Source organism: Saccopteryx leptura, chromosome 5 (assembly GCF_036850995.1).
Source record: "Saccopteryx leptura isolate mSacLep1 chromosome 5, mSacLep1_pri_phased_curated, whole genome shotgun sequence".
Taxonomy (NCBI): domain Eukaryota; kingdom Metazoa; phylum Chordata; class Mammalia; order Chiroptera; family Emballonuridae; genus Saccopteryx; species Saccopteryx leptura.
This window is the reverse complement of record NC_089507.1, coordinates 220,865,081-221,008,899: the sequence shown is the minus strand read 5'-3', so window position 1 is coordinate 221,008,899 and position 143,819 is coordinate 220,865,081. Positions and strand designations below refer to the sequence as shown.

At 50.1% G+C, this 143,819-nt stretch overlaps 2 protein-coding genes across 6 annotated transcripts; both read right to left on the bottom strand.

Moving 5' to 3' along the window:
* Positions 1-54,034: 54,034 nt before the first annotated feature.
* PCMTD2 (protein-L-isoaspartate (D-aspartate) O-methyltransferase domain containing 2) lies at positions 54,035-68,300 on the bottom strand. 3 transcript variants are annotated; one of them, XM_066384489.1, is made up of 6 exons: positions 67,985-68,300; positions 65,402-65,732; positions 61,981-62,083; positions 61,117-61,288; positions 59,806-59,929; positions 54,035-56,741 (listed from the first exon to the last, which is right to left on the bottom strand). In XM_066384489.1, the coding sequence occupies exons 2-6, from the start codon at positions 65,706-65,708 to the stop codon at positions 56,362-56,364; spliced, it is 1,086 nt and encodes a 361-aa protein (XP_066240586.1). In that variant the 5' UTR covers positions 65,709-65,732; positions 67,985-68,300; the 3' UTR covers positions 54,035-56,361. The 3 variants fall into 3 exon arrangements, with proteins under 3 accessions (XP_066240586.1, XP_066240587.1, XP_066240588.1); XM_066384490.1 differs by having other exon boundaries at positions 68,171-68,290; XM_066384491.1 differs by lacking the exon at positions 67,985-68,300 and adding an exon at positions 67,224-67,939.
* An 8,726-nt stretch (positions 68,301-77,026) lies between these two features.
* Positions 77,027-132,512, bottom strand: MYT1 (myelin transcription factor 1). 3 transcript variants are annotated; one of them, XM_066384486.1, is made up of 23 exons: positions 132,221-132,512; positions 117,891-117,988; positions 111,253-111,307; positions 110,324-110,354; positions 105,563-105,625; positions 104,390-104,637; positions 102,535-103,365; positions 101,262-101,396; positions 100,634-100,724; positions 100,293-100,406; positions 99,228-99,442; positions 97,720-97,844; positions 96,955-97,218; positions 94,330-94,484; positions 93,283-93,345; positions 93,108-93,176; positions 87,981-88,043; positions 87,644-87,727; positions 83,562-83,783; positions 81,770-81,861; positions 81,069-81,172; positions 79,006-79,149; positions 77,027-78,719 (listed from the first exon to the last, which is right to left on the bottom strand). In XM_066384486.1, the coding sequence occupies exons 3-23, from the start codon at positions 111,305-111,307 to the stop codon at positions 78,579-78,581; spliced, it is 3,309 nt and encodes a 1,102-aa protein (XP_066240583.1). In that variant the 5' UTR covers positions 117,891-117,988; positions 132,221-132,512; the 3' UTR covers positions 77,027-78,578. The 3 variants fall into 3 exon arrangements, with proteins under 3 accessions (XP_066240583.1, XP_066240585.1, XP_066240584.1); XM_066384488.1 differs by having other exon boundaries at positions 77,027-77,275; XM_066384487.1 differs by lacking the exon at positions 93,108-93,176.
* Positions 132,513-143,819: the final 11,307 nt, after the last annotated feature.

Sequence of the window (143,819 nt, the reverse complement as noted above, 5' to 3'; positions counted from 1 at the left end):
GGCTGAATACGATCTTAGGCTGAGACGATGCCCCAGAAAATCTGAGAGGCAAGGAACATCTCACAACTTGGACGCTGAATCACTCTCTGATGAATCAGACTGGTCCTATCAGGATCTCTGCTTCTCAGGACTCACCACGTGGTCTTTCCTGACTGTTTCTGAGTATCGCTAGGAATCTTTCTCAGAACTCTTTCACGTGCCAGAATTCACCCTCTAAACTACTCTTCTTAGGCTTTTCTGAAATGACACACATATACCTGTCCAAAAATACACTTTTTCTCAAGACAAATTTTTAATACACCACAGAACATGGCTTACTACCAGTTTCCTCTAACTTTGGTTCCTCTAAGAACCCACAAAGTTCCTCTAAGAACCCACAAATAACCCTATATTCTGGAACCCTGACCCTCATTGCTACTTCACACTCTACTACATCACCAGATACACTAAAAAACAAACAAAAAAAAACACCCTTCTTCTTATCAATACACATAAATAGCCTATATGTTAGTATGGAACCTGCAGTGCTAGGTGGAAATTCCTATCATTGTGTACCATGAAGGTTTCTCTTTACATAATAAGAAAAATCTTTTGTTCATAGAATAACTGTTGTCAGAACAACTCTATGAGAAAATAATATTACATGACACTCATCTAGAAACCTGTTAGAAAAGGGAGTAATTATACTCATTACATTACCATCTTTTCACATAAACTTATAAAATAGCCCCCAAATGAATCACTATTGTGATTAGAAAATAATTTCCACAGAAAGATGATAAAAATACTGTTTCACAATCAAAATTAACTTTGCCCCCAGGGCATATTCCCCAATATGGCGGCATGTCACATCACAGACATGGTGGGCTTTGCTGGCTACCAGTGCAGACAGTGGCACCTCCTACAAAGCATATAGGGCGCACAGGGCCCTCACCCAGGTCAATAATGACCATGAACAATAGCTGTATACTACTAAGAACACAACACAAACAGCATGTCCTTTTCCATCCTACAGCTGAAAGGATACCTTTCTACAATGACTAACAAGGAGGCTGACCTCTAAAGAACAACACCAATAAAGACAAAACTTACCATCTTCCAAACACTGGGTATGAGCATCCTAGGCTTAGGAGACACCTGGAAAAAGTCAGGAGTCAATACATATTCCATAAAGCTGCACATGATCCATCTTTTGAAATACATGTGTGAGCCTGACTGATAGCACAGTGGATAAAGTGTCAACCTGGAATACTGAGGTCACTGGTTCCAAACCCTGGGCTTGCTGTATCAATGAAGAAATGAGAAGCAACAGGTTCATGCTTCCCATTCCTACCACCCTCTCTCCTTTCTCTAAAATCTAAAATAAATAAATGAATAAATGAACAAACTAATGAATGAATGAATAGCCTGACCAGGCGGTGGCACAGTGAATAGAGCGTCGGAGTGGGATGCAGACAACCCAGGTTCGAGACCCTGAGCTTTGGCACAGGCCCATCTGGTTTGAGCAAAGCTTACCAGCTTGGACCCAAGGTCGCTGGCTCGAGCAAGGGGTTACTCGGTCTGCTGAAGGCACACGGTCAAGGCACATATGAGAAAGTAATCAATGAACAACTAAGGTGTCACAATGAAAAACTAATGATTGATGCTTCTCACCTTTCTCCATTTCTGTCTGTCTGTCCCTATCTGTACCTCTTCTCCCTGACTCTGTTTCTGTAAAAAAAAAAAAAAAGAATAATTCCCCTGTGACAAAAATAATCTTCAACAATCACTACCTTTCTCAGGATATTATAATACTATATCCCCCCAAAAACAAAAATTCATTAAGAATACTAAAAAAATCTCTACATGGCAAATAACTTCAACATACATAACTACTCCTCCATACCCAATCAATGAAAATCAAAGATACTCTCCAAGAAGGCTTGGAAGTTTTTGAAAACTGACCCTATTGAATGGTAAAATAACTTCCTATACATTTCAATTCACTAAAACTGCATAAAATCTCTATGACTCTCCCCACCATCCATCTAGAAACCTTTAAGGGATGGTAAACACAGCATCATCTGATGTACATCTTTTCTAAGAAACATCTAAAAGCCACAAATGATAACCCCAACATAAATCACTGGTACAGTTAGAAAACACTTTCAGCAGAGAAATAACAAAACAAACAAACAAACAAAAAAAAAAACCTGTGTTCCTATCATGCTAGTCTTCAGAAATATTAAATGTCAGGCTTCTGCCTCAGGCTTCCGTAACATAGGTGAATATGCCCCCAGGGCACATTTGACTAAAATGGTGTCCTTTCGTATTAACAACACCGTGGATACTGTTTTTTATTTGCATTCTGCAGATAGAAAGAACAGATTGCATAAAAGCACCTACAATGCACAGCCAGTCACCCAGGACAAAGAATGATCCACCCCAAAACATCCATACGACCCAGACTACAAACCCTACTGCTTGCACCCAACTATACTTTTTCATGTCTCATTCACATATAAACACCCAGGAACTGCATACATACCTGCATATTTACCATATCCACATACATATGTTGACATTTCATAAAACTAAAAAATATAATAATAAAAAAACGCCTTCTTTTCAATGTAAAGACACAAGCCACTCCATGGGAGACATTCTGAAATACAAAATCTGAAAAAAGACACACAACTTCCAAGGAAAACGGTGGGAAAAGTTCTATGCGGTGAGCCCAATAAAGATTGATGGTTATTCTATGAAAAATACTACACTACTTGCTAAATAGGAATATGACAATTTATTCCTTCTCCTACTCACCACTGTAAACCTACTTTGGAACCCACGTGAATCATGCAAACATCATACAAATGGACATTATACAACACTTAGTACATCTGAGGGCAAAATCCAGGACTACAAAGACCAGCGCTTCCTACTATTTGGTTACATGGACCTGAGGGTTTCTGCTTTTCATGTATTTCACAGGAAATCTGTAACAGAAATTCCCAATGACCTAAAGCAGACCTACAACAAAAATTACAAAAATTTATCATTGAACTAGATGGATAACAAACACCTCTCTCATTCATAGACAGGCAATCACTTCTTCGGAAACAAAACACACACACACACCCTTCAAAATACTCGGCCATGAGAGAAAACACTACCTGAACGGAACACTGAACGCCGTTCATACAGGATCGGATCTGCTGAACATGGTCTGTGCACCTGCGCTAAGGTGTCATTCTCAGAAGTGTCCACACGAGGGCGCAGGGCATCGCGCGGACGGCGATTTTAAAGGAGACCGTCTTCCACTCCACACCTGTGGTAACAAGTACAATTACAAAACAATTACAATGGAAATATTATTAAAATGCTGCTTTAAAATCCTTTCAGGATCCAGAAAGGTTCCAAACTTCCGCCTCACTAGTTTCTTCTCCAAAGGTGACTATGCCCCCAGGGCATATTCGGCCAAGAGGGCGGTGTTTCACATGTGAGCATGGTGGGGCTGACTGAGCAGTGGAGACAAAGAACAGGTGCTCCTGAGCCCCGTCGATGCAGACGGCGTTCACCCGGGACACAGAATGATCTGGCCCAAACGGTCACTACTGCACCAGGACAAACCCTACTTTCCATGAAACATGAAGAGTCAACTACAGTACAAACAGCTGGTCATTTTGCATCCTGGATCACACATGCTGCCTCTCTTCAACTAGCCACACAGACAGAACAATGACACAGACAAGACCACCGTCTTCAACAATTCGGGAGGAGTGCTCCAGGCTGAGAACACACCCCACAACATTACAGACTCACGGAACATCTTACAACTTCAGATACTAAATCATGTTCATGAGCCAGACTGGCTCTCTACACATCACTGCTTCTTTTCACGAACCATCATCCGGTCTTTACTAACTTTTTCTTCATGTCACATAGAATACGTATTCCTACTCTTTTACATTTTAGCATTCATTCTCTAAACTTGTATTATTTTCCTTTGCTGAAATCATGAACAAATTTCTCTCTAGCAATAGACTTCTTTCTTGGTAAAACTTTTAATATACCACAAATCAAAGTTTACTACTACTCTCAAAGAACTTCATTTCCCCTACAAAATAAACCAAAGCATAGAAACCCTACATTCTGGAACCCTTCTCCTTATTCTCACCCTCACTCAAACTACACTATACCACATGATACAGTTTAAAATTTACAAAAAAAAATTTCTCTAATACGTCATTCTTCTGCTGTGCCATTGTTCAAACACACGCTGCCTCACCTTTTCCTCCAGGGCAGATACTGAACAACACGCAACTATCTCAGCAACAGGGGATTATCTGCAGCACCAAGAAGTGTCTCTGACTCACATCCTGACGAGGTAGAACTATCCTGGCCTTCGATGCACTTCCAGACCATGCGACCAAGGAACAAGCATCACATAGATCACAGAGGCCACTTAGAACCCACTGGCCTGCATTCTCAGGACAATGACTGTGGAACACATTAGGACACTGAATCACCTGTGAACCACAGGATGTTTCGAAGCATCCTTGCTAGCTCATAACTCATGACATGTGCAGTAATACGGCTTCAATAACGTAACTGATCATCAATCACCCTAGTCTTTTCCTTTCCTACCTCCACCATATACGAGTTCCTTTTCCACTTTTTGCACAATTGCCAACTGACCTACATGGCAATTTATTGCAAAATACTTTATTGCAAAATACTTCCTGTTCCTAGAACACCTTCTACCCCTTCATTTCCAATACTAATGACTTTCATTCTATTTTTTTTTCTTAACCAAATTAAAAACAATTTTACATAAAATCCCTTCACAAACATGTCTATAAACTCATTCTATCACACATATAAACAACAAGACTTTTAATAGTACTATTGCCTTAGTTTCACTTTACCTATTAAACTACAAAATATAGGGAAATTATACAAAAAGCAATAAATGGAAGAAACCCTGACTGCATTGAATAATTCCTTCTAGTATATAGCTACCAAAATAAACTGCTGTGCTAAATCCTAATCTGCCGGGGTCCAGCCCCGGGGGGGATCCAGGGGTCCCACAGGAGGAGACGGCGTCGGCGAAATGGAGTGAGAGAGCCGAATTCTTTTCTTTCTCTTTATTCTCTAGTTAGCATTTACTGCCAGGCATCTCTACCAAATGCTGGTCTAGCTTTCTTTTTATGCACACACACTAAGTTACAATCACATGGTATTTTGTTTCACTATGGTTACATGTTTCCAGATAACAGTTAATTCATATCTATAAACTATAAATCAGGTGGTAAGTTATTCAAAGTACAGTTATACAATAGCAATAACAATATTGGTACAAACTTCTAAAAGATTAGTACTAATTAATAACTCTACTGTTGTTGTGAGTTAAGGGCGCAGAGAGAGATTAGCAGACGAAATCATTAAGGACTAGCAAAGGCCCACCGCTTGCTCAGGCAAATGGCCTTGAGTTCATGCAGTGTCCTAATTTTTCTCACAAGACTTCAAAAGGCTTGCTTATTAAGAAATTGTCATAACATCAAGAGTAACTTTTGCTTAAAGATATATAGAGTGCACCTGCAAGATAGCTTAGTAGCAACATAATATCAGAAGGCATTAATTGCTATTGCTTCTATGGATTCTTCTATATTCCTCTTTATTATCTGAACGAAAAACCTTGGGAAAGTATATAAATCTCATGAGAATATCTCACTGAGAAAGCCCAGTAACTGCCTTTAGTGATAAAACAAGTCTTTTAACAAAACATTTTTTACTAGCCAGCTGCACTCCTATCCAAGGCCATGCAACAGGCCACTCCACTACACTTTACCTAAGATTCTAATGTCTAGTTAAACTTTATTTATTTACTATATTCATATACTAGCTAAGTTCTAACTATATTCTTTCTAACATGATTAATAAGAAACTCTCCTACAAACTTAACCCTTTACGAGGGATATCATAGCCAGCCTCTTATGTTTATGAGCCCAGATCAAGGGGCTTACAGGCTTTTCTGTGGAACTTACACCTTCTGTCTCATTTCCAAAGAAATTACTACAAATCTACAGGGAAAGCACGGTACTATTATCCCTGTGCCATAAATAATAGCACACACCCAGAAAAAGGGGGGAATATAAGGCCAGATTAATTCAAAAGATTAAAGGGGGAAGTGTCATTGTGCCTTTCCTTGCGGTGACTTTGTCAACCCGCAGCTGTTGGTCTTACTGCGGTGACTCTATCTTCTTTTGCTGTGACTTTGTCAGCCAGCAGTTGTGGATCTTCTTCTGCTGTGACCTAGTTAGCCAGCATTAGTGAATCGGCTCCCAACACTAATCAATAAACATTAATAGCCTAATTGTTGGGTCACATTAATGGATGCAAATTCAAACAAACATTATATATGACAAAGGGTTCTCTTTACATGAAAGAAAAATTATAATATATATAATAACTGGTATCAGAACAACCGTATAAGCCTGACCAGGCAGTGGTGCAGTAGATGGAGTATCGGACTTGGACGCAGAGGACCCAGGATCGAAATGCCAAGGTCACCAGCTTGAGTGTGGGCTCATCTGGTTAGGGCAAGGCTCACAAGCTTCAGCCCAAGGTGGCTGGCTTGAGCAAGGGGTCACTCAGTCTGTTGTGGCCCCCTGGTCAAGGCACATGAGAAAGCAGTCAGTGAGAAAAAACTGAGCTGCCACAACCAACAACTGATGCTTTTCGTCTCTCTCCCTTCCAGTCTGGCTGTCCCTCTCTCTATCTCTGTCAAAAAAAAAAAGAAAAGAAAAGAAAAGAAAAGAAAAGAAAAGAAAAGAAAAGAAAAGAAAAGAAAAGAAAAGAAATGGAACCCCTACATCCTGCCATCCACTTAAATCGCTTCCTTCTGAATGTTAATATCCACCTCCACCAATAAAAAACCTTGGAGCTGCCTATGACATAAAGGAGCAAGACATTAAAATAATTGAAAACAACAACCAAAAAAATTTTACATGACATACAGTACATTCTACAGCAAAACTTTTGCTGCATCAACACACTCCACATGCATTGTAGCAACAAACAAGTATGATCAAGAACGTGGTGGGGGGGCATGCACCAGGCCTGGACACACTGACAAGAAGCAATGGAAGGCCCATAAAAGGGGAACAAAAGAATGTACTATTGTCTTCTCCCATATACCTTGCATCACAACAAGCCCCCATAATACACACCCAAGCAACAAAAATAGCACACTTAAATATGTTACTACTGTTTCCCACCTAAACACAAACCTTGAGAAAGCATAAACTAAACTAACGCCAACCACTGTCACCTAAACAGAAACCATCCTGAAAGAAATTAAGTATCACAGGCAGGTGTCAGCAATACCCATTATGGACACAAAAATGGTGTCACTAGCAAACAGTCTCTCAATCATGGGATTCCAAACTTCAAAATACAATAGTAGACCAGAAAGGGGGGGGGGGAGGCCCCAGACATACAATTTCCTACATAGATTGACCTATCCTACCCCTCACAGACAGCCATCACCACTGATGAGAATGCAATAAAACACATCTTCCAAAATCCACCTGCTAGTCCCCAGCTCCTGAGCTGTGAACTCCAGCAATCCTCACTGCTGTATACTCCACTTCAACACCTGCTCTTTCCCAGCCTCTTACGATCTCCTCCTTGCTTCCTCCTCCATTCGCAGAGCATGAAATAACCTGCCGGAAAGACAATCTCTCACTATTGAGATATAAATCCCAAATGGCCTATCCTCGCCTTGGCTCCCAAAATCCCTCCTACACCTTGGGTGCAGCCTTCCCAATGTCTCCCTTCTCTGTGACTTTTACAGGGAGACTCACTGCAATCACCAGTGACCCAGGAGTCATGTCCTCAACACACCATCAGACAGGGAGGCACCTCTGCACAGCAAATACAGCTGCAAACGTACTAAAACTCACTACGGGGACATGGCCACGGGCCGGAAACTGAGGATCCTGTCTTGACATGCATACTGGGGAAACTGGAAACCTTTGAAAAAAGATAAACAGGAAACAACCCAATGTGAACACACAAAAATGCACAATGCCCTATCCCTACACACAGCATCAAAGATACCATTTCCTCAGACCTCCAAACAACCAGCTGACAACAGCCTACCCCGGGGCTACCTCATTTCAATACTCTATGAGACTCCACCCCACGACCCTCCCCCAAAACCCAGCCCCTTAATAACCCTCCTCACAGGGACACACTGCTGCTCCCCTCCCAGGAACACTCACGGACTGAGCAGGTGCCTCTCCTCTCCTCCGTTCCCACCTCCCCCTCCGCACCCTCTCCCTTCCCACATGCCCCGCACCCAGGGCAGCACCGGGCACGGGCACTGCGCTCCGGGCTCCCCCCTGACCCCGTCTCCGAGCTCCCTTCCCTGCGACTCCCCACTTGGCCACGTCATACCCCACAGACTACACCTTCTTCACAAATTAAATCCATGAGCCACCCCATGGGAGACATTTTGAAACGCAAAACCTGAAAACGGGACACAAAGCTTCCAAGACAAACGATCGGAAAATTTCTATGGGGTGAGCTGAATAAAGGTTGATGGTCATTCTATGGAAAATAACACACCAATTGATAAATAAGAATAAGACAATTTATTCCTTCTCCTACTCACCACTGAAAACCTACTTTAAAACCCACATGTATGATGCAAACTTCATACAAATGTACCCTATACAACACTTAGAACGGCTGAGGGCAAAAACAATAACAAAAAAGAACAGCATTTCCTACCTTGGAGTTGTATGGACCCGGGAGTTCCTACTTTTCATGCATTTCACAAACTCTGTAACAGAAACTCTCACTGACATAAAGCACACCTACAATAAATATTACAAAACTTTATCATTGAACTAGATGGATACCCCTCTATCATTCACAGACGGAGAGTAATTTCTTCAGAAATGATAGACACCTCCCCCTTTCAAAATACTCGGCCATGAGGCAAAACACTTTACCTGAACGAAAGACTGAATGCCACCTTCATAAAGGATCCGCTCTGCTGAACATTCTCTGGGCACCTGCGCTAAGGTGTTCCCAGAGGTGTCCACACGAGGACGGAGGACATCACACGGACAGGGATTTTAAAAGGGACCGTCTTCTACTCCACCCCTGTGATAACAGGGTAAAATTACAAAACAATTTCAATGCAAATATTCTACAAATACTGCATTAAACCCCTTTTAGGTTCCAGAAAGGTTCCAAGCTTCTGCCTCACTAGTTTCTGCTCCAAAGGTGACTATGCCCCCAGGGCATATTCGGCAAACAGGGAGGTCCTTCACATTATGAACCTTGTGGGGCTAACTGAGCACTGGAGACAATACACAGGTGCTCCTGAGCCCCGATGATACAGACATCTTCATCCAGGACACAGAATGATCGAACCCAAACAGTACACAGAATGATCGAACCCAAATAGTCACTACTACACCAAGACAAACCCTACTCTCCATGAAAGGGGAAGAGTCAAGTACAACACAAACAGCTGGTCATTTTACATTGTGGATCACAAATGCTGCCTCTCAACTAGCCACATCGGAGCTCACACAGACATAAAAACAGACAAAACCACCCATTTTCAACAATTCGGGAGGAATGCCCTATGCTGGGAACACACCTAACAAAATTACAGACTCACAAAACATCATTCAACTTCAGACACTAATCTCACGTTCATGAGCCAGAAGAGATCTCTCAAGGTCACTGCTTCTTTTCATAAACCATCATCCAATCTTTAATAACTTTTTATTCATATCACATACAATATGTATTCCTACTCTTTTACATTTTAGCATTCACTCTCTAAACTTGCATTATTTTCTTTGGTAAAATCATAAACAAATTCCTCTTTACAAATAAACTTCATAAAACTTTTAAAAATCAAAGTTTGTTACTACTCTCAAAAAGCTTCTTTTCCCCTACAAGTTAACCAAAGCATTAAAAACCCTACATTCTGGAAGCTTTATACTCACCCTCAAACCATGTACTACACACTACATGATACAGTCTAAAATTTACAAAAAAACTATTTGCTACTACACCATTCTTCTGCTATTTCGTTGCTCAAACACACACTGCCTCACCTTTTCCTCCAGGGTGGATGCTGAAGTACTCACAACTATCTCTGCGACATGGGATTATCTGCAGCAGCGAGAGGTGTCTCTGGCACACATCCTGACGAGATAGACCTATCCTGGCCTTCAGCTTTATTAGCATCACATAGATCACAGGGACCATTTAGAATCCCTCCAGCCTGCCTGCTCAGGAAAAAGACTGTAGACACATTAGGACACTGAATCACGTGTGAACCACAGGATGTTTTGAAGCATCCTTGCTTTCTCATGACTCATGACAAGCTCTGTAATACGACTGCAATAATGTAACTGATCATCAATCACCCGAGTCTTTTACTTTCCTACCTCCACCATCTACGGGTGCTTCTTTCAATTTTTGCACAACTGCCAATTGACATAATTGCCGCTCTCCTTTATTGCAAAATAATTCCTGTTCCTAGAACACTCTCCACCTAGACCCTTCATCTCCAACACTAACGACTCTCATCCAGTTTTCTTTCTTAATCAACTTTAAAACGATTTTACATAAAATCCCTTCCCAAACATGTCTATAAACTCCTTCTGTCACACGTAAAAACAACACCCAGAGTTTTCATAGTGCTATTGCCTTAGTTTCATTTCACGTATTAAATTACAAAATATAGCCTGACCAGGCGGTGGCGCAGTAGATAGAGCGTTGGATTGGGATGCAGAGGACCCAGGTTCAAGCCCCAAGGTCGCCAGCTTGAGTGCGGGTTCATCTGGTTTGAGCAAAAGCTCACCAGCTTAAACCCAAGGTTGCTGGCTTCAGCAAGGGGTTACTTGGTCTGCTGTAGCCCCACGGTCAGGGCACAAGTGAGAGGGCAATCAATGAACAACTAAGGCGTCGCAAACAAAAAACTGATGATTGATGCTTCTCATCTCTCTGTTCCTGTCTGTCCCTGTCTATCCCTCTCTGTGACACTCTCTCTCTGTCTCTGTAAAAAAAAAAAAAAAAAAAAAAAAGATCAATAGTAACCAGAACACAAACCCTGGCCCTGGCCTGTTCACTCAGTGGTAGAGCGTCGGCCTGGTGTGCTGGAGTCCCGGGTTCGATTCCCGGCCGGGGCACACAGGAGAAGCAACCATTTGCTTCTCCACCCCTCCTCCTCTCCTTCCTGTCTCTCTCTTCCCCTCTGGCAGCCGAGGCTCCATTGGAGCAAAGTTTGGCCGGGCGCTGAGGATGGCTCTGTGGCCTCTGCCTCGGGCACTAGAATGGCTCTGGTTGCAACAGAGCAGTGGCCCGAATGGGCAGAGCATCGCCCCCTGGAGGGCGTGCCAGGTGGATCTCGGTCGGGCATTGTGGGAGTCTGTCTGACTGCCTCCCCGTAATACAAAAAGAAAAAAGAAAAAAAAACACTAATGATTGATGTTTCTCATTTCTCCATTCCTGTCTGTCTCTCCCTGTCTGTCCCTCTCTCTGACTCACTCTCTGTCTCTGTAAAAACAATAAATTAATTACTTTTTAAAAAATGTAACATAAAAAAAATGTTAACAGAAGACAAACCCTAGTCTACATTAAACTGGACCAAGAGTAACATATAATGCAAACAGCAGGTCATGTTGCTGATCCTAGATCTCATTTAACAAACCTCTCTTCAACAACCCACATGGAAGCTGAAACTTAAACAAGGACAATAAACACAAAGTATTCATCTTGCAATCCCTGTAGCTCAGTGTACCAGGCTGAGAACACTCAGGATAGAGAAGAGGACCTCACAACTGAGGAGAGGAATCCCTCTGTGATAAACCACACTGCACATGTCCACATCGCTACTTTTATAAATCATAAATCGCTCATTCGTAACTGTTTCTTAAGATCACTTACACTCTTTCCTCTTATTCTTTCACATTCCAGATCTCATCTTCTAAACTTTTCCTCAATGAAATCAAAGACTCTGACCAGATTGTGAGCCCCCCCAACTCGACCTCCACAGAGTACATGACGACTTACGTCCTTAGAATTTCCACTACACCTTGCATCCCCGTCCTAAACTCATTGAAAATTAAACATAGCTGTCACTACTTTATTTTATCATTACTGGACGTATAACTTACAAAAGAGATGTTGCAAACACCTCACATGACCTCATTTCTTCCTTTTACCTTCCAAAATCTAACAACTTCTTCATTTCTTACATATTACAACAGTGAAACTATCATTACTGCATGTCATATACCTTGATGACACATGACAATCATCTAAAATTTACTACAAATTAAATTAAGTAGAGGAGGAATAACATCAGTACATACCTAAATGCACTGTAAAGCCGGTAGCTACAGCCACCATCACAGCAGCCTGGCCCATGCACGTTCGCATTGGATTCAGACAGATGGTAATGAAACAACAAAGCCACAAACTGGTGGGCTATTACCTTTAACCCTACCTTACACCTGGCGGTCAAGTAAAAACACACTGGGCTCCAAAACCCACTCATTCACCGCTCACAAAGCTACCAACTTATCCGAGTTTCCTAGAATCAAAGGTTTCTAGCTAACTAGCCTCATTCTCCTTTTTTCCCCATCTCCTTCTCTCTGCAAACTCTGCACTAACTGGCTTCCCTTTCAGCCATCTTGGCTGCCTCTCCTCTCCTCCACGTCGTGGCCTTACTGTGCTCTTCAACCTGCTCTCTGCTCTAATGATAATCTCAGGAACCGAGAAAACAAGCTCCAGGTCTGCCCCACTTTATTGTGCAGAAATCAAAACCTTTAATCTAATATACAAAACAGGGAAGTCTCTAATACAAAGTCACTTATCTGAGGCATGATGGGATTGTACCACCCCACATCAAAAAGAGTGGGAAAGGCTTAGTCCTAAAACCAAGCCCCAGGCTACAAGAATCCTTCCTGCCTATCCACAGCCTGCCCCCAACACACATTGATATCAACTGGGCGATGAGCTTCCATGTGGGCAGCGCCATCTTTAACAAAGTAAGCCTAATATATTTTATCTGTCCAACATACACCTCTTGGAATCCATGGAAGTACGAAAGACCAGAGTAACAGGCTTTATTGAAAGGAAGAAAGGAACCCTGCCGTGTACTTCTCCTGGGGAGAAGAGCTCTGGTTACAGACTAGGGGAAAATTATATAGTGTTTGGGAGAGCCTGATGGGGTACTGAGTCAAAAGTACTGGTATGTCCAGAGCCCCTCCTTGGGGCAGCTTTTCAGCTTCTTGGAATTCCTCTGTCTCACGGGCCATAGTCCAGTAAGGGTGAGGTCTGACAGATACGCAGAACATCAAGAGGGCAGTTTCGAATTCACGTATCTATCAGTTCTCAACTCTGTGGTTACATATAAAAGAAAGGCAGTTATTAATTTTATAATATATGGTGAGGGGTGACGAGGAGAAAGAGGAGAAAAAATTGGAAAATTATAGCTTCTTCTAGAGAAAACTCAAGAAGGGAACCCTGCCAAGCTAAGAGGTCGTCAATTTCCATGCTGTAACGTCTGAACCAGGAAATGTTTTTGACAACCTGAGTGAGGAAGTTAAAAAAAACTTGCAAGGTAATAATTGTGAATTGCTTCCTGCGAGTGCTCAGGGGACAGAGTGACATGGTGATACATGGTCTCCTGGATGAGCCTCATGAGACGTTCGGGTCTGGTTCCTCTCTAATGGGAGGACATGTGGAGATTTTTAGAGACAGGGAACCTGTTGGTGTAAGTTTTAGAAAAACTGAGTATGTGTGGCTTAAAAGGAAGGAGGTTTGGAGAACATTCAGGAGGGAACTCCTCGGGCTGAGGGGCAGCTTCTTCCTGCTGTCATGTCTACCTATTTGATATTTCCCTCGTGAAGTTCTCCTTGGGGTATTGGGGAATAGAACTGTAGAACCATTTGATTGTAGGTAATCCTACAGATTTCTCTCATCTGGGCCTGTAGGAACTTGATAAAGAGGGGGCAAGTATTTGGAGATTAGGAATGCAGAAATAAAGAGGGTTGTATAGCGGGGGGTTGAAAGTTAAAATTTTTTTTCCTGGAAGCCCTGGAAAGGGCAGTTTTACCTTGAGCTAAAATAAATGTTTCATGTCCGTTTGTAGGCTCTTCTTCAGCCAAGATCCCAGAGATCTTGTCCCTTTACTATGTGAAGAGTAAAAAGACTGAGAAGCGTTAAGAGGTGAATGCTATTCATTCTCCTAGTTCTTCAGGGATACGGGAGAGCTTTAGGGTCAGGGGACCAGTAGGGGTTAGAAGATAGGATTTAGGAGGTTTGCTGAAGTAGGTTTTCAGATTTCTCTGTTCCGCGAGGGCAGGTTTCAGGGTTGCTGGGTAGGGTTAGGTAGATTTCTCCAATTTTCTGATTGGCAAAGGTCTACATGCGATTCTGTAAGAAACTACTGAATAAATGTAAGAGGCAGGGTTCAAAAGTTAAAAAAATAAATAGGTGAGTGGACTAATGAAAGGCAATAGTCAGGACACCCAGTTTCTGTGAAACCATTGATTTCATGTATATGAATTCGCTGGGCTTCAGAGAGAGAGAGAGGGAAGAAATAAGATGGGGAAATGGCCAGTCCCCATCCCCGTGCCCCTAGACCTATTTTTAAAGAAATTTTTAAAGCAACAAGAAGAGAAATTACCTGTTTAGCTCGTTTGGTCCTTAGATTAACAGGTAGTGTACTAAGAAATGGAAGAGGCTCATGAGGTGGGATTAGGTTGACATACGGGATGAGATAGATTAGGGTACAGGTTTTTGTCCAATTAGTAGGGACACACATAATAGGTGTTGGTCCCACACAAGTAGAAAGACTGGGTGAGACAGCCTGAGAGGTGAATAGAGAGGAGAAGGACAAGGAGTCGGTTTTGTTTCTGTTTCTGAGCTCCAGATGGTCAGGGTGGAGGAAAGAGTCGCCCTTAGCAGCAGTGGGACTTGTCAGGATCACGGTGTGTGGACCTGTCCACGTGAAAGTCAGTCCTTGGGTGATGTACTGCGGGAAGCACCTCTTGGACAACCTTTGAACAGTTTGCTGAGTAATCTGTAAATCCTGCAAGTGCTTAGGGAGCGGGTGGTTACATTTCTACACTTTGCAGCTAGAGTTTAAGTCCTAGTGACCACTGCTTCTAGCTGGAATTAGCAGCAGGTCCCAGCCTACAATAGGCATGGGACATTGAGACAAGAGGAGTAAAGGAGACACCATACATTAAATAAAGCAACAAAGTTAGACTGTCAATACCCACAGTACAGATCTTGGAGGAATAAATAATATTTAACTATTCAAACGAGGCATAGTAGATGGCCCTTGTGTTTAAAAGACATGGGATCAGTTTATCTGCTCCTTGGAAGAAATACCTTAGGCTCGTGAACGATGTTCTTCAGCCTTCAGTGGCAATTCCCAGCATGCTGGGCAAGGTCAGGTCACAGGTAGCTGGAGCAGGGCTAGAAGAGACTGAACCCTCCCTCCATGGATCAAGGGGGCACCTTACCTTCTTCTGTGCCTTTTCCACAGCACAGACGTGTAAACTGGTGGGGCTGGGAAACCTGGCAGGCTTCAGTACAATGAAGCAGGGCCCTTAAGGGTGCTGGTGCCTTCAAGAGCATATGACAAAAGCTGTTATTTCCTAACTTCTTTTGGGCCTTATTTGCCTTTTCTGTTACTTCCTTGGCCATTATAAACCTTAAAAGCCATGCTCAGAAGATCTCACTGAGGGGCTTGACTAAGAGAGCAAAATTGGGAATCCAGTGTATAAACAAGCCTATTAGACCGAGGAAAGAAAAGATTTGATTTGCGGTGGTAGGTGGATGGAGACTATGGAGGGTCTGAGTTCAATCTAGGGTGAGACCTCAGGTGGTAGGGGTTAAGGCAATGCCCAGATAGACTAGGGACTAAGAGTGAAGTTGAGCCTTAGCAGAAAAGATGTGATATCCCTTCATGGAGAGGAAGTTAAGAAGGGTGGAACAAGATAACCTGGACATGTTATCTTTGAATATATCTATCCTGATTTATTGATGTCGCCCCATTAAAAAAATAAAATTATTTTTTAAAAAAAGGGTGGAGATGTGTCTCCTAGAGGCAGGCAGGGAGGAGCTGTAGAGGAGTATGTTATCCACATATTGTAAGAGAGGACTAGTTTTGACATTGCATGCTGCTAAATCCTGAGCTAGTGCCTGCCGAAACAGGTGTGGGCTGTTTCTGATCCCCTGGGGTAAAACAGTACACACAATGGCAAACAAAAGTAAGAGCCAGAGTGTAGAAGAATGGTAAAGTAGGCATTCTTCAGGTCTAGGACCTGTAGAGATTAGGGACTACTGGATGGAGGGGAACTGCTGCCTCATTGATTGGATGTAAGTCTTATAGGAGACGATAAGCCCCGGAAGGTTTTTGAACAGGAAGAATGGGGGTTATTGCAGGGAGAGTCTGTGGGGATGAGTAAACCTTGATTTAAGAGGCGGGTATTTATTGGTTTAAGGCCTTAGAAACAGACACAGTTACACATTAAACAAAGACTTCACATATTATGAATTAAGAAATTTAAATGAATGCGCTTTACTTATTTCAATTAAAATTATAATAGAGATATTTTCTGAAAAACAAAGAGACAAGACAGATTACTTATTCACATTGCTCACTAGACAACGTTGCTTTTTTTAAGCTTTTCGAGATGGCAGGGAGTTGTCAGCATAGAGGGGAGGAAGAGAGAAAGCAGACGGATGGACAGTGAATAGCTGGATGGAAAGGAGGGTCAGAATCTGCAGGAGGAGGACAAGGAAGTTAAAGTATAGGTGTGGCACCATGTGGTCAGAGGAGTCAAAAGGATTTAGAGCTCTGAGGAGAGGGGTGCACTTTGACCGGTCACAGAAAAGCAACAAAAGACGATAGAAATCTGAAATCTGCACCAAATAAAAGGAAAACTCTCCCAGTTTCATACCTATTCAATGCAGTTCGATGTGGGCTCATGCACAGATTTCTTAGGGCTCCTTAGGTAGCTATCCCGTATAGCCTCTACGGACTCTTCACTGACTGATGGCCTACCAGAACGGGTTTCTCCACCAAACTGCCGTTTCCTTCAAGGGCTAATCCCACCGAGTAATGTTATTCCTATGTGGTGGCGCTTCGTTATAAATGCGCCCATATTCATGTTGCGCTTTGGTCACGGATTCTAATTGAGCGAGCCACAGAACACAATGAACTTTCCTCAGTACTATCCACATCTCGACTGGCATGGCCGTGGGCTGCTCCACTGTATACATGGTATTATGTCATCATCTACGCATGCATACATGCTGCCACATCATCCTACAAAAACTGGGAGGGTTTTTCTTTTATTTGGTGCCGATTTCACATTTCTATTGTCTTTTATTGCGTTCCTGTGACCGGTCAAAAGTGCACCATGACTTTATGGACACACTGTATTTTTAACATTATTTTTTTTATTATTAAAAACTTGTCTACCAGCCAGATGCAGCCATCAAAAGAGCCATATCTGACTTGTGAGCCATAGGTTCCCAATCCCTGCATTAAACACTTTCCAGCCCTGGTTGGGTGGCCTGATACAGTCAACATTGACCATGCAAAACATAGTAGATTCAACCTGTGACGCCCCACCACCACCACCAACCACCTCCACTGTCAGAACACTGCAAGAGCGTGACCAGTCGGTGACGCAGTGGATAGAGCATCGGACTGGGATGCGGAGGACCCAGGTTTGAGACCCAGAGGTCGCCAACTTGAGTGCGGGCTCATCTGGTTTGAGCAAAAGCTCACCAGCTTGGACCCAAGGTCACTGGCTCGAGCAAGGGGTTACTTGGTCTGCTGAAGGCCCACGGTCAAGGCACATATGAGAAAGCAATGAATGAATAACTAAGGTGTTGCAATAAGCAATGAAAAAATAATGATTGATGCTTTTCATCTCTCTCCGTTCCTGTCTGTTTGTCCCTATCTATCCCTCTCTCTGACTCACTCTCTGTCTCTGTAAAAAAATAAATAAATAAAATTTTTAAAAAAAAAACACTGCAAGAGTTCACAACTACATAGAGCACCTAAGTTAAAAGACTGGAGCTCATACCCCTTTCTCTTTCTTTCTCTCCCAACCTCCTCCCACCTCCTACCCCAGATAACCACTTGACTTTCCCTATATCCATCAGTAAACTCAGTCTACCTCACCTTTTCCTCTTGGGACCATGGAGAGCACTCCTGAGCAGCTACTATGGAAGTTTCACCTGCCTCACCAAAATGAAACCATCTAGAGTGGTGAGCATCATCTCTGGCACGCATCCTGACTGGGCAAAGCTACCCTGGGCATTCACTTAACACCAACACCAGGGAGCCCCAGGAGTGAGCCCCATGGGGTCATAGAGGCAACTGCAAAACCCCCTGCCTGCCTGCCTGCCTGCCAGGGGAAAAGACTATCTGCCACCTTAAGACACAAAATCACTTCATGAACCACTGTGGGCATCTGACTTCCGTTCCATTTTCATAGCTCCTATATACCTGTTTCACGCTTGTCCTGCAATATAGCTTACTAACCTTTAGACTATTGCCAATCTGTGAGGCTCTCAGTGGACCTGAAGGGGGCACGATGTCACATACACAATACTTCTCATTTCTAGAACACCTTGCATCCAGACCCTTCCCTTCTGTAGCATGCTAAGGTCTCTGTTAATATTCTACAAATTACTCCACTTAAAACAAATAAAAAAAGTTTTATATACTTATGTCAGTTTTCCAAAACATGTCTATAACTGTTTTACAATACAATTTAAAACATCGACCACATTTTTCATGATCCTATTGCCTTCTGTTCACTTCATGAACTAAAACATAAAGGATAGCCTGACCAGGTGGAGGCACAGTGGACAGAGCATCGGACTGGGATGCAGAAAGACCCAGGTTCCAATCCCCGAGGTCGCCAGCTTGAGCCAAGGTCTCTGGCTTGAGCAAGGGGTTACTGGGTCTGCTGAAGGCCCACGGTCAAGGCACATATGAAAAAGCAATCAATGAACAACTAAAGTGTTGCATCGCACAATGAAAAACTAATGATTGATGCTTCTCATCTCTCTCCATTCCTGTCTATCTGTCCCTGTCTATCCCTCTCTCTGACTCGCTCTCTGTCTCTGTAAAAAAAAAAATATATATATATATATATATATATACACACACACACACACACACACACTATTGCCTTAGTTTCACTTCACCTATTAAAATAAAAAAATATATGGAAGGTTATACAAAAAGCAATAAATAGAAGAAATCACGACTACATTAAATAATTTCCTTGTGGCATACGGCTATTAAAATGAACTGCTGGGCCTGACCTGTGGTGGCGCAGTGGATAAAGTGTCGACTTGGAAATGCTGAGGTCGCCGGTTCGAAACCCTGGGCTTGCCTGGTCAAGGCACATATGGGAGTTGATGCTTCCAGCTCCTCCCCCCTTCTCTCTCTCTGTCTCTCCTCTCTCTCTCTCTGTCTCTCCCTCTCCTCTCTAAAATGAATTAAAAAAAATGAACTGCTGGGCTGACTCCTTATCAATAAACATAAATAGTGTAATTACTGGCACAAAGTACTATATGCAAATTCAGACACATAATATATATGACAAAAGTTTCTCTTTACATGAAAGAAAAAATTATCATGATTGATGCTTCTCATCTCTCCGTTCCTGTCTGTCTGTCCCTGTCTGTCTCTCTCTCTGACTCTGTAAAAATAAATAAATAAATAAATAGCTAGATAAATAAATAAATAAATAAATAAATAGCATCCCTATGTCCTGACATCCACCGAAACCACTTCCTTCCGGAAGTTAATGGCTACCCACACCTAATAGAAAACCCTAGAGCCGCCTAAAACATAAGGCAGCAAAACATTAAAAGAACTAAAAATAACCACCAAAAATATCTGGGTAACATACAGTAGATTTTAAGGCAAAAAGTGGTCCTATAAATAACACAAAATCTTTTTAATAGGTTCAGTAGACCGGGAATATCCACATTCACATGCAATTCAAAACAAACTCTAATAATACACCACACCTAAAAGAGAAAATAGAAATATTCATAACTATAAAAAGTAATTGAACACACCCCTCTGAGTCGGCAATGCAGCATGTCTTTCAAAACTGATGCATGCAACCAAAAAATCTGTGAGAACATTAAAATAAATAACCTAAAGGCAAATAACATTCCATAAACATAACTACTCCACAATACTCCAAATATTCAAATCTACCACACTTACCAGAATCGTTGCCACTTTTTTCAAACTGACCCTGTTGGATGATAAACCACCTTCCTACACATTTCGATGAACTGAAAAGTGCCGTGAACTTTATAGTTCTTCTAACCCTCCATCTAGAACCCTGTAGGAAAGTTATCATCACATACACATGTTACCAAATGAATGAACATTAAATTTAAAATACAAAATTTAATCAATGCTAGTCTTATAAAATATTTTCAAAGGAACGATGATGAAAATACTATTCCCAAGGACCTATCGCTCAAAGCTTCCAGGGCTGTGCTTTCTGGACCAAAGGTGAATATGCCCTGGGGCCATATTCGGCCAACAAGGCGCGGTTTCATCTTGTCAAGAGTTCCGGGATCCGGCCGGATGTTAATTCCAAGCAGGGAATACAAGGACCAGCTCCTCACAAGCACCTACAATACAGAGGACGTTCCCCCAGGACACACAATGATCCTGCCTAAACGCTCAACAGTACTCAGAAGACAAACCCTACCCCACAGGAAACAGGATGAAGAGTGACACACAATACAAACAGCAGGTCGGTTTGCTGATCTTACACGGGGAGCAGAAGAGTATTCCCTACGAACAGTCCGGGAGCTCCTCTCTCCTCGCGGCCGGCTGCACCTCCTCCCCAATCTCTCGCTCGCTCGCATCCACTCTGCCCGCCACACCCCGTTATCCCCGGGCCTCGGGGTACACTCACGTTTATCCGAGCTCTGCACCTCCCGACCCGTGAACAGCGGCCCCTGCCCAGAAGCCTCGCACCTCGCGCCCACCAACCTGCTGCCTCTTCCCCTGCGCTTCATCTCGAACCTGCTCAGGGCCGATTTCCCTCCGCCCAACCCCGCCCCGCATCTCCACTGGGGCCCCACCTCTCACCTCCCTCCGGGTCCTCACAACAGGCCCTGCAGCTCACACACTTCAGTTTTCAATGGTTCATTGACATAAAAACAGCCATGAATCTGGTACACGTTTACTTTAGCAAAATAAATTCATTGACACGTCATAAAACTAAAAACTGCCATGGAAAATACCTTCTTTATAGACTATAAACAAGAGCCACAACATAGACATTCTGAAATGCGATAACCCTACAGGGACGCGCAGATTGCAAGGGAAACGGTGGGAAAACTGCGCAGTGGGGCGAATAAAGGATGACGGTCATTCCAAATAAAATACTACAAGAATGAATAAATATGAATACGACAATTAATTCCTTCTCACAATCACAGCGAAAACCTATTCTGGAACCCTTCTGTATTATGCAAACGTTATACAAATAGATATTAACAATTGTTGTTACGATTGAGGGCAAAAACCGTCACTGCAAACAGTAGCGCTTGCTATCAATAACCTTTGTTCACTCGGTAATTCCAACTTTTCCTGTACTTAATATAAACTCCGTAACATAAACTCCCACTTACAGCACAGTTACAAAACAAATAAAAGAAAAAGAAAAATATAAATATCATTTAAATATATTCAACACACCTCTCTCATTCAGAGACGGACCATCACTCCTTCAAAAACGATAGACACTCCGCTTCAAAAAAATCCGTAAGGCCTGACCTGTGGTGGCGCAGTGGATAAAGTGTCAACCTGGAACACTGAGGTCGCCGGTTTGAAACCCTGGGCTTCCCTGGTCAAGACACATATGGGAGTTGATGCTCCTGTTCCTCCCCCCTTCTCTCTCTTTCTCTACCTTCTCTAAATTTAATAAATAAAATCATTTTTTAAAAATCGGTAAGGACAGAACAAAAACCGTACGTGAACGGCAGAGTGGATTCCGCCTTCGTAGAGGAGCCTACGCTACGGTGTCATTCCCCGAGATGTCCACAGGAGGGCACCAGGGTATCGCGCTTACGGCATCTTTTCTTAAAAGCCGCATTAGACTAGACTCAAGTGGTAACAAATAGAGACGATGTATCTTCCAGTCCTAGCGGTTCCTCTAGAAATCCGCAACTAAAAGTAACTACAGAGGCCTTATCGCTACAAGTTAGCAAATGCACTTCTCAATAACCCACAAAATAAATTAAACTGGCGATTACAATGCCACTGTAACTGAAACGTAATAAAAACACCGCGCACCGATACACAGGAAACTATAACAGTCTTCCTTGCACACATGAGCAATAAAGAAAACCTGACGATCCCCTACTTTCTCACTTTCCTTCAGAACCCACGTTAATACATATAATGCACCTCACCTTCACGCCGCCTCGCCGACCGCCTCCCTTGCAGTCGGGGGTTGGGGACAGTGTGGAGGTACCCACAACCCTTCTCACCGCGATCCTGAGTGCGGCGCGGTGCCTGAGCCCGCCCCCAACTCTCTTCTCCGCCTCCCGCCTCCAGCCCGGGCGCCTCGGGCTTCGGGGGCCTGACACGCCCCTCTCCATTCTTCTAGATTTCAGGGACACATCGAAATAGAAAAAACCAGGGACTTTATAAAATTAAAATCAACTCTTAAAAAAAAACTATTCAGATAATACAAACACAAGCCAGAAATGGAGATAACATATTTACTCACTACGTACCTGATGAAACATTTCTGTTCCATAAATCGACAAAAATACAATGCATTTCTGATCAATACTCTCATAGCATTCTAAAACAAATAACCCCACTGAAAATGAATTCGCATATAAAGTCTCCAGGCGGAGGAACCCAGTGTGGACAAGAAAGCGTTCAGTGAAATGGGACCTCCTCCTAATCCGATAGAAATTCACGAACTGCCTGACCAGACAGTGGTGCAGTGGAAAGAGCGTCGGACTGGGATGCCGAGGACCCAGGTTCGAGGCCCTGAGGTCGCCAGCTTTGAGCAAAAAGCTCACCAGCTTGGACCCAAGGTCGCTGGCTCGAGCATGGGGTTACTCGGTCTGCTGAAGGCCCACGGTCAAGGCACATATGAGAAAGCCATCAATAAACAATTAACGTGTTGCAACACGCAAGGAAAAACTAAAGATTGATGCTTCTCATCTCTCCATTCCTGTCTGTCTGTCCCTGTCTATACCTCTCTCTGACTGTCTCTGTAAAAAAAATAAAAAATAAATAAAAATAAATTTAAAAAAATAAGAAATTCACGAACTGAACAGGTCGAAGTGGGAAGTCATACCACTGGCAGATCACTTCTTTACCAGAAGGTTTCTCTTTGCCATCACTAAGCTGTGTCTAACCGCTCTGTGCATCAATAGGATCATACCTTTGACCTGCTCCCTGACAGTCCCCTCCTGCAAAACAGTGAGAGCACAAACTCTTCCCTACTTGCTCATCCTGTCCGGCTCTACCTCTCAGGCCCTGGTGGAATCTTCCCTCCTTTCTTTTATTTCACATGCATTAAAGAAATTACCTCTCTCTCCCCCCTCCACCCTCTAAAATGAATAAAACAAAAGAACAAACAAATAATTAAAATTAAAACACTGGTCTTGCCTGGTCAAAACACATATGGGAGTTGATGCTTTCTGCTCTTCCCCCCTTCTTTCTCTGTCTCTCTCTCTTCACTCTCTAAAATAATTTCTCTAAATAAAGAAATAAATAAAAAAGAAATTGCTACACTGAGTCTCTGCAGGATTAGAGATCTGTAGTAATATAATGTTATAGTACTTAAATATATAGAAATATAAAAAACAAAAATATGGAAGATAGACCTGACCTGTGGTGGCGCAGTGGATAAAGCGTCGACCTGCAAATAATGAGGTTGCCGGTTCGAAACCCTGGGCTTGCCTGCTCAAGGCACATATGGGAGTTCATGCTTCCAGCTCCTCCCCCTCTTCTCTCTCTCTGTCTCTCCCTCTGTCTCTCCTTCTCCTCTCTAAAATGAATAAAATAAAAATTAAAAAAAATTTAAACATTAAAATAAAAAATGTGGAAGATATATAAAATTAATTAAAATATAATAATAAAACATTTAAGGAAATTAAATAAAGTTATGCCATCTGGATAGGAATTGATATAGTGGATGCAGATATGATCAACAGACTCTGACTTTCAAGTAGTGTGTATGTGTGAAGTTATACCTAGATAAGTGGCTTGGCATCATAACTTTGTAAGTTAAAGTAAATAAGAACATCTTAAAAAGTGATTTGATGTAAACATTTCAGTAGATTAACATAAAAGGGATTCCCTGTGAGGAACTCCCAAAAAGGTAGTTTGAAGTTATAATCCTATAAATTGACACCTGTTAGAAGGTGTCCGCCAGAAAAGGCACTAAAGCTGAGGGGCCCCCTGCTGCAGTAGTTGCCCAGACTCCAAGGTGAATGTGAACTGTCTCCACTCCACTCTGAGCTCTGACTAAAGATAGCAGAGAGGAGCACGCTGACGGGGCCCCCTTAAGCTGTACCCAGGCATGCCAACAGGATTTGTGAGTAATAAATTGCCTGTGTGATTGTTGCAACTAACTCGTGTCAGTCTCGTGCTTTTCCTCCAGTGGCAGTTAGTGTTGGCACTTATCAGTAGTGCCTCATTGATGGTCCATTTACAGGCATCTGTCCCCATGGAAACTACCCCGCCCCTCCTGAAAGTGTGTGGTTGGTGGTTGGTGTATGTAACTCTAGACAAAGGAATAGCAAATGAACACTAGAAAATATAGGAATATCTTTTAGTATGTAAAGTAACATTTTTACCATTGTGTTATCTTGTAAGCTTTATTGTGTAGAAACATCTTTTTATGAATCCTATAGACAAATGTTATAAACTTGCTAATGAATTGTTTCCCATCCCCCCCTTCATCCTTTTTCCAAACCAGTACAGGTGAAAACAAAGATTATAAACTTATGCCGTGATGTCAGCCTTTTTCTCCGCCCATCTGTAATTAATGGTATATAACTAGCCTCTACACTATTATAGACACACTCAATTTGAGTCTGCTGCCCCGTGGAAGCTATATGCGCCTGGCATATTTAATAAATTTCCTCCTTTAATGAAACTTCAAAATTCATCTGGACTGGGTGTCTGTACGTGAACTCAATGAAATGAGGTACAGTGCCTTTCAGAATCTGGGGTGCAGTACTTTACAACAATAAATCCGCAACATGCCTACCACATTTCTCACAACAAAAACGCAGGGGAAAAAAAAGGACAGAAATACATAGAAAAAGACCTACATCTCTCTACAGATCATGTTTCTATTTCCCCACCTAGAAAAGACTACTTTTTTTTTTCTTTTTTTTTTACCATAATCTATCTCTACTCTGAAAGTGTTTCCCGCCTACTTTTGACTCCCCTGGTGCATCTCCTACAATGGAACCTTTTTCCTCTTGCTTCCCCAAAACACCTGACCAGCAGTGCCTTGGGGAAACTCCTCCCAAACCTGAGGCTGAAGGGTTAATGAGGCCAATGGACTTCTCAGGACACAATGGATTCCTTTAATGTGCCATCAACCCCATGAATACTGGAGCCTTCTATCAGATTAGACTAAATGGATCCTTGAGGCTTCTCCCTGGATTTTCATAAAATATAGTGTCTCTTGGGCAGATAAAATATATTATGCTCACTTTGTTAAAGATAGCTGCCTATGTGCAGGCCCATGGCCCAGGTGATATTAATGTGTGTTGGGGGTGGGCTGTGGGCAAGCAGGATTCTTGTAGCCTGGGGCTTGGTTTTAGGACTAAGCCTTTCCCACCCTTTTTTTTCCCTCACCCTTTTTGATGTGGGTTGGACTTTGTATCAGAGACTTCCCTATTTTGTATATTGGATGCAAGGGGTTTTGCTTTCTGCACTATTAAGTGGGGCAGACCTGAAGCTTGCTCTCTTGGTTCCTGAGATTACCAGTAAAGAGGAGAGCAGAGAAAGGCCACGTGGAGGAGGTCAAGCTTGGAGAAGCAGCCAAGATGGCAGAGTGCTGAGTGAGAAGCCAGTTTGTGCAGACTTTGTGCAGAGAGAAGGAAGAAATATGGAGCAGAGGTGAATAAGTCTGGTGAGCTAGAAACCTTTGATCCTAGGAAAGTCGGATAAGTCAGTAGCTTTGTGAGCACTGAATGAGTGGGTTTTGAAGCCCAGTGTGTGTTTTTACTTACCCACCGGGTACAACCTAGGATTAATGATAATGGCCCATCAGTTCTTGGCTCCATTGTTTCATTACTGTCTGTCCGAATCTAATGTGAACCTGCATGGGCCAGGCGGCTATGGTGGTGGCCATGGCTACTGGCTTTACAGTGTCCAATTCTCTTCCTTCTCTTTCCCCAACAATATCTACCTTCCTGCCAACATAAACACAACAAGCATTACTGGACAGGCACCAGAAGCCAGAAAGCTTATAGCACATCAGGATCAAGGGGTAGAATGTCACAGTACTATAATGTTACAGTAATCAAATATATAGAGATATAGAAACTATAGAAGATATATAGAAATGTTAGGATACAATATTAAAAGCCATTAAAGCAAGGTGGGAGCTAATCTAGTGTATAGGGATATGATAGGCAAGGACTATGCCCTTTGCTCAGGGCCCAGTTAGTGTGTGTGTGAAATTATATCTAGATAAAAAGAGTTCCCTACAAGAAACTCCCTAAAAGTGGCTTGATGTAACAATTATGTAGAGTCCCATAAAAAAGAGCTCCCTAAAAGGAAGTCCCTAAAATGGCTTGATGTAATAATCCTGTAGATTAACAATTGTTAGAAGGTGTATGCCAGTGTTGGTCAAATAAGTTTGTAAATATGATATATATGTTTGCTCGCTTATAGTTTGCATTGGGTGTGGGGAACAGGCTGTAAGCATGCAGGATCCTTATAGCCTAAGGCTTAGTTTTAAAATTAAGCTTTTTCCCCACACCCTTGACTGTTGCATGGTGGTGGGGGGGTGCACTCTTATGAGGAATCTCATTATGCCTCAGATAAGTGGCTTTGTATCAGAGAATTCCTTGTTTGTATATTGGATTAAAGGTTTTGATTTCTACACTATAAAGGAGAGCAGAGAAAGGCCATGCGGAGGAGAGGAGAAGCAGCCAAGACGGCGGAGTGCTGAGGGAGAAGCCAGTTTGTTTAGAGAGAAGGAGATTGGGAACAGAGATGAATAAGGCTGGTCAGGTAGATACTTTTGATTCTAGGAAACTCGGATAGGTCAGTGGCTTTGGGAGCCCTGAATGGAAAGGGAAGTGTTTTCCCACCCTGTGTACTTCTTGCATGCTGGGTGCAACCTAGGATTAAAGCTAATGACCCACCAGTTCTTGCCTTCGTTGTTTCATTACCCTTTGTCCAAATCAAATGCAGACCTGCGTGGGCCAGGCAGCTCTGATGGTGGCCATGACTACTGGCCATACAGCCAGAAAGGATACTAAAGCCAAGAGGTCCCCAGCTGCAGTTAGTCACCCAGACTCCAACGTTAAATGTGTAGTCTCTGTGCTGGCCACTCTCACTAAGGACAGCTAGACAAGCACGCTGATGGAGACACATTAAGCTGAACCCAGATACGCCATATGATCTGTGATTAACGAACTGCCCATGTGATTCTTACAACTCACTGGTGTGTTGGTCATGTCTTTCCTCCGGTGGTAATTGGTCTCAGCACCAATAAGTAGAATCCACATAGCCTTCTCAAGAGTAGTCTCAGAGAGGCTGCCATCCCTGCTGCTAAGCAGGAGTGTCCCACTTCACAGGGAAGTCGAATCAGCGATGCCTGATCGACATAGAGCTAGGGCTCTACTGTGACAGGGGAGCACTTCTCTAGAAAGCCAGCATCTCTCTGAGGAGAGTGTGGACAAAAAAGGGCCACATGCTGAACCTGACGAGCTCTGGGGAGACTTGCATGGTAGCCTTACAAACTCAAAGACCGAAAATAACCACACAGGATGGTATGATATTAAAACTTTCTAACTAAAAGCAGTTCATGGTACATAGTCATGTCCTAGGGAGGTATTTTTCTCTAACAAAGGTCAAAGGCTTACTTTAATTGAGCCTGTCTATTGTCTTTTGCATCTACAATAATGTACCTGATAATGGCACAGAGAAAACTCAGGTCCAAGGGGGCTTCTCAGGTGAGAAAGAATTCATGTGACAGACAGGGTACAGTGTTCAAGCAAAGCAAGCAGTTTATCATGCAAAGCTGTGCACTTGGCACAAGACACAAGTGGGCAACTCATCTAGTCTGAGCAACACTACCTGTTGGGTTCTTAGAGATCATATACTTCTTAACTCTAACTTCCAAGGTTCCCTTTCACTGACACTCTGACTACCGTACAGTATTTATTTTTTTGTTTGTTAAGGTTTTTTTGTTTTGTTTTGTTTTTTTACAGAGACAGAGAGAGAGTCAGAGAGAGGGATAGATAGGGACAGACAGACAGGAACGGAGAGAGATGAGAAGCATCAATCATCAGTTTTTCATTGTGACACCTTAGTTGTTCACTGATTGCTTTCTCATATGGGCCTTCCGCAAACTGAGTAACCGCTCGCTGGAGCCAGCGACCTTGGGTCCAAGCTGGTGAGCTTTTGCTCAAACCAGATAAGCCTGCACTCAAGCTGGCGACCTCAGGGTCTCGAACCTGGGTCCTCCACATCCCTGTCCGATGCTCTATCCACTGCGCCACCACCTGGTCAGGCTCATTGTGGTTTGAATTTGCATTTCTCTAATAATTAATGATGTTGAACATTTTTTCATCTGTCTATTGGCCATCTGTATGTCCTCTTTGGAGAAGTGTTTATTCATTTCTTGTGCCCTTTTTTTAATTGGATTGTCTTCCTGGTGTTGGGTTTTACAAGTTCTTCATAAATTTTGGTTATTAACCCCTTATCAAATGTATTGTCAAATATGTTCTCCCATTGTGTGGTTTGTCTTTTTATTCTGTTCATATTATCTTTAGCTGTGCAAAAGCTTTTTAATTTGATATAGTCCCATTTGTTTATCCTGTCTTTTATTTCATTTGCATATGGAGATAAATCAGCAAATATATTGCTGCAGTAGATGTCATACTACCTATGTTTTCTTCTAGGATGCTTATGGTTTCACAACTTACATTTAAGTCCTTTATCCATTTTGAGTTCATTTTTGTGCATGGTGTAAGTTGCTGGTCTAGTTTCATTTTTTTTGCAGGTAGCTGTCCAGTTTTCCCAACATCATTTGTTAAAGAGGTTGTCTTTCCTCCATTGTATGCTCTTACCTCCTTTGTCAAATATGAATTGTCCATAAAGCTGTGGGCTTATTTCTGGGTTCTCTGTTCTGTTCCATTGATCTATATGCCTGTTCTTATGCCAGTACCAAGCTGTATTGTAGTATAACTTGATATCAGGAATGTGATAGTTCCCACTTTATTCTTCTTTTTCAAGATTGCTGAGGCTATTCATGTTCTTTTTTGGTTCCATATAAATTTCTGGAATTCATGTTTCTTATTTTGATGAAACCAAGCACCTAACCTTGTAAAAATAAGCTCTGCCTGATATATCATTAAGAAATGACAAATTCAGAATACAATACTGTAAGGTATTTTTCCCCGCCGAGAAGGAAGGAATGGGCCAGAGCCACAAAGTGTGGAATAGCAAAAGGCTTTACTGAGTACAGAGTGCGCATCCCGCCCAGCAAGGTTCCCTGGCCCCGAGGAAAGAAAGAAGGAGGCTAGGCACAGCTATCAGACAACAAGAAGAAATAAAAGGAATTCAAGTGGGAAAAGAAGAAGTAAAACTATCATTATTTGCAGATGATATGATATTGTATATAGAAAACCCTGAAGTCTCAGTCAAAAAGCTACTGGACCTGATAAATGAATTCAGCAAAGTGGCAGGATATAAAATCAATACTCAGAAATCAGAGGCATTTTTATACACCAACAATGAACAGTCAGAAAGAGAAATTAAGGAAACAATCCCTTCACAATTACAACCAAAAAAATAAAGTACCTAGGAATAAACTTAACCAAGGAGACTAAAGACTTGTACTCGGAAAATTACAAAGCGTTGATAAAATAAATCAAAGAAGATACAAACAAGTGGAAGCATATACTGTGCTCATGGTTAGGAAGACTAAACATCATTAAAATGTCTATATTACCCAAAGCAATCTATAAATTCAATGCAATACCAATTAAAATACCAATGACATACTTCAAAGATATAGAACAGCCTGACTGGGCGGTGGCGCAGTGGATAGAGCATCAGACTGGGATGCAGAAAACCCAGGTTCGAGACCCCGAGGTCGCCAGCTTGAGCGAGGGCTCATCTGGTTTGAGCAAAAAGCTCACCAGCTTGAGCCCAAGGTCGCTGGTTCCAGCAAGGGGTTACTCAGTCTGCTGAAGGCCCATGGTCAAGGCACATTTGAGAAAGCAATCAATGAACAATTAAGGTGTTACAACGTGCAATGATAAACTAATGATTGATGCTTCTCATCTCTCCATTTCGGTCTGTCTATCCCTGTCTATCCCTCTCTCTGACTCTCTCTCTGTAATAAAAAAAAAAAAAGATATAGAACACATATTCCAAAAATTTATATGGAACCAAAAGAGAACATGAATAGCCTCAGCAATCTTAAAAAGAAGAATAAAGTGGGAGGTATCACACTTCCTGATATCAAGTTATACTACAAGGCCATTGTACTCAAAACAGCCTGGTACTGGCATAAGAACAGGCATATAGATCAATGGAACAGAACAGAGAACCCAGAAATAAACCCACAGTTCTATGGACAACTGATATTTGACAAAGGAGGCAAGGAAATACAATGGAGTAAAGACAGGCTCTTTAACAAATGGTGTTGGGAAAATTGGACAGCTACCTGCAAAAAAATGAAACTAGATCACCAGCTTACACCACTCACAAAAATAAACTCAAAATGGATAAAAGACTTAAATGTAGGCCATGAAATCATAAGCATCTTAGAAGAAAACATAGGCAGTAAGCTCTCCGACATCTCTCGGAGCAATATATTTGATGATTTATCTCCATGGAGAAGTGAAATAAAAGACAGGATAAACAAATGGGACTATATCAAGCTAAAAAGCTTTTGCACAGCTAAAGACAACAAGAACAGAATAAAAAGACAAACTACACAATGGGAGAACATATTTGACAATACGTCTGATAAGGGGTTAATAACCAAAATTTATAAAGAACTTGTAAATCTCAACACCAGGAAGACAAACAATCCAATCCAAAAATGGGCAAAAGAGATGAATAGACACTTCTCCAAAGAGGACATACAGATGGCCAACAGGCATATGAAAAAATGCTCAACATCACTAATCATTAGAGAAATGCAAATTAAAACCACAATGAGATATCACCTCACACCAGCCAGAATGGCGCTCATCAACAAAACAACACAGAATAAGTGCTGGCGAGGATGTGGAGAAAAGGGAACCCTCCTGCACTGCTGGTGGGAATGCAGACTGGTGCAGCCACTGTGGAAAACAGTATGGAGATTCCTCAAAAAACTGAAAATCGAACTGCCTTTTGACCCAGCTATCCCACTTTTAGGAATATACCCCAAGGACACCATAGAATGGCTCGAAAAGGAGAAATGCACCCCCATGTTTGTGGCAGCATTGTTCACAATAGCGAAGATCTGGAAACAACCCAAGTGTCGGTCAGAGGACGAGTGGATTAAAAAGCCTTGGTACATATATACTATGGAGTACTACTCAGCCATAAGAAATGATGACATCGGATCCTTTATAATAACATGGATGGACCTTGATAACATTATACGAAGTGAAATAAGTAAATTAGAAAAAAAACTAAGAACTACATGAATCCATACTTAGAAGGGACATAAAAATGAGACTCAGAGACATGAACAAGAATGTGATGGCAACAGGGGTGGGGGGTGGGGAGTGGGGGGGGAGGGGGTGAAGAAGGAGAGAGGGGTTGGGGGAGGGGAGGGGCACAAAGAAAACCAGATAGAAGGTGACAGAAGACAATTTAACTTTGGGGGAGGGGTATACAGCACAATCAAATGTCAAAATAATCTAGAGATGTTTTCTCTCAACATATGTACCCTGATTTATCAATGTCACTGTATTAAATTTAATAAATAAATTTAAAAAAAAAAAAGAAAGATAGAGGCTAGGGAAGTTGCACGTATTAAACTGCGAGGGAGATATTTAAAGGATCCCTCTAGGGAAGTGGAGCTACTATGACGTGGTAAAATTTCACTGGCTGGCAGACGATCGCTTCTTTCCAAATGGTTCCTGGGAAGCTTCCTTTGGCGGGCTTGGTTGTGGGCAGTTCCAGCCAAAGTTCACGGGCCTGGGTTCCCCACGTGACCATCCCCCATTATCCACCGACCTTACAAATAATACATCACTCACATCTATTAGAACTGCTAAACTCTGTCTGACCTGTGGTGTCGCAGTGGATAAAGCGTCGACCTGGAAATGCTGAGGACACCAGTTTGAAACCCTGGGCTTGCCTGGTCAAGGCACATATGGGAGTTGATGCTTCCAGCTCCTCCCCCCTTCTCTCTCTCTCTGTCTCTCCTCTCTCTCTCTCTCTCTGTCTCACCCTCTCCTCTCTAAAAATTAAATTAATTAAAAAAAAACTGCTAAACTCCAAATGTGATGATACCAATGTTCTCATGCATTCATTCTTTAATTCTTGGATGTCCCAAGACTGAGACTCAAGCCTACAACCTTGGTGTATCAGAATGATGCTCTAACTGAGCTATCTGGTGAGGGCATAACCATGGGTTTCATCCAACTCTCTCATTTAGGGATAGAAAATATCTTTCAAAACCAATATATTGATACAAAATGAAAGTCAGTTTAGAGATAGAAAACTTGCCTGACCAGGTGGTTGCGCAGTGGATGGAGCATTGGACTGGGATGCTGAGGACCCAGGTTTGAGACCCTGAGGTCCCCAGCTTGAGTATGTGCTCATCTGGCTTGAGCAAAAAAAAAAAAAAAGAAAATGCTCACCAGCTTAGACCTAAGGTGCTGGCTCGAGCAAGTGGTTGCTCGGTCTGCTGAAGGCCCGTGGTCAGGGCACATATGAGAGGGCAATCAATGAACAACTAAGGTGTCGCAGCAAAGAACTGATGATTGATGCTTCTCATCTATCTCCATTCCTGTCTGTCTGTCCCTGTCTATCCCTCTCTCTGATTCTCTCTCTCTCTCTCTGTCCCAATAAAAAAGAAAAAAAAAACTTACTTAACATCAGCAGGTAAGTGGATCACCTGAGGAAGGAGGGGCAGGCCCCCTCTTCCTGAGAAGGAAAGAACAAGAAGAATGCAAGGGAAGGGAGCCTGCAGGGGTAACTGCGTCAGCCAGTTATAGATTAACTACTTCCTACAGTTCTCTGAAAGGGTGCCTGGGGCCACTTGCTACACAAAGCAAAGAAGAGAGAACTTATCTGAAAACCTCTTCCCCTTTTTGTTTCTCAAAAGCTTTTAAGAAACAATGTTTACATGACTTAATTGAAGATTTTCCAACACTTTTCCTCTGAATCAACCTAAACTCACTCTCCTATCCTGGAGTCATGAGTGGGACATATACCTCTAGACAAAGGGATCACGGACCCCTTGCACGAAAACCTCTATTCTGTATATTAGATTCAGGAAGGTGTGCTGTGACTGCCAGAGTGTAGGAGCAGGAACAGGGAGGTGATGATAGGGACCCTGTGAGGCTGAGAACAAAGAAGATCAGCACAAAGGAAGACAAACGTTTGCATTCCATTGGTCAGAGACCCTTATCAGAAGTTTATGTTTGAAATTCACCACTAAGCTAAACACAGCCCCTGTTGCTATGCTGCGTGCGACCCCCTTAGCGAATAGGTAACTGCCACATCTGCTTCTGTATAATGCTTGCTTTCTTAGGATATATAAGGACCTAGTTGTAAGCACAAGGGGCGACTCTCATTTGCAGCTCCTTGTGAGTATGGTGTCTCCGGACATCTTGGGAGTTCGCCCCTGCACAGGTTAAACTTGGCCAATAAAGTACGATCTAAACTCCTGAAAGTCTCCAACGATTGTTCTCATACCCAGTGTATGCAACACTGTAAAAGGTATATAAGATGTGAGAAATCTAACTTCAGAGAGCACGTGTTTGGTTGCCTCCTTTGGGGTAAGGCTGCTCCGCCAGCTAAATAAATCCTACTTCCTTCATCAAATTGTCTGGAATTTTTTGTCCTCCTTTGATTCCTACCATACAACCATTGACATATAATGCACTGTACCCACCCCTGTTCCTCCTGACTTCCATCAACGTCTTGTTCTCAAGATGCACACGACATAACAGCAGAGACACACACTGAGGACACATTTAAAAGGGACCATACTGCAGTATAAAGCATGTAGCAACAAATTTCAAAAGTTTGAAATTCCATAACCCATGTTTCCTTCTCTCATGACAGTTAACCTTGAAATCATTAGTAACCGATAAGCCAGGAAGTCCTTATACTTATACTTCTAAAATACAATTTTAAATAACCTGTAACATACATTGCAATTGGAATTCTAAAATAATTTCATCAACAGAAAGGTAACAATAATTTTTAAAAACCTATGGTACCCTGACCAGATGTCTCAGTGCAGGGAGTGTCCTCCCTGTGTTCCAAGGTTCTGGGTTTTGTCACAGGTCTTAGCACCTGAAAGAAGTGACCAATGAGTAAACAAATAAAGGGAACAATTGAATAAATGATGTCATGTCTCTCTCTCTCTCTCTCTCTCTCAAACCAATGTAAAAAAAATGCAAAAATCCAATGGAAAAAGCTGCGATAGACCTGCAACATGCCTAGTGCATTTCTCTCAACAGACAGGCAGAAAATAAGGAAAGAAAAACAAAGTAAAAAAACCAAGATATATTTTCAGACCATGTTTCTATTTTTCACCTAGACAAGGCTACCTTTTTTTTAAAAATCCATCAACAATCTAATTCTGCACCTCACAGTGTTTCCTGCCCATTTCTGACTCCCATGGTGCCTCTCCTACAAGGTAACCATTTCCCTCTCACTTCCCCAAAACACATAACCAGCACTGCCTTGGAGAAACTCCTCCCAAACATGAACCAGAGGGCTGAGGGGATGATGGACATCTCAGAGCACAACGGTTTCCTCTAATATGCCATCAACCCTATGAATACTGGAGCCTTCTATCAGATTATACTAAATAGAACCTTAAGGCTTCTCCCTAGAGCAGGCATTCAAAGTTTCATAAAATACAGTGTCCAACTCTCTTCCCTCACTTTCTCTACCAATATTTACCTTCCTGCCAACACGAACACAACAAGCATTACTGGTCAGGCACCAAAAGCCAGAAAATGTATTGCTCACCAGAATCAAGGGGTAGAATGTTACAGTAATAAAATGTTATAGTAATTAAATATATAGAAATATAGAAACTATAGAAGATATCTAGAAATGTTAGTATATAATATTAAAAGCAACTAAGGTAAGTGAATAAGGCTACGCACTCTGGGTGGGAGCTAATCTAGTGTATAGGCATATGATAAGCAAGACCATTCCCTTAGCTCAGGGCCCAGTTAGTGTGTATGTGAAATTATATATAGATAAAAAGAGCTCTCTGCAAGGAACTCCCTAAAAGAGGCTTGATGTGACAATTATGTAGAGTCACATAAAAAAGAGCTCCCCCAAAAAACCCAAAAAACTCCCTGCAAGGAAATCCCCAAAACTGGACTGATGTGATAATCCTGGAGATTAACACCTGTTAGAACAGTGATAGTCAACCTGGTCCCTACCGCCCACTAGTGGGCATTCCAGCTTTCGTGGTGGGTGGTAGCAGAGCAACCAAAGTATAAATAAAAAGATAAATTTAACTATAGTCAGTTTTTTTTTTGTTTGGTTGGTTCTTTTTTTAGTAAGTTGTTTTTGATAGATACGTGAATTACAAAATGCCCTCTTGATGTTCCGCTTATCTGTCAGACCTCACCCTTACTGGACTAACCCCTAAGACAGAGGAATTCCAAGAAGCTGGTCAACCTGCCCCAAGAAGGAGCATTCCAGAAAGCTGAAATCCTCAAACCATAAAAGGGATCATACCAGGATTTTTGCCTCAGTATCCCCTCAGGCTCTCCCAAACACTATATAACTCGCCCCTAGTCTGTAACTGGTGCTCTTCTCCCTGGAGAAGTGCCCAGCAGGGTTCCTTTCTTCCTTTCAATAAAGCCTGTTACTCTGGTCTTCTCAGACTCCTATGGATTCCAACAGTTTTAGAAAGATTTATTTTGCCAAACTTAGCAAAAATCTGACATCAAGTACTTGGTAAGTAATTATTGTTATATGCTTTCACTTGCTGTAACTCTGCTTTATAAATGTTATAAAGTGACTTCTCCACTTTATAAATCACCATTACTGTGGAACCGGTGGGCAGTTAGAAAATTTTACTACTAACAGAGATACAAAAGTGGGTGGTAGGTATAAAAAGGTTGACTACCCCTGTGTTAGAAGGTGTATGACAGAAAGGGTACTAAAGCCAAGGGGTCCCCAGCTACAGTTAGTCACCCAGACTCCAACATTAAAGGTGGACTGTCTCCAAGCTGGCCACTCTAACAAAGGACAGCCAAGAGGCCCCATTAAGCTGTATCCAGGCATGCCGTAGGACCTGTGAGTAATACACTGCTTATAATTCTTGCAACTCACTTGTGTATTAGTCATGTCTTTCCTCCAGTTGGCAAGTGGTCTCAGTACCAATAAGTAGAATCCACATAGCCTCCTCAAGAGTAGTCTCAGAGAGGCTGCCAGCCCTGCTGCTAAGCAGGAGTGTCCCACTGCACGAGGAAGTTGAATCAGAGACAGAGAGAGAAGGTGGGGAGGAGCTGGAAGCATCAACTCCCATATATGCCTTGACCAGGCAAGCCCAGGGTTTCGAACTGGCGACCTCAGCATTTCCAGGTCGACGCTTTATCCACTGCGCCACCACAAGTCAGGCCTCACAGGTATTTTAAAGACTGATTCTAATACAGTTCAAATTCCAGAACTGATGGTCCAAGATGGCCTAGAAGAGTGCACACTCATAGTATCCTGTACAAACCGAACAATCTAATTACTCCTTGCAGTCTTGTGTTGAATATTGTACTTTTTAAATTTTTTTTTTTTTTTTTAATAAAACCTGCTCATAACCTGATGGTCCAGCTTGCCATGCTCTCACCCGAGGTGGTGTTTGAGGTGGAACTTGGGCAGGAAACGAGATAGGATAGGTGGAGAGGGAGGAAGTGGCCTGGCCCTTCCCAGGTTCTCAACCAAGAACAGATCCCTTTAAGAGTGTCCTCCCCACTTCTACCCCCTCACTCTCTTTATAATCTGTTCTTCAGTCCAGAGCATTACTCTGCTTCTACCCACGTATCCTTCCTCTGAGACCTCAACTGACAGGAGCTTCCCACAGGCTCGGAATTAACTCTAGAGCTGACTTCTGGCTCCACCACCTGCAAGCTGTGTGATTTCAGGCAAATAAATGAAAACTCAGTCTCCTCATCTGTCAATTGGGGAGAACTGCTCCCTCTTGGGTGGCTGTGAGGGTTCAGGAAAGTGGTGCGTGTTAGCTCCTGCCAACCGTGTGACCAGCAATCTCTCTCACTCTGTCCTATTTTGGCCCATGCTTCATATGACATTCTTATCCGTCCCCAACTCTCTGCAGCCACCACCACATGGCATGTGAGACCTTGGAGCTCAGGACAGCCCTCCTGCACTCTGTCCTTGCTGTTCCTAGCTGACATCCAGGCCAATTATGAACTGATGTGACCGAGCACCCAGAAGCCCAGGCTTACCCGGGGACACCCTCCCAGTCCTTGCACTCTCACAACCTCTTCATTTCTTGGAGACCACAGTCCAAGAAGGGACACTGAGGGGCCACCTGAACAGGGGAGGCATCCAGAGGAAAAGGGCAGAAGGACTCAGTGCCCATAACCTCCACCATTATTATGACTTGCTCTTGACCTTCTCCAGAAGCAGAGCGGCTATGGCACAGAGGGGCCAGACCCACAGGCCGCTGGGCTGTTTTCCCTAAACCCCTCCTGGCATCAAGTTTGAGATCCTCAAGCTGTATCAATAGCTCATATGGCCTTACTGGGGTCCTTGTAAAGATGGGACTCTCCTACCTATACATTTTTAAAAATTAATTAATTTTAAAAGTTTTTATTTATTAATTTTAGAGAGAGAAGACAGAGAAAGGTGGGGAGAAGCAGGAAGCATCGACTGGTAGTTGCTTCTCCTATGTGCCTTGACCAGCAGAGCTTGGGGTTTCTAACCAGCAACCTCAGCATTTCCAGCTCGATGCTTTCTTCACTGCACCACCACAGGTCAGGCTATTTATTGATTTTAGAGAGCAAGAGGAAGGTGAGTGAGGGGAGACAGACAGAGGCCGAGAAAGAGAAACAATGATGTGTTGTTCCACTTATTTAAACATTTAATAGTTGTTTCTGACATGTGTCCTGACCAGGGATCAAACCCACAACCTTGACATATTGGGAGGAAACTCTAACCCACTGAGCTACCCGGCCAGGGCTCTATCTATTCATTTTGTAAGTTAGCTCTCAATATGCCAATGTGGGTTATCTGTGTCCATAGCTAAGAACTGGGACACCTTCCAGTGTGTGATGACCTGGGCCTCCTTCACTCACTCCTGCCTGACTGGAACACAGGGGACAATGGACTTCTGAGGACACAGTGGATTCCTGAAATGGGTCATCAAGCCTAGAAATACTTGAGCTTTCATGCAGATTAAGCTTTAGCTAAATGGAATGCTGAAATTTCTTCCTAAAACATGCTTCTTAGATTTATATAATATAACGTGCAATTTCCTTACCTCTCTTTCTTCACCAATAGCCAGCTACCTGTCTTTGTAAACACAACAACCATTACTTGACAGACACCGGACAGAGGCCACAGATGACTCGGGACCCCAGACATAGACCCTACGTTCCTCCACTTACACAACAGACTCCAAACTACAGTAGGACCCTGGACCCCAGGCCCCAAACCAAACACTGTTCTCCAGACCCAAGTCAGACCCTGCAACCCAAATGCCAGACACCAGAGACTGACACAAGATCTTGGACATGAGATACCACACATTACATCTTATGACTAGAGCTGTGTGTGGGCCCCACCCTGGAAACCAGGACATGGAGACACACACAGAGGAACCCCAGATTCCACACAGCTCAATACAGATTCAACCAGAGACTGAATCCACATCTGCAACAGAGATCCCACAGCCAAACTCCATCATGGAGCTGGACAACAGACTCAAGTTTCAACACAACAGATGTAGGAGCTGAACTGGATCCTCACAATGTAAACACAAGTGGGACTCAATACAGAAAACTCATGACTCTGAGTCCAAGCACCTAGTTTCTCATATGTGTTTTCATTCCAGTGTAAATGAGGGAGCACTACATAATTCCACCAAACCCTACAAAAAATGAAGCCAAACAGCTGACAGTGGACAAAATAATGGTAATTCTACCTGGCAGATGTCCACGTCTCAGCTGCAGCACTTTCCTGAAGTTAGTTTCTCATCCTTTATCTTCACATGTCCAGCTCATTGACAGTATGAGGGATAAAAAACAGACAAACACATTTTCCTCGTACCTTGTAAGTTCCAACAGCGTTGGTAATAATCAAATAAACTTAATCAGATAAACAAGAGATACTCAACATTTAATACATGCTCAAGGTGAATTCATATTCATACAAGACAGTGAGGTAACAGGGGGCCCTCTCACAGGAAGAAGGCTCTGCCTTGTGAAATTTAAGGGTTGTGCCCGTAAGCTCTGGGTCCACTTATTGTGGAAGGGGTCTCACTTGACACAGAGAGTCCTGTCACATTAGTTCTGTTCCCCGTGAGCATAGGAAACAGACCAACCAGAGAGAATGGGGTCCTGTCACATCAGGTCTGAAACCTGTGAGTGTGAGGAGAGGTCCCTCCCTGAGAGAGTAAGGAGGGCATCACGTCATTTTTTATCCACGTGCGTGCAAGGAAAGGTCTTTCCCTGAGAGCATAGGGCATCCCGTCACACATGCTCTGCATCATTTGATGGTGTGGAAGGGTCACAACTGAGATAGTAGAGGGTCTGGGTTTGACCACATTGGCTCTGGACCCTGTGATGTAAGAAGGGGGTCCTAACAAAGAAGTCATGGCTCAGCATGGCTGGGTTTTCTGACTGTGGTGAGGGGCCCCACCTAGGAGGGGGTCACGTGACCTTTGGATTTTGTCTCGTGGAGAAGAGTCCCACCTGACAGAGTGGTGAACTTTCTCCCATGCGCTTTAGTTCCTACCATTATGGAGACACAGACATTCAGAGCTGGGGGTGATGGAGGCGCCTTGGACATTCACTGTGTCCCTACAACATGACAATAGCAGGTGCTCGGTAAACGGGTGCTGTTCCCACGGTGCACACTAGATGGCAGCAGAGAAAATTGTTTCCTCTGTACAGGAGTGTGTGCGTGGATCCACTCAGCGTGGAGAGTCCGGTCACATCTGCTCTGCCCCTGTAATTGGGTGCAGGGGTCCCACACGAGACTAGGGGGTCCTGTAACGAGTCCTCCAACTGCGACGACCAGTAAATGCTTATGTAAATGGAACAACAAATCTCTCTCTCATCAATAAACATTTTTTTAAAGCTGAGGCCTAGCTACTGGAATTGGCTGCAACTGATGCTGGTGGACCCTGCTGTCTCTTCCTTTCCGCGGGGGAAACGGGAGTTCAGACACATCACCGGGCAGCTCCATGGTCGTGGTTTCAATCCTGTTCCCCTTCCTCCAGCTCTCTCTCTCTCTCTCTCTTTCTCTCTCTCTCTCTCTCTATGACCTTGTCACACCCAGACTCTCTGTTCTGAAAGCCTCAGTCCTCTCTTATTGCACCTTACTCTACCATAGGCACGCACCCCCCCTCCCTTACCCACCTCTTCATAGCGCCCCTCACAGCAGCCCCGTCCTCCTTCCAAACACAGGCCACAGCCCCTCCCTTCTCACCCCGGGTTTCTCCAGCCCCGAAGTGATGCGGACGCACCGCTTACACTACACCTCTCACCTGGCCCAGCCTGGGCCCTTCTCTCACCTCCCACCAGAGCTGCACTCCTTCCCCCACTGTCTCACCCCTCCCCTCTCCCACCTGGCAGCGTCCTAGTCACTTGTTGTCCTGGAGGTTATTTGTCTGGACATCACCACCCTCTCCCATCAACGTTCCACCCCCAGAACCTTGGCAGCCTGTGCCCTGTCCGGCCTGACACCTCGGACGACTTCTGCCACCACATCTGCACAGAAACCCCACAGCCAAACTCCAGATACGGAGCTGGACAATGAACCTAAGTTTCCACAGGACAGACGCAGGAGCTGAACCAGATCCTCGTAATGTGAACACAGCTGGGACTTGATACAGAAAAACTTATGATTCTCTGAGTCCAAGCAGCTAGCTTCTCAGATACGGGTTTTTTTGTTGTTGTTTTTTTTTACAGAGACAGAGAGAGAGTCAGAGAGAGGGAAAGACAGACAGGAATGGAGAGATGAGACTCATCAATCATTAGTTTTTTGTTGCATGTTGCAACACCTTAGTTGTTCATTGATTGCTTTCTCACATGTGCCTTGACCGCGGGCCTCAGCAGACCGAGTAACCCCTTGCTCAAGCTAGCGACCTTGGCTCCAAGCTGGTGAGCTTTGCTCAAACCAGATGAGCCCGTGCTCAGGCTGGCAACCTCGGGGCCTCGAACTTGGGTCCTCCGCATCCCAGTCCGACGCTCTATCCACTGCGCCACCACCTGATCAGGGTCAGATATGTTTTGTAGCCAATGTAAATGAAGGAGAGAGGAATATAACACAAAGCACTACTGAATTAAACCAAATCCTACAGAAATAAACCCAAAAGCTCAAAGTAAACAAAAATACTGGTTGTTCTAGTTGGCAGGTGTCCACGTCTCAGCTGCAGCACTTTCCTGAAGTCAGTTTCTTGGTCTTTATCTTCACATGTCCAGCTCATCGATAGTGTGAGGAATTAAAAAAACAAACAAACAAGAAAACATATTTTCCTTGTACCTTATAAGTTCCAAAAGCTGTGCTAATAATCAAATGGACTTAATCAGATGAACAAGAGCTACTCAAAGTATAATACATGCTCAAGACAAATCCATATTTCATTGAATACAAGACAATGAGGTCACAGTAGTAGGGGTCCTCGCACAGGAAAGGGAGTGTTGACTTGTGAGATTAAGGGGTTGTGCCTGTAACCTCTGGGTCCTGTCATTGTGGAAAGGGGTCCCACTCGATGCAATAGGGAGTCCTGTCACATTAGTTCTGTTTCCTGTGAGTGTGGGAAATGGCCCCACCAGGGAGAACAGAGGATCTTGTCTCATAGGCCCTGGGTCCTGAGAGTGCAGAAGGGTCCCTCTTTGTGAGAAGATGGGGTCCTGTCACATCAGCTCTGGGACTGGGGAGTGTGAAAAGAAGTCCTCCCTGAGACAATGGGGAGGGTGTCATGTCATTTTTGGATCATTTGTGTGCAAGGAAACCTCTTTCCCTGAGAGCGTGAGGGATTCTTGTCAGCTCTGCTCTGGGTCCTGCGCTGTAAGAAGGGGGTCCCCCAAGGACATTCGGGAGTAACTTTCTCTGTAACTCTAAAATCAATCAGTAAATTAAAAATTAAAGCTCTGCTTCTGTATCAGCTAACTTTTTTGTTAAATTTAATTAAATACATCCAGTTATTTAATTAAATTTAATGAGATCTTATTGACCTTAACTATATATAAGACTTCCTTTCTCTAGTTTTCTTTTCACAAACCTTCTACTACTTTCATTTTCAGTTTTTTTGGTGCTATTTTTACTGTCTTTTTCTGCAACAATCAGCCTCACTTTAAAACAAGATGAATTCCCTTCCTCTCAAGTTTTGTTTTTGTTTTTTTGTGCGGTTTTTTTTTTTTAATTTTTCTGAAGCTGGAAACGGGGACAGACAGTCAGACAGACTCCCGCATGCGCCCAACCGGGATCCACCCGGCACGCCCACCAGGCAATGCTCTGCCCACCAGGGGGCAATGCTCTGCCCCTCCGGGGCGTCGCTCTGCGGAGACCAGAGCCGCTCTAGCGCCTGGGGCAGAGGCCAAGGAGCCATCCCCAGCGCCCGGGCTATCTTTGCTCTAATGGAGCCTTGGCTGCGGGAGGGGAAGAGAGAGACAGAGAGGAAGGAGGGGGTGGGGGTGGAGAAGCAAATGGGCGCTTCTCCTATGTGCCCTGGCTGGGAATCGAACCCAGGTCCCCCACACGCCAGGCTGACGCTCTACCGCTGAGCCAACCGGCCAGGGCCCTTCCTCTCAAGTTTTTAAATGCCTCAGCCAAATAGCACCACCAGAAGCAATAGATTCCATCACTGGTGTGTTTCCTGACAAGGCAAAGCTATGCTGGGTGTCCATAAGACAATATCACAAATGCACAAGTGCCTTGTGGGTCACAGACTGGCTTGGGCGCCCCCTGCCCAACACAGTGGCTGTGTAGTCCACACCTCGCCCACAGTTTAGAGGCTGATCCCCCCCAAGCTCCTCCCAACAGTGCTGTTTAAGTACATTCGCATTGACAAACATCAGCTGAAATGGAGCCACATAGACCATGACTTCTCTTGAAATACAATTGAAGGCTTACCAGGCAGTGGCACAGTGTATAGAGTGTTGGCCTGGGATGCAGAGGACCCAGGTTCAAATCCCTAAAGTCGCCGGCTCGAACATGGGTTCATAGACATGATCCCACAGTCACTGGCTTCGCTCAAAGTTTGCTGTCTTGAAGCCCCAGGTCTCTGGCTTGAGCAAGCGTTCACTGGCTCAGCTGTAGCTGCCCCCCCAATCAAGGCACATACGAGAAAACACTCAAATGAACAAGTAAGGTGCCACAATGAAGGATTAATGCTTCTCATCTCTCTCCCGCCTGTCTTTCTGTCCCTCTCTCTGTCTCACTGTCTCTTTCTCTCACTTAAAAAAAAATAGAATTGGAAAAAAAAATAGAATTGGAAACTGTAAACCCCCAAAAATGAAGCATTATTGTCTCCAAATTTTCACCACTGGAAAATCAGGAAGAATCACTAAATCACTGTGGTTCTAATTATTCCACAATGCTGGCTCACAAAGCAATACCAGCTCCAAGAATTTCCAGACTCTATAACTCACAAGAGTTTTTTTGAGAGTTTTTTTCTGGCAATAAAGATCCATAATCAAACAATCTGTTTGACAACCAATTATTCTCAGACACCTCACCTGATGCCTCAATTCCCTATAAGACCCACTTAAATTTATTACGATATTAACACTTTTATCTTTACGGAGAACTAGTGAAAAAGGTTATGGCCAAAAAAGACACTGATCATCAATTCCTAACTGAGCAGGTAAAGGTGAGTAATCACACCCTAGGGCAGTGTTTCCCAACCTTTTTTGTGCCATGCCCCACCTTAACCTTTCTAAAATTTTTATGTCCCCCCCTATGTAACATACATAATTTTTAACATTAAAAAATTGATTTGTTCACTTAATAAACATAAATGATAGGTTCTAGGAAGAAATCACTATGAAATTGTTAACAAAACACAATAAGTAAAATTTCAAAACATATAATGAAAAACAGAAATTTAAATTCCAAATAATTTTAATACAGATTTTTCTATATTAATTTATTATTTTAATTTAGTGTGATCCTTGCGCTTGATGCTTGCTGCACAGAGATTTTATATTAGGTTCCAATTTGGTTAGCTTTAGTCTCAAGTCTCCACGTTGTGTTGTATCCAGCCGATTTCTCTTTTTTACCAGTAAATCATTTAAAGCACTAAATCCACATTCAGCTAAAAATGAAGATGGAAACAGTAGCAATAGTTTTCTTGCACATTTGGTTGAATTTGGGTATTTGATTTCTGTTTCCTCACAAAGCCATGCCATCGCTCCTTTAATATGAAATAAAGCTTTAACTGACTCATCATTTTGCAATTCTGCGAGTTCTTCTTGATACTGCATATTTGATATATCAGACAAATCCACTAACATTGGCTGCATCATCCATGTTGGGAAATCAATTTGTTTTAAATCAGAAAATCTTTCTTTTAAATCAGCCGATAGAATATTCAAATGATTGACAATAACAAGTAAAGCGGTATCAGTTACTTCACATTTTTGGAGCCAATGAAACTGTTTAAAGTTTTTGTTGTTAATATGTTTCTGACATAACTCAATATTGGTAAGGAAACCAAATATCTTTGCATTTGCATTGACAAGAGTTTTATTTGTTCCTTGAAGTTGCTTATTTAATACATTTAGTTTTTCAAAGATATCGGCTAAATAACTCACAAATGCTTTACCATCTATTGTTAACAGATACTTAATTTCAGGTTTGTCGCTTAAAAAATCACTAAGAGTATCAAACAGTTCCATAAATCTTTTCAAACAGTTTCCTTTAGATAGCCATCTTACTTCAGTATGAAGTAAAAGTCTCACATGGTCTTCATTTTGTTCTTCACAAAATATTCAATAGCTTGAAAAGACACTCACATTTGGCATTAACACACTTTATTACTGTATGTAATACTTCATTCAGAACAGGCGAGATGTTTTTAGCTACCAAGTTTTCCCTATGAATAACACAATGCACAAGAATCATTTCTGGATTCGCATCTTTCATCAATTTTAAGCAGCCATTTTTCTTGCCCATCATATTGGGAGCACCATCTGCAGCACAAGATGTTATATTTTTCATTGGTATATCATTGACATCTAAGTAGTTTTTTAGCTTATTATATATATCTTTGGAGGTAGTGGTGCTTTCTAATCTTTTACAGAACAACATTTCTTCAGCAAAATGTCCTTTATCAATATATCTTACATAAGTTATCAATACTGCCTCACTGTCTCTCAAAGTTGATTCATCCATTTGCAAGGAGAATTTTCTTTTTTCAGCTTTTCAATAAGTTGTTTTTCAATATCCTCACTCATTTCGTCTATTCTTCTGCTAACAGAATTGTTACTGAGTGGCATAGCTTTTTCGTCTTTGTCATCTTTTTCAAGAACCGTTTTAAGAAATGCTGATATTGACGGTTTTATTAAATTCTCTCGTATAGTGTGATTTTCTCCATTTTTAGCGATGAATAAAGAAATTTTATTTTATTTTTTTTTAAATTTTATTTATTCATTTTTAGAGAGGAGAGAGAGAGGGAGAGAGAGAAACAGAGAGAGAGAAGGGGGGAGGAGCTGGAAGCATCAACTCCCATATGTGCCTTGACCAGGCAAGCCCAGGGTTTCGAACCAGCGACCTCAGCATTTCCAGGTCGATGCTTTATCCACTGCGCCACCACAGGTCAGGCCGAATAAAGAAATTTGATAACTAGCCTCAAGAACACGATTATTAGTTGAAGTATGAGCAGTAAATAGAGACTTTAATGTTGTTCTTTTTTCAAAAATTTTCTTTAAAGTTTTAAAGTAACTCAAATCTGAATTAATATGAGCACTATGTTTCGCCTTCAAATGCGCCTCAAGATGACCTCGTTTCATTGATTCGTTGGTCAAGCATTGCTGGCATAAAAGACAAAAAGGAATCCGCTCATTGTGAACAGCGGGTATGAACCCAAATTTTAAATATTCCTCCGAATATTGACGAGTTTTTTTCTTGCTTGCACCACTCATTTTACTATGGGCTATAAGAAATAAAAATAAGATCAATTAAAAACTAATATTAAAATATGTGTTAAAATATATTCAATGTGACATAGAGTAAACATATACTAAAAATTCATATTTATTTAAATGTATATAACACATTTACTACACTATCACCGCAAATCAAAAGGTATCTATATTTTTTCCACTTGACAAAATTTTCTGGAAAGTTATGCTTCTAAAATTAAAATTGTCGTGCATGCACTATTATAGCCCCAATAATATTTATAAAATATTAGTGCTTTCTAGCCCCGATGCAAGAAGTACTTAATAAAGAGTTTAATATTGATAAAAATAAAATCAAATACTTACCAATTATATCTATACAATATATATATGTATATTTATTAAATCAACGAGCTTTTACAACAGTTTTGACTGACACTTATTTCAAATTAACACCAACTGAATGATGTGAAACACTACAGAAGTTGCGATGGGCCAATATGGTGAGAATAACTGCGTTGTTTAGCGAGTTTTTCAAATGTCCGGGGTTCCCTGTGGCAGACGGCACGCTCCACGGTGAACCCAGGACGAAGTTTACTTGATGACGCCAATCACTCAGTTGATATTTTGGTCTCTTCAAACAAAATTATACTTAATAATTATTTATTGCAATTATTTAAGAATTGCATTTTTTGTTAAATTTGGCACCAATATCTAGCATTGCATTTAAATGGCCCGGGGCGAAAGAGTTAAAGTCCTGTCGAGTCCATTTTCAAATTGCCCCCCTTAACTATCGAATTGCCCCCCTGTGGGGCGTGGGCCCCACGTTGGGAAACACCACCCTAGGGCCTAGGCATATGACTTCAATAGTAAGAGGCTTATCTTTGCCTGGACCAAGCTCTGCCCATTGTTTCTGTGCATCTGTCCCCTCCTTCTACTGTGAGAGAACACCAACTCTTAGCTAGTTTATAACCCAATCCTGACCTTGCTCTCCCCTACCCTCCTGTGACCTTCCTACCCTGTCCTCCTTAGCTCCAAATGCATAAATTAAACTGCTACACTGATGTTCTCTAAAACATTTGAATACACTTCTTTGGCTTAAGGATGATTTTGAGCTGATTAATTTCTAAAAGACCAGCAGACATAAGAGAATCTCTAAAACCTGAGAACAAATTGTGCTTTTGTGAGGCTCATGCACAGCAGAGAGAACACACCTGCTCAGCCAGGTTTGGAGCACAGATTGAGGGTGACTTGCTGTGCATGGGCCAGGGCCTGAGCGCCTTTGGCCATGACTGCCCTAAACCTTATGATTTGGAAGCCATTTTCTTTGGGCAGGTTTACAAAAAAGAAAAAAGAAAAAAAAGGTGGACCTAGAGTTGGCAGGTTTATTACAAGTAATGACATAATTAGTTAAAACTTGTTCATCATTTGATAAAAAAACAGTTGCAAAGATAGCTTATAAGGAATCTAAGAAAAGTACTATGTGTCTTCCCTGGGAAGCTGTTTTGGCCTCTTAATGTACTCAGAATACTGAAATGAAAAAAATATATAAATAAAGTCAGTTCCAGCATCTAAAGAAGTGTGCTGGAGTGTAACTGTGATTGTTAAGCTTACTTCAATCCAGGAAAATTTACTTTGGCTGTGAAACACATAAGAGCCTGTTAAATGCACTGTAAGAAAAGTAATGAGTAGACACTAGAGCAGGGGTCCCCAAACTACGGCCCGCGGGCCACATGCGGCCCCCTGAGGCCATTTATCCGGCCCCTGCTGCACTTCCGGAAGGGGCACCTCTTTCATTGGTGGTCAGTGAGAGGAGCATAGTTCCCATTGAAATACTGGTCAGTTTGTTGATTTAAATTTACTTGTTCTTTATTTTAAATATTGTATTTGTTCCCGTTTTTTTTTTTTTTTTTTTTTTTTTTTTTACTTTAAAATAAGATATGTGCAGTGTGCATAGGGATTTGTTCATAGGTTTTTTTTTATTGTCCGGCCCTCCAACAGTCTGAGGGACAGTGAACTGGCCCCCTGTGTAAAAAGTTTGGGGACCCCTGCACTAGAGCCTGAGTCAAGACTGAAACTGAGCAGATGAGTTCTCTCTGCTGACCCATAGCCAGACTGTGGCTTTAAAATTCAGTATTCCCAGGTGAGTGTGTCAACTTATATTGAAATAAACTACTGTCTTCCATTCTAACATTCAGAATGGCAGATCAAAATGATCAGAAATGAAAAAAAGATCAGAAATGCCTTTCCATCAATGCCAGAAGCTGAAAAAGTTAGGATAGCTTTGACATGATGCTTCTTTAAACATTTCACCAGATTATTAAAGAAAAGATGCATTTATTTGGGAGAGATAGTTTAATATCCACCCAGTAGAAAAGACTAGAAGTTATTTCCATATCTCTATTTTAAATTTTTATTTTTCTCATTCTAAATGTAACAAAAAATTTTACTGCATATTGTACGTAGTATGCACAAATTATAGGGCAGGGGTCGGGAACCTATGGCTCACGAGCCAGATGTGGCTCTTTTGATGGCTGCATCTGGCTCACAGACAAATCTTTAATAAAAAAAATAATAACGTTAAAAATATAAAACATCCTCATGTATTACAATCCATTCATTTCCTGCCGCTTATGTTCATGCTTGCGGGTGGCTGGAGCCAATCACAGCTGTCCTCCGGGACAACACCAAATTTTTATTGGATAATGCGTAACGTACATGGGTTGTTGTATGGCTCTCACGGAATTACATTTTTTTTAAAGATTTTTTTATTTATTCGTTATAGAGAGGGGAGAGAGAGAGAGATAGAAGGGGGGAGGAGCAGAAAGCATCAACTCCCATATGTGCCTTGACCAGGCAAGCTCAGGGTTTTGAACCAGCAACCTCAGCGTTTCCAGGTTCACACTTTATCCACTGCGCCACCACAGGTCAGGCAGGAATTACATTTTAAAACATGTGGCGTTCATGGCTCTCTCAGCCAAAAAGATTCCTGACCCCCATTATAGGGGAAAATGCACTGGCCATCAAAACCCTGGGCTTGCCTGGTCAAGGCACATATGGGTTCATAATTCCTGCTGTTTCCCCCCTTTCTCCCTTCCCCTCTCTCTTCCCTCTCTAAAATGAATAAAAATAAAAATCTTTAAATAAAAAAGAAAAAGGAAGAAAGAAAAAGAAAAAGTGTACTCCCAAACCAGTTTGCTCCCAGATTTCATTCCGAAGACAAACATTAGATGGCAGCAGAGATGTGCTTTTCCTCGTGACTTCCACTCTGGTGTTATTTCCAACGTGGGAACTAAATGGCAGCAAAAAGTTTATTCTGTTGATCACTCAAATGTTATTCATAAGGTTCACACTACAAGGTAGCAGAAGAGCTTTTCCCGGGACCCTCACTCAGGGTTTTTTTTCTCAAGATACACACTAGTTACCCGCAGAGGATAGTTTTACCTAGTAATGTCCACTAAGCTGTTATTCCCAAAATGCCCGCGAAATGGTAGCAAACAACATTTTCCTCCCTTAAGAGCACTGCCTACTCTATATTAAAATGAGAACCCAGACCTGATAACAAATTCACTTTGAAATAATTCCTATTTCAAACCTATCACATGCCCCATATGACCTGTTGCTCCCATTTGCTAGATGACGCAGTAACAACTATTATCTCTGTTTTACAGGTAATTAAACTTAAGACTGATTCTAACCGAGTCCACAGTCCAGAACTGAGGCATAATTGCACCAAGATGGCCCACAACACCAGGCACACACAGCATCCTGGACAAACAGAGCAATTCAATCATCTTGTAGGTTTGAGTTGAATCTTGGTCATTCTATTTGAGAAAAACTGGCACATAACCTAATGATCCTGCTTACCATATGCTCGCTCACCACAGCTAGTGGCTGGAATGGGACTTGGACATGCATCTGGGGAGGGGACAGATGAGGAGGGAGGAGGCAGCCTTGCCCAGCACAGGAGCACAATCAACACCAGATCCCTGTAACAGTGGCTTCCCCACTTCTATACCCCACCTGTCCTCCAGCCATTTAAGATCTGTTCTTCATTCCAAGCCACTGGTCAGCTACTGCCCACGTGCCTTTCCTCAAGGCCTCATCTGACAAGAGTGTCCGAGCTGCACAGAATGGAGTCTAGGGTGGCAGTTTCCTTCCAGAGGACTGCTTGAGCCTCAGCCAGGCGCAGTGCTGACTCCCAAGCTCCACCGACCTACCAGCTGTGTGACGTCACACAGAGACAAAGAAACTCAGTTTCCTCTTCTGTCACCTGGGAGAACTGCCCCCTCTCAGGTGGCTGTGGAGATTCAGTGATGTGGAGCACGTTAGCTCCTGTGCAACTTGTAGTCAGCACTCTCTCCCTCCCTTTTCCATTTGTCCTTTCTTTACCTTCTGAGGGACGATATATTGAAAATTTAACTGATAGCCTCCTTTTAGCAGAATGAACTCTCCTACTGGTGTCCAAAGAGCCAAAGTCCCCTTGGCAGTGACTCTGGCACCTGTGCTGGCTGTGTCCTCAGGACAGTACTGACCACAGTCTTTCTCTGGTCTCCATACCACTGCTCCTCTGCAACCTCTCACCAGTCTTCTCACTGGTCTGATTCCTGCTCTCCTCTCCTCCAGTCTAATCTCCACACTGTGACCAGCTTGATCTTTCGAATTTAGGGATCTGATCTTGTCACTTAACACATACAATAACTACCAAGAGCTTCCCTCCCAACCCCCACACCAGCCTGCCTGGAGGATAAAGTCTCTGTTGCTGGCACAGTGTCCAGACTCTTTCTCAGGCCCGCTATCTCCCCCTGGGCTCATGTTCTCTCAGCCCACCCAGGGCAGTATCCCGTCAGCCCAGTTGTCAGCATTAGCCAGATCCCTGATTGTCAGGACCCTGAGAGCTCTCAGATGGAGGTGTCAGCACTAAGCCTTGAATGTGAGCAACTGAGACTTGACTTAATAACAATGTATCCATACTTGTCCATTAATTGTAACCGTTCTGTAAAAATAAAGATAGTCAAATAAGAGAAACCTATTGCATCAAAACAGAAAACTAGGCCCTGGCCAGTTGGCTCAGTGGTAGAGTGTTGGCCTGGCGTGCAGAAGTCCCGGGTTCAATTCCCGGCCAGGGCACACAGAGAAGCGCCCATCTGCTTCTCCACCCCTCCTCCTCTCCTTCCTCTCTGTCTCTCTCTTCCCCTCCCACAGCCGAGGCTCCATTGGAGCAAAGATGGCCCGGGCGCTGGGGATGGCTCCTTGGCCTCTGCCCCAGGCGCTAGAGTGGCTCTGGTCGCGGCAGAGCATCGCCCCCTGGTGGGCGTGCAGGGTGGATCCCGGTCGGGCGCATGCGGGAGTCTGTCTGACTGTCTCTCCCCATTTCTAGCTTTGGAAAAATAAAAAAATTTTAAAAATTTAAAAAACCCCAGAAAACTAGAGGGAATGGTGATTTCCTAGTAAAAATGCACAGTAATAACATGGAGTCTACATTATGGAAATGACAAGCAGACAGATGACCCATGCAGGCACCTCTTCCCCCTGCTGGTTCACCTCTCACTGTTCTGGGGTTTCCATCTCCTGGGACAGAGAAGGAACCGAGACCAAACCGATGGACAGCTCCCCTCAGTCTTCATCTCCCGCACCCACGCCCATCAGTGAGGACTCCGTGGAGTCTGGGGATGACTGGTCCTGGTGTCCCAGCTAGGCCACGGACTGGCAATGGACTGGACACACTTAAGTAAAATACATTAATAATTGCAAGAGACAAGACAAAGACTGGGTTTGGACCAGGCTGGTGCAGGTTCTGACTCTCGTGATGGAACCTGGTCCCTCTCCCATGTCCCCCTAAAGGCACCGTTCTGGATGTGAGCTCCACTAAGAAAAGGGGGCTAGGGAGGCCCCAGCCCATGCTATGGAGAAACTGAGGTCCGCAACCTGACATCACCTGAGAAATGCAATCCTGTCGGCAACCACACAAACCAGCTTGGAAGTAGGCCCTTCCTGCTGTGGATTGAATAGCTCAGTACCACCAAATTCGTATGCTGAAAGCTAATGCCCCATGTGGTGTCTGAGGAACTGGGGCTGCTGGGAAGTCATTAGTTCAAGAAGGTGGAGCCCTCACAAAGGAATGACATTAGTGCCGGATTCCATAGTGGGTCTCCTACCTCAGCTCACACAAACATGCCCCAGAGCCCAGCCAGCTGGTTAGGGTGGTCACAGATGTGCAGCTTGCCCCTCCACCCATATGCTGGCCATCCTGTAACCACCTTTCCCCGAGAAGCGGAAAGAAGAATCGTGTTCCTCTTCCCCAGGGATCCAGGACAAAATCTGGGGCCAGACACAGGGTGTGAGGCCTTCACCCTGCATCCCATCCACTCCTCACCACTGCAGTAACCACATCTATATTTTCCACACAAATTTTATTTCTTCAAACTCTTCCTTAAGCCTATGGAACAAGAAGCTGCCACTAAGTAGGGCCCAGTATAACATCTTTGGTCAGTCCTAGCAGCAAGCAGACAGACACTCCTGCAGTCAAGCCTCAGTGCAAGCACAGCCAGGCCAAAAGCATGACTCTTAGACCCACCTCAGGGGAGACTGAGCCAGAAGGACCCAGCTGAACTGTACCCAGATTGCTTCATTTCTGTGTTCCCCCCCAAAACCACACGTTGAGACTGTACCATCCAGTGTGATGGTGTCAAGAAGAGGGGCCTCTGGGAGGTGGTCAGGTCATCAAGGTAGAGTCCTCACCACAGGCTCAGCCCCTTCTTCCTCCACTTGAGGATACATTCAGACATAAGCCATTGGAGACACACACACACCCCCCATTCTGGTCCCCTGACCTCAGAATTTCAGCCTCCAGAACTGTAAGAGATAAATTTCTTATGTTTAGAAACCACCCAAATATACCACAATGGTGTTTTGTTATAGCTGTCAGATAGAGTCCACCAATCAGCAATGATGCATAAGAAAAATTGGAATTTCAAATGAAATGTTGTAATACCACCTCAAAAACTTGAAGTCATGACCTGACTCAAAATTCTAATCCTAAACCCCAGCCCTGGCCCCTGACTACAAACCAACCCTAAATCCTTAACCCAAATCCTCACCATGTGCTGCCAGTCAGATGTGTTGCCACTACCGAGTTATCTTTCAACATGTTCACAATATGGAAAAATTGTGCCAGAACACTAACCACAGACACAGTACCCATCAGAATTAAGCAATGTGACAAAATGTGAAAGGAAACGCATTCTAAGAAAGAAAAGTTTATTTTTTAAGCTTTTTTGAAAAACAAAATAAATAAATAAATAAAGGAGTCAAGAATTTCTCCCCCACACAGGAAACAGGAGTAATGCTAAGAAAGCTAAAATGTCTTAACCACCTTTATTGATACTTTGCATTTATTCATGTATATCAGCTCATGTAAGTCTGTTTCAAATTTCTTACATTAATCCTCTGAGAGTTCCAGACCTGCGAAAGTATTTTTATGTACACAGTTGTTTTACATTACATACTTGGTATTTATAAGTTTGATATTTGTTTTGTGCATCTATATGGCTTTACTACTTTCAAGACAAAAGTCACATATAAAAATACAGACTACTCAAAACATAAAAGTCAACAATTATCAAGAATGTGGTTCACAAATCGGAGCTCGTGGACAACACAGACTCACCTGTCTGATAACAAGGTAGTGTATCCCACTCAACTCTGGGGACGAGGGTGCTATGCACGAGAAAACCATTCACAATTCCCCTTTATGTTTATAAGATAAACACCAAACTATTTCATATATATATTATATCTTTATAGTTTTTAACCAACTTCTGGTTTAAAAATAACAACTAACAATATGTAAGTACAAATGTTAGGAACAGTTTAACATGTGTAAGGAGAAACATGTCTTCTGCATTGCCTTTTTACAAGGCAAACATAGTTGAAAAGAAGTGAAAACCATGTACAATCACAGGAGAAAATTTGGTCAACCTGCACAACATAACAGGTTTCACAGATGTCATTTATCTAAGATTATGTCCAAAAACGTCCATGTATTGCAAAGGCCTTTATATCTATCAACGAGAATAATGTCAAACTATGAAGTGTTAGCAAGTAAGCGTGAATCATGCTTTTCTGTCTGAAAGAATGATGCTTGACTCTGAGTTAAAAAACATGTGAACACCAATATGAAGCACCCTTCTTTACAATAGCTTAAATTTACAAATCTAGGACAATCTACATGTTTTCCCAGCTACGCATGCATACGGTATCCTGTGATAAAAAGGGCTTGGTTATTGAAAAATCCACAAAGATCAAAAAAACAAAAACAAAAAAAGACAGAACTCAGTTAAGTTGTTGAAACCACAGAGACACTGGACCTCAGCAACACCCACGAGACTAGGGGATAAAATTAATCGTAAATTCTGGATGATTAATGCTACGCCAGCACTCTATGTTTGGGTTTAACATTGAATAGCACTCTTTCCTTTGGCTAAGAAAACATTTGGAAATGACCGATATGTTGGAATAAGCAATGTAACTTCAAAGCAGTCTGCCACTAGACTGGCGGAACCCCTTTCCCTCTGGACCTGCACGTGACCTGATCAGACGGAGAGCTCTGAACACCCCAGGCCTGCGATCCGTCACGAGTCGTCATGAACGACACTGCCCTAATGCGATGGAGCTAGACAAATACATGTATTTGCTCTTATGAAAAATTACAAAACTAACAAATCTTTTTCTCCAGAGTTATAAAAGATAAAATCTATAAATCAGTACTCAAATGTGGTTACAGAAAAATAGCCGAATGATTAACCGAGAAGCACAGGCTGTCTGTAGTCGAGTCCTGTACCCACCGCAGTCGACAGCCTGCTGACACCAGCATCCCTTTCAGACCCCCCCACCCCACCCCGCTACAGTCACCCCAGCACAGGGAGAGCTTGCGGTTCCTTTCACTCTGGGGGTGTTCTCTTAGGAACTACCAGACTTGGTTCTTTTAAAGGTAACAGAAGCTGTCAGGGAAACATTTCTTGGAATTCTTTTGGACATCCTAAAACCCACCTGGCAGTTTGATACTTTCACAGAACTAACAACTCCCATGAGAGTTACTTCTCTTACTTAGAAGGGAGAGCTTTCCAATAATACTCCCCCATCTGGAAAGCTAGAAGGGTTGGTGAGACAGGTGGCCAGGAACTAAGAGGCTGATAATGTCAACTTCAAAGCAGGACACAGGTGTGTCACACCCAGACTGTTACACAGGTACAGGCTTGTGCTTTCTTCACGTCTCATACGCAGCACAGGCCAGCGCTGACTTAGTGTCACTGTCACTGAAGACACGCATCCTGTGTGAGGAGGGCCCGCAACCAGCCTCTCGGGCGTTGGGAGAACTGGAGGCCAGCACCTCCCTCTCAGAGACTCCGTCCCTTTCAAGAACACATTCTCCCCAGTACTTACGTTTGTCAGACTATATTTAAAGAAATCCTACCATTTAATGAAAATTCTAGAATGTAATCAGGATGAAACTGGAAGAAAAAACATGCAGATGGCGCCCCGCTCGCTGGCACCTGCGCGCCCACGGCCTCACTTGTCCCTGTAGTAGAGCAGGTAGTACTTCAGGGGGTCTGGCAGGGGCAGGCTCAGCACCTTCTCCCGCAGGAAGTTCACCGGGGGCTCAGGCTTCGTCTCCACGGGGACCTGCTCCTCTTCCTCCTGCGGCTCCTCTTCCAAACCCTCACAGCCGTTGTCCTCCGATGCGTTGGAAATCCGACTGGCAAAGACCTCTTTGTCCAAAAAGACGATAGTTTCCATTCGACGACGGCGAACTCTCCTTCGCTTGAACTTGGGCGTGGTCTTCAGTCCATTCCCGTTCCTGCTTGCCGCCTCCTGGTGGACGACCTTCTTGATGGTGCCGCGGATGGCAATGCGTGCCAGGTCCTGCAGGCTGCGGACCGCCAGGGGGGCTGCGGCAAAGGACACGGGTCAGAGCCTGAGGACAGCAGAGCGGACCTAACCTGACGACCACGAGTTGGCAAACATGGCACAGAGAGCTCCTTCCAGAGAGCGTGCCGACGGCCCGCTGCGGCCCTGTGGTCCCTGCGTCACTCACATTCTGTTTCCAGCATCGCCCAACACTCTCCTGTCTACCGTTCCCACAGCACCTTCCAGGTGGAATACTTACTTTGTTGTTCAAGTAGAAAAGAGCAAATCTACAACATTTTGGAGGAAAAAAGCTCCAAAGCACGCCACAGAACACTAAAACCTGGCGGCTAGAACTGTTTACTGCAGACCCTGCACACGTGGCCCAAAGGCTTTCCCAGCAGGGAAGGAGCTGGGGCAGAGTGTTTCCATGTGTGAAACTCAAAACCAGCCTCACATTTTCCCTCCAGCACCGAAATACTCAAAAAACTCACAACTACAGTATGGGGTTGGGGGTTTCCACTGCCTATAACATTTATTGCCCAAACCGAAGGGGCCCCACAGAACTAAGTGCATGTGTACACTAGTCTGGGGGAGCCCTGGAAGCTCCCTTGGCCTCAAGTCCTCAGCACCTCCCCCTTTTGTCAGCTCCAACCCATCTCTGCTCCACTGTCCTCCTCCTCCAAGAAAGCCTCCAGGGCTCGCCCTGCGCTCCCTGGTGCTCAGCTGAAATGAGTCCTTCACAGGCCGTCAGACCTCACACCGCCAGCACCCTCTTCCCCCACAGGCAGCCTGGGGAGCTGACCCAGCTTGCGTCCCAGCCTGAGTCTCTTGTAGCTTCTCCTCTGCCCTGCCCTCGTGGTGTTTCCTGAGATTCTGATGTTTATCCTCTCCTCTCTGTATGCTTGTTCCGTGCTTTGACCTCTATTCAGAGCTTCAATGAACAGAACACAGCCAGCTGCTCCCAGGGCTCTAACCCAGTCTGGACCAGGGTCCAGAGCCCCACACATGTCTCCTTCGTCCCTCCTTGGAGCGGCCCCGTGTGCCTGCCCCGAGTCCTCTCCTGCAGAGACTGGTGTCTTACTCGCGATCTTTGTCTCTAGCCTGCACAATCCCCACTGCCTCCCAATGGGTTCCCACCTGCACTGTCCCTCACCCACACGTTCTGACAGCTGACCCCATCTACACCTACCTGACCTCACGATGCACTGTCTTCCTCGGTGTGACTTTACTAGTCTAGGAAGGGAAAGCTACAAACAACTGGACCGCTCACTTCCCTGTCACACGATCATTTACACTCAGAATTCACACTGAAGTCCTGGCCTCAAAAACCACATCTCAGGGTGCCTGCCAGGCTGTCGTGACACTTGTCCGGTGTGATGAAGCCCTCACATCAAAAGACTTGTCTTTAGCTAGACCCCTAAAAGCCTCCTAGACACCACGATTGTCCCCTCACCTCCTAGCTCTCTGCTAAGGCTCTATAAGGTGGTGCCTTCCCGACTGCAGGCCACATTTGCTTAGTTATTCTGATGGGGTCTTTAAGGGAGCATGCATTCGACACGTGACCCTCCACCGGGCCCCGGGGTACTCCTGAATGCACACACGCCACACCTCTTATGTGAAATACCTGGCACCTCCCCTCCGCCGCACGATCAACTCCAGTCTGACCTGCATCCCATGCAGCGTCCCCCACATGCCTCCTCTGAGCATCTGGGGACTTGCAAGCAAGTCATAAGTCACCAGCTCTCATCTCTTCCTCCTCCTCTGCTCTGCTTAGGGAATTCCTTTTCACCCTTGAGGACCAAGCACAGACATCACACCCTTGGCACGCCTGACCCCTCTCAGTGCCCCGGCAAAGTCTCCTGCTGCTTGTTCTCATGTCCCCACAGCCATGCTGGCTTCCTGTGTCTTGCACAGAGTACAGACCAAGAAGAGCATCACTGCTTGATAAATGATGCCTCATAAACGAAACAATACTTCTGGAAAGAATTCATCACCATGTATGTTCCTTGGGCGCTGAAATGAAAGGTAATTTAATTCTTCCTACTTTTTTTTCATTTTCCAAATTTTCTAAATGATCAGAAAGCAGAGTCCATACTAAATGGTTTTATCTTAAATAAAATCATTTCTAATTCGCCTTGAAATGTAAGTTTTTGTTGAAATTATAAAACATTTGCCAGAATGCTTAGCTCTCTGCTGGGTATCCACCCTGACAACGTGACAGGCACAGGCCTGGCCAAGGCCGGCTCTACCACAAACCTGCAGCCCCCACTGAGCAGAGGGACCATGGACCTGCAGGAGCGCCAGGGCCAGGGGTGCCAGGGACACGCTCTCTCCAGAGGCAGGTTTACTTCCCTTCCATGGGCTCTTCTCCCCACAGTGAGAACAGTGTCACCAGCAGCAGCTCTCTGTACAAGACTGCAATAACCTAACAACCCACAATATGCTGGAAATGGACTGTACTTTATTTTATTATTATTTTAGGTTTTATTTATTCATTTTGAGAGAGAGAGAAAGAGAGAGAAGTGGGGAGGAGCAGGAAGCATCATATCCCGTATGTGCCTTGACCGGGCAGGCCCAGGGTTTCAAATCAGCAACCTCGGGGTTCCAGGTCAATGTTTTCTGTGCCACCACAGGTCAGGCAGGTTGTGTTTTTGTTTGTTTGTTTTTTGTGACAGACAGAGAAACAGAGAGAGGGACAGACAGGAAGGGAGAGAGATAAGAAGCATCAATTCTTCATCATGGCACCTTAGTTGTTCATTGACTGCTTTCTCATATGTGCCTTGACCAGGGGGCTTCAGCAGAGTGAGTGACTCCTTGCTCAAGCCAGAGATCTTGGGCTCAATATGGTGAGCTTTACTCACACCAGATGAGCCTGTGCTCAAGCCAGTGACCTCGGGGTTTCAAACCTGGCTCCTCCACATCCCAGTCTGATGTTCTATCCACTGCACCACCACCTGGTCAGGCAGCAGATTGTAATTTTTTAAATGCCTGGAAATGACTTGGAAAATTTTAAGGTTATGGCAGTGAAAAATTGCTCTTTAATATTAAAGGTTCCTACTCAGGAGATGACAAACATCTGAACAATGAGTGGGACTCGGTACTCACGTAGCTGGACGAGTCTGGACTTCCCCGACTCCGACCGGCGTGGCTGGACCAGAGGAGCGAAGGACACGGCCAGGATCTTCTTGGTCTCCCACGCAGAAGGGCCCGTGCGTGTGATCTTCGTCAGCTGTCCCAAAGACAAAGCGAGAAAATATCCAAAATATGTGACTGCTGGTAGGTTAAAAATACTATAAATATGGGAGCGCTGTGACTTGAAATTCTATTCCCACGCTCTTCTAGGGAAACCAGTGTGAGTTCTAAAACAGGAACAGCTACTTTTTAAAAGGGATATCAAACTAGAGACACGCACGAGGACCACAGTCCTCAGAGTGGGGACTATGAGTGGTTGTTTCTGAAGTTCACTCATTTCCTACAATGAATGATCACTTTTCAAACAAAATAAATTAAATGCAAACACTTAAAAATTACACCCTGGCCTGACCTGTGGTGGCGCAGTGCATAAAGCGTTGACCTGGAAATGCTGAGGTCGCCGGTTCAAAACCCGGGGCTTGCCTGGTCAAGGCACATATGGGAGTTGATGCTTCCAGCTCCTCCCCCCTTCTCTCTCTCTGTCTCTCTCTTTCTCTGTCTCTGTCTCTCTCCCTCTCTCTCTCCTCTCTAAAAATGAATAAATAAAATAAAATAATTTTTAAAAAAGTTTAAAAAAAATAAAAATTACACCCTGGCTGGTCAGCTCAGTTGGAGCATCATCCCAATTGGCCAAGGTGGTGGGTTTCATCCCCACTCAGGGAAGACAACCAGTGAATGCATAAGTAAGTGGAACAACAAATTAATGCCTCCCTCCCTCTCTCTCTCTTTCCCTCCCACCCTTTCTCTCTCTCCTAACAATCAATAAAAGAGTAAAAATAAAAAATTGCAAAAAAAAAGGAATGCTCTTCTAATTTTTATCATTTTTCCCCCCTAATTCTTTATAATGGTGAGATATCCTTCCCAATGACACTGAAAACACACAGAAACATGCATGACCGAAGAGCAGTCTCTGGCAAGATTCCTACCAAGCAAGGATTCCTGTAAAATACTCACTGTCATGGTGTAAGACACTTAGAAGGGAATTACTCAAGTAATTCTGACACACAATTGTCCTAACGATACAACATGCACCACAGCACAGCTGTGAGGGATGGGTGTGGTGAGGCTCTATGATGCCCACCGCAGCCAGAACCTGTCCTTGCCTTCTGCCTCATTTGTGAAATACAGGGAGTTGTTACAAGGAAACATACATGTCCACTTCCTGGAACAGACCCTGGCAAATGGCTACGTGTGCAAAGATGTCAGTCAGGAAGGGGGTCTGACCTTCTCTTCCAGCGGCATGACGAGGATGCCCCCCACCTTGAGAAGACTCTTCATGTAGTCTTCATGCTCCTTCTGCACACCAGCCCCGCAGTACACGCGGTCATACTGAGAACAGTCGGGAGAGATCTCCAGGCAGTTACCAGGAACAAAGGAAGGCTCACAGAAGTCAAACCTGAAAGTCAGATGTGTCTCTATAGTAAATCCACACTACCCCCAGGGTACAGACCTTCACTTTAGGGTCCTAAGGCAATGTGATACAACCTAGAGAGCCAAGAACTGGAAGCCAAATTCAAAATGATTACACCACTAATTATTAGAACCCCAGAAATTCCAAACCACCACCATGGAGTGAACTCCGTACGCTTGATCCAAGCTTAAATCATCCAGTCTCCTACCATCATTACCTCTGCTCTGCTTTACAAGTCACTGTTTTCTTCAAGATCTATTTCAAAAGTGAAATGAGAGTAAATAAAGCATATTTGATTTTTCTAAAAAATTGTATCCCTGAACTAAGAACTTTCACGCCTTGTTTAAAAATGGCAAGAGCTGGTTACAAACACTGTTTAATGACAAATGCAACAACTGTTTTACAACGAGTTAGGGGATAAAATATGTGTATCAGAAACATGAAAACTGAGCAAAATGAACATCCTATTTCCCTCCTTTATTATATGGGTGAAAAATTACCTTTACTCAGGTGTCTGTTAACAAACCTACAGCCCTTAAAAACACATCCGCGCACCCCTATCTCCTGCCACACAACCACCGTGTCTGCCGGCACATGAACACACAGACAGACTTCTTCCCATCTCACAAGGCTCACGTGACAGCCCACAGCCCTACTGAGGACCCAGCTCGACTCACCTGTCAAAGCTGTCGCTGGTCCTGATGAAGAAGTCGAGTCTCTGCTTCGCATACTCGATCACGTCGGGGTGAAGCTCCACTCCGTGGTTCACCCCAAAGGGACCTGCGAGGTTCGGAACAGGAAACCTTTCACAACAGCTCTTGACTGGTCCTGTGCGGGCGATGGACCTCACTCTGCATGAGCACTCACAGGCACTCACAAAGTTTCTGGTCTGACCACGATACTGGCCCAGATCACAGAGCTAATCTTATATATGCAGGGCAACCTCTGCTCACATCAAAAACATTCATTTCTATGAGTTACTCACTTCGCCGCTTTCTTAACCCTGAGCCTCCCAGCTCTCCAGCTTCTAAAGAATTATTTAAAAACGTAAAGAAGGTTAGGTCTGAAACCAGGAGTTCAAGGTCTCACTAATGAATTGAAGAAGAAACATATATTTGCAAATACAGCTTGACACAGGATTGTTTTCCACAGAAGGTCCTGCCAAGCACTCATACGCAGGCATTTCAACAATCCTCACAAAAGAGGTTTAAATCATCATTGAAATAAAATTATAGTTCCAAGTCACAATGAAACATTTCTTTATATCCAAGGAAATTTGCTATGAGAGACATCATGTGCTCTGTTACTGATGTTCCTGTTACAGTGTGTAAACCTTCATCTTGGTGAAATCTGGGTGAGAACTATTGACACAAATGGCTAAGGTGAATCCGTGTGTGGGAGTCCGTTGACACTAAGGTCAAGAACAGGCAATGACATCTGTGCTGAGAGGGGAGCACAGTGCTCTCTGGAGAGTGTGGGGCCTCAGGGCACTGACTACTCTGCATCTTGTTCTGGGTGTGTTCGCAGGAAGCGGATGCACAGGTTCAGATTCTCCAAGCTCCACACTTCACACCTGCTCACTTACTTTTGCTTATATGTAAATCTCTGGAAATCAACAGGGCACACGGGACTTAATGTAGCAGATCTACCTATCTACCTCCTTACCTACTAAAGTCACAGTGTAACGCTCACACCTACACTCCGACATGAATGCTGGGAAATCAGCAACCATCTATACACCCACATCTCTGCATTTTGTCACCTGGTCTTTCTATCCCTTCCTAGCATAGCAGCCCCCATGGCGGGCCAGAGCTTCCCTGTCCTCCCCTGGGACAACTGACATTATCCTCTCATCAGAATGCACCTTGCCCAAGAAATCAAATTTCCACTGTTTACCTCAAATCTGAATTATTCCAACATTGAGACACTCTGACAAGTCACTGACTTCAAACCCCACTGCTCTCTGACACGGGACACCAGAGACCCAGGAATCCTGCCTCCATATTTTCGTTAGCCCCTCACCTTTTATCAAAAGCACCTAAGCAGTTAATTCCAATTATACATATAGAACATAGTTCCTATTCTTGAGTAGATTAACACAAAAAAAGGGTAAAAACACCTATCCTCGCCCCCCCCCCCCATAAGAAGATGACTAATGGGAGGGAGGACGTATGGGTCCGAGGACATAGCACTGAAGCCAGACCCGGGAGGACCCCAAGCAGAGCAGCTCCCCCACACACTAAGTCACCACCTCTGCGCAGGTCACCAAGAACCACAGGAAAGGAGAGCCCTCCACAAAGACAGGAGGCCACAGAATGAGCACCGAGTGTGGTGGAAGGGGATCAAGTTCAGGGCCAGGCAGGAAGGCAGCTGGACCTCTGTGTCAGATGAAGGACTTGAGGCTTCAATTCTAGGCACCGAGAAACCAACAAGGTTTTCACCTCTGGAGAGATTTGCGAGATACAGTGGTCCAGCTGAATGAACTGAAGATGGAGGCCCAGGGACACACAGGATCTGGACAGAGAAAATGGTCCACACATGCGGCCTTCCCGCAGGTCCGAGAAGTCTCCCCAGGAAAGCAAACTCTGCAGTTACCCTTCAACTGCAACCAAACACCATGTCGGGTCCATTACAGCTGAAAGCACAGCTTTCCTGCCTCAGGTCGCTCCTTCCGGCATCTAACAAAGTTCCCAGGATAGCTGACCCTTGAATGCGGGTGTAAGGGTGCTGACCCCAGCAGGGTCCAAAATCCAGATCAATTCTGACTCCTCAAAAGCAACTACAGTCCCAAAATTTCACAAAATTGAAAAGTATATGAACTTATAAAGAAACTCAAAAATCAACTGTTACTGCTAAGATTCTCTACAGCAACTCTGGCAATGATGAGAAAGAACACTGATGTGCAAAGTCCAGTCGCCTGATCTCTCCCACAGTCAGTCTTACAATGATCTGATAACGTTTAAACACTTCAGGCAAAAACTTTGTGGGCAATCTCCACATTTAGCAAATCCTGTCAGCTCCAACATCAAAAGGTACCAGACTCCCAGCATCTACCCAGCAATGTTCAAAACAAATGCGGCAGACTGCAGGGTAGGAGGAAATGACAGGTTAGACAGTTCACAAGAGCCCAAGGCAGAAGCCAGCAAGACTGCTCACCATCCCAAACATGTGCTGAGAGCTCTCACCAACTTCTGGGTGGCTGTCTCAGCTCTCACCTAGAGTACTAGACTGGGACCAGACTCCCTGCATCCTATTCACACATGAACTTGCCAGCCCGCTGCCCACAACCAATCCTACAGATGACACTCCTGTCCCAGAACCAGCCTGCTTCACCTCCTTCTTCCCCCATCTTGCCTAATGTGAATTCTTTCAAAACAACTTACATCTTTCTTTTTCAAACTCACTGTAATACAGGGGTCCCCGTCCATCCCAGAAGAGGGCAGGTTTGCCCGTTTTATCCAGCAAGGCAGCTGGTGCTCAGCCTGGATGCCCAGGACCTGGTGCTGTTTCTGATGACATACACTTTCTTTTCCATAAAAGCTTTCAGCCATGAAAGTTGTTAACATGCCTTTCCCCCATTATCACATTTTATATGCGGTAGAAATTAAATTAATCCTCAGTTATCTGGTACTGTTGTTAAATGGCTTCAAATAACATAATTTGTGAAATCCCTCTCATCCTGGAATTTACCTGAAAATAAACTTACAGGTACTGATTCTTCCAGTATTCAAAGCACAAGGCAAATAAAAACTGTTAGAGAGAACTTTAATTTCCAGGGGACATTAAAATTAATTCTTCTCAATTTAGAGACAGTGACAGGCAGGCTGAGTGATTGTACGAGTTGAGAAATCAGGTAAAGTCCACATGTGCACAACTGTCTAGGTGCTCTGCTGTACAGGAGGAAGGTGTGCTGAACACCTGCTGGAGGTACAGATGGGAGGGGACAAGGAACAGGAGGGGTGCCCTAAGGCCTTCCCCCTTCACCACCCAACCCGGTAGCTACTGGTAAATGACACCAAATAACTACCAGGAAGGCCAAGTGTCCTTTCACTGGACACTGTCAGCAGCCCCTTTTCTCCTGCAAACTCTCCAGATTACCTAGAATGAGCCCCACCATGGAGCTGAGGTAGCCGGTGCCACTGCCCAGGTTCAGGAACGAGAGCCCCGGCTGCAGGTCCAGGGCCTCCATCACCTCCGAGTAGATGCACGGAGCCGACAGGTGGATGTTTCCATGCTTCCATGCCAAGTCTTTATAAGCATTTTCTTTAAATTCTTCCAGGTAATAATCTGCGCGGTCAATAGCTCGGAAAGCCTGCTCCACCAGTTCGGTCCGGATGTACTGCGCTTCCTTCAAATTGTCTATCAGCTCATCATTGTCCTCGCCAGCACTCACGGCACCTCCCATCTTCACGAGCACACCTGGGCAGCGCTGCAATTACAAAATGTTCCAGAGAGCCACTTACAGTAAAGGTAAGAAAGCAGAATAATTGAAGTCCTCAGTACATACCGACTTCAAATTCTGAACTCTGAAAATAATTCCGATGGGATCGGTTTTGTCAAGACCTATCCGCCCCATCCACAAGGATGCCAGATTCAAAAGCAAATACACTCAGTGCTATCCATCCAGAATCAGTTTGTGACTCATAGTATCGACTGAATTCAAATGAACCTGAAATTCCTAAAGTAGGTAACTCTTCCAAAGTCATGGTTATACTTTACATAAAATGAAACCATTCTACCAAACATCTCATCAATTCCTGGGGAGAAGAAAGGAAAACACCAGACCTCACAAAGACTGACACATTTCTGCAGTCCAACTTCCATAATAACATATTATAATTTTTTTGTTACAAAGTTTATACTTGTTTTCCCTTCACAATCCTCTGGATGAAAATCATAAGAAAATGCTGGGCACTGACCAAAGCAGTGGTGGGAGAGGTTGTCCCAGGAAAGATAATAAATGAGCATGTCAGTACACAGACTACAGGTGGGAGCTCAGCAGGAACTCTCTCAAATCCCAGTTAGGACTGTTAGAATTCAGAGCTGAATACTACACTCTGCACATCTCTAGGGCAGTTCAATTATTAGATCCCCATCCGTTTCCTTCCACAGCCCTTGTCAGGTTTTGAACCATAACCAGTTTACCCCAGTGAAATAAAAGCTAATGAGGTCGAATTTAATCTTGCATAAGCCGCTCAGTTTTGAAGATAAGGTCTATACCCCTAGTCTAGAACAGTCATCTTAACATTTGGGTCACTAGTTAAAAGTGGAGCTGTCTGTAGCTGCTTCAAGGTCTGTTCTGGAAAAGGCCTGGCACTACATGTCCGCTGTGGGTCTGAGAGCCGCCTTTTTCCCAGAGGCCCTATGTCCACACCATCATCCATTCCACAAGACTATGGATCGGGTCGGTTTTATTTTGAACTGAAGGCTATCACTTCCTCGAACTGCCTGCCTGAAAATGTATTCCACTTGCCCTGGCAGGTAGCTCACGTGGTTAGAGAGAGTCCTGATACTCCAAGGTGTGGGTTCCATCCCCGGTCAGGGCACATACAGGAATCAACTAACGAATGCATAGATAACTGCAACAACAAAACCATGTTTCTCTAAGTCAATAAGTAAAAAAAATTTTAAATGTATTCCATATGCGAAGGCTACCTTTTTTTTTTTTTTCTTTTTAGCACAAATAGCTACAGCCTTTCACAGACACCCCCTGCCGGTCACGACCTCATTTGGGCTGCAGGACAAGAGGCCGCAGGAGGAGCAGGCCCTAGCAGGCGCCCGGCACTAACAAAGCTGGGAGCGGACGCCCATCTCTGCATACAAGTGCAGCCCCGCACAAGCCTCCAGGGGCACCATCTCTAAAGCGCAGCACGCCCGCAGCCGCGATCCCACGTGACAAAGTGACAACGGGTGACCCCACCTTCCGCCGCGAGGGTGCCTGGGACCACCTGTAGGCTGAGCACCGGTCATTCCGCAGCGACCTCGCTTTCCCCGCACTTTGTCGCCCTGCTGCTCGTCGCTGACCCCCGCGGGATCGCGCGTCACTCCGTCAAACACCAACGGGCTCAAGGCTGTCTGCCGAACCAGGTGGGTTCCACGCCCACTCACAGGCACGTGAACCGCTTTACCCGGCGCCGCGCCGGCTGTGCCTGGCGATCCTGAAACAGCCGCGCCCGGCAGGGACCGGCCACAGCCCGGGCTGCTCCGCGTCAGTGCGCCCCGCATGCTCCGGCCCTCGGGGGGCGCACCGCGCGGGGACGCCGCTTCCAGGAGGCATGCGCGCACAGTGACGCCCGCGGGAGACTGCGAGACAGCACCCGCCCCACGCCACGCCGCCCGCGGAGGAATAACGGCAGACACGGGCCTCCCGTCTGGAACACCGGGTCTTCCCCGCACCCACGCCGCCTGCTGCGGCCGGGCGGGGCCCCGGGGCAGTAGGGCGCGTCCCCGCCACGGGCGACGTCTGCCCTGCGAGCTCTCCGGGTGTGAGGCTGTCCCGGCGCGAGCACGAAGTCCTGGACCCCGCACCACGGCTCCGCCGCTCTGGCGAGCAGAGCGCGGACGCAGGGACGGGCCGAGCGGCTTTCCCGGACGGAGCGACGCGACGGCCCCTCTGCGACCCCAGGCGTAGGCGCCTGTCCGCTCCCGCGAAAGCCGCGGGGACAGCCGGTTCTGACTTGCCTGATAGCCGGCCGCCGACGTCACCGCTGGGAGCTGCAGGCCAGCGGCGCCCCGAGGCCGCGATGCCGCTCTGGGGGCGGGGACGACAGGCGTGGGGGCGGGGACGCCGGGGACCCCTCCGGGCGCTCGGACCAGGGCGGGGGCCGGCGGACAGCAGGGAGGGGCCCAGGGCGGCGGCGGTTCTACCTCGGGGCTCGGCCGGCCCGCGACCTGCTGCTCCTCGGGCGCTGCTAGCCCGTCCGCGGCCCGTCTGTGCCGCGCCAACCTCCGCCGTAAACATCCACCGCCCCACCGCGCCTGCGCGGGCAACGTACCGAGTGCGCGTGCGCCTGCGCCCGGGCCGAAGCACAAAGGGGCAACAGCCCTGCAAGGGCCCCGCCCCGCACTCTGGCCACGCCCATAGACCCGCCCACGAGGTGCGGCCCGCGGGCTGACGGCGAGCGAGGCGCGCGGTGTGGGGAGCCGAGGAGTATTGCGGAGCTGCACTCTGCGGGGGTGGGCGGTTCAGAGGACAGCTGGGGGAGGGTTAGTGCTTCGGCGCCCCACCGTAAGCTAGGACCCCTCTGAGCACGAAAGGCAAGGCCGACTGGTGAGGGATAGCCACTGGCGGCGGTGGCTACTGTGGCTTCTGTGGCACGGAAGGGACATTCAAGCTCAGATGTGCAGGACCAGGAGCTCCTTCCTCAGTGTCACCTCATCCACACCGGAGTAGAGTTGTTCACCATCTCAGCCACAGCCTTGGTGATTTCTGCAACCTTCTCATCCTTGGCAAGTCCTTTGAAATCATGGGCTATGATGTCGCTAGGCAATAGGATTTTTCAGCTCGATTATAATCTTATGGGACCACCATTGCACGTGCAGTCCATCACTGAGCAAAAAACATAATTATGTGGTGTGTGACTAAACCAGCAATGAGTGAACAATTGAAACTAGAATTAAGAACACAATGCCATTTACATTAATTAGCACAAGAAAAGAAATAGGCATAAATCTAAAAGTACAAAATCTATATGAGAAAAACAACAAAATTCTGACAAAAGAAATCAAAGACTAAATAAATGGACAAATATATTCCATGTCTACGAATAGAAAGACTCAATGTAGTGATACTCTCAATTCCTCCCAATTTGGTCTATAGATTCAGTGCGGTCCAATTAAAATCATAGCAAGTTATTTTATGAATATCAACAAAATGATTGTATTGAAGGATAACAAAGTTGGAGGACTGACACAACTCAATTCAAGATTTACTACAAAATCACCGTAATCAAGACAGTGTGCTATTACTGAAAGAAAAAACTAATAGGGCAATGGAACAGAACAGAGGGCCCAGAAATAGACCCACACAAAAACAGTCAACTGGTCTGTGACAAAGGAGCAAAGGCAACAGAGTGGAGAAAGGATAGTCTTTTCAACGATCAGTACTTGGACAACTGGCTATCCACATGCACAAAAACGAATTTAGACACAAACCTCACCATAGTCACATAAAATTTCTAGAAAATAACAAAGAAGGAAATCTAGGTGACGTCGGGCATGGCAATGATATTTTACATACAACACCAAACACACAATCCTTGAAAGCAAACTATGGACTTTAGTTAAAAATGTATCAATTTTGGTACATTAATTATAACAATGTACCGCACTAATGCAAGATGCTAATAATAAGACTCTATACTATCTCTGCAATTTTTCTGTAAAGCAAGAACTGCTCTAAAAAATACAAGCTATTACTTTCATTTATTTATTTATTTGCTTGTTAGTTTATTTATTATTTGTATTTTTCTGAAATGAGAAGCGGAGAGGCAGAGAGATAGACTCCCACATGCACCCAATGGGATCCACCTGGCATTCCCACTGTGGGTAATGCTCTGCCCATCTGGGGTGTTGCTTCATTGCAACCGGAGCCATTCTAGCGCCTGAGGCAGAGGCCATGGAGCCATCCCCAGCGCCTGAGCCAACTTTGCTCCCATGGAGTCTTGGCTGTGGGAGGGGAAGAGAGAGATAGAGAGAAATGAGAAGGGGAAGGGTGGAGAAGCAAATGGGCGATTCTCCTGTGTGCCCTGGCCGGGAATCGAGCTGGGCCAACACTCTACCGTTGAGCCAACCGGCCAGGGCTATATTAATTTTTTTAATGCACGACATGACATGATAAAGGGAGTTTTCCAGGCAGAAAGCAAATGATACCAGATGGAAATACAGATCTGTACAGAAGTATGAAGGCCACTGGAAATGACAGCCATGTGGGGGATATATATATACATCAATTTATTTCTTGACTGTGCCTTAGTCCTGGCTAAGGACACCATTTCTTGTTTTATTTACCACAGTGCTGTCTGACTGTTTCTTCTGTGGACAAGAATTGCTTTTGCAATTACAATGTGTTTTCTCAGCTAGGAGTTTGACATACAGCATCCTGTTTGTGAGGAGGAGCTCGTTTCTAAACCTCAGACTGAGATTAGGAAGCTGATTCAGGGCTGCAAATCAGGGACTCCTCTGGCTGGTAGAGTGGAGTTAAACAGCCTTGCTGGGTGATGGTGGGTGGGAGGCAGGAGGCTCCTCCCATGTCAGCCAAGAAGCGCTATCAAGGCCACCCTCACTGCCCTTTGCAGAGGAAGTGGGTGCCCACTCTCAGTGTCCTCGGCCTCTCTGAGTGAGATTCTTGCCGACAGATGCATGAAACATCATTGGCTGGGGAAGCAGATGGGGGTGGGGCATCCCAAATCAATGGCCTTGGACCTGAACCTTCTCTCCTGCTTCTGACGGGTGCCTGAAATGAGCCAGGAGAGTCAGCACCCCAGCTGCTGGGGGCCACAGTGATAACAAGATGCAAAATTCACCATGAGGTGTTGCCCCAGCACAGCTGTTGTGTTGGAAAAAAACAAAACCAGGTTCTCTGAAAAGGGAAAAAATATTCCTTCCTCTTTTTGAGGCATTTGTAGTCAGAGGGTGGAGTTACCACAGTTCATACCTGTGTCAGCACTTCTTTGCTGCTTGTGCTACACAGGTGACTGAGGTCTGATGTCAATCTGAAAATACTGGTAAACTCAAATATTCGTATTTGTGTATGTAAATGGATTCATAAAATAAAATAAAAAAGTCTCATTTTAGGCCCTGGCTGGTTGGCTCAGTGGTAGAGCGTCGGCCTGGCGTGCAGGAGTCCCAGGTTCGATTCCCGGCCAGGGCACACAGAAGAGGCGCCCATTTGCTTCTCCACCCCTCCCCCTCTCCTTCTCTGTCTCTCTCTTCCCCTCCCGCAGCCAAGGCTCCATTGGAGCAAAGATGGCCCGGGAGCTGGGGATGGGTCTGTGGCCTCTACCTCAGGCGCTAGAATGGCTCTGGATGCGACAGAGCGACACCCCAGAGGGGCAAAGCATTGCCCCCTGGTGGGCATGCCGGGTGGATCCCGGTCGGGTGCATGCGGGAGTCTGTCTGACTGCCTCCCCGTTTCCGGCTTCGGAAAAATGAAAAAAAAAAAAAAGTCTCATTTTAAAACAAACAACCTTAATAAAAAGTTACCAGTATACCACAGGCATAGGGAAGGGGTCTGAGATGGTTGATTTTATGTGTCCACTTGGCTAGGCCACAGTGCCCAGATATGATAAGTCTTATCCGAGCACTTGAGGATCTACAAGCCAAGTAGGAACTCAGCCTCCAGATGGCCTTTGGGTGCATGCTGCAGTGTTAACTACTCCTGGGTCTCCAGCCTGCCAGCCTGCCAGCCTGCCCTACAGAGTTTGGACTTTGCCCCCACAATGACATGAACCAGTTCATTAAAATAAATCTATCTGATGTCTAATCTATCTTCTATTGGTTCTGTTTCTCTGTAGAAACCCAACTAATGCAGGGTCCTTCAAAGAAATGCTGTCAGACTAGGGTCCAGAGGTCTGTCTCCAGGACACCACATATCTTACCATGTAATTCCCAAGGTTGAGGGTCCCTACCCCTTCATCGGCGCCCAGCCACATCTCTTGTGACCTAGAAGAGGAAGAACCTGAGTGGACAGCAGCCTCAGGGAGGTGGGGCCAGTTGGGGGAGAGTGACCTCCAGAACCTCTGACGGCAGTTGGTGGCCAAGACATGGCTCAGGGAGGTGGTAGTAGCAGATGTATGCATTCTGTGGGCACCAGGTGGGTGGCAGCTAGACCTGTGGGTGCAGACAGGTGAGCCCTGGGTGGCAGAGGTAGTTAAACATCGAATGGCTAAAAACATGCCAGGGGTGGATCTCGGAGCTAGAAATGGTGGCTGAACAGACAGGAAGGTGTTGGGCAGTGATGGCAGGTTTAAGGGTGTACTCAGGGTGGTGCGTGATCTGAGGTCTGGGCTCCCCTCTTTCAGCAGCATGTACTGTGGACCTCTTTAGAGAGAAGGAAACAGGCACAGAGGCTGGACGTGATCTGCTGAAGGTTCTGAGGTATGAGATGGGGCCAGACTCAAACACAGAGAGCTCTCACCTGTGCCTCTGCATCAGAAACCAGGTGCCATCCCTCAGACCTGGAAGTGCCCCATGCACACATACTTCCTGCTCTGCCCTCCACTTTCAAATGCCCCCACCTACAAAGCATACATCCCATATGTGGCTGGCTCTCCCTAAGGGGTCTCCAAGGCTAATGAGGGAGAACCAGAGACCCTCTGGGCACTGCCCATCTGGGCCCTTCCAAGGTCCTGAGCATCTTCCCCAGACCACACCAGCTCTGACCCTCAACCTGGGGTGAGTGGTGTTTCTGTGCAACATTCCATTTAAAGGTTTTAGGTGTTTAAACAATGTTCAGAGATCACCAGTCCTGGCCCAGGGCTCTAACATGCAGGGCGGCAGCATCAACCACTACCCCCACACTACTGGCTGCCCAGGGGTGCATGAAACTGTTGAAAGCTGCCCAGGACATCCCTAGCATGATGTTGTGGGTAGATGGCATTGAAGGCATAGCTCTATGGGCAGGAAGTGGGCCTAGAGGTCTGAAACCAATATCATGACCCTCTCTCACCAAGGCGGCTTCCCAAGGCCTCTGAGCTGAGGAGGGTGGGGCAACCACATGTCCCAGAAGAGCCTGGTTGGCGGTCCAGTAACTGCACGTGTCTCAGGTCTGGAGGTGCATCCTGACTTGGTACAGACTGCAGCTCTGAGATTGCTGCTGAGGGCCTAGTTCATGCCAACCAGCTTCACTGTCCCATGGTCACTCTGAGTGTCATGGTCACAGGACACTTGGGGACTGTGAGCTAAAAAGTCTCCCTCCTGTGCTCAAGAATGTTGAGAGGGTGGTGGACCAGAAAAAAAAATCCCATTCTGCACATGAACACATGATTTCCCAAATCATTTCAGGGGTTCTGGACTCCAGAAAGCCCCCACAAACTCAGCTCTGTGAAAAGAGACTGTACCTGGGTTCCCAGCTCGGATCCCCGGCCACCCGCAGACCTGAGACCCCGGGGATCACTCTGACCATCCTCCCCCTCCCCCCGGGGTCAGCACACAGGCTGGGGGGACTGGGCAACTGCCACAACTTCGGGGAGCAGCCCAGTGTGGAAGGCCCTCCAGGGAGGGTACGAGGCTGTCGGCGGCTCTGAAACAACTGGAAATGTTCTAGAGGAGATGGTCCCAGTGTAAGGACCACAACTCACTCCTTCCTGCTTCCAATCAAAAAAAGAGTAAATTAAAGAGTAAATCAAGGCCCTGGCCGGTTGGTTCAGTGGTAGAACATTGGCCCAGTGTGTGGAAGTCCCGGCTTCGATTCCCCGCCAGGACACACAGAAGCACCCATCTGCTTCTCCACCCCTCCTTCTTCTCTGTCTCTCTCTTCCCCTCCCGCAGCCAGGGCTCCACTGGAGCAAAGTTGGCCTGGGCGCTGAGGATGGTTCCATGGCCTCTGTCTCAGGCACTAGAATGGCTCCTGCCAAAACAGAGTGACGCCCAGGATGGGCAGAGCATCGCCCCCTGGTGGGCATGCCAGGTGAATCCCAGTCGGGCGCATGCGGGAGTCTGCCTCCTGCTTCTCACTTCAGAAAAATACAAACAAACAAAAGGAGTAAATCAGGAGTCCAGAAAGGGAATCTCGGACAAGCATGGGTGACTCCAGCGACAGTAAATACTCATCAAGCACCAATGGGAGGGGCCTGTGGGGGCAAGCTGTTCCCCAGCTCTCAGGGTCCTCCTGCTCACTAGGCCACTCTGACAGCTGGCCTGACCTGCCCAGTGGCTGCCACCATTCTTGCCTTACAGTGGACGTGGAAACATCTGGAAAGAGAATAACTTGGCTTGTGGCTGGTCCACCCTCTTCCCATCAGTGGAAATGGAACACTGTGTACCTGGAAGCCAACCCAAGGAGAAGCATGTCTTCTGGGCCTGGAGGCCAAACACCCCCTACCTCCAAGTGGGGCCTCCAGTTGGGGGGATCTCCCTCTTTGTCCTGGCTCCTACCACATGGCCAAGTGGGACACCAGGTGCCTTGGGCCACATGGAGGACATGCTGGTCTGCTTTCTGCTTCTTCTCATTCTGGAAAAAAGGGCCCAGTCTGTAATTAGCTCAAGGTGAAGGGAGACAAATTGTCTCTCTATAGCCACTTCTTCACCTCTTAAGTCAATGTTATGTACAAACCAGAAGCCATTGATTGCTTTTCTCTTAGGGGCCCAGCCTGGAAGGAGGGACCAGTGGGAGGAGAGTGCTGGGTCTGGATTCACGTGGAGCTGATGGTGGGGAGGGTTAGGCTGACTGTCTCTCGTTCTCGCTCCTGCACGTCTGGGCACCTCCCACCTCCAGTGGCTCCTGACAGTTATGGCTGCCACTTGTGGGCTGCCCCTGGCAAGGTGACCTTATCATCAGGGTTCAAGAGCCACTTCCCAGATTCTTCCATCCCTGCCCACACCAGGGTCTCAGCCTGGTGACCTCGGCCCCACCCCACAACTGCTCTCTATGTAACTTACCACCTGCTGGAACAGGGGTCACTGACTGGCACGCCTGGACTGCGGTACCTGCCTCAGAAACTGTCCGCAGCCTGCCCCAGGTGAGGCAAGCAGACCATAGACCCGGCTGCCCAGGTGAACAGACTCACGCTGAAAAGGTTCAAGACCCCCACCCCCACCCACCAGCAGCAGGGCCCCAAATGAGCAACCTGTCTCTCAGGAACCAGAACCCCAAATCAGGACAAGAGTCCCTCCTCAGGAGGCCCTGGGCATTGACACTCTGCAATCAGGTTTTTGGGGGGCTGGGTGGGTAGGAGGGTACCAGGCAGCCCAGCCTAGCTGATGGAAGCAAGGAGCGGTCTTGTCAGGGACACTGTGCCAGGGAGGGCAGATGGTGGGAAGGCTAGGTCAGGAGGGGCACCGTGGCCTCTTGGTCCACTAGTGTCAGCCCTGGGAGCCCCAGCTGATAAACCTCCCCAAGGACTCCTCTTGCGGAGTGGGTGCTGTGCTGTATCACTTGCCTTGGACCATCCACACCTGACCCACCAATGATGCCTCAACACCTGCTCCCAGGAGCCCTCTGAACACCAGCCCACCTGGGGGCTTTTGGCAGACATCCACATTCCTAGCTCCACTTGCACATCCACAGGCTCCCTCACTCGGAACCTGCCATACCCCACTCACATCCCCTGGTGTATGGTGGACCCTAGACAATCCAAGTGGGAGCCAGACAGTGCAACACTTCGCGTGGAGGCCCCGAGAGGCACATACTGCAGGTCCGTGGACGCAGCCAATCTTCCCAACTCACATAGCCTGTTCCCTGGGCCCAGGACCCACCCCCTACTCTAGCCTGACCATGAGGGCACCCTACTCCGTTCCGTAGGCAGGAGGGGTCAGAGGAGCTCTGGGGCATCTGCCTCCAGCTCATGGAGATGTCAGGGTCTCTAAATAGAGCCACCTGCCCTGGGGCACAGTTGGAGCATCTGGGAGGCAATGACATCTACCTGGCCAACTCCTCCAAGACTGGGGCAACCCTGCACCTCCACTCCCTGCCCCCAGCTCCCCAGAAAATTCTCATGCCTGCCAGATGACCTCACCTCAGCTTGCAGAGGGGACACTTCAGAATCAGTTTCACTCACAACCAAGCATGAGTGCTGATATGAATGTGTACAGCCCAGGCCACTGGTTCCCCATCCCCAGTGGGGCTTCAGCAAAGGGGACCCACAGCAGTCCTTCCGTAAACCTCCCACATAGGTTCTGCACACCTTCTTGCTTATGATGCCTCCGTCCCTGGTCCCCACAGCCAGCAGTTGGAGCCCTCCACACACACCAAATATCCCCAGGTATCCTGAACCCTGTCTGCCTTAGACAGGGGTTGGAAATGAGACCCAGAATCTCTAAAACTTTTCCTTTGTTCACATGTTAGATGAGAGCTGCAGGTTGGCCTGCAGGGCCAGATTCCCAGGGAGGTCAAAGTGTGCTGGCAGTGATGTTGGATGTGACTAGAATCCCCAAACCTAAGTCATCCTGGGGAAGCTAGAGCTCCACCTGCCACAATAGTGTGAAACAGTAAGGTGCTCCTTCCTGTATGGCCAAAAAAAGAATCTGTTACCTCATATAACTGGGAAGTGCAAGGGTAGATAGCCTTCAGGTATGGCTGGATCCAGGAGCTCTGAAAAGGTCATGAGAGAACTCTCTCTTTCTCCCCCTCTCACCTCCACTTTTCTCTCCATTTCTCAGCCCTGTCTCCTTGGAGGCTTTTTCCCTCCTACTTCAGGCTTTTTCCTTGTGGCCAGGAGAGATGGCCCAGGACAACACCCATCCTATCCCCCTCCCCCTTAACAACCTCTGCAAGAAGACCTCTTCCCCTGACGCGGCAAGAAAACACTGGTTTGCACATGCCAGGTCATGTGGGCAGGGCGGAGTGCAGTGCCTTGGATCATCCAGGGCCATGCCTCTCGGGAAGATGTGGGTTCTCTGTGTGGCAGCAGGAAGAGGCCTGAGATGGAAGAGTCTACACCCCACACCACTCCCCAGGAAGGTGACCACGACAATGACGATGACTCGGAGCACCCAGGGACAGAGGTGGCGTCCTCACAACACACACGGCTCTCGCTCACAGTCAGAGTGGACTTTTATTAGGAAATCACCCTGCAAACACGCTGAGAAGTGCTGTGCTGTGGGTTCCACGCATTTCCTGAGCAAGGAGAGTCACAGTATCAGAGCTGTGGGGAGCGGGGGCCGGAGGTGCGTGGCTGCTCAGCACCGTGGCGGCCAGCACCCCCTCCCAGCGACATGACTCAGCCATCACGACCGCACAGACGCGACACGACACACAGCTGCGCTACACGTAAATCAACAATGAATACAGAGTTCACCTGCTGCTGTCCGGGCCTGAAACAAAAGGAACCGAAAGGGGTAAAGAAAACCAAGTCTTTCTTTCCACCGGACCACGGGAAGAACATCCCCAAATTATCAAAATTCCTCAGTTACAAAATACTTTTTAAAAAATTCCATTATTAAAAGAATAAATAACAAAATATATAAAAAATAACTTGGTTTCATCAAAATTATAACTAGAAGTTATAACAAGACTTTTTGTGTGTGTGTGTGTGGCCTATTTCATAATCAAATAGTTCGTTTTGCTTTGATTTCATTTATTTCTCTCTCATGTGTCCTGGTGTGTGGGATCTAGATGAAATAGTATAAAATTAATAAATAAAAATGTCAAATAAATAGCAAAGGTTAACATAAAAAGAGATTGCGAATATAAATACTTACATCTTGACAAAATTAAATAATTTACAGAATAATTAAACTAACTACTTTTTTATTTCTTCCAGAAAGGGCAGTTCAAGTTCTCTACTTTTAAATACTACCTTGGAATTGCAGTCACAATCGATTTGGACTCTATTTACAGGTAGGAATGTCGTGTTTTTAACACATTTCATTAAAATTTACCTTTTTTTCTTGCATCTTGACTACATCTAAAAAGAAATGAAACCTCGGTGTTCTCCAATCAGGCTGTCTGCACCTCGGCCCAGGCCAGCCGAGACCCAGATAGCGTGGCAGTGACAGCAGGGCCTGCGGCCTGGGCGACGTGGGGTCGGAGGCCTCACCCTGAGCCCCACCTTGAGCCAGAGCTGGTCTGGAGGCCACCGGGCGTGAGACGTTCTCATGGGTGTCCCACACGAGGTCCCTTGAGCTGACGGTGGCCTAAACCTGACTTCCCCCCTGGAGCAGGGCCATGTTCCATTGTTAACACAAAACTGAATGAACTGAAAACAAACACACACTTGCCACACTGGCCTGGCCACAGCCACGCAGACGCGCCCGGCTGGCTCTCCAGGCCACACGCTGCCTCCCCACTCCTCAGACACAGGGACACTGTGGCTGCAGACTCCAAACTTCCCTGAGAACCACTGGAGACTTCGAGCTGCTTTTCCGATTATTTTCAGAAAGCAAAAATAAATCAATTTGTAATACTTCACGCTCTGCCCCTGCTCGGGGAGGTGGGGGCCCTGGCCTGACGAGCGCTCCGAGGGAGACCGGTGTCCAGGCACCCCTTTAGACATGCCTGCCAAGGCCACCGGGCTGCCACCTAGAAGTCACTGCGACTCAGGAATCCCCACAGGAGGGCGGGGTGAGGGAGTGGACGATGGGGCCACGCTGGGCCCAGGCTGGCCGCAGGTGAGGCCTACACCTGGATGCCCCTCACGGCCTGCTTGATGCTCTCCAGGAGGCCCTTGTTCTCAGGGTTCTGGTAGCACTCCTGGTTGGAGTACATGTCGGTGAGGGTGCTCACGTAGGCATCAAAATTCTGCTCACATATTGGCTCCTAGAGGACAGAACCAGTCTAGCAAACCCTGTCCATGCAGCGGGTCCCCAGAAACTATGGACATCAATGGAGAAACCTCGAGCTTATATCCCCAAACGACTTAGACAAGGCCACACCCACCCAACACTGACTGCTCCACCTTCGGGCTCAATCAACCATGGGGGTTGTGCTGTGGGTTCACGAGAAACTCAGGGGGGCTGGAGCACCCCCAGGGCAGAAGGGTATCCTCCTCGCCTGCCCCATGTCCCGGGGTAGCTGAGTGCCCTCAGGACCGTGTACTGCTCACCATGTGTGGAAGGCGAATGTTGGCGAGACTTTGGATGAGGGCCTGGCTCAGGCCTGACAGTTCCAGGAACAGGGCCTCGTTCTGCTCTTCAATGAGCTTGTTTTCCTGCTCGATGGTCTTCAGGCTCTTCTCCATGGACGAGATCTGCACCAACAGAGACAGACAGAGACAGTGTCCCTCACATCCGCCTGGGACACCTCTCCGTCTCTCTGGGAGATAGTGAAGAGGCAGGGACCCTGCGCCCTTGGTGGGGGTCCTGCCACAGTGAGGGCTGGAGGCACCTTGGTCCCTGTATGGAGGAGGGGACAGGGGCTGCGTGGGCGTGGCTTTCTGTCCTGTGTCTTCCTCTTGGGGCGGGAGGAGCGCAGAGCCCAGCCCTACATTCCGACTCCTTCTCTGTTCTGGGAATTCTGTGCTGGGAGCGGGGGGGGGGGCGTCTGGCTGCCTTTGGGTACCCCTGCAGCACTGCCCAGTGGAGAAGCCAGTGACTCCTCCAGGCACTCTGACAAGGCCTGGGGTTTCCAGCACAGATACCTCCTCTCTGGACCCAGATGGTTCCCAGTCAGAAGCCCAGCAGCCTCTCCCAGGGAGGGTTCCAGGGCTCACGGTGGAGTCCCTGAGGACAAGGGTGACTGGGCCCATGGCAAACGCAGTGCTGTCAGCCACCAGATGAGTCTCAGCATGACCCCAAGGAAGGTGGGAGCCTGCCCTGGGGCCTGGCCTGGAGATGTGCTTGGAGGGCAGCCCCAGCCTGACTGCATATTGAAGAGCGTGGGCAACAGGCAAGTTTATGAGTCAGTGACACGCTGAGCTCCCAGAAGGCTGTGACCAGGTAGAGTGCTTTCCTCCAACCTGGTGGCTCTGAGACCAGTGGCCCTGGAGCATCATGCTTTGTACCTGGTGACAAGCCTCTGGCTTTAAAGGTATGAGTATGAGTTGGGGGTCAGCCTTCTCTTTGCCTGAGCTCTCTGCCAAACACATGGCCAAAACTCCCGTGCAGGGAAAGGAGAGTCCTTCCTAAAGGGTGCTGCTGAATACCGTCTTTAAAAAGGCAGGTGTTGGCAGCTACCCACATGGTACTGATGCTGGAGGGCCCATGGTCTCTGAGAGAGGAAGGGAGAAACAGACACAGCACAGTGATGTGTCTTGGCACCCAGAGCCGGTCTGATGCCCCCGCTCTGCTTGCACTCCCCATGAACCCGGGGAAGTCGCTGCTTGCACAGTGAAGTCCCTTCCTGATCTCCATGGCTGGTGCTGTCTTTATACAGGCCTCTCAGTGACAGCAGGTCAGCAGACACCATTGCAGAGGGGAAGGCGCAGCACTAGATGTGGCACACGGCAGCCTCAGGACAGGTGCCCATCTTCCTATCTGTCCTCTCTGCCCTCAGGTCCTACAGGGCCTGGTAGCCTCATTATCCTTTTGTCCCTTCAGCCACAAGCAAATGACCATGTGTGACCCCATCTTCTGTACCCCAGCTCTGCTCCAGCCACCATTCAGCAGCCAAAGGCAAGCCTTTGTCTTCTTTTCAAAGTAAGACCTTGCCCAATGTTTTACCAATTATAAGCATTTATTTGGGAGAAATCAGAGATGTGACACACACACTGCAAGTCTTGTGTAATTCTATTGCTCAGCAACAGCAGCTCTTTCTGGGCCACACTTGTGCTAATTGCTGTCTTGTAGAAACACCGTTCACCTTATCACAACCACTTGGAGTCGACTGCTATTGTTACCCACTCCAGCTATGAGGACAGACGGTCACCAGGGCACTCAGCCTGTGCGTGGCCATGCTGGGGGTTGACACCAGCTCTGTCCAGGCTCTCAGAACTCTGACTGTGCCACCAGGATGGGACCCAGCTACCAGCAGTAGCCTGACGCCAGTTGAATTGCCAACACTGACCAGCAGAGTGCGTCACAGACGTCCCTGAGCACCGTGCTCATCAGCTCAGCCGACAGCAGCCTTGAGTGCCCAGCTCTTCCCCCTCACAGAAGAGGAGGCCAAGGACAGACAGACCTTGATGGGTGGGGGGCTGGGGGGCTGGGGACAGCTGGGCAGGGCACCCACCTGAGACTGCAGCTGCACCATGGCGGCCTCCATCTCTGAGTTGGATGCGTTCAGGTCTCGAATCTCCTGATTCAGCTGCTTAATCTCCTCGTCATTCTCCAGCACTGCCCCAGAGAGAGACCTCCATCGCAGCCTGGCCTCACGCCCAGGCCGGCAAGCGGGGCTGCGGCGGAGGCCTGCTCCCTAGATGGAACTGGGGACCCCTTTCCCAGCAGATGTGCCCGGACTGCTTTCTGAGCTTCCCACATGTCGTGCTGGGAAAGTCGGTCTGGGAGACCACCCATCGTGTGTCTGTGGCTTGCCCCCTGGCCTGGGTCATGGCTGGGAAAGTCAAATCTCTTTGGCAGGTACCAATGCCAAGGTCAACATGGACGTGTTTTCAGATGATGCTGAATTTCCTCAGCTCCCTCTCCACTGAGCCTGAGTTCTCAGCTCCACAAACCCCAAGCACACAGCTTCCCCGCTGCCTCAGGCTTCTCTGATGCCGGCACTCACCAACACCCAGGTCAGTGCATGAGGGCTGGGAGCCCAGACATGGGCCAGCAGAGGTCAGAGCCAAGGTCAGAGCCCCACTGGCTCAGGTTAAGGGGTCTGTCACTACCATAATGGGCTCTGCCTCCCTAACGCCCTCCCCACAGGTAACGCCCACTCACCCAGGTGGCAAGGGTCCCGTGCAGACCCTGCAGGAGGGGTGTCCTTACCGTCACTTGTCTTAAACTTCATGCCGAGAACCTCATCCCCTGAGAGTTTTCCCTTCTTTCCAGCAAAGGTCGCTCGGGGACAGCCGGACAGGCTGGAAGCGGAGGTCATGCGTCACAGTGAGAGCCAGTCCCCCTGCTGGCCACCCAGCAGGCTCATGTCCTTCTGCCCCTCACCCCAGGGTCAGCCCCCCAGATCCCTCGCTCCTTGTCCACAACCCCTGCCACTGCCCTGAGGACCTTTCCCCAGTCGTCTGGGGGAGGCGGCTCTCCTCCTCAGGGACAGACCCTCTGCACTCTTCGCAGCTGCAGCCACCCCGAGCTGACTACCCCTTGCCACACTGGGCATTTCACTTGTTTGTTTGTTTGCAATGTGTCTCCCTGTCCACCTGCCCACATCAACTCCAGGAGGGCGTCTGTCTCCGAGCCCATAGTTGGTAAACTCCAGGGTAATAAATGAACTAATTAACCTCACAGGTGGAGAAACAAGGGCAAAAACAATAAGGTGACCAATCATCCTCCTTTAGAGAGGACAGTCCACCCTTTGTAAGTTCCGTCCTCCCTCAAAAAGTGTCCTCCTTTTTGATATTGGAAGACTAATCTGTAAATGTCTGTATTCGATTGATGCAGAGTTAATCCATTGTGTGTGATGTAACATATTTGTATCTAAATGAGTACTTTTTTCTTAAAATTATTATTAAAAATTGCCCTGGCCGGTTGGCTCAGCGGTAGAGCATCGGCCTAGCGTGCGGAGGACCCGGGTTCGATTCCCGACCAGGGCACACAGGAGAAGCGCCCATTTGCTTCTCCACCCCTCCGCCGCGCTTTCCTCTCTGTCTCTCTCTTCCCCTCCCGCACCCAAGGCTCCATCGGAGCAAAGATGGCCCGGGCGCTGGGGATGGCTCTGTGGCCTCTGCCCCAGGCGCTAGAGTGGCTCTGGTCGCAACATGGCGACGTCCAGGATGGGCAGAGCATCGCCCCCTGGTGGGCAGAGCTTCGCCCCTGGTGGGCGTGCCGGGTGGATCCCGGTCGGGCGCATGCGGGAGTCTGTCTGACTGTCTCTCCCTGTTTCCAGCTTCAGAAAAATGAAAGAAAAAAAAAAAATTAAAAAAAAAATTAATAGGCATGTAAGCATAATTACAATATAAAATATTACAAATGGTTTTATTATGTATTTATCATATTATAGTGTATTATTGTTGCAATGAATAAAATGTTTCTTTTTTTTACAATATTGTTTTCTTCTATTTATTTTTGTCCTCCTTTTCATGGTAAAAAAGTTGATCAACTTAAAGACAAGGAAGAAGACAGTTTCCAACGTGACCAGGGACATGCACCACTGGACACCAAGAGAAAGAAGGTTGGTTTGCCAGCCCAGGGACAGGTATTGGGGGGGCAGATGGGCACCCGGGACACTGTCCAAGCAGGGAGAGTCTTGTCACCAAGATCCTTGCTAAACAGGCAGAGGCCTGGTCCCAAACCTCGAAGAATAGGCCCCAGTGGGAGGGGCAGGCCATGGGGTATGGCAAACAAAGCTTTTCATGAGAAGCTAGCAGCCTGTTACCAGAGAGACTCCATTCAGATGTGGCGGGGAGGCTGATGACAATAGACACAAAGGTGACACAGTCACAAGCACTGTCACCTGGTACCAACAGACTTCCTCCATCCTCCCCAGTCAGCTACCAACTGGGCCTCTGTCTTCCTGAAATAAAGTGCAGGTCGCCCTTCTGCCCCCACCGGGCCCCCGGGGAGGCTGTGCAGAGACCCACAGACAGGGCAGTGTGTGGACAGTTACCTCCGGTGTGTGAGAAAGCTCCCGTTGGCGTGACCAGAGCCATCACAGCCCGGAGTGGGGCAGGTGGGCCCCTCGTTCTTCAGCGACTTCCAGGAGAACGAGGAGCCATTGAGGGAACCTTCCTTCTGCCTGCGGGCAGCCAACGGGCAGCCTGATGCACTTCTGTGAGAGGCGTATTTGCCGCTGATGTGACCGAGCCCCACGCAACCTGGAACTGGGCACCTGGGCACAAAGATGTCAGAGGTGAGCAAGGGATGCTGGCGGAAGAGCCCAGAGTCCCTTCTAAGCCAGGCCCTGCAACCCACCGAGGAATCTTGTACAAATAACCACTGTTGCAACCCCAGGGAGGCGGCGGCAGTGGGAATCATGTGCCCTCCCCATCCTCGGCTTCCTGAGCCTTGCAGGACTGGAGAGTCCCCAGCAGACCCCAGCATGATGCCCTGGGCCCCGCTGTGGCTCTTAGAGGCCTCGGGGTCCACTCCAAGACCTTGCTGCCAGCATCACCTCTGTCAATCCTAAAATGAGATGTCAGCTGAGGCCACCCTGAGATGTGCTGGGAGGTTACACCAAGCACATCTTGGGCGTGGGTGGGCTAAGGAGTCACAGGAGGTCAGATGTGCACCCTGAGCCAGGCATCTTGGGGATAACAGGGGCCATGCCACACTGCAACATCCCAGAATGAGGCTGGTTATGGCACAAGGCCCGTGAGTGTCCCAGCTTTGCCACAGCTGAAATGTGTGTTCTAGAAGGACAAATGCAAGGCCACAGAGCTCATGTGGGAAAGGTGTGACTCAGACATCCCTCAGTGACTCAGCCGGAGGCCGGCTGTTTGCTCAGGCTGTTGAGAAACCAGGGGTGAAGGGTCCCTATGGAAATCACAAACACCCCAGGGTCAGTTGAAATAACTTGAGAAGGGTTCAGAGTGACCATCCACATGCTACAGTCAGAATCTGTGCGGTCATACAGAACAGGACAGAGCAGAGAGCTCTGGGTGCCCCTCCTTGTGGCTTTCGGGAGGGACCTGGATCGGAGCTCAGTGCTGTGCCTTCCGAACACCGACGGTTCAGAACTTTGGAACCAACATGTGATGGAGGACAAGATCCTCCACCCAGAGGTTCACAGTCTTCTCCCTCCAACAGATGAGACTCATTTCACTTGATGCTTGTCACCACTGTCTTTGTGCTACAGACCAGCCAACACACAAGACCCAAGAGGGGACACTGCCCCAGTTTATAGAGAGGTTCCCAGAGTTCAGAAAAGTCAAGGCCAGGGCCATCCCAGGGGCTCCTGCTGCAGCAGTGGGGTTGAGGGAGGGGCCACACTACCCAGTGGCAAGGCCATCCAGGTTCATGGCCGCCAAACCCTGGGCTCAATCAGACACAGCCCCTGCAGACACTCTCCTAGCCTTATTTACCACCACCCCCCCACACACACACACTGGCTCTTATTTGTTTTTTAGTCATCCCACCCACAGGGGCCTCAGATGTGTGAGGAGTACACTGAGCCAGTATAAGGTCATCTCAGCCCATAGTCTGGAGCAGACACTACCAGGGGCTCTGCAGGGAGCATGGGGAGGTTCCATTTTATACCCACCCCCCAAACCTGGAAACCTCCCAGCTGGGCAGATCTCAGGAAACACCTGGGCCAGGTGGTCTGAGATGCCCATGAGGCCCCAACATGACAAGGTCAAAGGCCAAAAAGAGAGGCCTCTCTTTGCATGCAACACACACGGTTGCACCTGAAGTTTTCCTTCCCACTTTTATTTATTTGTTTGTTTGTTTGTTTGTTTGTTTGTTTTAGTGAGAGGAGGGGAGGCAGAGAGACAGACTGCCACATATGTCCTGACCAGGATCCACCTGGCAAGCCCACTAGAGGGAGATGCTTTGCCCATCTAGGGCATTGTCTATTGCTCAGCAACCTAGCTCTTCTTAGCACCTGAGGCTGAGGCCATGGAGCCATCCTCAGTACCCTGGGCCACGGCTGCTGAAGGGGAAGAGAGAGAGACAGAGAGAGAGAGAGAGAGAGAGAGAGAGAGAGAGAGAGAGAAGCAAAAGGGAGAAGGGTGGAGAAGCAGATGGGTGTTTCTCCTGTGGGTCCTGACCAGGAATTGAACCCAGGACTTCTACACACCGGCCGATGCTCTACCACTGAGCCAACCCACCAGGGCCTTCCTTCCCACTTTCTCTGCAGCTCCCCAGTCTGGAGGGACTGCTCTGTTTCCCTGGAGCTGCATTCGCAATGAGTGTTTTCTTTCCACCACCACCCCCTCCCAGCCCAAATCTTCAGGCCTGTCAGGTGACCTCATGGTAACACATGTGCAGGGTGACAACTTGGGGCTTTTCTGCGCCAGGGTAAGCCTGCGCTGGGGTACAGTAGTGATACCTCTTTCCTCAGATGCCAACGTAGCCAAGGAGAGTAGAGCATTCAGCTCCTGGCCCCCAGGCTGGAACCTGCATAGTCTTTTATGGTAAGTATTTAGTTGTAAACAAAGGGATTTACTGCAAAGTGCAGTCACGACTTAATCTCGAACAGTGCAGACACAGGGTATCGTAAAGGGAACCTTTCTTCCCCAGCCCGGCTAGAAGAAGCACGGCGCACTCGTGCTAAAGAAGTCCCCAGCCCGGCTAGAAGAAGCACGGCGCATGCGTGCTGAAGAAGGCCCGTCACGCGGTGGGACCTGGTGCGCTGCTAGTATCTGCTGCGGTGGGCACTTACCAAGGACGCTACTCAGTTATGAAGACGTTAAGGTTTACAGCTGGGAGGAGGCCTGTAAAGGAGGCGCCACGTGGGTGGCCCCCTTCTTGTCATGGAGCTACTAGCATTGATTTAAATCATTTGCAATGACAGCACAAGGCACCCACAGCGGCCAACCAGCAGGACCCAGGCATTCCATTTGCACGGTCACAGGCAAACTCCGGGATTCTCAGAGGATAAAGACTCCTAGCCACCCTAGCAGTTAGTAGGCAGCATTCAGAAACCAACAACGTGTTTTGCATTTCTGATTTAGCATTCATTACATTGTTACCATAAAATTTAAATAAAGAAAAAAGCCAGAGCCAAACAGCTCTTGGGAACCCCCACCCCTTTGAGGAGCGTGATGCTGATCATTAGGCCCTTCCCTGTGGCCGAGCAGATGTCTGGGCACAGTTGGGCCAGCTTGCTGCCCTATGCAGGGGTGAGTACTGTCTATTCTTGGCCAGCAGGCAACACAGTCAGGGCAGACCTGCTCCCACCTCGGTTAACTTGACCAACTGACCAGCTAACAGGTGCCGCCCAGACCAAGCCAGTCCTGGGCCATGAGAGAGCCACCTGCCAGGAGAACCCATTCCTGCTTTGCCATGTCAGCTCTCAGAGTCCTGGGACAATGCTGTGGTTCGTTACCCAGTTTGTACCTGTGGCCTTTCTCCCACCTGCTACTGGGCATTCAAGGGGGCAAGTTCTGTTCTGGCAAGGGTACAGGCCCCCACTGTGTGAGGCACAGGCTCCCTGTGACATGTCAGGCACCCCCAGGGAGAAGGCTGGTAGAGGGTTTCAGGGACATGGATCACGTGAGGCACAGGAGGCCCTCTCTCTCCCCCCACAGCCGTGTTGAGGCCCCAGTTCAAAGTGAACCTCCAGGGCTCTCACATCAGCTCCCCGTGCAGGTGTGAGAGCATTCAGGTTCCCACACTCACAGCTGAAGGATTCGTCATCTTTCTACCCACAGCCTTCTCCTTGACTCCTGCACCTGACCTTTCCCACCAGACAGAAGTCGTGCAGAGAGCAGTGCCCACAAGCATTCTGTGGGGCTGCTCCACACCCTGACTCAGCACCCCAGTGCCCAGGTTCATGGGTAGCAGGGCGCTTTAACTCTCAGCCCATGAAACACACCGGACCTGAGAGGCACAGACGGGTCGGGGCCTGAGTGCCTTCGATACCACGCACATGGCCTGTGCCTTCACAGCGCCCACGTGCACGGGGGCAGAACATCTGCAGAAACAGACGTTGTCATTGACTGGCCTTGCTAATGGGAAGGGAATGGAAAAGGACCTTCTTAATTCTAAGACGGAAAAGTCCCGGTTTGGCGCAAGGACCTGACTTACTTCATCAGCTCGGGGTCTTCCTTGTCGTCCTTCGTGGGCGTCACCTTGGCTCCACTCTTCTTGGCACGAGGGCAGCCGGACAGGCTGGTTTTAAAAGGGGAGAAGTACAGCTGTGGTCCCAGAGCAGTAGCTTCCCACCCCGTTGGCCTCACCCTCCCTCCTCAGGCCTGGGGTCCGCAGCCCTGGAAGATCCCACCACAGGACGTGTCATGCATGCTCTGGGGGCAGAGGGCAGCCCAACCTGACTACTGGCAACATTAATGTCTTATCTGACGCTTCACCCTTCATCTGAGGAAGAGGCTCTGCCCCACTGGCCCCCCGGGGCAGGCAGGCTCACCTCCGGTGCGAAGCATAGTTCCCCGTTATGTGGCCAGAGCCGTCGCAGCCGGGTGTGGGGCACCTGCAAGGACAGGGGAGTTGGGACCAGAGCCAGTGAAGACGTGTGGCCACAGAAGGACACCCAGTGGCGTAGTGAACATAACTGGTGCCCAGGGCACAGCACTTTATTGGCACTCCTCCCCCCTAACTGCGCTTCTACTGTGCTTTTCTTGTTTGTCCTGAAGACCATTTGGCGCCCCTCCACGAGTGGCGCCCGGGGCGTGATAGACCCCCTTGCCCCCCTCGCTATGCCACTGAGGACACCCTGTGCACTCAGTCTTGGTGTGGACCCAACCGGCCACCAAGGTCTCACAGCTGTGGTGCCTGTCCTCACCGGCCTCCTGCCATGACCTCCAGCCTTCAGGACTTTGTCACTTAGTCCCCCAAGGGGGCACAAGAAGGCCATAAGGAGAGCAGTTCCCTGCTGCAAGGACTCTGGGCCCCTCGCCTGACCTTCTGCAGGGTTTGGGCTGCCACAGAAGGTTCTAGAACATATGAGCCCTCACTTTACACCAGTGGTCAGGAAGACAAACCTAACACCTAAGACTGTTTTTCTTTGAGGGCTTTCCTCAGGAAGGGTTGCACCGTGTGCGCCCGTGAACACGCATTCCCCAAGCACCCTGATGCACCATCCACAGCACCAGTCACCTGGGGGCGCGTTCTCACTTAGCGAGGGTGGCAGGTGCCAGCACGGGGAGAAGAGGAGAAACAACACACAAAGCCCAGCTTTGCACACACAAAACGTTTGATGAACGTGCCACACAGAAGGTAGGAATTTCACTTTAATATATGAGCATGGGCTTAGACTATTTTTCCTTGAATGTGCCCTGGGGGAAATGAGTGTGTTGTCCTTGCTGCTTTCAGAGTGGGGGCTCCACCTGGCTCTGCAGGTGTGTCCCCGGGAAGCCCCTCCAGAGCCAGCCAGCCACCTCGTGCCTTATACCTCAAGAGGGTACGGGCCCAACCATGGGGACTGGGCAGGACAGTGGTGCTTGCACCTGGAGAGCCCGTCACTTGCCGCTGTTCCTGGTCTCACCCTCACACACAGGGAACCCAAGAGGGTCATGGAGCTTTGCGTCTGCTGAGACAGGACACAGGCCTTTGCCTCCCAATCAGCAGAGGTGCCCAGGTCACTGCACTGTGTCCAAGGCCTTTTCTCTGTGTCCTCCTCCCCCAGCACATGCAGCATCTGGTGTTGGGGCACAGTACAGGAAGCCAGTGCAGTCAGAGGGTTTCTGCAGCCTCTGGGCCACCCTTCTGAACCCAGCAGGCCAGCACTGCCCGTCTCCATCAGAGAGACCTCAAGCTAGTACACAACATGGGGGCTCACAGCCCAGGGGCCTCCTCTGGCCTCTCCCTGCCCAGCTCCTTCTCCAGCCCGAGACCTTCTGTGGTCCCTCTTCACCACGGACCCGGGCAACACATCCAATGCCTCTCTGCTGTGGCAGCTGACCGCCCCTCTGCCAAAATACCCTCTGGCTGGTGTTGGGGGTAAATCAAACTCCCCTGAGTTTCCGATGGGTCCTGCCCTAGTCACATGTGGTCACAGTTCAAGCCACACACACATCTGGGACAAGAAGGCTTTTGCATTTTAACAGAAGCCACGCAGGCCGGCCTCACGCTTCCCATCAAATCCCCAGCTGCTGCAACACCCCTGCTCTGACACTGTCTCCGCATTGCCCAAGGTCCCAGGTGCCTCTGCTTGGAGGTACATCGGGGTGCCTCTCACATGGCTCTTTGGGCTGAGGCCACGGCCCCATGATTCCCTGCTGCCCCTTCCTCAGCTGAAGGAGGCTGCCAAGTGCTGCCCTAAGGTAAGGGCAGAGTGGAGTGAGTAGGGCGCTTCTCCTCCCAGGCTGCAGCTGCTCAGGTGGCTGCCTGGGGCTCTGCTTCTCCTGAGCCCCAGGGAACCGAGTGACAGGACCCAGAGGCTCAGCATGGTGGCTGGTGTCTTAGGCCTTGGTGGCCGTAGAACAGCTCTGGATGGCGGGTGACGGCCTGTGAGGTGCGGACCCCGATGGGGCCTCAGTCTGGGGCGAGGGCAGCGACTCCCTGGGAACACACTGGCTGGTCCCTGCCAGGCCCCACACAGGAGGAACCAGCATCACCAGGGGTCCCTGAGGCACACCTGCTCCAGGCGGGGGGGACTGTCCCGCAGGCCTTGCTGAGACCCAGTTTAACAACTATGCCAGAGCCATGTCCAAGAGAGGATGGCATCCATGTGGCTGGAGAAGCAGGCATCTGCGTTAAGTGCCTGCAGGATCCACCACGCTTAGGGCCCTGAAGGTCCACAGGGTCGGCTGTAGAAGCCCCCCCACCATTTGCTTCTGAGGGGGTTGACTGGGCAGGAGGAAGAGTCCTGTGTCTAAGGGACACCCTACAGCTTGGCAATGCACGGGGTCTTCCCTCAGAGCCCCATCCCTGTCCCCACCCTGTGCGGAGCTCCTGTCACATCCTTGCACCCCAGCTTCCCACACAGAGAGGGATGAGTAGCTGTGCTCAGTCCCTGACCACACAGAGAGGATGAGTAGCTATGCTCAGTCCCTGACCACACAGAGTGGACGAGTAGCTGTGCTCAGTCCCTGACCACACAGAGAGGGATGAGTAGCTGTGCTCAGTCCCTGACCACACAGAGTGGATGAGTAGCTGTGCTCAGTCCCTGACCACACAGAGAGGGATGAGTAGCTGTGCTCAGTCCCTGACCACACAGAGAGGGATGAGTAGCTGTGCTCAGTCCCTGACCACACAGAGAGGATGAGTAGCTATGCTCAGTCCCTGACCACACAGAGTGGATGAGTAGCTGTGCTCAGTCCCTGACCACACAGAGTGGACGAGTAGCTGTGCTCAGTCCCTGACCACACAGAGAGGGATGAGTAGCTGTGCTCAGTCCCTGACCACACAGAGTGGATGAGTAGCTGTGCTCAGTCCCTGACCACACAGAGTGGACGAGTAGCTGTGCTCAGTCCCTGACCACACAGAGTGGACGAGTACCTGTGCTCAGTCCCTGACCACACAGAGTGGACGAGTAGCTGTGCTCAGTCCCTGACCACACAGAGTGGACGAGTAGCTGTGCTCAGTCCCTGACCACACAGAGAGGGATGAGTAGCTGTGCTCAGTCCCTGACCACACAGAGAGGGATGAGTAGCTGTGCTCAGTCCCTGACCACACAGAGAGGGATGAGTAGCTGTGCTCAGTCCCTGACCACACAGAGAGGGATGAGTAGCTGTGCTCAGTCCCTGACCACACAGAGTGGATGAGTAGCTGTGCTCCGCCCCTGACCACACTGGGCACGTGAGAGGGAAGAGCAAATGCCTTCGGGATTTAATTAAAACACAGAATTAAAATATATCGTATGAGATTGTCACTGCACCCAAGTGTTGATAGGGAAGCCACAAAAAAAGCCTTGTTTGCAAGGTGGTGGCCTAGGTGTGTGTCCCCTGGGGACGGGCCACCATCACCCACCCCTGCCACAAGGCTGGTCAGAAACAGCCCATGTCAGACGCCCACTGGATGGGGGGGGGGGAGACAGGAGAACTTCGAGCACCAGGAAAGTGCGTCCCGGCCCACCTCACCCAAAGCCCACGCTGTGGCCCGAGTGACGTAAGTCGTGGGCTCCCTGGGAAGACCCTGAGGAGGCGGGAGAGCTTCAGAAGGAGTCGGGGTCCCTCAGCCACCGCCCCAGGTCTGCCTGAGGCTGGTGAGTAACTTGCTTTCACATAAGGAAGAATTTCTGCTGCCCTTTCTAAATATGCTTTGGGTTAGAGTTCCTCATAGGCTTTTAGTCTTAGAAGGACAGTAACCGTCCAGGACAGCCATGTTTCTGACACTTTCCATCCTGCAGCCCTGAGCACACACCATCAGCCTACAGCTCCAACGTCAGTCAGGCCCTCAGACTGGAAATCCAAGAACACTAGCCACCAGTAGAAAAGACAGTGGTGTTAGAAAAGAGGAGAAAGGAGCATGGGAACGATGGAATGAGAAGAGGTGGGGAAGGGGGGTGTTGAGGAAGAGGGTCCCAGCTGGACTGAGGTGTCCGCTGGACTTCTGGGGCTGGACAGCACGAATGACTCCGGATGACCTGGAGCTTTCTGCCCTGTTTCTAACTCAGCGTGGGTCCATGGAACCTGCAGCAGCAACAGCCTCTCATCTCAGAGGTGCCAGGGCCCTGCTCCTGTCTGGCCTCAGAATGGAATGACCCAGGGGAACGTCTCTGGGTTCAGGGATGGAGAAGCACCTCTGAAGGGGCCAGAGTGGGACTTCCTTCCCCAGCCTTGCACAGCCTGAAAGCCCAGGACCAGTATGTCACAACTCAGCTGGAGGCATGAAAACCAAGGGCAAGGTAACCTCCAACTCCAGCCCCAAGAGCACACTGATACCTGGAAACCTCTGGCTGCATGCACCCCCGTGAGCAGGGCTGTCAAGCAGCTGCTGGCGCCCACAGGGCCTGCCCTGCTGTGCATGGGGGGCAGGGGGGAGCAGACACAGAAGGGAGAGGGGCGAGGCAGAGAGAAGGGACAAGCAAGGAGGAGAGACACATTTGGGGCACCAGGCGCTAAGACACAGCAGCGGGAGGAGAGCAGAGAATGGAGGGCAAAGCGTTTTCTCTTTGAAGAAAGCAGCATCTACTTGATTTAGATCGAGCTGCCCAGCCTGGCGCTCCCTGAGCCAGAATGAGACCGGCAAGGCCAGGCCAGTTCTGGGCTGCTCCCAACCCCACTGAGGGAGACAGCGGACCCCCCACAGGGTCCCCAGAAGAGGGAGAGAATGGGCCAGGCTGCCAGGATCTCGAGGCGGGTTCTGCTGCCCTCTGCCCGTGGAGGGGCTGGCAGAGGCAAGGGCAGACAGAAGCCTACAGCAGCCCTGGCCAGTGGGGACAGACGGACATATAGACAGAAAGCAACACTCAGAGCAGGGAGGCACAAGCAGAATCGGCCCCTCCATGGTCCTGCCTCGCTGCCCCACTCTGTAGGTGGGGCAGGCCCGGGATTGGAGCCCTGGAGAAGGCCGATTCAGGCTGGAGCCTCACGGAAGGGGACAGCAAAGCCAGGAAGCCACCCAAGAGATGGGTGCCAGGAGGCAGACATACTTGAGGTCAGCAGAATGGGCAGCCATGAGGTTTCTGAGGCTCTTGTCAGCAAGAGGGCAACCAGAGAGGCTGAAAGAGAAGAGAGGGGAGTAAGCCAAAGAGGGGAGCAGAGCAGGAGAGGAGGAAGACCCACCACGCAGCACCCCGGCCAGGCCGGCCCAAGCGGGGGACAAACCTGCGGTGGGAGGCATAGTTCCCGGTGATGTGGCCACTGCCGTCACAGCCGGGGGTGGGACAGCTGGACAAAGGAAAAAGAGCGTCAGAACAGAGAAAAAGGCCCACCTGCCAAGCCTGCCCCAGCTGACTGGCACAGGGACAGTGGTGGCACCTGCTCCTTTGTCACCGTGGGCCAAGGGGCAACTCCTCCCCCTTGGTCCTCAGAGCACAGCCTCAGTCTCAGACGGCAACTCTCCCACACAGTGTAACTCAAGACGGAAAAAGGAACCACAGCAAAGCTCAGCTTGAAGTTAGGATGCCTCTGAAGCGCAGGGGTTGCACATGCCCACGACACGAGGGAGCTTCTCCCCTAAACGCATGGCCTTCCCTGAGGACAAGGTCCCCAACCAGAGCCCAGATCTGGCCGTCCTGGGTAGCCAGTGACAGAGAAGAAGATCAGAACAAGAACAGGAACCTGGAACTCACACTGAGCACAGGGGAGGCTGGGTCACCCGCGGTGCAGGTGCCAGGTACGGCCTCGCACGGCCCTCTCAGTGAGGTGGCTCTCAGTGGGGGCTGACCAGAGGCCTGTGGAATGGCAGCTGACTATGCATGGCTCCCACCCACCAGCAGCACCCTGCTCGCCAATGACGTCTGGTTAGCCCTCTGAGGACCGGAGCTGGAAGGGCTCGCCAGGCTTCCAGAGCTGAGGGCACAGACCCTGAGACAGACGCACATCGGGCCTGGTGCTCTGACCAGGGTGTGGCTGCAGCCAGCTCCCCTCAGACCTCAGCTCGCTGTGTGGGTGGAAACAGGGCTCTTCCTCGTTCTCAGTCAACATCAGAGGGCCATGTGGGAGCCCTGCACAGGGCAGAGGTGACAGGGAGCCTGTGTCCTGTTGCCCGGTCGAGTGGGTTCTAGTGAGGGATATCTGGCTTCTGCCCACTGAGGGCAGCGGACGGCCCAGACGGAGTGGGCCCAGTGCCCCAGGCCCAGCCCAGGCCACGTGCCTTCCCAGGCGGTGGCAGCTGTCCCAGGAGTCTTGGTGGCCAAGGTGGGGACTTACGTGAGCAGCTCCTTCTTTATGTCCTTGGAGAGAAACTTCAGCTTAAAGTTGGTCAGGGTGACTTCCCCAGGGTACTTCCGCTCCTCAAAATTCTCTTCCGACACTTCCTGGTCATCTGCTTCAGAAGAAGCAAAAGAATGGGCAGCTGGCTCTGACTGCAAAAGACCAGCAGGGAGAGGTTTTAACGGCTGTGGGGCCGGGCGCCCGGCCCAGGGCGAGGGAGGGACCCTTCAGAGCAGTGTCCACCGAGGTGTTTTCTGGAGTCTCCTGTCCTCTGGATAAGTCAGGAAGGCGTCCCCCAAGACAAAGAGGAGAGCACCCCGAGGGCTGGAGCACTCCCCGACCTCAGCCAGAGCTGCCCAAGATCAGGGGCCTCCTGACCCTCCACCTTCTCGGCATGTGGCCCGCCTCCACCTAACGGCCGCATCCACCGGGCCTGCCTCCTCAACAGGAGAGTGGACGCAGAAGGCGGGTCCTTCAGAGGAAGGCGGTACTCCGTGCGCAGTGGGCCCTGCAAGTGTCTGTCACAGCCCTGTGAGGCGGAGACGGCATGGACGAGTAACACACGAGAACCCTACAACTGACCGCCATGACCCTGAGACCATCTGCCCTGTGTGCCCCACCCAGCACCATGCCTGGCCCACAGCTGAACTTGAATGCCGGGGCTGGAGGTGTTCAATCGCCACCCAAGGGCAGGTTGCTGTGGACACAGGGTGAACAAGGACAGTCCTGCCATCCAGGTGGGGGAGGCTGTCTACAAGAGCCAGGAAGGGCAATGCCCTGCAGGTTGGTCCGTCCCAGGCAGTCACAGTGGCTCACAGCTGGGACCCAGCGCTGGCACTTGCTCTGTGTCCCAGGCTTGTGCTCAGCCTCTTGGAGCTGAGGTGCCACTTTGCAACTGAAGCTAAGGGCGCCCCTACCAGGACTTCTGGGGATCGAAGGAGGAACACACGACCCAGCGTCAGGCCAGCTGGAGATCGGGCCACTATGATTGACTTGTTCACCTGAGCAAGCTGCTAGATGCTGCTCTTAGGGTGGATGGGCTTCCGAAGCACAGACCAGGTGTGTGCCCCAGAGTCCTGGGACGTGGGACAATCAGCAGGGGCCCCTGCCACAGGCTGGGAGGGGGGAGGCGAGGCTGCAGCAGGGGCAGTAGCCTCTCCCGGGACAGGGCAGAGGTGGAAGAGGGGTCTGGCCCAGAAGTCCAGGGCCATGGTATGAGGACCGAGAAGACCTGCAGGGTTCAGGAGGAGTTGCAAGGGATGACCATGCTCAAGAAAGTGCTGCAGGAGAGTGAGGGTCTGGCTGTGATTTAAGGCCCTGCCTGGGGGCTGGATGGTTGCCCGTGGGGCACAGCGTGGGGACAGGCTCTCGTGGGTGGGAACCTCAGGAAGGCTGAGACCTGGGTCACCCCACAGATGATGGTGACAGTCCTGAGAGGGCACAAGGGTGCTCAGGAAGAAGGAGGGCAAAGCAGCCCAGGGAGGCGGGCCAGCCTGAGCTGCAGGCTGAGGAAAGGGGCAGTGAAGGGGGCCCCAGGGGGTGAGCTCTCTGGGGGAGGGGTGCAGCTCAGTCCTGGCGGCAAGACAGAAACAAGGATGACAGCAGACAGAGGCTCTGACTACACTGGCAGCAGACACACAGGAGGGCCCCACCAGCAGCAGATGGAGAGGTCAGCACAGCCCCCCCGGGGGGGGTCGTGCCTCAGGGCAGCCACCCTCTCTCAGGGCTCCGTCTCCGAGCTGCCCCCCTTCTGAGGCTAACACTGAGTCACCGCATGTGACTGAGCCACGTGACTTCAGCCTGGGGCCCCGTCTACTCCTCTGTAAAGTTGGGGTGTGTGACGCGTGTAGAGAGAGCCTGGCTCACCAGTGGAACAGACCGCAGAGGTGATGGGTTATCAGAGGGGAGTCCTCCCTGCCGCCTCCTCCTCTCCAGGGACCCACCCTGTCCTCCTGGTGTGTGTGGGGGGCGGGGCGGCTGGCAGGGAGGGAGGAGGGCGAAGGACCTGCAGACCTGCCCATGTTGCAGAGCCCGCTGGAGCCTGTGACACCCTCCCAGTCAGGACGCACAGCTTTTTTGGAAAAGCCCTCAACCAGCCCTCGTCTCAAGTGGGTGGAGTGACTACACAGACTGTCCAGACCCCAGCCCCAGCACGGACGCTCGGCCTCTGCTCTCCACAAGGTGGTGCTGGTCTTAGGACTCGGCTACTGTCCACCATGGGGGCTGCCACGGCCAGCAGTTTTTTCTACCTCTTTCCAAGGACTCAGGAGGCCTCAAGCATCCTGGGGACATGGAAAGGGCTGCAGCCAGGGCTTGGGGTGTCCCATAAAACCAAGGAATTCAGAGTTTTTCCCAAGTCACCTCCAGTGGGGTCTGAAAGAAGCCCTCTCCTCCCCAGACTCTCAGAGGTCCCACTCCTGCTGACTGTTGTGTGTCACGAGGTGAGGTGACCACCTCTCTCAGATGGGAGAAGGACACAGCACCTCCCGTGGCGAAACCCCTCCAGGTAGGCTGCTGGGCCCCCGCTGCCCGGAGGCTGTAGGACCCTGTAAGATCCCGTGTACAAAGGGAGAAGACCCTGAGACCCTGCCCGGAGAAGCAGCCCTCCAGCCACACACCCACCTCCTCAGGCTCCTCCTCTCGCTGGCGGCTGGGCTTGGTGTAGTCCAGAGGCCGGTCCCACTCGTCCTGGCGGGCGGCCTGGCTGGACTGGGGTGAGGTCATGGAGCCACTGGGGGCACTAGTGCTGCCCGGACGCTGAGAGGCATCGGGAGACTTCACCCCGGGGCTGCCGCCACCGCCGCCGGAAACAGCGCCCTCCCGCTTGCGGTGCTTGTGCATGCTCAGGTCCAGGGTCCCGTTTTCATCCACCTCAATGTCCACCGCCTGCAACGCAAGGGCGCCATCTGCATCCACGACCCACCGTTCCATGTGGGCCCAAGGCCATAATGGCCCTGAGCGTGACCCTCGGAAGGGAGCTGAGAAAAACAACACAGGGGGACCTCCAAGAAGCGGGTCCTGAAACCCCCATGGGGGAGACACTGCCTCCTCCTCCCAGTGTCCCCGACCACAAGCCAGAACCTGAGGGCATGAGCACAGTCAGACAGAACACACACACAACCCTGAGACCCGGGAAGACACGAGGGAACACGCATGTGCATGACCCTCAGACTCAGGGAGGCGTACTCCCTCTCGGCACAGCACATGGAGCTCTCAGCAGGCTCCTGTCTGAGCTCTCTGGTCATCAGGAGCTGTGGCTATGGAGAGAAAAGCTGAGAGTGGTCATCCCCGATGGACACTGGGCTGTGCTGAGAGCATCTCACTCGGGCCTGTGGCCCTGACTATGCGTTCTGGTCTCAGGACAGCTCCCACAGGGGACACACCAACCTTGCCGGGCATGTCCTGCGGCTTCGTGCTGAGGTTCTCGGGCATCTCCCAGCAGCGCGTGGAGAGGTTCAGGATGGCGGTGGCAGCCATGTGCGCAGCCTCAGCGTCGTGCGCATAGTCGAAGCCTGCAGAGAGGGGCGAAGGGCAGGCGCTGTGCCTGGTGGAAGGGCCTTGGGGACGGGTTTGGCTGCAAAAGGGAGCAGCACAGGCTGACACACAACGCAGACGGCAGGTGGCACACTCGACAGGTGACAGGGGGACTTGGGCAGGGGACGTGGGCTCGAGGGGTCATCAGGCTGCTAACTCCACTCGCCCTCCTGCTTGGAATTGAAGAGGCTATTTCTGGCCTGACCAAAATATGTGCAGAAAGAGCAAAACCCTCCAGAGATATCCCAGCATCCATGACATTTCAAACAAAAACAAGTTGTCCATCGGTAAACAGTTATTAAAGACTAAAGAATTCTGTCAATAGGATGACTGTTTGAAATATCACCCAAGTAGGACAATTGTGTCAAAAATCTCAAAAGGCTGATTTATTTTGGTGTCCTCACAACAGTCCTTGCTTTAAGTAACATTATTGTTCAAATAAATACAAGGCATAGAATGTTGACTCTTAAGTATGAGAGTCCTAAGGAATTCCAACATCCCCAACAAACTTCCACTATACGGAGAGCTCCCTGTGGAGGCTCCCGTGTTGTTGGGTGCCCAGGTGTGAGGGCAGGAAGCCCTCAGCCTGACACAGGGGACAGGTGTGGTGGTCAGACTTTAGCCAGCAATTGTATCAATTGGTATTTTTACTGTTAACATGTAGAACTCATCACTGCTGCATTTGGAGGCCCATTTCCACTAGAGGTTGCCAGTTTCCATCTCAGGTACAGTGTGTGTGGGGGGGTGCTTCTCAATTTCATATGCATGTTCAGGGTTAATGGGCTGGCAACCCACAAATTAGTGTAATGAGTGACAAAAAACGACAGGAAGGATTGTTCCCAAAGGTTCATTCTCATTAGTACAAGTACCTAGAAAATCTGTGCTAGTACCACACGTAACACATTGCACTCAGCAAGATGGTCCCCATGCAGGAAGGGAACTGGCTCCTGGCAGGGTACCAGGCTCAACACAGGGGTGGTCTGACCCCCCCCCCAGACACACAACTCACACAGACACACAGACACACACACAACACACAACACACACACAGACACTGGCCCGCTGTGTCGGAATAAACAGGCTGGGAGCAGATGGCCAGGAGGGGGATTTTCGCAGGGTGAACCACATCAGCGAAGTGATTGCTAAGCCTGTGGACACGCAGACCCAAAGGATCTTGTTCTGTTTACAGGTAGCGAGGGGACACATCCAGTTTGATAATGAACGAGGAGGGGGACACTGGGCAGCTCGGCCTGGTCCCGTCCCATTGGCCCCTGGGGCAGGCGCCCCTCATGCCCCTGGCCAGTGTCCCTGTCCCCTGCCCCTCACTCCACACCTCCCGAGAGCAGTTCTCCCCAACTTACATTTAAAGGCTTTAGGTGAGGTTTCGCTGGTCTGAATCTTTGGGGCAAGCATGCGTTTGCCAAAAACCTGAGCATCAAAACTTGCGTAGTCGAAGGTGACCTTGGAGAACTTCTCCAGCTCCTTGGCCAGGTTGGCCCTGGGTGTCGCAGGGGCCACACTGGGCCGGTAGCTTCCGTACGGAGGGACCTCAAGCTGCTTCACGAAGCACATGGGTCTGGGGGGCAGGACAGGTGCGGAACCACGGGGACGGTTCCCAAGGACCCCGTGTTATCCCTCCATTGCCTCACCCACAGCTCAGGGACCCTCAGAGCCCAGTGTGGACCGCGGGGGCCTCTCCCCCACATCCCACCACTACGGGTGCCTGGGGCCTGGTCTGTATGAGGAAGAACAGCATGTCCCCTCGCAGACAGCATTAGACAGAGCAGGGAGGGCCTGAGACTCCCCCAGCACCTAGGAGAGCAGGTTTCCAACAGCTCAGCACCATGGTTGGAAGCCTGGTAGCAGCCACGCCAAGGCCGAACTCTAGTGGGGAGATGGCGTGCAGCTCCCTGGGAGGAAGGATCTGGGTCATGTTTCCAAGAACCAGACTCAAGGCTGGCCGACTCAGCTCTTCAGTGTGCAGGGACAGTTGAGATGCCCCTGAGGAGGGGCTTTGGCAGGGTTAGGGACAGGCATGAGAAGGCCACCGCAGGGACTTTGATCATTGTCACTGAAGCTCTTGAAGGAGTTCAGGTATTTCAATGCACGAGAGATGGCATGACCCCAGCCAAAACAGCACAGGAGCCTGGGAAGGAAGACTACCAGGGAGGTGAGGTGGTCTGTGCTGGGTGTGGAGGGGCCTCTGCTCCCATCAGCTCAGAGAGAGGAAAGAGGAGGGAGGCCTGGGAGAACCCCCTCCCCGCCTCTGCGGCAGACCGCGGCCTGTCCTGTGAGCCTCGAAGCTGCTCCAGTTCCACCCGGGAGGCCCCGTGGCTGCTCCAGTTATCAGCACGCGCACCCACCCACACGCAGGGGCACGGGCCGCCAGGAGGCAGCCCCTCCAGTGCTGCGGTCCCTGCACCCACCTGAGGGTCCGATCTGAACTGGAGCCAGTCTTGGAAGGATCTGCCGTCTGCGGCTGCTGCTTCTCGTGAGATTTGGCTAATTTTTCTGCAGCAGCGATGGGGCACCCAGACAAACTAGAGAAGGGCAGGGGGGACAGCTGAGCCCTCTCTCCTGGGCCCTGCCGGTCAAGCCGGGGACACAGGCAGGCGCCCGCAGAGCCCAGGGAAGCCGCCCCACCTCCAGAGCTGGGTTTTCTCTCCTGCTCTGTGCGCAGCCCACGGAGCCCTGAGCCCCGAGGGGTGGGTGATGCAGGCCCGGCTCACTCCACCACCGCCCGCACCGTGCCCAGCTCAGTGAGTACCTTCTGTGTGTGTTACGGTTGCTGTTCACGTGGCCCTGGCCTGTGCAGCCAGGGGTGGGGCACTTGAGCACGTTCTCGTGCATGGCCAGGACTGCAAGAGACGGGGTGGGACCGAGAGTTCAGTCAGGAGGGTGCAGGAGCCCCCCACCTGAAGGCTCCAGCTTTGTAGGACGGGCACATAGCAGCTGGGAGCAGTGCTGCAGGGCAAGTCCAGCCCCCAAAACAGCCTGGTCATAGCCCGTTTCCCCCTCCCCCACGGTGGGCCCTGCCTCCCTGGGGCAGAAATGAGCTCAGCTTTGCAACCTCTGGCTGTTCTGTGACTCACTCTTGTCAGCCTCCTGCTCACAGTCACTGCCTCCAGCCTGGACTCGGGACAGGCTTCCTCCTGAACCCTCAGAGAACAGATGCAGCCCCTCCAGAGTGGGCTGCCCAGTCTCCCCTCGGCTGTGCCTGTACCTGCGGCCATCTTCCAGGGGCCCTGACCCAAGCTACTGTCTCAAGGTGGATAACTGGGCATGCTCCTTGTAGGGCTCAAGTCTGGGCATCTGGATGGTGCCAATTCAAGAGATAGGGCCCCAAGTGACTATCCCTCCATGTGAACACTCTGGAGGCATATAGAGATACTTACTCTCTGGAGGGATCCTATCTTTGTGGGGGCACCCGGACAGGCTGCGGTGGTGAGGGTACAGCCCTGTCACGTGGCCAGTGCCGTCACAGCCTGGTGTCGGACACTTGATTTCACGTTTCTCTGCTCTTGAGGAATCTGAACAAACACAAGACACCAGTCAGAAGGTGACCAGGGAGCAGCTGTGTGGTGGGTGGCAATCAGCAAGGGGGAAAAACAGCTGGTCCTTCTGTCTCGTTGTCCAGAGAGGAGAGTGGCCAAACTACCGAAGAGCCCAAGAGGGACCAGGTCTGGACAGTGGGGCAACACCAGAGAACCTGCCAGCCCCAAAGACGCCACCACTGCCCCAACGGCAGGATGTGCAGCGACTGGACCAACAACCCGGGTGGCAGCCGGAGCCATCTCCTCTCCCCACGGGCTTCCGAGGGGGACACACTCACAGAGCCCCTCACACCCTGAGGTCCGGTCTCTACACAGAGAGGTGAAGGCAATGTGACAAGGTCCCTGTCAGGATATGTCCTTTGGATATGACAAAACGAGTGAGTGCAGGGACCCAAAAGGGACACGTGTCAGGACACTAATGGTCTCCACAGCGATTCCTCGACAGAGGCGTCCCCTGTGGGAGAAGTCAGCAGCACAGAGCCTCACGCACAGGAAGGGCTCACAAATCCCTGCCAACACCTGCTTCCTGAGCTGGCCTCTCTCCAGGGTGGCCCCGTGCCTGCACCTCAGCATCAGCCACGTGGCCTCTGTGGCACTGCCTGGGGCTCCCAGCTCAGCCACCTGCCTCTGTCCCCTGGGTCCGTGCCCTCAACTTCATCCCTGAAAGCAGGACACTACATCTCGGTCTCCTAATGTCCATCCCACAGGTATGAATCCCTGACCATCTGGGCCCAGGGCTGTCCCTTATGAGTGTCCCCAGAAAATATGGCAGCATCTCCACAAACTAGGAGGTCCCCTGAGCTAGAGTGCACTCATGTCCCTCCACAACCCAGAGGGATCCCCAGGCCATGGGTGAGCCGCTGATGCTGGGTCACTGTCCCTCCCACCGCCTCCTCCCGGCGGGAGCCTCAGCTGGTGTCTCTGTGAACAGTGCAAGCAGCTCCTCAGATTCGGTGACCACACTCCGTGGCCATACGTGTATTTGTCTCTCGTCTGCGCCTGCTCCCCACCCCCAGCCTGGAAGGGCCTCAGGTCGTGTCACTGCTGGGCCGGCACCTGCACACCGGGCACCTCTGGGTGAAGGATGGGTGGGCGGGCTGGGTGCCAGCCCTACCTTTGCTGCAGTAGGTCTTCCGCGTGGCATCCAGCGGCCTGGCTGCCTTCACCGGCTCGCCCGGGCCCTGCTCGGTGGGCTCGCCCACCGCTCGCACCTGCTCGGCCTTCAAGGCGATGGCCTGCTCCAGGAGGCCCAGGTTGCCCCGGGTCATCATGTCGTACATCTCCGACTCGTCCGTGACCGCGGACTTCTGGGAGTGTGAGTCCTCGTCCTTGCTGTCATCAGAGCGCACCTCCACGATGACGGAGTACTCAGGCTTGGGGCTGGGGAGCTCGGGGGCCTTCTGGGGGGGCACGAGGGGAGCGCCTTCCTGGCAGGTCACGTCGGGAGTGGACCCCTCCTCATCCTCGTCCTCCTCCTCCTCGTCTTCCTCTTCCTCGTCCTCAATGTCATCCTCCTCCTCCTCCTCCTCCTCCTCCTCCTCCTCTTCCTCCTCCTCCTCTTCCTCCTCCTGACCCAGGGAGACTTTCTGCTGCCTGGACTCCTCGCTGGTCATACTCTCCAGGGCCTGGGGACACAGCTCCTGAGAGCGCTCGCTGGTCACCTCGATGACTTCCTCTGCGTCCTCTGGCTGGATGAAGACGTCCTTTTCCCCTTCGTCGCTGGTGGCGCCTTCTTCAGCTTCATCCTGAACCAGGTGCACAACTCCAGGGCCGGCCTGGGCTTCTTGGCCTGAACCCTCCCTGACCAGCGTCTCTTCGGCAACCTGGCCCAAGTTTAGGAGAGAAGTGGCGATGATTTCCTGGTAGCTGCTGTAGCCGCCCTTGCAGGAGCCCGTGGGGCTGCTGATGGGCTTGGGTCCAAAATGAGACTTGATGGGGCTCCGTCCTGCGCGAGAGCAGAAAAGCCCCATGGGAGTCACACGGGTCAGGCTGGGTGTTCAGGCCTCTGGTCCCCACCACCGGCTGCACCTGGGGGACACGCAGCCCCGGCATGGGGCGCTTGGAGAGGTCATCTGCATTGCCTCTGCCTGGATCTGGAGATCACGGTGAACATGTTTGGGGGGTGGAGGGGGTAACTGCTGCTGAATTTTTAAAGCCATTGTGGCATTGCTCAAATCATTTTACAAAATGGAGCTCAAAGAGTGCAACAGATTTTTAAAAACTGCTCAAAATCAAAAAGCAGTAAAGAAATGTATACTTTTTAAAGGACCAAATGTAAACATTTTAACCACCATGACCAAGATGCAGGGTGTTCACCGTGCACTGGCCTGTGGGGTCGTCCTAGCCCTCGGTCCACCGCTCCAGGAGGTCAAGCTGGGGCTGAGACCCGACCAAACGCCCTCCTTCGTGAGGAAGCAGGGGAGGTGATGCTCTCTACCTAGAGCCCAGGAGGCCACACACACTTCAGGTGCAAACAGCCCACGGGGAGGCAAGTGTGGGACACACCAGAATAAATAAAAATCCACCTCGGACCCTGCAAGGTCAGAAGACACCAGAAGCTCGAGTGTGTTGGGGGGTTTGGACCTCGGGGCATTTATACCAGCATTTGCCAAGCGCGGGGTGCCCCACAGGGAAGACGGTTCAAGCAGGGGCCCCCCAACCCCCACAGTCTTGCCAGACTTGAAGCAGACCCCCGCCTCTGCCCAAGCAGCTCTTCCCAAGGGCCAGACTCCAGCTATGTTCATGTGTCCATCCGTTTCTCACGCGCAGACACACACCCGTCACACACACAGTGCCTGCACAGACGCACACACAGCCCCTCTCTAGGAAGCCCCCGCCAACGTCAGGACAGGACGTCACTTGTTCTCAGGAAAGGCTTTCTTGGCAGGGGCCCTGCACTGCGCGCGGCTGCGGCTCTCTGGGGACACACTGAGTGTCCTGTGTTCGGGGCAGAAGGAACAACAAAGCACCTTCAGCTGGCTCGGGGCAATGAGCCTCCTCCTGTCCTGACATCTCGGCCTCGTCCTCCTCCAGAGTTCCTTCCGATTCATCCGAAACAGAGGCATCCTTCACCTCGGGATCCTCGCTGCCGTCACTGTCCACGCCGTAGCCCTCGTCCAGAGCCAGCTTCAGGGGGTGTGACTTCCGCTTGGACACCAGGTGCTGGGCCTCAGCACCCTCCAGCTTCCTCTTCTTGGCCAGAGGGCAGCTCTGCAGACTGGAGGGAGGGGACCCGGCCATGGCCACCAGTCAGTACCTCCTGGCCCTCCCACCCTCCCACCCTCTCACCCTCCTACCCATCACCCTGTCTCTCTTGTTTCAAAATCAAAAAGCAGTAAAGAAATTTATACTTTTTAAAGGACTAAATGTAAATGTTTTAACCACCATGACCAAGATGCCAGGTGTTCACCATGCGCCAACCTGTGGGGTCGTCCACGAGGGCTCGGGAGTCCAGCAGCCAGCCCTGCGGTCTGCCGCTCCAGGGGGTCAAGCTGGGGCTGAGGCCCGACCAAACCCCTCCCTAGAGCCCAGGAGGCCCGTCTCCCATGGGCCTCTCATCGCCATCTCTCCACTAGAAGCCACAGCTAGGTTGGTTCAGATTTTACATGAATTGTCCTGACTGTGCTTCAAGGTCCAGCTTCTCTCAAAAGACCCCCAAGTGTGAGGCCTGGCGCCCAGCTGCTCTAATCCATGCCCACCAGGCAGATCCTTGGGAACACTCAGGCCCACACCTGTCCACCTGCTGACCCTTCACACACAGACCCACCCTCTGAACCTGGGACGGCGGTGGGGACCTGTGAGGTCAAGCAGACCCTCAGGGCCCACTCTGAGCTCTCCTGCACACTCATGCAGATCCCAGCAGCCCACGGGGAGACCTGTGAGGTCAAGCAGACCCTCAGGGCCCACTCTGAGCTCTCCTGCACACTCATGCAGCTCCCAGCAGCCCAACAGGGAGACCCAGCACGCACACCATGGCCACACAGCCTCGGCTGCGAAGGCCCTTCAGGAACAAGTGGAGGGGAGGACACTGCCGCTCAGCAGCCATGGGCAGATACGGAAGGCTCTAGATGCACTACAGCCCAGAGCAGGAGATGCGTTTCAACAACCCAGGTGCCGTGGGGAGGGCCCACAGGTCTCCTTACCTTCGGTGCCTGGAGTACTTGCCGCGGATGTGGCCTGAGCCCGTGCATCCTGGGGTGGGGCAGCTGGGAAGACAAGCAGAGCGGTCACTGGGGAGGGGGCCCCACCCAGACCCTCAGCCTGGGGAGCAGAAGGCTGTTTCCAAACCATTCATCTCAGAGCGGCTGCTTGCAGTTGGCTAAATATTAATGAAATAACTCCCCCCACTTAAATAAATGAACGCTTCATTACAATTTTATGAGTGTGCTTAATTAGGGATCTGTATGTATGAGATAAGACCCAGCGTGGGCATCTCTGGGAAGGCTTCCTTTTTCCACAGATGAGTCTTTCCCATGGCAGACAACTGCCCCAGCAGTGGGGATCAGGGCCCTCTGAGGGCCAGTGCCTGAGGCTGACCAAAGAGCAAAGCACAGACACGGGATTCTCCACGGCCACCACTGATGTCCTGCAGCAGCACCAGGCCATGGTCCCTGCAGCCTTGCCAGGTGTGTCCCTGCCGGACACAGTGAGCCAGCGCCAGGCAGGAAGGACCGTGCAAACAGCGGATGTGGCCCAAGACACAGGCCCTGAGCTGGAGGTGCAGGATCTGGCATGGTGAAGCCAGCAGGACCAATGGCCCAGGAGCTGCTGTGAGACCTTGCTGGGGTGATGTTGGACTTCTCGCAGCCTCCCTCAGGCTGGTGAGTGATCGTGGATACAGGTGAGATCTCCCCCCAGAATCAAACCGTGGGAAGGTCTGGAGACTTCTGATCATGGACACAAACCACACCACCCAACCCACTTCACCAGAAGCAGAGTCCTTAGGGGGAGTGGGGGGTATGGGTCGGTGTCCTGCAGGCTGTTGAACATGTCCACAGACCAAGAACTGCAAAGAGCTGTTATCAGCCCATTTTATGGAGCAGCAAACTGACACCCAGCAAGATGGATATCCTGTGGGGGTCATCTAAAGGAGACCTTGAGCTCCTCCTGGGAGGGGTCACCCCAAAGAGGGAAGGCTTTGCTTTTAACAGGAGCAACATTACAGGGTCCCTTGGATCAGACTTTCCCAAAGCCTGTGAAGGAATGTGTGGGCCCAGTGACACCACACACCACAGGCTCCTGGGACCCAGAAAGGGGCACCGCCCTTGACCTCTGTCTGGACACCCCCAGTGATTTCTAACCCAATTGGTCACAGGCCTGAGTACAGAAAGTCGTGGGCCCACCTACTGACCTGTCAGGGAGAAACAGAACAGTGTGTGGGGGCGAAGCCCCAGCCCTGAGCTCACCCTTGGCTTTCGGGGCACAGTGTCTGATGGGGATACTGCCTGCAGCCCTCCATCGGGGCCCCGTGGCTAATGCCAGTGCTGAGTCTCACTGTTCTAAAAAGAAGACAGGCCTGACCTGATTGGTGGTGGCACAGTGGATAAAGCATTGACCCAGAGTGCTGGGATCGCCGGTTTGAAGCCCCAAGGTCGCTGGCTTGAGCAAGGGGACCCTGGCTCGGCCCTGGTCCAGGTACACGTGAGCAGCAATCAATGCACAAGAACAGTGAGAGCAACTACGAGTTGATGCTTCTCACCCTCTCTCTCCCTCCCTTTCCTGCCTCTCTCTTTCTCTCTCAAAAAAAAAAAAAAAAAAAAAGACAGAAGGAGAGAGGCAGAAAGTGGCGGGCAGGGAAGACATACTGCTTTTTATGTGGATTTCCTTTGCTGACACAGAGCAGTGGCCACTGTCCCCTGGCCTGTCTGTTCCAGTCTATGGCCCACACTCGTCTCATTCTCTTAAAAACCAGCTTTGAGACTCTCCACAAAAGCTCCTTGTTTGAGGGGATTTAAAGCTGAGGTTCCAATTAGTCGACTAACCACTGAGCTATTCAGGCCATCAGGTGACAGCTGCTGGCGAAGCCGGAGGGGCACTGACCGCCCCCAACACCACCAGCTCCAGGACACACTCTGCCCACCGATCCACAGGAGGCCCACCCTCCAGCCCGGCCTGGGTGCTGTGAGGTGATGGCCACTCGGGGAGAGGGACACAAACCGGGCCCCTGCTCCCTGCAACCGCCATGGGAACCCTCAGGGAGGTGGTTGAGGTGGGCAGGCTCGTGGAGAGCCCGGCACGGCCAGCACCGAGCAGGTCCTGGTGACCGCTCCGAGGGGTATGGACATCAACCGTGTGCTGTGCAGCAGATGGGCCCAGACTAAAACCCAGGAGAGTGTCTGTCACCTTGTCACCGTGGGAATTGCATGTTCGGCTCCGGAGGCAGGAGGAGCCGAGAGGCCCACATGTCCCAGCCTCTCTGCGCTCACCTCGTCCAAACCCCGTGCCGCTGCCCAGACAAGGGACTCTGCTTGAGCTGGAGAAGGGACAGCTGGGGTGGAGGTGGCACAGAGCCCAAGTCCCTCACCCACAGAGTGAGCCCCGCACCCGGTCCACGTGAGCTGTTTGCCCGCACTCGCTCCCCTCGCAGACGGTGGCAGCGGGTTTCCCTGTGGTCACACCCTGTGCCGGCACCCACGGGCGGGGGGGTCACCAGGATGGGTCTCGTCGGCTGGCACGGGGAAGATGTCCTGGCATGTTCATCTGCCCTTCCTGTGGCATAAATGTCCCCACCGTGGACGACGTGCACAGAGCTGAGCCATGAGTGGCCACAGGCCACGTCTGGTACACAGCGCATGTGGCAGGCGGGAATGCTCCGGTCAAGGTCACGTGGGACATGTGGCTCCCTGGCACAGTCTGTCTGTTTTGCTACAAGTTCGAGTCTCAGACACGTGAGCAGCTGCCAGATGTCACTGACGGTTCCCCGTTTCTCCCCAGAAACAAGGGGGAGGGTCTCACTGGTACCACGTCCACAGGCTAACCCGTAGACTAAAGGTGAACAGAATCCAATGCTCACATGCCCTCTCACTTATACTGACCAGGTCCTCTCAGAATATTTTAAAGCAAAGATATTTTGAGTCATTTTTGCTATGTTTCAAAGTTACAAGAGAATATCCAGCCCGTAACTCATCTATTGCCAAAATTAACTGCCATTATCAAAGCTGGAGCTTCCTGGAGTATTGTCCCCAGCATGTCCCCAGGTGAATATCACATGGCCAAGCAAGGAAGTGGCACCTCCTCCAGGAAGCCTCTTCACCTGGGATCAGGCCCTTGGAGAGTCACGTGGCATCTTCCATGGTGCCCGATCTCTCTGCCGCCCACTCTCACCCTCCCACCCTGAGACCCAGAACTGGGCTTTGAGCTGTAGAGCATGTGACTCGGCTCTTCCGGATGGATCTGCTTGAATCCTGTCATCCTCAATTTCTCATCTTCGCAAATGGGACGACACCAGCAGGCAGAGCTTCTGGGAGGACCCCTGACATCTAGACCATACAGTGCGGCCACTGCAAAGCCTGCCATGCCTGGGCTCTGAGCCTGTGGCCTCCCTTCCATACCCTTTCCCTTCCAGCTCTAATTTTTATAGCCCCAGAGCAAGAGGGACTCTGGACACTTTGGGATCCTCCCATTCTCACGATTGGCAAAAGCCAATCATTCAACAACCATGTGGAGGGAATAAAACAGTCCTTGCCCCTGGTTTGCTCTCAGATTAGTGAGAAGCTTTACCCCTAAGAATTAAGAAGCAGCTGAGACCCTGGAACCCTGGGATTCTGTGGAGAGTAGCATCAACCCTCAGGCATCGGAATGTGCTCCATCTCCATCCGGAGTCAGGAAGCTCACACAGACTTCCATTGAGATGTGGTGCCACTCTGGTCCCTCAGCATGGACATCTCATGTGCGGCACACTTGTCACCTGTGTCAGGGCTGGGTATCATGGTAACCCATGTGCGGAGCCCCTCCACACATCCAAGGACGGGCCTCTAGCAGTTTGTCACAGGGAATTTGTGAAAATTAAATGGGGTTTCCAATGCCCACATGGCACACTGAGGACCCCAGCAAGTGTCACCATCCCTCCTTCTCTCGTGTTCTGAGCCAGAATACATTGGCACTGCCCCTCCTCAGAACAAAGGGGCCTGGGGGCCAGTTTTCTTTGCTGGTTACTAGACACCATTCATCTAAGTTTTGTCTGAGAAGATGGCACCAGGGGCTGGCACCAGAGACCCTGGGAAGAGCCCCAGCCCACTGAGTCCTCAGTCTGCAGGTAACGTGGGGTGGTGCTGGGCAGCCCGGTGCATTTGGGTGGTTTTCCCACCGGCTATCCCCACCCCAAAGGCTTTGGCCACACTCAGGACAAAAGCTTGCAGGCGAGGGGGGCAGAGGTAGGCCTGGCCCCTCCTACTCTGACGACACATCCCCGCTGTGGGCTGTCCTCCTGCCTCCTCAGGACACTCATCTCCTGTGAGACGTGGCCTGAAACCTGCAAAGTCACAGAGCTCAGCCACGCAGGATTGTCATCACACAGAACCAACCTCTGCACTTCTGAGTCCGTGGAAGATGCAGGAACGGGAACAGCCTGTCCTATCTCCGGCCAAATGGGGTCCCAGACCACCTAACACAAAAGCCTTTGGGACAGTCCGCTAAATACTTTGTTGCCGGCTCACGACTGTGGAGACAGTGGGTGCTGGAGGTGACCAGGTGTGCCCCCATCTGTGCCCCCGCCATGGGGCTGGCGGCATGGGGGGGCCAGGGAAGAGGCAGGGTGACAACAGCTGCCACGTGGCAAGGAGACACGTGGCTAGGGAAGGGTGCCCGGGTGCAGGTGGTCAAGGCCGCGTGCGCAGCGTGGGACATTTAGGAAGTACAGGGTCACAGGCAGGACAATGATCAGTGGCATGGGAAGGCTTTCTTACCTGAGATCAGCAGCTGCAGGCTCTGGGGGAGCTGGGGAGAGAGAGAGAAACAAGTAAACACGTGGCATCAGCGTCAAAGAGGCACCTGGAGGAAAGAGTGAGGCCGTCCCACGCACCCCGAACCCTCTGCTCCCAACTGTCCTGCATGCCATGGACACGGAGCAAGCTGCCTCTTCCCACCCTGTGATGGGCTGGTGGCTTCTCAGATGGACAGGTGCCCCCCACACACACACACAGGCTCTTGGGCCGTCAGGGCCAGGATGGTATCTCTTTCTCTAATTGCATAGAGAAGTTGGTTTCTGGCAGGAAACCTGACCCAGCAGATAAAGCCGATGAGAAGGGGGCAGACTGGCCGAGCGCTAGGGCTCAACGATGGGACAAACTACATGGGGGCCCCCTGGGGGGCGGGTACACCTGAGAAGTCCAGGGCTCCTCTCACCTGGGTGCCCTGTGGTGTCAGGGCAGTGAGGCTGGCCGAGGGGACAGGGCTGGGTCCTGGCAGAGCCTCTCCCTCCTCACCCCATGGCCAGATGGACGCAGCGGCCTCCCTCCCTATCCACACCAGCGCCCAGACTGACTCCCTCGGGGGCGGAGGCTGGTGACGGAAGGCTGGCAGCTGTCACTTTCAAGCAGAATGGCCCCCGACACTTTGGCCTTCCCTGCCCAGTGGAGCTGTGTCTGCCTCCTCATCTCGCCCAGCAAAGTCTGTGTGGGCCTCGGGCTCCACTGCGGCCCCTCGGGCCCCTGAAGCTGCCAGGTGCCTTGAAGGCAAGCACAGCACAGGAGCACAGGGAGGAGCAGCGTTGCTGTGGGGTGCTGTTCTCCCAGGAATACCGTTGGGGAAAGTGACGCCTCCAGCTTTGGCACCTGGGTCGTGGGCAGAGCCTAGCGTGGACACCAGGACGTGGCGGGGGGGGGATGGCACTCACCTCTCAGGGCCTTGGACCGTGTGCGAGCTCGCTTATCCTCATTCTCTAAGCTCATCTGCAAATAGAAACAACCGTCATGTTAACGGAAGGTGGGGCTGCTGGGGCCTCCTGCCGCTTCCCAGCTCGAGCTTTGCAGGTGAAGGTTCATCTGTGACACAGGATGACAAGGAATGCTCGCAGGGCAGGGAAGGCCTGGGACCAGCAGCAGCAGCAGCGCCTTCTCCTGCCCCTGCCCCCCCCCCACAGTCCCAGGTTCACACTTGATGGGGGCGAGGCCTGCCCCACCCACGGCTCACCTGGCCCAGGTGCTCAGGCACCAGGGTAGGTTGCCCGCCATGAACTCTGACCCCACCGTGCCCCAGGGCCCAGCTAACAGGAAGGTTGTCCTGTTAGAAACAGGTAGCTGGGATTCAAGAGGACCCCCAGGAAGCACCCAGACATGGGGCAGCTTTGATCTGCACCGTGCACAGCTCCAGGAACAGTCCAAAGAGAGATGGCCTCAGCTCAGGGACCTCCCCCACAGGAAGCAAGATGCCCCTGCATGTGTTCCTAGAGGCCTGGGGCCACCAAGACACCACCACCCAGGGACCAGAGCGCAGGTCACACCCGGCACTGTAAATGTCCAAACAGAGAGATGACGTCAGAGTAATGGCGCGGTAGGAAGCAACACTGTAAATGTCCAAACAGCCGCATGAACAATGTAGAAAGAAACGGCTAAAATTAATTTTAATTCTAAACTTACTTAGCCCAATCTATCCAAATCATTACCATTTCAACAATAAGCCATATAAAAATTATGGAAGGGATTTTGTTCTGTGAAAACTGAGAAAGCTTGTGTATCTCCTGGGCTCGTGGCACATCTGAGTCTCACCAGCCACATGCAGAGTGCCATGGCCACTGTGCTGGACGGGATGGTTCTAGAGGCAGGAGGCCGTGTCAGTGGGAGTCAGGCGATGGCAGGAACGCAGGCCAACGGTCATCTCAACCAGACCTGCCAGCCACCCTTCCAGGTGTCACTGCTCCTAGGGAAGGATGAGAGACCTCCAAAGGGGATGAGGCACAGTCTAGAGCCCATTAGTGACCCCATCCACCTGCAGTCCCTGCCCCTGACCCACTTCTGTGGGGGACACTCCCCATACTGTCCTTCAAGGGGGTCGAGGAAGATCCCCCAGGAGCTATGGGTCATCACACAGGACCCTTGTCTTATGGCACCCATAACACATCTGGGCAATCAGGTGACAATGAGGTAGGGGGTAGGTGGAAGCCCCCAATGTGCTCCATGTCTCCAAGGGAGCGAGGCTTCTGCCTGGTGCCCCACACCCCAGGGCTCACCACCTTCCCCTGAGGTCAGGAAGACAAGGAAGCAGTCCCACCTGTCTCAGGCCACTGCTGAGGCCACCGGAGGGGCAACCAAACAGTGGGGAAGAAATGGCAGGAGAGAGGGACCCAGGAGGAAGCCAGGGCACCAGGAGATTGATGTCTAGGGAAGCACCCAGGAAGAAAGAAGAAGGAATCCCCCAATTACTCAGAGGAAGTTTGCAGAGCGAACCTCCCAGGGTAGCACTAATAAACAATGGCTTATGTGATTTGTTACAGAGGAAAAACCAAAACCAGGGGTGATTTATGCAGCTAGCGGGTCCAGGCCGAGGAGACACGACGTTCTGAGCTGTGCCCATTATAGCCGTCCAGCAGCAAGAGACGATTGCTACAATTTCTATTTTGGAAGCAAGGTTCCCTGTGGACCGATGGCTCTCATTGAAAGTGAAGAGAGGAGCAGGTGTCAAAGGGGCTTCATTACAGCTAAGAGCCTTCAAACGCGGTGCGGGGGCCCCAGCGCCTGCCTGCCTCCTGTGCGGGGCTCACAATGATGCTGATGCCGCTGATTGTCGGGCGCCTGCTTGTAGCTGAAATGAAATCTACGGCTCTTTTTTTTTTTTTTGTCAGGTTTCCCAAGGAAATTGGCAAGCGTTCTGCAAAGTTAAAGCATGCCTTGGCAATCTGGATTTCCCACAGATAAATTAATCAAAGAGCAGAGAACAGAGAGGGGGCAGGGGTGGGCTGTGGGTGCTGCCTGCACACTGCGAGCCCTTTGCTGAGTTAACAGCCATGCCATTTGCCACGCGCCTTCTATTTGCAATTTATCTGCTTCCGATGGTCAGGGAGGCAGAAGTCCTCTTTGGGGCATGTGGCTTTGACTTTAAAAGGAAAAAAAAGTGAATTATGGGAGGAAAGACGAGTTCCCTCTTTAATGTTAGATTGAATGTATAAGAGCTGAAACTTCGGGACATCAACAACTGGGCTGAGTTCTGAGCTGTTTGAAACCAGTGGTCCTGGCTGCCTCGGAAGCCCCTGGGCAGAGCTGTGATACAACCAGCTCTCTGTGGTTTTTCCTCCCAGAGAATGCCACGCACTTCAGAGGTGGGTTCTGTGTCTTTGTGCTCCCTGTTCTGTATGGAGCCCGCAGCACCCGCCCCCACAGAGACAAGGAGACACAACCTAATTTTTCAATCACTTATTGTTGAAAGCCCTTCCCTGCTCCAAGCACAACCCCATCAAGTTCCTGCTTTTGTGTAGCGGACAAACCACTGGCTGGTCCTTGCCTGGAGGGTGATAGGTCCATCACAGCGAGCCACCTCAGCCCCATGCTCCCACGGGCAAGAGGCCCTCAGACGCCACCCGTGTTTCTGTGGCACCAGTGCTTTCCGACGCGCTCTGCGCACTGAGGAATATTTCACTAGTTCTGTCTTCAGCAGGAAACCAGGGAGGAGGATAATGACAAACACAGTTGCACCGTGTTGCCACGTCTACAGATCAGAGAGGGTGGCCTCCCGGTCCTCCTTCATCTTGTTTGAATGACGTCACCAATGTCGCTCTCGCTGGGGGCTGCTCCTGCTTCACGCCACTCAGCACTCGTTAGTAACATCAAGAGGAATCATGTCCGCTCTTTTTAAAACAGACGGTTCCCACAATGACAAGCTATGAAGACCAGCCCCTTTTCAGACATGGCTACATGTCACATGCTCTAAGTTGGACGTTTACAAACTCAGGAATCAAACAAACCCACATGGCCAGCAGCCTCCAAACCTGAGGATTTGTCTGGACTCTGGGGACACAGTGGTGAGAAATGCACTCAGACCCAGCTGTACAGGCCCTGGACCCTGAGACCTTCACCCCCTGGGCTGCAGGAGGACAGGTTAGTGTTTCACTGTATTCAGACTTCATTCCAACAGCTGGCAAAGTTGGAGAATTAGAATGGATTTAGGACAACTTTTTAAATCCATGAGATTATATGGATTATGGTATCCCTGGGGGAGACCTAGAGGAAAAGGGGGGGGCACTTATTGACTCCCAGGAGACCCCAGGCACCTCGGCCTAAAGGAAGGGATGATAGGTTAAGAAGGGCAAATGGGCATAACGGGAGGTGGCCGGTAACTGATCAGCACCTGCCCTATTGCCTCCAAAGCTCCTGCCCAGTGTCCCCTTTCTCGAGGAGAAGGCAGTGGTCTGGCTCAGTCTGTTCCCTCACTGTGCTTGTCTGAGGGCCGCACCTACACGCACTGGCTGCTAGGAAGCCCCTGCAGCAGAGGGTGCAGTGGCTAGCCTGGCCCCACCCTGGGCAGGAGCTCTGCTTCAGGAAGAAAGGGCAGCATTGGAGTGTCTTCCTTGCTCCTTTCCCATGGAACCCTTTGGATCCTCCCCCCGCTGCACAGCCTCCCTGCCTCCATTCTTCTGAGCATACACCTGTGTGGGGCCAGCCCCAGACAGCCTCTGCTTCAAAGACCTGTGGTTCCTACGACCTCCAGACCCTCAGGGCACATGGTTTTTTATCCTCTGATTTCTGAGGCTAACTCCCTTGCTCACAGCCCCTGACGGCCATCACAGCATCCCTGGTTCTCTGCAGTGACAGCTCTGTCCCCCTTTGGGGCATCCCACTGCATGTCTGACATTCTCCTGACATTCCACCCATTGTTCAACCTCCTGGTAGCTAAAGAGGACAGCCTCCATTCTGAGTTGCAGAAAGGACACCACGGAGCATTACTTAGCACGTGTCTTGGGGGTTACTGACACCTCTAAGTGTGGATTATGGCGGTTTCCAACCCCAAATTAAAAATTATAGCTACCTAATGACACCCTAATACAGCTGCCACGTCTGAATCCCCGTGTTTAAAACTCCACCATAAGTGTAATGACCACCAGCCCAGAGACAGAAATTGGGCCTCATGAAGTGAGATGGAATCTCCTTCCCTCATCAGGAGCCCAGTCTGGGTGGCTGAACATCACACAGTCAGCTTTCTTGACTGCACAGCTCTAGTCGTCCACTGAGAAGTGTGTGACTTGGGGCTCCAGTGTTTCCTTGTTCAAGGTCAAGAAGAAATGAAGGACCTACAGTCAACACCCATCCTTTTCTCCTCAAGTTAAAGCACCCACACCACCAACCACCACACAGCACTTGCCCCACAAACAACCTTCTGATCTTTTCTAAGGGCAACTTCCAAACCCATCTGTGAGCTGTCCACATACCTGGTGCTGAACTCAGAGGCAGGCTGTGAACACCTCCCACACAGGACTGCTCTGCCCTGCTGCCCCCAGGCCCTGAGCTCCTCACCTCATCACCTCCTGTCTGAGGCCAGTCCTGACATTGCCCTGTGACTCTCTGCTGTCCCAAGGCCAGCGCATCTGTGCTCCAGGCCCCTTAGCCAGAAACTACTTCCGGCACCGGCTCCCAGAGCTGAAAATCGACCCTTTCCCATGCACATCCTTTGATCAGAACAGTGATTCCAGCCCTACCTGCCCAAACTAGAGGGGAGAGTCTCTTATGAAATGGCCGATGGTGCCGGAGGACCTGAACGTGACCCACAGACTCGACACCAGAGCCACAGAGACAGCCCCCTTCCGACCCATCCCACACACGGCTTCAACACAGGTGTACACCACCCAGAACCCGTGGCCTCAGATCAAGCAGGCAGACCTCCACTCAGGGCGCTCTGCAGATACTGTGTCTTGTACAAATTGACAGTTTGTGGCAACCCTGCATCGAGCAAGACTATTGGTGCCATTTTTCTTACCACATTGGCTCAGTTTGTGTCTATGTGGCACATTATGGTAATTCTCACATATTTCAAACTTTTTTCATTATTATCATATTTGTTATGGTGACCTGTGATCAGTGATCTTTGAGGCAACTATTGTATTTGTTTTGGGGCGCCAAAAACCACACCCATACAAGACGGTGAACTTAATAAATTTTGTGTGCATTCTGACTAAAAAGACATGTGTGTGACTCACTTTATTGCAATATTTGCTTTACTTTGGAGGCCTGGACCTGCAATATCTTTGTAACTCTTTGCTCATGTGAGCTCTGTGTAGATGCTCAGGGCTGGGATGGGGTGAGGCAAGAGAGACATTCACCCAGTGGCAAATTTAGGGGAGGGGGGCAAAAACTCAAGTGATAAGATTAAAAAATAGTTTAATGCAATATGATAGAACACCAAAATTAATGCAGAAAATACACTATGACCAAATTTCCAAAAATTTAAATAAAGGCAGGACTGGTGTCATTGACTTTCCCTCGTGCCTCAGGCTCCAGCTGGCTCAGCAGAGCACCAATAATCCCACCAGAACCCCAGCACGGATGAGATGTTATAACAGACCCATCACAATGCACATTCCAGTCACCAGATTCAAAAGGAAAATGTTGGGCTTTGGGAGTAAAATGTAAGCACCTTTGCATGAGGTTATCACCTAAAACTGTGTAGCTCTGCCTGTCCACACCCTGGGCCATCCCATCATGGTGGCTGTGCTTTGGGTCACAGCTTGGATCCTTGACAGAGAGCATCTCCATGTGAAGAAAAAGAGGTCAGGCCTGACCTGTGGTAGTGCAATGAATAAAGCATCAACCTGGAAATGCTGAGGTCGCCGGTTCAAAACCCTGGGCTTGCCTGGTCAAGGCACATATGGGAGTTGATGCTTCCTGCTCCTCCCCCACTTCTCTCTCTCCCTCTCTCTCTCCTCTCTAAAAATGAATAAATAAATTTTAAAAAGAAAAAGAGGTCAGAATCTGAGCTCTAGGAAGGGAGGCCACCAAGACTGTTGTCACCTGCACTTCCATCTCTGAGGGTCACCCCACCCTGGGGACTCGACTTCACCCAGAGCATATCACAGGAAGTTCCAGAATTAGAGGCCAGGCTCAGCTGTCAGCACATGTGACATCCTGGGTTTTGGAGCAGTCCCGGGGAAGGGGGGCCTGAGCCACTCCCCTCCATGAGGTTTAGACCAGCAGGGTCCATCTGCCTCTAGGTAGGAAGACCGAAATAAGCAAGCTGAACACAGCTCACAAGTTCCTAGGGATTCTCAGGCTGCCCAGGGCACAGTAGAATGACAACAGTGACTGACTGAATCTTGCTAAAAAGCACAGTGCGATGGATGACCATCACATTGTGGGTCTGCTCCGGTCAGTCACTTCTCTTCTTTTAATTTAATGTGACCAGATCACCGAGGACCCTAGCCCCCACTTGTCTTCTGCCAAATCAGGACTGATGATGACGAGACCAAAAGTCACCTGTGTGCTCTGTGCCACGAGTGAGAAGGACCTTTGCCCAGACACAGGGCCAGGAAGGGTGGCCCTCCAAGCACCTCACCTTGCCAGGTCTGTCCAGGAGGCTCGAAGTTCTGCAATTGCTGGCCTTGTCTCCGTGTGTCCACCTCTGACTCAGTAGCTCCCCCCGGAACTCATTTTCTGAGGGTGAGAAGAAGGGAGCAATGAATGCCGACCGCGTCCAAGGGCAGAAGCCAAGAACCACGGTCATGTTTGCACAACCATCTACAGTCCCCCGTCTCTGGAATCCACCGAAAGACACACAAGGGACAAGAGAAGAAGCTCTTTTAGGGACATCACTCTCTGATTGGGACACCCCTGCACCTCATCAGGGTTAGGGACATGCTGTGAGTTTCTAGCCGGGGCTGGTGGGAGTCACTCAGGGTGACACCCTGCTTCCCTCTGCCCTGGTTCCCAGCATCTCTGCTCCGCAGACAACGCCTCCAGTTAACAGTTAATTCTTCACAGAAATTCAGGCGTCTCAGCAGAGGCTGAGGCATCAGCTGGACATGACAAAGAAATGCATTGTGTACCTATTCCCTGCACGGCACTCCCTGTTTCCATGACAACCAGCTTTCCATAACGGCAGCATTTCAAAGGAAGGTCATTAGTAACCAACAATAAAAACAGGAAATGAAAATTCCTGCGTTCTGCTCTCTGCTTCTCCTTTAAGGGGGTTTGGATTCTGCGGAAGGCAGGTCAGGCCCACTCTGTCAAGCCCATCATCCTTCCCTTGCTGGATGAGCACCCCAAATGTGGTCTTTCCAGAATTCCACCGCTCCTGCCCCAGGCACCCCTGTGGCCCCTGGCCACAGCATCCTCTGGTCTGGAAATGCCTCTAAAGACCTCCTGTGACCTCCAGGAGCACAGAGAGAAGCAGACTGATTGTCAAGGAGATGCCTATTGCAAGGTATACAAAGGAATGGTCTGGTACCTGTGTGTCCCCCTCACCGAGCCATGTGTCACCTGCAGGGGACCAGAGAGTTGTGAGCTGCGTGACTCTCTGGCTCCTGGGTCCTTACCTGTCACCAGCATGTTCAAAATGGGGCCAGGCCCACCCACGGTACTCAGATTTTTAAACCCATCACAGGCATGTGGGGGGCAGCATCTGGGAGCCACATGGGCCTTGAATTCACAGGTGGAGGCTGCCAAGGGGAAGCAGACAGACTCACACAGGAGGGATAAAGGACACTCAGGGTACGTCCACCAGCCGCGGGGTGTGTCTCACCCTGAGGACAGAGGGGAGGGCTCACTGTCCACACACACCTGTGGGAGAGGAGACTCACAGACACCCACACAGGCTGATTTGTGAGGCTCTGATAGAGTTCTTGTCACGGTGACATGCATGAGTCTGTAAGGTGACAGTCAGAGGGGACAACAGAAGAGCTGAAGATCTGTGGTCTCAGCAGGGGGTCCTAGACCTGCCCCACCACTATGAGACCCGCTCAGTTCCCTCCTGCTTCCCAGAGCAGCCCAGCGGAAGTGACCCAAGCAAGTCTCCATGGAGGGACTTCTGGTTTTCTGTTTGACAGGAGATGACCAGCTCCCGTGCTTCCTCTCTCACCTGTCTGGACGTGAAGCCCCGAGGAGTTCTCCCTGGCCCCTGGCCCTGTGTCCCCACACCTGCTCAGGCAAAGCACGGGACCTGAGAGCACCCACTCCAACCCCGTCACCCATAAACACCACCCGTCTCCCTGGGCGTGGGAGCAGGCAGCACCTCAGCAACCTGCGGCTCACGCCCCCAGGAGGCAGCGTCACACAGGGCACACACCCTGAGGCCAGATCCTCCTTCACAAACAGCTCTATCCTAATGTGAGTCCTTCCTCTTCCTGGGAACTTGGGTGGCAAACTATGGTCGCTGCTGGAAGACAGAGCTTCTTCTTCACTCTGCACTCTGCCTGTGGCCGTCCACACCACAGACCAGAACCTCCTGTCTGATGCACAGAGGCACTCCACGAAGCCCCCACACAGCCATCTCAGAGTCCCCAGGCTGGAGAACGGCTCTGCTGGGGTCCCATCGGGATGCCTCGTGCAGAAGCACCTGCTCTGGACACACTGGGTGGAGGGCCAGAGCTGCTCCCACAGCTGACCACGTGTCCTCTTGTTCGTCCTCAGAGGGGGAGAAAAGGAACATTTGTGGGGAATGGGCCCTCTTGGGTCTGGCGCACACGAGTGCATGAGAACGTCACCATCTCATTGTCACGAGGGGTCTGAAGTGAGGGGCAGGCTCCCCTCAAGACAAGCCTTTCCTGTGGGTTCTTAGGTGTCTGATGAGCTCAGGGGGATCCTTGTGCACAGAATCCAGTGGCAAACAGGCTACTTGGGGAGCAGGTGGCGAGGAGGAAGTGCTGGCCACGACCACTCTCTGGGACCTGGCCCCACGTGCCCTGTCTGTCCACACTGCCCAGTGTCTGTCCCCACAGAGGTCTCAAAACTCACTCCTACGAGACTCTGGCAGACAGACAAGCTCAGAGAAGCAACCAGGGCCTGTTAGCGGACGTGCGCATGTCCGTGGGAGGGGGAGACTTCCTGTCACATCCCAGTCAGTCCCTCTCTTGACTCTCACCTTCCCCAACTCAGCAGACCTGCAACTAACCCCGCCAGGCCTGAGACTCAAAAGTTCCCAAGAAACAGCAGCACTAATCCCTGGACCCCGAGCATGCAGGAACCTCACGGGAGGCCCCTCCGCCCAGCCCTCCGCCGTCACCCCTCTGTTCCCAACATCAGGGCTCAGCCAACCTCTCCACGTGGACTGGATACCCACTCCTTCCCATACCCCTAATTAAAGGGTCCCAAGATCAGCCACCATACCTCACATTCCTCTCACTGGACACTTCCTGGGGTTTTTCAACTCTTCAACAAGCTCAAAACATCACGTTTCAAATCTCCGTCCATGTGGACTCCACACTCAGCGACCTCCATCTCATCCCCATCACAACCACATCTCTTAAGTGACCAAAACTGGCTGACTCTACTCCTCATTCCGCACCACATTGGCCTCCACCTACAGCTCTTTCCCAAAGCAGGGGAGGGTCACCAGTAACATCCACCTCATATCCCATCGTGGACCCCCTGAACCCTCTGCTGTGTGTGGGCTCCTCCTGCCTGCTAGCCATCCCATTAACTCCTCTTCTGACCTGCTCTTTGCAGGACTGAGCTGTCCTATCTCCCTCGTCCTTGAGCAGAGACAATGGGATTGTCTTGGGCCCAACTCCTGACACGGTTATCTTCTGAATCTCACCAGAATCTGGCCACTCTGTCTCTCCAGCTGCTTTCACAAAAATTGACACACTGATTCTAAAAGTTGAATGGCAATTAAATCAACATAGAATATCCGAACAATGAGGCTGGACCCTCTCACATCATACACAAAAATTGATTTACCCTGGATCACAGATCTTAATGTAAGAGCTGAAAATTTTAGAAAACATCAGAGCAAATCTCCCTGACTCTAATTCAGGCAATGGTTTCTTAGATATGAGACTAAAAGCTCAGGTAATAAAAAAAGAATGGAGGCCTGACCTGTGGTGGCACAGTGGATGGAGCCTCGACCTGGAAATGCTAAGGTCGCCAGTTCGAAACCCTGGGCTTGCCTGGTCAAGGCGCATATGGGAGTTGATGCTTCCAGCTCCTCCCCCCTGTCTCTCTCTCCTCTCTGTCTCTCTCTCCCTCTCTCTCTCCTCTCTAAAATGAATAACTAAAAAAAAATTAAAATTAAAAAATAAAATAAAATAAAAGAATGGATAGATTGGACTGCATCAAAGTTTAAAATCTTTGTACATCAAACGCCATCAATAAGGTGAAAGAACAACCCATGCACTGGGGAAAATATTTGAAAGTCGTATATCTGATAAGGGATTGGAACTCAGAATACATACAGAATGCTGATCACCCCATAATTAGATAACCAAATTTTAATATGGGCAAAGGATTTGAATAGACACTTATCCAGAGACAACATATAAATGCCAATATACACAAGAAAAGAGGGTTAAGCTCTAGCCGTTAGGGAAATGCAAATTAAAACCACACACTAAAGTGCTATAATTTAAAAAACAACAACAAACAGACAATAACAAGTGTTGGAGAGAACATGGAGAAACTGGAACACCGGTACACTGCTGAGGGGGCTGAAAAATGGCACAGCTACTTTGGAAAACAGTCTGGCAGCTCCTCAAACTATTCAACACAGCGTCACCACCCCTACGTATGAGACCCCAGAAAAACAAAAACATATGTCCTCACAAAGCCTTGGACACAACTGTTTTTCACATCTTTATTCATACCAATCAAGAAGTGGAAATGACCCAACTGTCCATCAGCAGCTGAACAGATAGGACAAAATACCTCTGAATCATATTTGGCAATAAACAGGAATGCAGAGCTCCTACGTGGAACAGCGTGACAGAGCGCTCAGTGACAGTGGTGGCTGGGAAACACCAGAGTGCTCTGGTCTACACTCACAGAAACACCGCATGCATAGAGACTGGAAGGAGGTCAGAGGTTACGGGGTCAGGGAGATAAACAGGTGATGGTAGATGTGATGGTGGATGGCACTGGGTTTCTCTCTGGAGTCACAGAGAGGCTACAAAGCCACTGTGGTGACTGGTGCACCACCCTGCAAGTGTGCTGAGACCCTGGCGTGAATGCTTCCAGTGGGGACGCATCAGAAGGACACAGAAGCCAGCTCTGGTCAGCTTCCACTGGTCAGCAGGGACATCGACATAATGATTATAACTCACTAGATAAAATAAATCATGTCTACACAGATATCAACAAACAAATGAATACACTGGTAGTTTAATAAGGACTGAGGTGTTTGCTTCTCCCCAAATACTTACTAACTGCAATTCGGACTGTTCCTGCACCAGGAGCCGTGGGACAGCCTTGTCTAACTAACCCAGTGACCAAAGCAGGGGTGTCAGGACCAGAGAGAAGAGCCTCACCCCTGACTGTCCCCAAATAACCCACGTGCAGTCATGGGGGACAGCTGACAAGTCCAAACTGAAGTTCTACAGAAAACTGGCCGGCACTCTTTAGAAGTGGGAATGGCCTGACTGGCAAGGACCAGCAAGATGCAGCGACCAGACGCACTGCAGCCCTGAGCTCGCCCCTGAGACAGACCATGCAGGTGAGGGTGGTTCTGGAGGTCACACCTGAGCAGGTAGGTATTCTGGGTGACAGGCAGGGACTCAAACCAACATTCTCTCAAGTGGTTCAGGAAAAGCAATTCTGTCCTGTATTTGAAATGTTTCTGTAAATTTGAGGTTGTTTCAAAAAGTATGTCTTTTTTAACAAGAGAGAAACAGAGGCAGACAGGAAGGGAGAGAGATGAGAAGCATCAACTCACAGTTGCAGCACCTTAGTTGTTCATTGATTGCTTCTCGCACATGCCTTGATGGGGGGATGGGCAGGGGGGTGTCTCCAGCCGAGCCAGTGACCAACCCCGTGCTCAAGCCAGCGACCCCGCGCTCAAGCTGGATGAGCCCACGCTTAAGCTGCCAACCTCGGGGTTTCAAATGATGCTCTATCCACTGCGTCACCCCCAGTCAGGCTCAAAAAGTATTTTTTTTTAATGTATTTTTCTGAAGCTGGAAACGGGGAGAGACAGTCAGACAGACTCCCGCATGCGCCCGACCGGGATCCACCCGGCATGCCCACCAGGGGGTGACTCTCTGCCCACCAGGAGGCGATGCTCTGCCCCTCCGGGGCGTCGCTCTGCCGCGACCAGAGCCACTCTAGCACCTGGGACAGAGGCCAAGGAGCCATCCCCAGAGCCCGGGCCATCTTTGCTCCAATGGAGCCTTGGCTGTGGGAGGGGAAGAGAGAGACAGAGAGGAAGGAGAGGGGGAGGGGTGGAGAAGCAAATGGGTGCTTCTCCTGTGTGCCCTGGCTGGGAATCGAACCCGGGACTTCTGCACGCCAGGCCAACGCTCTACCACTGAGCCAACCGGCCAGGCCCTTCAAAAAGTATTTTTTAAAATAGTAGGGCATTGGGGTGTGATTTCGGTGACGGGTGGTCGGTGGAGGTCTCTGAGGAGAGGCTGAAGTAGGAACTTCAGGTTAAGGTCTCTACCTTCCCAGGCCCAGGATGGCTAAAAAGTGGGCAAGGCTGGTTCCAACCAGCCTCTCCTGGCGGATTCCCCAGGGACAGCGGGCTCTGCCCCCAGGCTCCTGGGTGGTGCTGGCCTTGAGGGAGTCTAATGGCCCAGGAGATGGACGAGCAAGTGGCAGGGAAGTGAGGGCCCTGCAGACCCCACACTGGCCCCCTCATTGGCCCCTTAAGCTTTTCCTGCAGCCCAGCTGCAGCCACCCAGACCAGGCGCCCACGTGACCTCCGGGTCCCCCTCCGCAGCACACCTGGAAACCCCAGCTGCAATGGGGGTTCTGATCCTGGTTGGGGGTCTCTGTCAGGGCTGTGTGGGCGTCCCACCCAGGGGCCAGCTTTTGGCAGGAACCACAAACAGGGCTGAGGGGCAAATGAGGCAAGTTTTGCTCTTTTTCTTTGCTTTTTTTTCTTAAGCTGGGATTCAGTGAGAATAGAATGAAGACTTGCTGAGTGGAGCAAAGACAGACCTGCTTTTGCTGAGTTTAGGTGAAAATGAGAGAGGGGGTGGGGAGAGCTGGTGGTTCTACCACTTTGCACATTTCTCTCATTATTTTGCTTCTAAATCGGCCTCGCTGGTACTTTCTCTATTCAATAAAAGCCAAATGCAAGACATGTCCCTTAATCTCCGCAACAGCAGCTCTCTGCTGAGAAAATAATACAGATGTAACTTCCAGCCTCATACACTCTCTTTCCCATTTATATGCAAATAATGACCTTTCACCCAGGCTGTCTCAAAGAAGTGTTTCCTTAAAAATGCAAATAGCATGTTGCAGGCAGTTACCGCGGCTGAGTCTTTCTTATATTATTATTATTATTATTTCTTTTAACCTTACCAAGGCTGTAAAAACAACAGTGAAAGTGTCGGCAGTAATAAGGACTTTCCAAACCAAATCACAGGCCGGCTCTCCAGGCGGGCCGTCTCCCAGCCTGCCAGCAGGAGAGGGTGGGTCCCAGCATGCTGGGGGGGATGCTGTCAGCCCTAGACTGGTGAGCCTCCGGGAGGGGCACCGTGGTGTGGAGCTGCCCCTGTCTCAGAGCCACGCGGGCCAGGCCCCAGACTCAGCCCCGAAAGCGGCTGCAGCAGCTCCATGCAGGTGCCCTGGAACACACATCCCAAGTGCAGTTTCAACCCAGTGACCAGTCTGACACAAATCCCCACCTCCACTGGGGCGGAGGGCACCCCAGGGCGCTCTCAGACACCAGCTCACATGCCGGCCCCACAAGAGGAGCCAGGGCAGGCGACCCTCCCAGCCTATAGCACAGGCTGGAAGAACAGGAGGCTAGGAGAACCGGGGGAGCCCAAGGAAGAGGCACAGGGCTGTAGCCTGCGCAGAAGGCATCATGGTAGGGGGTTCCCTCCAGGTCCCCGACCCACCCCGCTCACCATGGTAGGCGACAGGCCAGGCAGCAGCTAAGAAGACATCTACTCTTCCCCTGCACATGCCCACAGCTCCCAGGGCCCCTGCAGCTGCCACCCCCCCCCCATCCTCCGTGTCTGCGGCTGTGTCTCTCAAGGCCCAGAGCCTAGGCCACCCCATGTGGTCAGGAAAGAAGGATGGTGGCTCAGCCTGGCTGTACAGAGCAGGTACATCAGAGTTCTCTGTCTGTCCTGGGGTACAGATGGGGGTGCACAGAGGAGAAAAGGCAATGGGAGGGGCTAGTATGGCACAGGTCTCGCCCAAAAGTGGGAAGCCAAGAGGAACCTCCTCACAGGTCTCTGGTCCCAGAGGACACCTTGGCCTCTGGGACCTGGCGTCCAGCTCAGGGACACCACGCCTTCTCCCTGGAAACCATGCTTGGTTTAGGCTCCTGGGGATAACCGACTAGAATGGGCTCTCTCCCACATAAACAGGGTAAGACAAAGCTGCTAAAAGCTCAGGGCCCATGGTCACGTCTAATTCAGAAAGGACTCTCCAGGCCAATACCACCTTCCCGGTCCATGGGGCCGTGTAGCACTCCGGGGCAACAGTTCTCCACCCCACGTTCTGTTTTGGGGGAGAAAGGCCAGCTCTAGGGTCTGACGTCAGGCAGCTGCTTCCTGCTGACTTGAACCATAGCCAAGCTCCAGGGCTCAGAGTGGCCCTGTGTGGTGAGGGTACCAGTCAGCCTCTTAGCAATGCCCAGCAATTCTCTGCTGCCTTTTAGGGTGGCCTCAAATGGACTCTGGGCAGTAAGTGGGACTCACCAGGAGGGGGTGTGGCAGCAGGGCCCCACCAGGGCCCGATGTCACACCCCCTGCCTGGGAGCACTCCCCATCTGGGGTCCTTCCGAGGCTAGAGGTGCAGCAGCAGGTTCTTCATGAACTAGAAGCCAGAGCTGCAGCTGGACGGCAAAGCCAGGGCCACCAGCCTGCGAGGGGCCGCCCTGAACCCGCCCCTCCTCTCCATTCTCGAAGCTCAGAGGCAGCAGGGCCCTGACCTCCGGTCTCTCTCGCTTCCCTGGTGGCTCAGTGGCATGTCCAGGAGAAGCAGCAGAGCTCGCACGAGAGGAGGTGGGGGAGCACAGCCTCACAACTCTTGCACATTGTGCGGATTGCTGGTGTGTGTGTGTTGGGGGAGGGGAGCCCTCAGAGCTAAACTGCTCTAGGGACCTCAGGAAGCCACCACACTACAGTAGAAATAAAATGAGGTCAGACAAAAATCTAAGTACTTTAAAGCCAGATGATAAGAAGGAGGAGCCAGAGGCAGCCACGCAGTCTGGGTGGCACAGTTACGTGGGCACAGTCTCAGCTCAACCACCATAGAGCCAACCTCAAGGGGGAGCAGAGAGCGGACCGGAAATTCAGAACTGAAACTTCTCAACAGGGCGTGTAAGTAGTTTTCCTTCTCACCTCAATTTCCTTCTGATCTCCAAACCAAACTTGAGATACACCCAGCCCAGCATGGAACCTCAGGGGTGTTCACAGGGAGGGGCAGTACCTGCACCCGGGCCCCTGCCAGGTGGGCCAGGCCTGGAGCTGCAGGTGACTCCCAGAGGGAGGGAGACACAGGCAAAGTGGATGCAGTGTGAACGAAGCTGCCAAGACCGGTGGTTCAGGAGGAGACACCTGAGTGGTCCCCGAGGGACCCAGGGTGGCACCCTGAGTGGCCCCCGGGGGAGCCAGGGTGGCACCCTGAGTAGCCCCCGGGGAAGCCAGGGTGGCACCCTGAGTAGCCCCCGGGGAAGCCAGGGTGGCACCCTGAGTGGCCCCCGAGGGACCCAGGGTGGCACGGGGGTGGGGGGCTTGAAGAGAAGAGCTCAGCAGGAGGTGAGGCTCCGATGGGGAGACAATTCAAGGATATTCACTTTGGGGTCAGAGAATAAGGTGGGAGATGGGCTGGAGACAGACTGAGGGCATCTCCTGGGAGGGCCATGGGGGGCCGACTGCAGCCTGGGACAACATCCTGGGCCAGCCAGGGACTGGGCATCAGGCTGGGTGGGCCCTGAAGGAAACCACTTCCAATCCAGGTTGCACCTCTCACCTGGAAAGCTAATTGGCCTCCCAGCCTCAATCCTGATGTAGAAAACACAGCCCTGTGGCGTCAACCCGCAGCCCGTGCGCAGGGCCTGAGAGGGTGAGCAGAGCCCCAGGCACAGTGGTGACAGGACAGTGTTACGCAGCGTGTCTGCTCTGTGGGTGGTGGCCCAGCCTCAGTGAAAACAACACCGTAAGTCCTTCCAGTTTCCCGGCCCTGCCTTTGCCCACACCCATAGTGGCCAGGGTAGAGTTTGGAGAAATTGTACATTTCATGTATAAACTGGTGACCGACAAACGAGCTAATTGTTCTGTTAAGTCTGGTAACTGAATAGGCAGCTTTGAACCACCGAGTCCAGCGTCCCCAGGACACCCAGGACACCCAGGACTGGGAGGGCCCTCATTCCAAGCATGTAACTCATGTCACAGGCAAAGCCCCATGGAGAACAGGCAGCACCTTCCATCAGAACCACCTGGGCTGTCCTCAGAGGACAACAGTTGAAGCCGGCTACTCTCAGAATTCAGCAAACACTGTAGGTATAAAGACTGAGGGACCATGACAAGTCAACTCAGCAAGACACCCAGGGAGGCTGGGAAGGACCTCGGGGACCCTCAGAGCCATGGGTCTGGCTCTTGGCGACCCAGGACCTTACAACCAAGGCATTGGCTGCTGTGGGTTTGAGGTCAGGGAGTCCAAGGGTTTTTCTTGGACCCTATAAAGCAGGCACCTGGGCATAAGTGTCCAAGCTCCTGCCCCAGGAGAGAGAACTTGGGAGGTTGGCTCTGGGTCCAGTGAGAGGCCTGCAGCTGGGAGCAGCCCCCTGGCTCTGAGCTCTGGGGACACATCCCTCAGGCTCCTCCTCTAATATGTAGTTTTTAGGCAACAAAAATGAGAGGAAAAAAAGGAGGACCCAGATGGCTTCTGCCAGAGCCCTCAGACTGATGTCCAACACGATCAAGGTGTGAAGCCAGGCGTGAGAGGGGGTGGGAGCCCGGCAGGTTGATCCGTCAGCAGCTCCGGCCAGATGGCACGCCTGCGTTCCCAACACCCAGATCATTGCGTGTGCACATTCTCACCTTGCCCGCCCCCCTGAGCGACACAGAATGCCAGTCCTTCAAGGGTCTGTTGCACACACAGCCTCCAATCTGGCCCACAGCACCACACACAGCAGACCTTCCCTGAGCTACCCTGGGGGACTGAACCCTGCACTTGCTGGACACGCCTGAAGGTGGGGCTGCAGACACAGAGCCTGGGAGCCAGGGCGGGTGGAGGGAGCAGGACGCCGTGTCCCGGAGGCCCAGTCACCTGCCTCTGCGCTGGGCCACCCGTCCACTGTCCTGGACTATCACCCCCCTCCGACTACTGCACCAATCCTGACAGAGGCAGACATAGTCTCAGCCGTCCTCTGAGTTACTTTCATTCCTCTGACTGGAATCACATTGCCTTTTTTAGAACAGATTTAAAAATGGAAAAGGAATGACGTGACAGGTGAAGCCCCTCTTGGCACCAAAAAAGCACGTGTGCTCCTGAGGGCAGGAACACACGAGGGTGGGAAGGGCTTGAAGGCGCGCCTGGGCGGCCCCAGCGATGATGCTGAGGGTGAAGAGGAGGCCGACTGTGAGCTGTGCTGCCCCCACGGGGCGTGAATCTGCTCTCTGACGCACGCTCCATGGAGTCGGAGAGCCAAAGCAGCTGAGTCACGTGAGACACATCTCTCTCCCGTTCTGTTTTGAGTTGTTTAAAGCAACATTTGGAGAAACTCAGCGTCCATGAAAGACAGAAAGTACTCTCAGAGGTCCTCCGGACATCCCCCCAGAGACCCCAGGGCACTCTGGGCTGGGCTGCCCAGGAGGGTCCCAGGAGAACAGGCTGTGGGCCCTCAGAAGCAGGAAGCCTGGGGCAGCTGCTCTCATCCCATCTGGGAAACAGCGTTTTTCGGGCTGATTAACCCCTAATGATGCCAGCTCCCAAAGACCATTTTTCTGTAAACTCTCGCTACAGAATTCCCGTTAAAATTACATCTGTAGACACTCAACTCCTGGTTTATTCATGAGTGAGTTCACAAGGAAAGCACACAGGCGGGGATTGGGGGAGCTGGAATGGGGGGAGGTCCCAGGCTCTGGGCTCTCAGCTCCGTTCACCTGCCCAGCTCCCTGGGAGATGAAAGCCGATGACAGCAGGACCTGGGCTGGGCCCTCCAGAGCCTGGCAGGCACAGTATCCGGTCTTCCCAGCAAACCTTAGTGACTGACGTGCGTCTGACCAGCTGCCCAGGGCCCTGCCTGTCTGTAGATCAGGTGACCAGCAGCACCCCACCCTCAGCAGTCCCTGCCTCCCTGTCACTCATCACTCTGAGCTGGCCTGTGCTGACTGAGGCGTGCCCCTGGCGGGGTTGAGGCACAGGACACACGCAGCCCATCAGGACAGTGGCGGGAGGCCAGGGCGGGGGGCAGGGGGTGTGCTCTAGCCCTCTAGCACATGGTCAGTCTTCAAACACTTTGTCCTGCTATTGTGCCTAGTGCTGGGCGCTGCAAACCAGCATTCCCCACGGTGCAGCCATCGTCCAGGTGTGGGCACCATCTGGGGGGAGGGCAGCTTGGTTCTGTGCTGCCTGCACACGCCAGGGTCCCAACCAGTCCCGCCCCCTCCCACCCCATGCCCGCAGGGTCACCATGGCCTCATAGGCAGTTGGGTGACTCCAGGCCAGGAGAGGGCAGTAGGAGAGAGGAGGGGCCCAGGCTCCGGGCAGCACCAGGGAGAGCGCCCAAAACAGCCCAGCCAGCTCCAGACAGAACCAACCAGAACCAGCCCCGCTTTGGGCCAGGGCTGAGGGTGCCAGCGAGCACACTCTTGCGGCCTCTTCCTGACATCTCTGAGCACCAACGGGGTTTTCCAGTGAAAGCTGCTGTGATGCCCAGGACAGAGTAGCTTTCAGCCCCAAAGACTCTGCCCAGCACGTGGGGTCACCTGTGACCAGGTTCTCCACCCTCTGGCACCAGGAGCAACCGGGAAATGGGTGACTCTGCCTTTGCCAGAATCTTCCAAGAAGGCATATTGGCTCCAAGTACTTGGAGCTTCCTTTAGACCTGAGCAATCCTGAGGGTCCCATGGGCCCTCTGAGTCAGAAGCTGCCCCCCTGACCTGCATGAGCTCTAAGGCCTATATCTGGGCCTCAAGGTCCAAGGGGGTTGGAGCCCAGAAGTTTCCAGAATGGAAAGGCCTCCATCTCCCACTCTCTTTGGCCCCTGGGAGGTCCGGCACTGCCCAGGGGTCAGGGAAACGCGGGAGAGGCTCTGTCTCCAGCTCCAGGGCGCTGAGGGTTCATGCAGGTGCCTCCTTCTCTTTGCAAACAAGCAGCTCCCAAGCCCTGACAGGCCTCCTCTGCACAGTGAACTCTGGGAAGCTGGGCAAGGACCTGCCTGGAGTGACACCCTCTCCTGCTGGCACCACCGACTCCAATCCCTGCTCTCCCACTCTTTGTTTACATTAACTGAAGGGAGCATATGGAAGAAGGTGATAATCACTACTGAGCACCAATGGGATGGGAGCCCTGGTGTTGAGGACATCCCTCCCTTCCTAGGGCCAGAGCAGGCACACCCTGTCACACATCATAGAGGGCTCACCTCCCTGGGTTTGCCCAACACCCGCCTGCCTTTTGTTCACTCAGACACTGGCCTCAGAGACCTTCACAGGTTTCTATGACATTTTTAAAACCACCAAGGCAAAATTTCCCGTCTCCCTCTCCCAAAAGGATAATGATAATAATTGATGTCATTATTGCCATTATAGGGACAATCTGATGGCCAGAGACTGAGCCCACATTTTGCTACTAGAAGCCCCCTTGCAGATGCTTTCTCTCAGGAATGAAACAAACTTGACTGGCCAGTGATGTGCACTGATGACATGGACACTGAGACAAGAACAGCCCATCGTGACAGGGAGAGGAGGCGGGCTCCCATGTGAGGACCCCCACAGGAGTTACAGACTCGTCTATTTTCCTGGTTCACAGAAGAAAGTGAATCCAGTGGGCAGAACAAAGTCCACAGCCCAGACACATCATCCCTACAGGCAAGGGCATGACATTGCTCAAAGCTCATAGCAGCTGCTTGGCCAGCCTGATTTTTCATTTTAAATACACAAATCCAGTTGTGCTGATAGATAAACAATGGCTCTCGAGACCTCATCCCATCACAAGAAGGGAAACAAGAGGAACAGCTATTCAGTCCTGCACGTCTACCCCACAGACACACGAACCTAACATCATTCCCTAACTTTAGAAATACGTGACACGCAAACGACAAAATGCTCACATGACCATCTCCACTCCGCGTCTTGGGTGGGGGGCCACACACAAGGTACTGACTCTGAGTTCCCGCTCCAGAGAGGTCTCCTGCTTAAGGAACCTGTGTTTTCCCCAGTTACAGCCTCCGGGTCCCACAGCTGCAGGTATATCTCTGTTCCTCTTCCAGAAAGGCACATAAAGTTTCTCGTCTTGATACAAGGTCCCCCAAATGTCTTCTCTGGCAGACGCACAAACGTGTTCACTAGACTCAGAGAGGCCAAGTGCGTGAGCAAGCCAGGGAGGGACCAAGAGAGAGGAGGAAAACAGCCAGAGGCAGACCCAGGAGAAGAAAGCCTCGGTCCAACAGAGCAGCTCTAAAGAGCCATCCCCAGACCAGCTTTTCCTGCAAAGAAAGCCTTCATCTTAGCAATTAACTGCTCACACGCCCGCTCCCTGTCCCCGTCCGAGGAGAGAAGGCAACCTCTCGGTATCTGCCTTTGTCAGCGAAAGAACGTAACATTGACTTACCTTTCCCCACAGCTATTGTCTGTCCTCTTTCAAAATGACATCACGGAAAGCAATCATGAAATTTACATGGGGGGGTGCAGGTTGGACGGGGAGGAGGGGCCGGCAGCTGCCTCCTCCACGTCACATGTGGGGAAGCCTGTGTGCGGGTTTCAATTAAATATCTTCTCCCCTCAGTGTGCGAACTCCTAAGCCAGCTCAAGGCGACGTCTCATTTACTTAATGACGGCTCTCATTAGCTGTGGTGGCACGGGCTGGCAGAGAGGCTCCTTTGTAAATACGCTACCCATGAACCCTTGGGGCTCCAATATATCTGTTTACTCTCCGAGGTGAAATAAATTTACAGTATAGCATCAGCAAGATGGATCTGCTGACCTGGGGACTGAGAGGTGCCCGGCCGGCTGAGCCACTGGCTCCTACTCCGAGCACCCACAAACACAAGTTCTCTGCACTTGCCCACACTGATTTATAATTAATATACAGCATGACTGGGTTTTTTTTTTTTAATGCAAAACACACAAAAGGGCAGAGAGTAGCACAACCAGCATGCTCACTCCCCTCTGCTTTCTCCACCAGTGGTTCAGTCCAATAATTCCTAATAGCAGCAACCGGAATGACAGATGCCCTGGGTTAGCACGGCTGCAGAGAAAGTACTTTACAATATTTATTGGTGGTTAGGAATATGACCTACCATCATAAAGAACGGACGGCAGAATTTATCACTCAGATGAACCAGGAGGACTACGTAGGTGCTTATCTGCATATTCAAGTATCAGTGACTTAAATGGATATGTGCATATATTTTTAAAGTGCACAAATAGCACCCATGACCACAGATCAAAAAGTAAACTTGTACACACAGAAAATTGTTCATAAAAGGGTACTTTTCTTTTACCACACATTTCTTTTCTGTTCTAAGTTTTAAAATAATAAAACTCCCTCGAAGAGAGTGTGGGTACCTCCTGAAGCCCCGAACTAGTAAGTTTATCCCAGCCAGAGGGACGCATACCACTCAAGTTCTCTGCTCTAGCTTTCTGAGTCCTTTTTAAAGTGCCTGCGAGGAGCTGTCCAATGACAATCCAGAGGAGGAAAAGCCGTAGCACACACAATAGAGGTGCCCACCCACTCTCAGGCAACCCAATTGTCTGCTTCATCTGTCACTTTGTGATGTTTTTTCCACATTCTGGCACTGATGTAGGAATTTCCTCAGAGTACCCAGGAGCCAAAGTATTCTTTCTTACTTCTCAAATTCCTTTTTCTTATTCAGAAATTAGGCAAACAGTTGTCCATGGTCATAATCAGGCTGTTAGCCAACTGTCCTGTGAATTTCAGACCCCTTCAGAGGACGAACGGTCCAAACCAACATGAGAGCCAAGTGAGCCCACAGCTCCAGAGCTCTGTGCAGAGATTTCAAGGCAGCAAACAGCATTTCTTGGTAAGGCATTCAGGAACACATCGACCCCAACTTAATTAGTGCTGAAGGGCTCAGGCCACCAAAAGCATGAATGAGACAGAACTAAGACATTTAGCAGTCTCTAAGAAACCACGTATTGAAAATCAGCTAAAACTCTTCCATAAGCAAGTGTTTTTAACACACCATGTTCTGGTTATAGGTAAGCCAATGAGTTTCATCCTAAACACAGATATTAGACAAACACATTATTATCAGCAAATACATAGTGTACTGAGGGCAATCTTTCAGATTGAGCAAAAGGAAATAAATGCAAGCTTTCGCTGGTCAAACTGAGGATAAAATATTAATTACCCAAATGAGAGCAGTTGGAGGCTCCTACAGTGACTGCCTACCATTGTTTTCCTTCTTTCGGAAGCTCATGCCATTAGCATAGAAGGACACAGTCCGTTGAGAGCCCTCCTGAAAAGCCATTTTCTGTTTCCTCTGGACATGCTGTGAGTGCTAGGATGTTTTACATCTAAACCTTTGGCATTCAGAAATTCTATTAAACTCTTATCGGCAGGCTGCAGGCTCGGGCAGCCCTGCGCGCCATTGTTCACCGTGGAGATAGACTCAAAGGGAGGGCCGGTGTTGAATCAGCCATTCCCCAACAATGCCCACTGTCTCATGAAAGCACTTAATTCAGATAAGTAACAGTCAAACTTGGGAAACAACAACACACAGAGGTCACAGCAGGGAGGGAGCAATCCGTGCAAGAGTCCTGGTGCGGCGTCCTTATTTTTCCAGGTAACAGGAATTACGTCTGCACACACTTAAGTCTCAGCATGTGACACGTCCCCACTGGACCCCTCCTGAGCGGTGCAACCCTGAGTCAGCGACCCCGAATGTGCTCGTGGCCTGTTCCAAGGCCCAGGAAAGAGGCCCTGGGAGCTGCTTCAGAAGATGGGTTCTGATGAGGACAGGTCAGAAATCTTGAGCTGACGCGTCAAGGGAATAAAGGAGGAATTACGGGAAAGAAATGGGCAAGGGACTTTGCGGGCAAGTTTCTAAGGTTTGGCGTCTCCCCTCTGCCCGAGCGGCCCGGTGGCCACCGCGCCCGCGGTCTGATCAGCACTTCGGACAGCGCCGCCGCCGGCCTTTGTTCGCCGCCGCCACCGCGGTTCAGCCCAAAGGCTGCCGGCCCGGTCTGGACAGGACAACAGCCAAGGACAACAGCCAGGTGCAACCAGGGACTTTCTAGCTCAGGTGAAAACCGGTCAGGATATTTTAAATCATATTTTCTTTTTCCTAACTAACTAAGTATGGAATAGATCGTTTCTTTAGGCTTTACAGGGAAGTCACATGTGTCTGTTAACTTTGGGAACCCCAACCCATTATCGACAGGGAAACGACTGTCTGGCTGGAGTGTCCCCGAATTCCACACGGGGAGCTTTCTTCTGGGTGAAGCCCTTGCTGGGGAAACAGACTTGGTCATTTAGCTGGAAAGATCGTTTCAAAGACAGTGTAACTCCTTGTGCAAGTGCACACAGACATCCCAAGTGTCTGTTCATTTGCTTCATAAAAACTCTTTCAAGTAATTTTGGTCTAAACTTTCTGCATCTGTAATTGGCACCACCTTCTCCGGTGACCAGCTGGGGGTGAGGGTTTTCTTGTTTTTGTTTTTTTTTTCCCCCTGAAAGCTTCCCTGCAGATGGGCGCCCGCCTTAAAGCTGCAGACGACAATTAGGGCCGTTGTGTGCAGAGCCGAGGTGGTCAGCATTAATATTGTATATGAACAGCTGAGGGTGAGGGGGGGTGCGGCCCCAGGCAGGCGCTGGCAGATGGAGCAAACAAAACCCACAGCCACTCTTACCAACACCCGGGGCCGACTTTGTGTGCCTGTCTCACACGCAGACTCTCGCTCTCGGCCACATTGTGAGACTGTTTCACGCTGAGACATCAAACACATCAACCCTCTGACATGGTGTGAACACACATACACACACAAACACACGTTGGAGGGGACTCGTGCGGCCTGCACACTAACTCTTGCTCCAAACCTGTGTTCCTGGGACACACAGAGGAAGCCTGAAAGCAACAGGAACACAGGCAGCAGGCCTTAGCCGCAGCCCCTTGTCCAGGTGAATATCATGTCACACACACAGAGACACAGGGGCACACACACACCATCTCTCAGAGCCTGGCAGCCCTGTGGGCACCCATGCCCCCCCTGGCTGCCCTCCCCACCTCCAACCTTCTACAGGGAGCCCGAGGAGGATGGCCTTGACAGTCCTGTGAACTCCTGATCAGCTGGAGGGGTGGTGACAGGCTGGCTTCCAAGGACCCGGCCTCTTTCAGGAAGGAGCCTGTGTCTGTCACCTCCTCTGCTGCCCAGTAAAGAGCACTGAACACTGACAGGGACACACAGCTAATTAGCCCCTTTGGCGTCTTGGCAGAAACAAGTAAACAGGCCCAGAAAGGGGGGTGTGGGGCTGGGGAGAGGTACGCACCCAGGAAGGTTCCGCAGAGCATCATCCTGGATAGGCGGGTACACCTCCACTCTGAAGACTGGACACGGGATCACTTCATGCTGGAAAAAGTTACTGCACAAACTTCTGTATCCCAGGGCCCCCAGGGAGCCCCCTTCTCATCCAGCCAATCAGAACAGGGAGCAGACAATCACAAATTAATGCCTTGCCAATGAGGCTCCCTTCCCCACACAATGGGCCCTGGCCAGACAATGAGCCCCGCCTGCAGGTGGAGAAGAGAAGACAGCCCCTAACACGAAGGGACTCACTAGGGAGCTGCGAGGGGCCTTCTGAGGATGCTTTCCCCTCCCCCTCCTGCTCCTCCTTCCCAGGCTCCTCCTCCCCCTCTCTCTCCCTCTACCCTGTCCCCTTCCCTCTCTCCCTACTTCACCCCAGACAAAGTCAGGCCAGAAACTTGGTGGCAGACCAATGGGAGGGGGTGGGGTAGTATCAGTTTGGGGAGTCCTGGCTGGCCCCCAACACAATCAGTGGCTACCTAGGAGGCAAGTCCCTGGGGCCCCTGAACTATGGACTCCAGGCTGAACTGTGGTGGTGCTGTGGATAGAGTGTCGACCTGGAAAGCTGAGGTCACAGGCTCAAAACCTCGAGCTTGCCCTGTCAAGGTACATATAAGAATCAATTATGATGACTTGATGCTTCCCGCTCCCTCCCCCACTTTCTCTCTCCTCTAAAGTCAATAGATAAATTCGTGTGTGTGTGTGTGTGTGTGTGTGTGTGTGTGTGTGAGAGAGAGACAGAGACAGAGACAGAGAGACAGAGAGAGACAGACAGACAGAAGGGAAATAGATGAGAAGCATCAATTCTTCATTGTGGCACCTTAGTTGTTCACTGATTGCTTTTTCATATGTGCCTTGACCGGGGAGGGGGGTACAGCAGACGGAGTGACCCCTTGCTCAAGCCAGCAACCTTGGGCTCAAATTGGTGAGCCTTGCTCAAACCAAATGAGCCTGCGCTCAAGCTGGCAACCTCAGGGTTTTGAACCTGGATCCTCTGCATCCCAGTCCGACGCTCTATCCACTGCACCATCACCTGGTCAGGCCAATAGATAAATTCTTTTAAAAAGGAACTACAGGCTCCCCACCACCCAAGTAGGGAGCCTTGGTGGGAGGGGTGGGGAAAGGTAACTGGAGGACCAGGAACTCGCCTCTCAGGGAGGGAGGAACACGGGTTTGGACTCCAGCAACTCAGTCCAGACCAGGTGGGGAACAGTAGGGGTGGGTATGGCCTTTCTGGAACAAGCCCTCCTGCCTCAGCCCCTGTTCTTAACCCTTCCCTGCCCACAGAGGCTTTTTGACTCAAAGCTTGGCTATCCCCAGACCTGGCTTCAAGCCTGGTTCTTGCTCACCCTGAGACAACTCAGCTTTCACATCCTGGGGAGGTCTTCATCCCGTGCTCAATTTTGGGTATGCCACTGCTTATGTGCAGGTGTCAGCCCTGACAGGTGGGGGATACAGGCTGCTGAGGGTCTAGATGTGGGGTGGGGGCAAAACAGGGGCCATGGGAGCCACATGGGACTCCAGGGTTGGGCCTGAGCCATTGGTTGGGTGGGGTCAGTGCCAGTCACTGAGGGGATAGGGAGCAGGTGTGTGGGATTCAACAGTTCTGTTGTCCCCAGGATGAGGGTTCTAGGCGGAGGCTCAGAGCCAGCTCAGGCTGGAAAGAAAAGGCGAGTCCTCTGATTAGGGGACAATGTCAGGCAAATAAGTTTGTAAAATCTGTATTTTCTGGTTTTGCTCACTTTTATTGTTAAAAATGGCGCTGCCCACGTCAGTGGCCATTGCCCAGGTGATACGGCTAGTTACCTTCATGCTTGGGAAGGGACTTGGTTATGCTAATGTGTGCTGGTGGAGGGGTTATCCCACCGAAAAGTTTTATAAAGAGGAGCTAGGAGGCCATTTTGGGAGGAGACCACATTGTTGCAGGAGAGAAGCAGGCAAGATGGAGGTGTGCAGATGGGGAAAAGGAGGTGGCTGAGACTAGTGGGGCCTTTGATTCTAGGAAAAACCAGAGAGACTCTCCTGGTTGTGGAACCAGAGAATGTGTAAATGGGTTTTGGTGCCTGTGTGTTTGTTTTCTACTTGTTGGCCGGTACGAGTCTAGAATAAAGGTAATGACCCACCAGTTTTGGGCTCCATTGTATCATTACGATCTATCCAAATCAAATGTGAACCTGCACGGGCCAGGCGGCTGTGATGGTGGCTGCAACTACTGGACTTATAGACAGCATGGGCAGAAAGGAGCAGGGCAGGGGCAGAAGCAGGGAGGGGCACAGTGGGAGGTCCCCTCTGGTCTGTCACTGTCCCTTGTCTGCAGTGACATGTGTCCTTACAGAGAACTGGCCTTGGGAAAGCTATGCCATCTTGTGACTCAGCTCTTCACCTTCACACTGAGGCAACAGGGCCAGCTTCCCTGCGGGTCCAGACCAGGCCAGGGGTGGCTTCTGCTGAGTCATTACTGATGGTCCCTGTCACACACATCCTAGGCCACCCAACCTCAGAGCCCCCAAGAGCACCCCCCAGCTTCACAGAGCCCAGCTGCCTACAGTCAGTAGATCAGTTCCCTCCACCTCATCCTTAATCTTGAGGAATGTGTTCTTTGGATGGAGTTTAATTAACATTATTTAAAGTAACAATGGGGGAATCTATGAATGCGTGTGCTGTTTCCTTTAATAAAAACAAATGGCTTTCTAATCCTTCACATGACAGAACCGCTTGGACAAGTTCACAGTCAGGTGAGACAAAGTCAACTATCCTCTGAGGGGCTGCAGAGGGGGGTCCTCAGGCTTCCTTAGCCCCCCCTCAGTGTGCTCAGGGACCAGCAAGACAAGCTCAAGTCTCAGCGCAACACTGAGTCAGAATCTAGGTATTCAAAAGACCCTACAGGTGGCCTATAGCCCCTAAGCGTGTGTGCACACATGTTTGGTATGTGCAAGTGAACATGTGTGTGTGTTGTAGGCGCGCTGTGCATATGTGTGGTGTGTATGCACATATGTGGGGGGACAGAGGGCTCAGCACCTTCCCAGCTCCAGGGTCTGTTTAAATGGCTTTGGAATTCTGCTCCCAGAACAGATGGCCTCGGAAATAAAGCCACCTGGAGCCTGGACAGTGAGGCCAAGGGCGGTTGCCATGGCAGGCCACGCTGGTGGCGCCTGTTTATCAGTGGCCATGAGAATGTCACCCACAAATGTCAAGGTGGCTTGTGAGGAGGGGAGCCCTCCACCTGAGCCCCAGGAGGGAAGCAACCTTGCCTGAACACCGGCCCCCAGCAGCAACAACAGAGGTTGGCGGAGCCAGTGGGCACCAGCGACTGCAGGCTGGGGTCTGAGGACAACAGCCTGGTCATGTCAGGAGAAACACTCTCTCCCAAGACTCAATCTTGAGTTGCCAGAGCTGGAGCTCAGGACAGCTGACCCTGAGTGTTCCAGCTGCACCCAGTATTGGAGACCAAGAGTCAGCCCAGGGCCAACACCAGACTGAGTGATGGAGGGAGAGAAGGACAGACCCAACAGCCCCAGTTTCAGACACAGGGCCCTGGGGTGAGGGTGGCGGTGTCAGGGTCCTCTGATCCCAGCTGGCACCACATGTCCCAAAAGGGGAACAGGGTGGGCCGAGCCCTAGTGGAGTTAGTAATGGGGGGGGCAGATCTGGGTGCAGCTCACCCGACAAGCACACAAAGCCCCTGAGGCAGCCAGGCAGGATGGCCCAACTGGTCACTTGACCCAGGGGTCTAGCCCCTAAGGAGGAGAAAGGGGAGGCCCACAGGGTCAACAGTATTGTTCCTGACTTGCAAATGTGGCTCAGAGAGCCAAGGGCCCACAGATGCCAGGACAGAACTGGGACTGGAGTCTAGGACCATGTGGTACCAAAGCCCAGATCTGAGACTCTGGCACATCCAAGAGGCCTTGACAGTGCTTCCTCAAAGGGGGCCTGTTGGAAAAAGGCCCTTGGCACAGGGAGTCAAGTCCTCTAGGTGAGGAAGGGTCCCACTCTAGGTCTGGTCAGCCTAGGTCACCCACTTGTCAGCTGGCCAGTGGGCCTGAACCAGGCCAGCCCTAGCAGTTCTTCCCAGTACCCCAAGGTCACACCTTCCCCTGGATACCAGACCAGCCCTCATAGGTTAGAGCAGCTTGGAACCTTCCAAACCCTGTGCAATCCTTCCATCCCCAACACATACACACACATACACATACACATATATACATACACACTCACACACAGATATACTCATACATACACATACACACACTCACACACATACACATACACACATGCACATAAATATATACACACACATACACATACACACATATACATACACACACACAGTCATACTCATACATACACATACACACATACACATACACACATACACACTCACACACACTCATACTCATGCATACACATACACACATACACACACATGCACATATACACACATATACATACACACTCACACACAGTCATACTCATACATACACATACACACATACACACTCACACACACTCATACTCATGCATACACATACACACATACACACACATACACATATACACACATATACATACACACTCATACACACACACTCATACTCATACATACACAGTCACACACACACATGCACACACATGCACATACACATACACACTCACACAAGAGCCCTAACCTCTCCATGCCCCAACTGTGCCATCCATGAGTGCATAGAAGGATAGATGGATGATGGATGGATGGATGATGGATGGATGGATGGATGGATGGATGGATGGATGATGGATGGATGGATGGATGGATGGATGATGGATGGGTGGATGGATGGGTGGATGGATGGAAGGATGGATGGATAATGAATGGATAGATGGATGGATGGATGGATGAATGGATGGGTACATGGGTGAGTAGATGAGTGAATGGATGGGGATGGATGCATTAGTTTGTTGGCTCAGATCAGTACATAGACAAGGATCTGGCATGGACACTGGATGCAGGTCATTGGTGAGCATCAGTGTAATAATTCACAACATGCCTACAGCTCAGAATCCTGTGTGCCCCTGCCTACCTGACCCAACCACACACACACACACACACAGAGTGAGCCCTGGACATATCCAGGCAAGATAACCCTGTGCCCAACCAGAGTCCTGAAACACGACATGACCCCTGCCCCACACAGTGAGCACTTAGGGTCTGGAAGGAAAGAGCAACAGGCAGACCAACAGCTCCTCAGTGGCCCCACGGCCAGAGCCCACCATCCTCCCCTGGCATGGGCCTGAGGCTGCAGCTCTGAGGAGGCAGCAAGAGAATGAGACCCATTTCCCAGTGGCCATTGTCCCACCACCTGTGCTCCTGCGCCCCACCCCCAACCCTTCAGCTGCACCAGGCAGGGGCACCTGTATGCAAATCCTACGGAGAGCACAGGGGAGGGAGAGCTGAGCAGACTAGACACAGGCAGGGTGCTGGAGAGGAGGGCAGGGGCACAGTGTGGCCACAGGCCCCACCCTAGAAGGATAGTCAGGATTGTAGGAGGAGGGGCCGCAAGCCCCACTCTGAGCTGGGAGCCTCATGGCTGAGGGACGGGACATTTGGGATGTGCGCTTGCTGTGGACCTGAGCCCGGCGTGAACTTGGAGCTGCTGGCCCATCCATTCACTCGGCTGCAAAGTCTCCTTGGAAACACAACAATGGCCCATCTGAGTTCACGTGAAACAATAATGAAGACCACAATAGTGGCAGGAGGAAGAGCGGTGACGGTCACGGAGCCCCTGGCAGGCGCCATCTTAGAGTCACCACAGCGAGGCGTCCCCTTCAGGTAAGACTGATTTCACCTGTTTCATGGACCGGGACCATGGTGGGGCCAAGGCACGGGCCCTGCATCCTTCAGAAGCCAAGATGGACTTCCTGGAAGCTCAAAAACCACAGAAGTGACCCTCAGCATCACACAAAGCACAGGCAGAGCATGGGACAGACATCGTGCGCACATTGCAGACTGCAGGCGTGGGTGGTGGGCGGCCAGACAGACACATAGAGTCTTGAGACCACACCAAGCCCTGGGGTCAGGTTGGAGGTAGCAGAGACTCAGCTGGATGTCCAGGGTACACAGGAGGACCCCACACACCCTGTCCTGAACCTATACCGCTTATCTTCGGTCTGACTCTGAGGGGGACCCAGACACGGGGGGCAGTCCTGACACTTGTATCTAAATCCAAAAAGACTCCAGACACAGTGTTAGGCTGCAGTGGACAAGGCGGCCTGCACACTCCCAAAATTTCCCTTTGTGCAACTGAGCACTCATCACTGGTGTTTGCAAAGTGGATTCTCCGGTGCCATATGGAAGGCGAACATAATGGAAGAGAGCAGCTGACCCAGCTTCACCTCGTTAGGACCTGGGCGAAAGCTCCTGGCAGCCAACAGCACCCCGTGGCAGACGGCCTGGGCTAGGGCCCTACAGCCAAGCTCAGACCACACCTCAGGCAGGGGAGGAGCTGCCATGTACTCTTCTTGGCTGTACTCCAAAGTCAGCTCTGGACTTATCCTCAGCCCAGGCCCTGTCACCTGGGGTACCACATGGCTTGTCAGGGGTTCCTGCACATTACTGTCTCCAAGTGACAGCAGGCCACAGAGCTGCACAGAATAGCTATTTGTGTGAGTGCTGCATGTGCGTGTGTACACATCTATGGTTACATGTCTGTGGGTGCCCCTTGTACAGTGCATATGCAATTATGTGTGCACCTACGTGCATGCCTGTATGTGTGTGGGTCTGTGTCCACATCTACGTGTGCATGCCTATGTGTGCACACCTTATACACATGTCCATGCACATCTGTGTACGCAAGTCTATGTGTACTTAGCTGCGTATGCGTGCATTGCACATCCGTGTTTGCATATGTGTGCATCTATGTGTACATCTACATTGGTATATGTACATAAGTGTCCATGAATATACATGCACATCTGTGTACACACACCATCCGTGTGTCCATGAAGGGGGCTAGGCTGTGGTAAGCACCAGAGCCCACAAGAGAGCACGTGGACCAGCCCACCAGCCGCCGTCGGGTGGCCAGGCACCTGGACTGGGCCAATGTCTGACCTCCCCACACCCCATTCGTGTCTGCATCCCTCTCAACCCAGGGCCATCGCATCCCCTTGCTCAGACTATGAGGCCTTCCTCCAGGTGGGCTGTGTGCAGCCCCCCAGCCCACAGCCTCTGGGCTGTCCCTCTCCCACAGGCCCTTGCACGTGTTGGCCACAGCAGGGACACTCTCCGTTGCCCCTCGCTGAGAGAATAGGCTGCATCTGCAGGTCTCAGCTCACAAGTCCCTCCGGAGCCCTGGCTGGACCCCTCAGCTGCCATCGAGACCCCTGCTCTGCATCTCCCCTGGGGTGTGGTCCCTCTCCCCCTGGACAGTGAGGCAGACTCCTGGGGGCCCAGCATGGCCTGGTATGAGTACCTGCCAGCGCCTGCTGGATCTCCCCTCAAACCTGAACTGGGTCCACAGGCCACAACCACAGCTCGCTGCAGCCGTTTGCTTCCTGAGCATAATGATCTGAAGTATCTTCATCTCTCTGCTCTTTGGTGGTTTTCACATTTATCCCGCAATGTAGGGCCGTTATGTTGGCAACGGCCTCATCAGGAAGTGAGAACCTGTAATGGGAACAGCGAGCACCAG

Bases quoted from the DNA above. Each gene is read 5' to 3' on its own strand.
- PCMTD2 (XM_066384489.1), bottom strand. From the start codon at position 65,708: ATGGGAGGTGCCGTGAGTGCTGGCGAGGACAATGATGAGCTGATAGAC. The intron at 61,289-61,980 runs GTGAGTCGAGCT...TCTGACTTTCAG, and splicing joins ACCAGCGACAGCTTTGACAG to GTTTGACTTCTGTGAGCCTT. The intron at 56,742-59,805 runs GTGAGTACCGAG...CCTTTGCCGCAG, and splicing joins GTCCAGACTCGTCCAGCTAC to CCCCCCTGGCGGTCCGCAGC.
- MYT1 (XM_066384486.1), bottom strand. From the start codon at position 111,307: ATGAGCTTAGAGAATGAGGATAAGCGAGCTCGCACACGGTCCAAGGCC. The intron at 87,728-87,980 runs GTGAGCCTGCCT...TTTTAAAACCAG, and splicing joins AACTATGCTTCGCACCGGAG to CCTGTCCGGCTGCCCTCGTG. The intron at 78,720-79,005 runs GTGAGCAGTACA...TCTGTCCTCTAG, and splicing joins ACATTCGCCTTCCACACATG to GAGCCAATATGTGAGCAGAA.